General features: G+C 38.1%; 2 protein-coding genes and 1 long non-coding RNA gene across 4 annotated transcripts; 1 reads left to right on the top strand and 2 right to left on the bottom strand.

Annotated features, from left to right (window-relative positions):
- The first annotated feature begins 24,465 nt into the window (after positions 1-24,465).
- Positions 24,466-63,990, top strand: sorcs3b (sortilin related VPS10 domain containing receptor 3b). Of its 2 annotated transcripts, none has more exons than XM_034898696.1 (27): positions 24,466-25,327; positions 39,595-39,662; positions 43,243-43,342; positions 43,506-43,664; positions 43,840-43,913; positions 44,730-44,794; positions 45,384-45,502; positions 47,499-47,588; positions 47,818-47,997; positions 49,359-49,505; positions 50,400-50,502; positions 50,886-50,962; positions 51,087-51,178; positions 51,982-52,089; positions 52,257-52,374; positions 52,569-52,702; positions 53,262-53,375; positions 54,184-54,355; positions 56,351-56,537; positions 56,843-56,976; positions 57,333-57,456; positions 57,763-57,875; positions 58,127-58,261; positions 58,636-58,735; positions 59,588-59,693; positions 59,812-59,972; positions 63,534-63,990. In XM_034898696.1, exons 1-27 carry the CDS (start codon positions 24,632-24,634, stop codon positions 63,569-63,571), a joined length of 3,714 nt encoding a protein of 1,237 aa, XP_034754587.1. In that variant the 5' UTR covers positions 24,466-24,631; the 3' UTR covers positions 63,572-63,990. The 2 variants fall into 2 exon arrangements, with proteins under 2 accessions (XP_034754587.1, XP_034754586.1); XM_034898695.1 differs by lacking the exon at positions 63,534-63,990 and adding an exon at positions 62,512-63,028.
- A 1,324-nt stretch (positions 63,991-65,314) lies between these two features.
- Positions 65,315-111,468, bottom strand: LOC117960538 (VPS10 domain-containing receptor SorCS1-like). Its single transcript, XM_034898482.1, has 27 exons — positions 110,552-111,468; positions 97,396-97,463; positions 95,661-95,760; positions 95,277-95,435; positions 93,845-93,918; positions 88,407-88,471; positions 87,756-87,874; positions 87,321-87,410; positions 86,284-86,463; positions 84,101-84,247; positions 82,890-82,992; positions 82,597-82,673; positions 81,942-82,033; positions 81,678-81,785; positions 81,309-81,426; positions 81,046-81,179; positions 80,137-80,250; positions 79,388-79,559; positions 78,935-79,121; positions 77,855-77,988; positions 77,272-77,395; positions 76,089-76,201; positions 75,089-75,223; positions 71,467-71,566; positions 70,911-71,019; positions 69,692-69,846; positions 65,315-67,404 (listed from the first exon to the last, which is right to left on the bottom strand). The coding sequence occupies exons 1-27, from the start codon at positions 111,266-111,268 to the stop codon at positions 67,346-67,348; spliced, it is 3,753 nt and encodes a 1,250-aa protein (XP_034754373.1). The 5' UTR covers positions 111,269-111,468; the 3' UTR covers positions 65,315-67,345.
- On the bottom strand, positions 100,785-101,373 carry LOC117960539. Its single transcript, XR_004660175.1, has 2 exons — positions 101,258-101,373; positions 100,785-101,036 (listed from the first exon to the last, which is right to left on the bottom strand). It is a non-coding gene; the product is annotated as an uncharacterized LOC117960539 (long non-coding RNA).
- Positions 111,469-130,428: the final 18,960 nt, after the last annotated feature.

Raw genomic sequence — 130,428 nt, 5'->3', positions numbered from 1 at the left:
AGACACTTACATCATAGGAAAGTTTTCCAGGAGAACTTTGCACCACCATCTCCGTATTTGGACACTGAATCTACAGGCCATCATCCACACGCGAGTCAGTGGCACTAGCATCTGCACTGGTCGCGCTAGCCGCGCTAGTCCTGGGGTGGCAGAGACAAAGATGCGCTAGGTGTTGTGGATCTGAGCTCTCCTTCATCTCCTGGTTGCAGATGATTCAGAGACCGTCCATGCACACAACAACTGTAACATTGTCCTTCAATGGAAATAATTTCCACACTTTCAGATTACTTGGAGCTAGCATAGACAGTTAAAGAAGGGAGCAAGTCATCAAATCCGAACCTCAGCCTGCTCAATTTGTGCAGAAACATAAAAATAGACATAACCAGCTTTTTAAGTTGTTTTTGAAAACTAAACAACTATAAAAGTCACACTTACTTCCATTATTTATTGATTAAAAAGGGCTGTCCGAAGCGTGGGTGCATACCGCTAAATTCACTCTGATATTGCGATGAAATGACAGGGTCAAATGCTGGAGAGTGGTCGGGTTAAACGTTGAGGGGCGGGGTTAAACGCTTAACCCCGCCCCTCAACGTGTCTGCGGGTCTGCAGTCAGGGGCTTCTCGATCCTTTTGTTATTTTGTGTGTTGCTGTGTGTGATGTCCGTATCATTTCCAGAGGCCTGTATTTCCCTATTTTTTATTTCTGTTTTTGTCTTGCCTTTTCTAATAAAATTCGAATAGATTTCATGTTAAATGATGAACTGTTTAATATTTAATAAGCAAAGATCATTTGAAGCATTAGTTAACTCTGGTGTTTTTTTGTGAGAGACAAAAGTTTTTCAATTTAAAGGGTAGCTACATGACTTCTAAGTCTACTCTAGTTTCATACTAAAGTGAATAGGGTTGAAGGACATTTGCTTGAAACTATTTTTAGCTATAACTTTCTGTGCATTGGCACAGGTTTGTAGTTTTATTTAGAGACTGTAAAACAACAGTATAAAGATGTATGCGTAACCTTGGAGAGAAACCAGTAGTAAAATAAATGTGTTTTTTGATATACTTCGCTTTCCTGAACATTTACTTTGACTAAGGTTTGTAGACGTTTGGACACATTTGTTTTTGGAGATATACCTTTTAAAAAAGCTCATAGAGTCATGTGGTTCCACAGTGGAGGCACCATGCTATTATTTCTTGAATACTTATTTATAACTTATTCCTATAATTGCATTTACTGGTAAAAAGAGATTTAGTTAATTAACCATCAACTGCTAAACTCTCAGGATCTTGTTAAAACATAATTAACTTTGTCTAGTTTTATACTTCCAGCGCCAGGAAGGGGTTACATTTAAGGTTAGGGGACCTTCGTTGCCATTGTTCCAACCATAACCCCCTTGGTTACAGTTAGGGAATGACTGCATGGTTCTCTGTGTTTTATGCACGCGTGGAATGTGTCTCCCAAAAAGTAATTTTTAAAAAGCAGAAGAGGTTATCTATTTTAAGTCGTGACCTGCTGCATATGTGCATGTGTAGCACAGAATATTTTTCTCCCACCTGAGTCTCTGAGATCTTTTTAAAAAATCTTTGAAAAGTGTAGCAATATACTTGTCAGGACATTGTCTGCTGATTTAAAGCACAGTCGGACCAAAGAAGATTGTCAAATTATTGGAAAGGCTGTGAATTTTAAAACAGTGCATTTAAGCACAGTTGTGTTGACTGTAGCATTCATCGTTTTGATCATCTAACTTTCACGTTAAGTTCAATGTATGCCAAGGACTTCTGTGATGCATCCCACAAATACAAAAATACGTACAACACAAATTCTCTCTTTCTTCCTCTCTGCCTCCTCACATTTCTTTCTCTCTTTGTGTAGCATCAAAATAATGTTAAACCTCTGAAGCTCTTTTAATAGTAATTAATAATAATTTATGCTTTATTAATTCCGCAAGGGAAATTACAATGTTTTCACTCTGTTAGAATACACATTACACACAGGCCTGAAATACACACACATGCTCAGTACCTATACATGTACTAATGGAGACATGTCAGAGTGAGGGGGCTGCAGCTGTCGATGGACAGGCACCCCCAGAGCAGTTGGGGTTTTTGTGCCTTGCTCAATAGCACATTGGCAGTGCCTTGGAGGTGAACTGGCACCTCTCCAGCTACCAGTCCACCACCATACTTTGTAATGGGAACTTGAACCAGCATCCCCCGGCTCCCAACCCAACCCCTACAGACTGAGCAACTGCCACCCCATTTGGACCTTACATTGGGAATGCTACTTCTGTTTGAAAGACAATTACATGCATTTATCCGCACTTGTCTTCTGAACAGTACGTGTTCTAGTACCCATTACAAATATATATTGTTTTGCAATTAGCAACCTAAAAACACTTGCTCACTGTAGTGCTAAATTGAAATAATTCAAAGGCAGATGACATGTAATTGCTGTAATTAAACTATAATGAAAACTACAGTACTGTAATCATAGGATACGTTTTTCACCATCATGATTGGCACAACCTGTTATATTCAGTCTGTGTCTAATCTAAGCTGTGCCGAAGGTTTTTGTTCAATTTGTTCTTATGTTCCATAAGGAATCTTTTTTTTAATTTTGAACAGATAGTCATCTCGGTTGCTTTAGATTCCTTGTGTGAATATTTAGTTAGTTGGATTATTATATTAATTGTGTTGTAAATATTGATGCAAACACATTACGCAGAAATGTTTATTTCTTCTCAAACATGCCTTTATTAAATTTCCAATCTGCTGTCAACACATTGTTTTCAGTTACAGTACCTCAAGATGTCACTCAATTTGAAAAAGCATAATTTAGAGAAATTTTATTTTTACTTTGTTTCTTAATTTAGTCTGCTCCTCCAAGGGACTGTACGAAAATGATCTGGGGGGAGGGGGTTAGATATTACGGTAGTCGATAAACAGGATGCATCATTTTTACAAATGCTAATTCCACTTCTATTGTGCTATTTGTGGCTGTGGAAATTACCATTACCAACAACATATCAATGTTTAAAGGTACTATTATCAAAACAATATGGAAACAATGAGACTTTAATGTGATTGACAGGTGTTTCTATTTGTTTTATTTATTTTCTGTTGGGTTCAGGTCCTGAGACTGGCTAGGCCACTCCAGTACCTTGGGATGCTTCTTACGGAGCCGGGATGGTGTTTCTGGGGTTGTACTCATCCTTCATTTTCCTCCAAACACGGCGGGTGGAATTTAGACCAAAAAGCCCTATTTTTGTCTCATCAGACCACATGACCTTCTCCCATTCCTTTCTCTGGATCATCCTGATGGTCATTGGCAAACTTAAGACAGGTCTGGACATGCGCTGGCTTTAGCAGAGGGACCTTTTGTGTGCTGCAGGATTTAATCCATGACGGTGTAATGTGTTACTAATTGTTTTCTTTGAGACTGCGGTCCTAGCTCTCTTGAGGTCATTGACCAGGTCCTGCCATGTAGTTTTGGTCTGATTCCTCACCTTCCTCATGATCATTGATGCCCCATGAGGTGAGATCTTGCATGGAGCCCCAGACCGGGGGAGATTGACCTCAGTCAATGGCCTTGTCATCTTGAACTTCTTCCATTTTCAAATAATTGCACCAACAGTTGTTGCCTTCTCACCAAGCAGCTTACCTATTGTCCTCCAGCCCATCCCGGCTTTGTGCGGAACTACAATTTTATCCCTAATTTCCTTACATAACTCTCTGGTCTTGGCAATTGTGGAGAAGTTGGAGTCTGTTTGATTGAGTGTGTGGACAGGTGTCTTTTATACAGGTAACAAGTTCACACAGTTGCAGTTAATACAGGTAATGAGTGGAGAACAGGAGGGCTTCTTAAAGAAAAACTAACAGGTCTGTGAGAGCCGGAATTCTTACTGGTTGGTAGGTGATCAAATACTTATGTCATGCAATAAAATGCATAGTAATTATTAAAAAATCAGTAAGAGTATTGAAGATGGGTCTTGGCTGATCAAATCTCTTAGCTCAAATGTGCCATGCTCAGCTTTCTGAGTATTAAAGTACAAAATATCAATGCAATGGACAATTTGAGGAAGAACCAACAAACAGACGGAAAAACACACTTGTTGTCTCACAAAAACACAAACTTATTAGGGACAAGGATACAATCGTTTTTTTGACATGAATCAATGTTGACATGTTCTTATTTCCCGAGCTGAAGCTTCCTCTTTCTTTTTTCAAAACTGACATGAACTGAATGGAAATTCTACAGCATTAGCTGGGAAGGGCGACACAGCTGCCTCAGTCAATAGGCCAGATCTGCTCATGGACTTGGAGCAGCAGATGACACTGCCAACAGAGCTGGATCAAACAACTTGATCTGTAAAGGACTTGACTCAAGACAGAAATTGACTGGGGGTGCAGGAGAGAGCACCTCTCCCCCCAGTCAGATAACTTTCACAGTTTATAGACACAGAGAGGGACATATTTTTGGAAGTGTGCCACATTCATTATATCCAGGCTATTTCCGTATTCTGCACACGTATCTGCTGAAGATCTGTCACCGGGGTAATATCATGAGAGGCGGAATCACCTTTGCCCCCGACTCTCTCCAATGTTTGTGACAGAGGGTCTTATGCTATTAGACACCACAGGAAAGGATTTCACTGCTGTTACACTCCTGACTACTGATTGAACACCCCAGCGCTATCTGTTACCAGGAGAGTGGTCTGCTGCCAGACGCACTTCGTGTAGTTGTAGATTATTTGCTTCCACTCAGATGGATGTGCTTTACATGACATTAAACAGCAGCAATATGGGATCTGCCTGTTACCAACCCATCCAGTCTCCTCCCTCCCCTATTAGGAGCGTGGGAGATATCATGCCTAATTTATCTAGAAAATCTAACATCTTATAATCAGTTATTTTTCCTTCTAAGGGGAGTTGTAGAGTTATTGGGCACATGCACTTTAAAAAACTAAGATAATGTTGTTTACATATGTATCCTCAACTTGGCAATCATGTGATTTAAAAATGAAAACTGGACTCACATCCAGCATAGAATTTAAAAACAAGCGTCAGCATAGCTCTGGCAGGCAGGGCTGGGCTAAGTGTTTCTAATGTCTTAGAGAAAGTAAATAAAGAATTTAATGTGTTCAAGTGCACTAGTAAATAGTACTTGTCAAGAGAACATTATCTTTTCTTCCCACGATGCCTTCTATATCTTGATGCCTTGGCTTGTTTGTTTTTTGTTCAAGATATGCCTTGAAAGGTAAATGATAGTGATATTTTCTTGTCAAACATAATGACTTCCCATTTGAAAATCTTAGAAGTCTGCAACAGAAGGACATTTTGCATCCAGATAAGGTTCAAGGCCTGGACAGGCTCTATTCCCTAGAGATATGTACTAAAGTTTTCATGATTACAAAATAATGTGAAGGATAGATCAATTTCAACATCAAAGATAAAAAGATGATTAATTGAAGCTACACCAACATTTTAATGATATAGTCCACAATGATATGAGTCCATATTACATTTTCAATGCATGTTACAGTGTCAGTTTCATAATTAAAGAGGAATTAATCAACTGTCTTTGTTCAAGATTGCGCAACATAGCAGGAGTTTTGTAAAAATGGATTAATCCGCTGCAATAATTGCAAAGACTTAATCCATCTGTCATATACATTGTGTTGCAAATAAAGGAAGAAATTCCGTTTTTATACATGTTTCAGGTCATTTAAGAGGGCTTACCAAAACCTCACAGACAGTTACAGTTGTGTAAATGTTCAGGTTTAGCTTTTTACTAAATGGGCATTATTTTATGACTTAAAAAAACATTGATATATCTCCATTTCTAGGGGAAAAGAATACAGTAATACATTTCCAATTAGTGTAATGTGATGGTTTTCTTTTGCTGCAAGTCTGACAAATTCCATTTTAATGTTTTGGCTGTAATATGGTAATTTAATAGTTCTTAGCCAACCCACCTGCTGTGTGTCACAGTGGTTCATGTATATCACGTGGCACGCTACAGTTTTGGTCATAATGTGGGCTACAAACACCTTCTGATGTATGCTGTGTTTTGCCTCTTTCTTATTATCATTTCAAGGTACATTTGTTCATCAAAAACATGTTTGATATACAGTAATAAAGAGTCATTACTTCTACTACATCAATGGTTCAGTCTCAAACCTGCATGACTTGATTTCCTTCATTTGGGGGCAACACGCTGTAAACACAACATTCACACAGTATTAGATCACTTAATAATTGCATATGTTGCCTATTTACACACCCGTCAGACACAGAGCAACATCAACACGTATTTAGAGTTGTGTTTCAAGCGACCTGATGGCTTTAAGTCCAATATTCACCCTGCTTTAAGTTCTGTTTTGCTTTCCAGCAACTCCAGAGGGAAATCTATGGCTCTTTAGCTGCTAAATACTCCGCTTTGTTCACCAGCTAGTGACAAACTTTGTCTGTCGGCTGTTGGCAGGTAGCTTACCGTTGGTTCATCAGATCCTTTGATGAAAACAGCTGCTTTAAACAGGGTTGAGGAGAGCAATGAAATTGAACCAAAACAGTAAAGTAACAGGAAGTACAGCGAAAACACAGCTGAAAGCTGTGAGAGCTTTAGAGAGGGGTGATAACTACACTACAAACTACACCTTTCACAGTACACATAAGGATTGGATAATTTGTTAATATGAAAATAAAAACTACCGCTTTTCCAAAAGTACATATTTACTCTAGAGATATTATTGTGCACATCACATTTCAGTTTCTTCTGAAATGTAAATTGAATGTAAAATGTATTGGGTGAACAGCGGTGTACAAAGGCTCAGTGTTTCCATGTGGTTGGTCCAGAGTGCCTGCAGAGTCAGAATGCAGCGCACTGTCTGTCAGCACATGGACTCCATTATTATTTGGACCATAGAGAGGTTTGCTGTAGAGCCTTTGTTGTGGCTGTGAAGTTCTGTCTTTCATGAGTAGGTGACATTACTGACATTTCATCATTTTACCATAACAGCCTTTAAATTGGCCAAAGTCAGACAGTGTAGCATGTCATCATTTTCAGGAATGCGGGGCTAAAATCACTACACAACAGCACGGTATTATTTCATCTTCAGCAAGCTGTAGCAAAGTGACACACACCATCCTCAGTAAGAAGGGAACTAGAATAAAGAAGTTCTCGTTCTTCAAGATTGCGCAGTGTTCATATTAATGTCACCTGTTTTTGTTAGAATTTTGTATTTTAACAAAGAGAAACCTCATTGTGTTAGTTCTAAAGATGAAATAGTGCTGGTCTAAAAAGTTTGTCCATTGTTACTAAATATTCTGTTCTAAAAAGCAGAGGGTGCCGGTTCGCATTCAGACATCAAAGATAGGAAATAGAAAGTGGCACACGCATAATTATAATGCATTTCTTTCAACTTATAAAGATCAATGTTTAGGCAAACAGCATCCTTCAGTTTTAAAACAGTCACCTCACTGGCTTTTAAACTAACTAGGGCAGGTGTTACAAACCAAGGCAATCAAACTTCAGCAACACTTTGTGGATTCGCTGTTCCACAAAAGAGGAACGGTTTGCAGATTATGTGACAGGAGTTCTTTTTTTATCTTTTGAATAAACTGTGGGATCTAATTGGTTGATTAGCAACCAAGCTAAGCTAGCGAGTTTGCTAACTGACTGTTAGCCTGGGCAGAGTTTTACTTTCCCACTTCATTAACCCTAATCCTAACAGTTTTTTTGAACAAAATGGTGTACAATGGTGAAGAAAATGACAAGGGGGGGAAAACAGAACAGTAGTTTCCGGTTAGCTCGGCATTTAGCAGTTTACCAACTTACCCTGCTGGAATGGTCCCTGCATCACCAAGCATCCAATGGCATTTTTCCACTACATGGTATCTACTCTACTCACCTTTATTGGTTTTCCATTACGAAAAAAGTCCCTGGTACCTGCTAACAGGTACTTTTTGTAGTACTACCTCAGTCGAGGTTCCAAGCAAGCTGAGGAGATACCAAAGGTGACGTGAAAACCTGCAACTAATCACTGCGTCATCATTGCTAGTGACAGACGGGGAGGTCCTGAACAAACCCTGCATGTTTACTGGTAAAGAGTTTCTCCAGCTTTTTTTTTTTCTTTCTTTTTTTGCTGCCTCCAGGTTCATTAGAAACTAATTTGCCTTCTGGCTGTGGCAACATCCCGCAAATCAAAAACAAAACACCTTCAACTGTTCTGTGTGTGTGTTGCGTTAGGTCACGGCAGTTTCCTGCCATGACGACCAGCCACGGCTCACCTCACGCATGAGGCGGCACTAATCTGTTGTGGAAAAAGAAGGACGGGGCACCACGGTCAAGTCGAGTCAAGCTGAGGCGAGGCAAGTCGAGCAGGTACCAATAATGGAAAAACGCCAAAAAGATTTTGCAAAGATGAGCAAATACATTTTTCTGTAACACTCTGGTGTGACCAGAATATCAATTTTAATGAATGCATCAAAGTGTCTGAATTTTACATTCTGAGCTGCCATTTTTGAAAAGGATATTTTTAATATGTTTAAGACCTCAACACTTTTCCCATTCAACTGTGAGACCATGAGCGTAGTTAAAAGTCTTGAACCTTAAAGCTGTCACTGAGTTTGTATGGTGATAAATGCTTGTAAACATTTTAAAAGGTTTGTGTTGAAAAACCATGACTTAAAGCAAGATTCTCTTAGCCTCTATTGCAAATAATTAAAAGTCACTGACAGTAGCCAGCAGTTCATGGAAAAAGCATACGGTATTTTCAGCTAGTTGTAATAATTAAAATTTCCACTGGTCCAGTTTTTTTCTTCAGTCAGCCGAGCATATGAATGAGATGACCAGGTTTGGTTGCAGCTACTTTTGATGAAAGCAGAAATTCATTAATTTAACTTGTAAAGCAATTATGAAATATGTATGTGGAACACACTGCATCAGTGTGATGAAAGTCTGTCATTGTCCTGACGGCTGGTTTTAGCATTGACATTTTAATTGGTGATTTTCAGCTCTCATTCTCCACCAAAAATACACTGACGGCAGAGAAAGTTTCTAGGACATTTCAAAAAGAATGTTAGCTTCTTAGCTACACACACACACACACACACACACACGCAGACACACATACTCACATACACACAAACGTCATTGAAATTGACTAGTCTGTCTGACTGAGCCTTGTGTGGGCTCAGTGACATCGTTGATTAAACATTAAGGAAGAGATATAATGCCATTTTACCATTGTGAGTTATCCAACCTCTTTGTTCTATCATTTCATCTTTGCCCTTGAACTCAAACACATTGCCAACTGACAGGATAGAAAGAATAATGATAATGAATTATGCATAAATGAGAACTTAAATTCATCTTTATCCAACTTTGGAAAGTTGGTGCGTTTGAGGACCCCTGAGTATTATTTGTCATGCAGCTGACAGGAAACACTGTGGTTGGTACTTGTCAAAATGGGCTCAGTGTCTGTGCCAAACATTACAGCTTTGCTCAGCGTTGTGGACCGGGATCCTGATCCACCTCATCTTTGGAGGGCATAAGAGGATGAGCAATGGAAGAAAATAAACAATTTTGCACACTTCTACTTCTACTTCCTTTAACCCATTTCATGAGTTGATGTGAGATGGATTTAGAAGAAAGTTGTAAAAGGGAAAGTGTTAGATTCTCTCTATAATGGTGGTAAACACCGGAACATGTTCATACATATTTTTTTTTATCTTGTTTTAACACAGTGGGACACCTATCTGATACTCTAGTATGCAGCTGCTGTTGAATTTCCTTTTCTGCAAAATGTAACACAACTTGTAATACCACGAAGTGTCTACTGAGAAACAGAAGTGCAGCAGACATTCACAGACAGGGTAGGATTGCTAGCAGCAGTGGTGTCTTACTGATTCCTGTTTTGTCTTAAGCTTGTCGAATCTATCACGTTGAAACCATTTTTGGTAAATAGAAGTCTTTTTCTATCCAAGCATGAGCTTTGGACCCACTGGGACAATCAGAAAGATTGCACCCTAACACACTGATATATTCATAGCTTTATTTCCACCTAGGTTACACACTTATCACTTTCATTTTGGCCAAGATATTGCTGTTGGGATATGTGTAATTTTCTCTGCAGGCCTTAGAATTTCCTGGACATCTTATCATCAGCCAGTGCTCTTTGATATTATGAACGTTTGAGCATGATATGAAAGGTGATTTTATATATACCTCCCATAGAGATGCGCTGCGTAATTCATGGAGTTTGCAGCAGTTGCTTGGAATGTGTCACTACAAATTGTTTCTAGAAAATATCTAGTTTTTTATTCTGTCACAGGGTGAAAGCTATACAGTACGGCTACAAATGAACTGCTAAGATGTTGAATTCCAGTTGCATCTGCTGCTCGCAACAGTGTAAAAGATAACAAAAGTATAGCCTGCAATTCTGCTTGTGTATTTTGTTTAGGAACAACAAATCATCTTTTGTTTGGATCACTTGTTTAAATACTTTCAATGATATGAGTGTGTTTGTATTTAGGAAACTTGGCATCACATTTTGATTTAAATTTTGTTAAATCCTAATTGCTTCACAGAAACACGGGGCATCTCCTTTTTCCAACTGAATTGTGCCCACTTAAACAAGAGAAATGCACAGGAAAACAAACAAACAAAACAAAAACAACCATCTTGTGTGAAATAAACAAAACTGTTGTAACACTGCAGAAAACTGTGTTCTTACATTTATTCACAGTAAAACCAAATTGAGTACGTTCTTGTTGTAGGGCCTTAATGAATAAAAACATTACATTTGTACAAAGTGGTGACCTCATGCGTGGATAAAAGAAAAAATGTTCATACAGTAGTTTCTCTTCCAACATGACAAAACAAGCAGTAATTTCTGTGAAAGTATGTAGTTTTTGCTGATGTAGTATGCATGTCTGACCTTCATCACATACCAGTGTATTATGATGTATTATCTTTACACCTGACCTTTACAATAACATTCAAGGTGGGAAGTTTACCATTCATGACCGTCAGGCTAAATGTTCTGGACATTTTTTGAATATGTTGAGGACTACCTGAGCCGTAAAGATAGGGACCATTTAATGGAAAAGTGCCCCTTCCTAACCTCGGGAATAATTATTCTCATAAGTGTAACGCTGCGGTGCGTGACAACGCTGCATATGCAGCTGTTTTAATTTACGTGTGCATAGGGAGGTCCTCTGGAGCCCAGCTGTGCTTGATGAAGGTGCTATCACCCTCAATAAGAGGAATAATTATCACAACAACACATACATAAGCCCTCTATTAGATTAAGGCCCACTTTAATAGACTCCCAGCAAGATTGGGAGTGGTGGCAATGTAATTGGTTACAAGACGACATGCAGAGGAAAGCGTCACAAAAAATGAGCAGATTTATAAGACCTACTCGATCTCAGTTATTCTTTCCTTTTTTTCCTGTCTCCTCTGAAGCTTTATTTGACCACTCTAATCGCTCCTGTCCTGTGATCTCACAAGTGTGTCATATAAATGGCTGGTGAATTCTGTTTATTTTTCCTATCCATAATACATAGGGTATCTAAATCCTGCTGGCATGTGCAGGGAACTAAAGGGAAGAGAGAGAGAAAGAAAGGGGGCGAGAGGTGGCTTGCTAATGGTGTGAGGCATAAAGGCTCAGAACAAAGTGGCAAAAATACATACACATAAGCCAAGAAGAATCAGAGAAGCCACGCACTGTGGTCTGCTGGTTGAGAAGTGGTGATTTGAGAGTTTGGAGCTTAGAAAGGCTTTATGCAGAGTTTGATCTGCCCCTTGCTCAAGCAGTATTTAGAATCAGCTGCCTAAGTTTTGCCTTACTCTCACCTGACTGCAAGGTCACCCAACATTTTAATTCAGTCCTCTGGAAAGCACAAATTGCTCTCTAGTGTAACCTTTATCTTTTTTTATCCAACAGCACCAGAGTGCTTTCTGTCCTGCAGAATTCTGTGGAATGCAACATTTCCAGACTTACAGGTTAATTTACACCGCAGATCCCCTTTTATAAACATATAAAACATACATACACTGTCATGTATGTATTATATACACATGTATGTATACACATGCATGTATTCTCACATTGCCAGACCTATTTCCAAAGCGCTGTGGAGTAAGTTCTGGCGGCACCACAGATACATTTTAGGATAAGAGGGGAAAAAATTGATCTGAGTTGTTTGCATTTCTTTAAACCAATCACATCATCGTTTTGGGTGGCGTCTAGCTCCGGACGCAGCAACGCTACAAAATAGTCTTAGGAAGGCTTGTGGTGGAACATATGCAACCCGCAAAACAAAACAAAAACGGCACATAAATAAATGATAATTATTTATAATAGAGTAAATCGTTAAAAGTAATCAGGAGACTAATTGTTCTGTGGTTTGCGTTGGGGTTCTTTTCTTCACCCTACAAGAGTGGTTCAACTATGCACTTTTTTGGTTTCAGATGCAAGAAATTGTCTGTGACACTACTTATTGAGTCAACAGTAATATTTTACTTGCTTACTTGTAATGCTGCTAACATCAAATAAAAAATTTTTTTAAATCGTATTTTAATTCCAGGCTTTTTCCCCCCTTGTTGGGGTACTTAGTTGCACTATTCCCTCACTGCTATGCCCATGAATGTGACTTACTTTTCACCACTGCACATTATCGTCATCTTTTTGTGTGTTTTGGTGGTTTTCACATTAACTGTCCGGAAAACACACTTGCCGCAAGTCTGCCTGACTAACTGCCCCATGGTTGACTGTTAAGCTCTTCTGCACTCATCTAATGACTATTTCAGCCTTTAACCCACAGCCATATCAGCATAACATGACTGTCATCTGTTTCAGAGAGATTATTAAAAGAAATAAAAATTACTGTTGCGCTCTCCCAAGGGCTCACAGCAAACATCTATTGTTTTCTGTTTTGTTTTTTTCCTTGGTGGAGGATTTTCATTTTTACTTTTACGTTTTGTGTCTTGCAGCAGAGCTTTATGCATAAGCTGCTGCTCAGAAAACATGTCTCCTCCTGGTCTCCTGCTGCTATTGCACAGCAAAGCCAGGATAAACAGGTGCCCGTTTAGAGATTATTTAGTGTAAGTGAACCATGTGGAACTGAACTGCATATTTCTTGATCCCTTTCTGCAGAGCTCATGGAAAGTAAAAAATATGTGCTATTACTCGAAACATTAAATAAAATGGCATGAACTACATTAAATAAAAAGAGGAAAACAAAAGGATTTTGTTTTGCCTTTCTTGTCTCCATCTGATCCAATCTTTGTCCACAAGCATTACCTCTGATTTGATAAAGGTATCATAAGTCACATGAAAGGATGGTTAGACGATGCAAGATCAAAGAGTGTCTTTCTAATATCTGTCTCTAAGTAGTGTGAGCATTCATGAGCTCTGTTTCCTGATGCTGTATGAAGGTTTCACAGAACTGGGTAATTACACCTGCCAAGTGTTATTCAAAAAGTAACGATTTCCTACTCATTTCCAGCCCCCCACAACCTAATCTAGGCTGCTTGAATGACAGCATTGCAAAAACTGTGGAAAAAGGAAAAATGAGAGTGACTGAACTGGAATAGAAGTGTCGTGGAGAGACGATGGATTCCTGTGCTCTCAGTGGAAAGCTGTCATAACAGTCCTCAGCAGCTGTTCTATGAGCAGCTAGGATTCGCTGGAAATATGTCACACACACCTCCACTCCTCCCTGTACAGGCCCAGGCAAGAGTCCCTCCTAGCTGTGTCACATTTCCATCTCATTGTGGTGAAAGCCACCCAACAGAGTGGGGAGAGGAGTACAGAGGAGCTGGGGCACAGGGGGAATTTAGTCTCAGAGGAAAGCTTAAAGTCTCTTTCCTACCAGGGAGAAAGTGCAGCTGTATGTCACCCTCTCACATCTTTTACCTCTATCACAGTACCTCTATCAGATTTTCTGTGGTGATGAGTGATTGTGTAATAAGTATGAACATATACCCTCTTTGCCAGTATCCTTGTTCTGTAACCATTGTTCAGCACAACTTCTAACAACAGTGAGTAGTCGGGGGCCGGGGAGTAAAAGTGATGTCATCGCTGAAAAGACTCAGCCCCTGGCTCTACAGGAGGCCGTTTCAACTTTGAATATTACGAATGCCCACCAGACTCTTAAACCATGTCTGTACCCTCTGCCTTGAAAAGTCTGCACTACCAATTATTTTTTCTTCAGTAACTTGCGATAACAATGTTGGCACTTTGGTCAAAAACCAAATTAAATGTGATCTTTCATTGATTCATGACTTTTGTTTTAATGTCAGCACATAAGCATGTTAAAGATGTGAATCCAAATACATTAGGTCTCAGATTAAGTTGTTTTAGAGGCTTCAAACCAATAAATATGCAAAGAGTGTTTTAGATATGTACAGTAGCCTATACAATCAAGATATAGAAGGTTAGTTATTCAAGGCATTCAAAGGCACAAAGCATGATCTAAACAGTATGGAGACAATTGTTTTCTTCTAACAGTGATTAACATTAGAATTGTCACAGTTCATAATAATGTATACTTCATTAATCCTGCAATCCTTTCACTCTGTTGTTATTACACACATTATACATAGCCCTGGACTACACACACATGCTTAGTACCTGTACATGCACTAAATGGAGAGATGTCAGAGTGAGGGGGATGCCCATGGAAAGCCTATATACAACCTAGATCAATTCATTCCCTGTCAGTTTGTCAAAGTGGCAACATTCTTTTTTTGCCTTGTTTAAAAGTCTTTACCTTGCGGCAAAAAAACATTTAACTCTTCCCCTATGCCTCCGTGTCTGCATTAAGGTACGGTCCTGCATTTCCAGTTTTGACAATAATACAACTGAATATGTCATTATACTTTTCTGGTGCTGTTTACTTAAATAATGCCTGAAAACACTTGATTTTGCATGTTAATGATATAGAGATGTTATATGAGTTCTGGCTGTTTCACAAAAGCGGAATTTATAAACCCAGAATAACCGATAAAGTGAAACTTGACCGAGACTAAGCTGTGCAGCCTGGCTTGGGGCGTTTCATGAAGGCCTAGCCAGGCTGAGGAGGAGTGACTAGGTCAAGCCAGGCTGAAGTATTTTGGATAGATGCGCGTTCACGGCTTTCCTTGACAGACCACAAGGTCGATAACAGATTTAGTGATGCTTTCTAGTTGTTTCTACAGTTGCATATCCATCCGTAGCATGTCTAGACTTTATCTCTGTATCTAGTGTATTTCTCCAGGCTTTCTCATCCTTCTTCTATTACATTTAGCAACATTTTGGCCTGAATTGACCCTAGCTATATAATTACCTGTCTGCTCTGGTCTTCTAGGTACAGTATGCATTTGCAATGTGAGCAATGAGAAAATGTAATACATCCTTCTCAGTCTCTTTATGTGCCCAGTTTTAGAATAAGATTTACAGTGGAGCCTGTACATGTGACAGCTTGGTATTCCAATTGAAAAGTTAAAAAAGCAATTAAGTGAGTCTTATGGCATGTAAGTCATTGTCATCAGTCTACTCCACTGCATGAGTATGAAAGATAGTGGGGCTATGGGATAATGATACAGATGCAACAAGAAAAGTTTTTGGCTAGTGGATTAATTCTGACATCTTAAATTATTAGTGTTCAGTCCCATGACAGTTCAATAAGATGAAAAAAACAATCACATTCTTAGAGGATTTTTAAGGAAGGTTCTTTACATGTTAGCTTGGCATAGTGGCTGTGCGGGGAGGTGGCTAACCTCCACAAAAAGAGGAGAAATGTGACTGATAGTTGTTTCAAAGTGTGTTATTTGCTGGCTTGCTAATGGATACCTTATACGTGGATGTAGTTGTGGGTGTAGTCATTTTGTTTAAGGTACCTTTGGCAGAGCTGTGCTGAGTAAAGAAAGTAGAGTTATGAGTTGTATAACCATTTATGTTGGGGGGGACAATAAACACAACATTTCTCAAAAGTAATTTTTGATCGGGACATAAATAATACAGCCCAAATTGTACTTGTACAGGATATGTGTAACGTTACTTGTGGAACTCCAGTAAGAAAGCTGGCAAGTGTTTTTATTCACTTTAAACATTGGATGAAGTGACTCTTTTCTCTAACACAGATCATGTCGAACTGAGAACTGAACCAGCTAGCAAGCAAGCTAACAAACTAGCATTTTCTGTAACCAGTGAACGCATGTTGGATGGAATTAGCAAGCTAGCTAATGTTACCTAGCTAACAATCCAACCAGCTACCAAACAAGCTACATGATGTAATACGGCAAACATAGAGGATTCATGGAAAAACCTTTTGCTTTGACTAATTTATTAAGGACACAGTGAAAATAATCACTTCACCCAATTTTCAAAGTGGATGAAATAGCTTTGTCTAATTACTGGAATTGCACAACTAACCTCTTTACAATGCAGCTTCCACTCCCACCAAACGGACCAAACCACTGTGAGGTAAGGAAAGGGTGCTCAAGATGTTTTAAAACTTAAAATAAAATCTTTATCAATATTTCATTTATAGTTTAAAAATTTCATTCATATACACAGTTGTTTTAATTGTGTTATTACATTATTTACAATACACAGAGTGTGATATAAAAATTCTTTTAGGGGGGAAAACTCTCTAATTGGGTAGGTCCCGACCCCCTGATGATTTACACCTATGTTTTTGCCACTGAGTAGCAAGTAAAGTCACTTAAATTGGTATGAGTAGGGCAATTGATTACTGTGTCAAATTTGTCAAGTAACTCGCCCAACACTTATAATTACTGCCAATTAAAAATTATGCACACAATTGCTAAATTATTCTTTAAAAACACCATGTGTGAAATTTGACATTTTGTACTGTGGCGGAATCCCAAGTGTCCAAAAACCAACATTGACAAAAAAACAATTTGGCAGACAACAATGCATGCTGCAACCAGGATTGTCTCATTTATCCACAAACAAAAACATGCCATTAGCAGGAATTGAAAGATGTTACAATCACACAAAAATTTAAAAACCATTGAGAGTAAAAGTTCAATAACATTCCCACCAAATTTAATCCGTGGTTTGCAGAAGTGTATATCTGGGTGGTGAATGTGTTGCATTAAGACATAGATGATACACTTGCTTGAGCATGGATATTTGGTGCTGTATTATTTTTTTTTACTATTTTCAGTTTCCTTTTTCCTCTCTTGCATAGCTTCACGGGTGTGTATTTTGTATGGTGAGTTTTCATTTTTCTAATTCTGGCCAGAAAGTGTGTGCAGATTTAAAATACAATATATCTTCATATATGCCTGTGCATGTAACATACAGTGGCTTTGACAGATCGAAAGCAAAATCATTTCTCACATCACGCCATGCTGGGCAGTGTCGACTTTTGATTAACAGCTGTAATCGAACTTGAGCCCCTCTTTCTGAGCCATTTCCCCTTGGTTGTCCAAAAAAAGAACCACGTTGGATTTCGAGCTGTCTCAGACTTCAAAAGGGGTGAGATGGGAAAAAAGCAAGGAAGTGCAAATGGAGGCACATAGAGAGAAAGAGGGTGGGGTATGGTGGTGGGAATGTACTTGAAAGGAAGACAGAGACAGATCGAGTGTGTGTGTTTGTGTGTTTGTGTGTGTGTGGGGGGGGGGGGGAGGTGTGCTGGTAGACCCAAAAAAGTAAGGGAGCAGAGAACTCACCACCTTTGGTCAAGTTCTAAAGTGCTCATTATTAAAAAAAAAAAATACAAACTTGGAAAAGTTGCAAAGGCAGTATTGACTTTACTTTTAGTATTTTAGGAAAGCCTAAAGGAAACCCACTGAAAGTCTGAGTTAACCCACTCAAGTGACAAATGTGGGACAAAATCCATAATGATGGGGAAGACGTTTCTTTCCTTTGGCTTCTGTCTTGTCAGCATAAAATATACCACAACAGTAACTGATACAACCATTACTTGTTTATGATATTGGAGTGCTGTGAGTTTTTTTTTAATTAGTTGTTATTCCAAACACATACTGGTTCCTTTTAATTTGCCATGTTATGCTGCTATAAATCTGCCCCAACATTATACTCATGCTAACAAGGAGAGGAGGGATTTGGAGGAACTCAGTGCCATGCTGGGGTTTATCACTTTGCTGATCTAATCTATTCTTGTTGTTGTTTGCCATCCACTCTTACTGGAACTAACTCAAATAAGAACATCACTCAATTTTTAAGTATGCACATATTCCTCCCACAATGGTGTCTGATATCCTAAACAGTGTTTGTGAACATAGAGATGTCCTAAAGCTACAAACCAGAGAATCAAGATTGTGTCCATTAGATGATGGCTTCCTGATACTGTTTCAGTGAAAATAGAGGTCACTTTGTAGATGGAGGGAATGTTGCTTACATAGTACATATTGTCTTCTACCTTTAGGAACTGGCACCAGATGAGCACAATTATCTTCTTTCTCCTCACCAATTTCACTCTTCAACATACTGTAATTCAATTATGCATATAAGTATGGCTTTAGTTTCTATGGGAGGCCTCATTTTATAAAAGTATGACGTTATGGTTTTGAACTGCTTCTGTGTTTTTCTGAAATAAGCTCCATTTGGTAAATGGAATTTTAACAAGTGTCTTCAGTACTGATGTCGCCAATGGGGGAAAAACCCTGCTAAAGTTAGTGGCATGTGCTAACAACTGGGCTAAGGTTTAAAATGTTTATTTATGCAAGTCAACAGACCTTCTGCATACATGTGCTTGTATTTCCCTTTGAGAGACAGATCTGGTATTTTCAAAGTGGGTCAAAGAATTTCTGATAACAGATGGTGTTTGCTTTCCAGTGGCAATAAACAAACATGTTCATTAAAAGTGAACAGAGCAGCTTTATAATGGTGTTAATATATCAGATAGTCATGTTCACTGCCCAGAGTGTAGTGAAATTTAAGCAAAAAGGATTCTAAAACATTACTGGAGGACACATGTGTTCATGCACATATTCTCTCAGAAGTGGTTTAATAAAAGAATACATTAATTAATTCATTCATTCAGTCATTCATTTTCCCTTACATAATAAACCCACTCCAGGTTTGTTGCCTTTCCCAGCATACATGTGGCACAAGACAGGAAACTAGTTGGCAAAGGTTGTCAGTCCATCACACCTGACACAGTGTCACACATTCCCGCCTGTCAATTTAAAGTATGAATTTCATCCAATTTGCATGTGAAGGTTGCACTGAGAAAACGCTCAGTTATGTTGTAACCTTGGTAAGAGACTATCTCTTCACCTTTACACATTCTATATGTGCAGGGATGATCCCCCTGAGGTCAGTTACGTGGATACTTCTTTAGGACACCTCAGCCTGCCCGGCCTTGCCCTTTGCTATTTCCTATAAAACAGCTGTGCTGGCGTGGAATCACAGATAGTTTCATCGGAGCCATCTCCGAGCGGCCTACAGCTGGAGAGACACAACGTAACCAAGCTTTCTCCATCGTATCAAGACTATCTCTGCTCCGTCACCCGTTCCATATGTACAGGGAACTCTTAAAGACAACCCGTGAGGAGACAGAAGTGCTTAAGCCCAGATAGTGGTCGTGGAAAACAAGTTATAATAAACTTTTTTTGGCATAGATGCTTTATTGGAAATAGCATGAGGGGGTTGACGGGGAAGCCGGAAAGCCTTGCATGACAATTTTTTGAACATTAATAGGAGTTATCCCAGCCTGCCTATGGTCCCCCAGTGGTTTGAAATGGCAATAGGTGTAAACCGTGCCATGGGTATTCTGCTCTGCCTTTGAGAAAATGAAAGCTCAGATTGGCTGATCTGGAGTCTTGCCCCTAATGACCTCATAAGGAGCAAAATGACCTCCCTTTTCTCTGCTTTGCCCACCCAGATAATTTGGCCCACCCATGAGAGAGAGACATCATGGCTTTCAAACAAGCAAAGTGGCTGTTGGTCAAGGCCACACCCCCAGCCTCCACCTTGCTCCCCTCTTAGGTTGCTCTTAAAAGCACTTGGTTAGGGAAATAATGCGGTTTGGGTTCAAGCAACACCAAAGCACTTTTTCTCTTTGGTACCCCTACAGGTTGGAAGCAGAATTGTCCATTACCACTGTCGAACTACAGATCAGCTACCCGATCTGTTACACTTGCATTGCCAATAGTGGGCCACAAAGAGTATGCAGAAGTGCCGTTCACCCTGTGACAAGTTGATGAACCACTGAAACGATTTTGGAAACATTATCTTAAGGTACAAACAAATCTTTGGTGTTGCATGAAGTTTTAAAGCTTTAGTGCATACTTTTTTGACATTTTTGAATGTCAAGCCTTTGACAAATGAGTTAGGACTATCAACTCCACACAACTCTCTCTGTATTTCTCAGCATGGCTGTTCAGAAGATCGTGGTGTCCGGTGATGGTGATGGTGAAGCTCATGTTTCATGCCGACATTGTTGTTAGAAAATCCAAAATCTGTTAAAAAAATAGGGATCTTTAGTACACTTATTATGTTGATAGGAAATATAATTTGGGTAACATTATGTTGCTTAATTAACTTGATGTACTGTGAATATAAATTCCAGTAGACAGAATTGCAAAAACTGACATTTCTGTGTGTGATCAATTTGTTTTATACCTTTAAGAAATGGTGAGCACAAAGGTATCATAACACAGACATCGACAATGGCCAAGTTGTGACAATGTAAGCTGTAATAAACTGGAAAAATCCTTTAAATGATATGAAAAATTGTAAATACGCTATGTGTTTGATGAAGGAACAAAAACTATATTTGTTCCAGCTCATCTGAGCAAATCGTGCAAACTGTTACATTACAGTGTGTGAAAGATGTGCTGCAGCTGTGGGAGATTAAGTAAATTGTATTGATATCTTGACAGGCTCGTCCCTGTGTTCATCATGTACAGAGAAAAGGCTTAAGAACAAAGACGTCAAAGAGGTAATAGTAATCCAGTGATTTACCAATGAGCTGATGAGTTGTATTCTCAGTGACAGGGCCAGTTTATTGCAATGGCAAAGTGTCCTAAACTTCGGCTCCCACTGTGATTTTAAAATGCCTTTCTTTCATCTCGACAATGAAGGAGGTACAAAATAAGTGTTTTGCCATCTGCCATAAAAGAAAGTTTCTTTTTTTAATGGCATGTGTATAGTCGAGTGGGGAGTGCACCTTGCTGTTCATCTCCTGCATTCGAGTGTGAGCTGTCTGGGTGATGGCCATTATGGTTCCTGCTACTGCCTATGCTTCCGCTCCGCCGGGATCACTGAAGTGTTGGAACTAACAAGCTTGGGATACAGACAGCGGATGCACAAATGGGATTTTGTCCTGAAAGCTTTAGAGTTTGCTCCCTGTCTTCAGTAGAAACAGGAGAGAGGATGGTGCCGTTTGCAGGGACTGTCTGAGTTAGGTGCCATCAGAATGAGATGATTACATCTGATAATCTTGCTAATGATCTACACTGGGGAAGAGAGCACATACAATTGAATGAGCTATACCAATGGACACAGTTTTCAGTCTCACCCTCTCATCTCTCTTTTTCTTGTATTCTCTTTCACTCTGGTTCAGATTTATGCAGAATATGAGATGTTCTCCACCCAGGAAGATATGCAATATTCCTTGTCATAGTTTAAACACATTCAGGATGTGGGGGATAGACTTACACATTAAAACTCTTTCCCCTAGATATTTCTTTACATAAACATCTCATTTTCTCTCTCTCTCTCTCACACACACATGCACATACTCGAAGACACAAACATGCCAAAATCCGCACTATGCTCTCCTAGCCCAAGGTTAGTACAGATTAAAAGACGTGGCATTGATGGAAGAAGCTCCTCCTCCCTCCCCGGCCTGTCACAGTGTGTTTGGGAACAACCCACTTCATTTTAGCAGTATAATGGGTAAACAGAGTGTGATCAGTCCAATTACCCCCTCATTGCAGAGGCGTTCTGGCGGGAATGGCCTGTAGAGAGAGTGAGCTGTCTGGCGTGCGGCAGAGTTGCAACAGTAGCACCTGCTGCCCAGAGCCCTCACATGTATGAATCTCAATTTGATTGTACAGCAGTGCCAAAAAAAAAAAAATGTGACCAAGAATTGAGCCCTCTGAGAAAGATGGCAGTACTGGCTAGCCTTCTGATTGCTGTTTTCGCTGCACTGTCTGAGGATGTGTGCAAGATCAGAAGATGCTGTTCTCAGCAATGAACTCATGTCAATGTCAGCCCTTCCAGTGGATTGTTTTGCGCTTAGTTCTCACTGTGCGGAATTCAAGGACGGTGAATTTTCATATCCCCCACACTACAGCGTGTTTTAAAGCTCAGTAGATGCAGTACATCATTTTGCAGCTGAGAGTTCATCCACAGATGAGTAACAAGCTGCGGTCGTAAATATGAATCAAGAAAATGTACTTGATATGGTTTTACCTGTTTTCCGAAATTGTGTTTACTCTCAAATGAAGAGTAAGACAGAAGAGTTGGCAGCACAATAATAGTCCCCTCTTTACTTTTACAGGCTAACAGTCAGCACTCGACATGTTCATGCAACTGTGGAAGTTTGCTCTCAGTTCCTGGACAAGTTTAACCTCGACAGAAAGGTGCAGTTGCTCTCACTTTATTTCATAATGTAACATTCACCTTCACATTATACGGACATGTGGTTATATTCTTTGTCCTGTTCTTGTAATCCAAAAACGTGTTTATCGTCCTTGAAGATGGAAATCTTTCTCTTGATGTTTGTTTTCCTGGGGCAGCTGTCTTGCAGCTGAAGCAAACGTATGTTACGAGTGTTTCAGCTTACCAATCAATAAAGTAAAAGAAATAAGGATTTATTTTCTTTTAACAATACTGACATACAATTGTAAGCAGGCAGGGGTGTCAAAAGTATTAACATTCATCACTCAGGTAGTATAGATACTAGGATTCAAAAAGACTTCTGTAGAAGCTGAAGTATCAACAGCTCTCATCAGCTTTTCACTAAAGTAAAAGTGTAAAAGTACTGGTTTCAAAACTACTTAAAGTATAAGAGTAAAAGTAATGTAAGGGAAAAAAATATCAATATGCTTTTTCAAATTAGACGGCGAGTTTTGGAAACAATTAGCTTGGGTGTGCAGAGCTTGCAGCGCATTCGAAAAGAGTTGTTTTTGCATCCAACCATTTTGAAAAATTCTTCCAGGTACGGCCAGGGATGTAGAAGGGTTGGCCGGTCTTCCTGGCTACCAACCTCCTCGCTGGTGCTTGGTCGGGACATTTTGCTCAAATTCTCTTGAATCTCTGCCAGGGACATCTTTGTACTAGTCTACATACGTCTGCTATATCCTTGCTGGAGTGTGACGTGATTCGTGCCATGTGCAGTTGTGACGGATTGCATGCAAACCAATAGGGTATCGGAATGGTAAATGTTTATATTTCTCATCCAACCACAATCAAACTGACTCTATCTGGATAGTGCAATTTACCTGGTTAGTTTTTAGTTTTTTTTAACAATGACAAGCCAGAATGAAAACAAGCAGAACTGAAACAGGAGTAACGAGGCTATTTTTAAACTTTAAGGAGTAGAAAGTACAGATCATTGTGTGAAAATGTAAGGAGTAGAAGTAAAGGCTGTAAAATAATTACTCCAGTAAATTATAGATAACCAAAATGTTTACTTAAGTGGGGTAACACAGTATTTGTACTTTGTTATTTGACACCTTTGTCAGCAGGAAATAGGAATTGCCTTTCAGGATGAATTTGGCTCCACAAATTGAAACTAATACTATTCAAATAGTACATTGATTTGGAGAAAGCTCTTTTTCAGATATGCACAGTAAAAATGAATGACTAATACAAAATGTGAAGGTGACAAGATTAAAAGAGAGGTGTGGGAGGCGTGTTACCTGTGTGGCACCACAAGTCATAAAGATGACAGCAAAAATAATAGTATGACTTCAAAGCTCCTTCTGCCTCCTGAGCTGTTAGAAGGCCTAAGGAGCATGATATTAGCGGCCTAATTAAAAACAGTCTTAACAGTGTCAGTGTAAGTACAGTGGATTAGCACATGTGCAGTGTCACGTATGAATCTTTACCAGAAAGTCCAACGGAATTTCCCCAAAATGTAAAGTCTCACACATGCACACGCGCGTGCACACAGTTGACAGGCGAATCCGGGGTTGATTGATGCAAGTAATTTTTTTCTTCTGTGTTCCAGAGTAAAAAATTTTGCCACAGTGTAAACACAACGTTGTTCTGTAAAGCACGAACTAGGCCTACTTTTTCTGTCAAGCGTTGCAGGTCAATTAATTGTTACTTTGGATAACATTTTATTGGATTTAAACAAATAGCCTCAAGGACGTTGCTGAGTAAAAACTGCCGTGTCAGACGAAAATATAATCTTGATAATGATCAAAAATCATTTCAGGATTTTAAAGACATATGTTACCCCGAATATCCTAATGAACAATGAGCTTAAATCGTCCCTGTAGTCACTCTCCGTCGGCGCGTTTGCCTGATGCGCAGCGCCTCCCCAACTGGTCCCTCACTTTGACAAATTCCTGGATGTGAGCGGGTCTGCTGACTGAATGGCTTCTTGATCGTAAAGATGATACCCTGAATGTTTTAGAAGTTGACTCATCTTTTTTTCCTGCTGGTAGAATATCAGTTTGGAGGAACACAATGGGACTGTGGTCATTTTTGAGTTTTTCCCTTTTGGCTTTCGTATTTCTGTATCCCTTCCACCCCAAGTTTGTAGCTCAAGCGGAATTAAGTTATTCCAGAGCAAACGGCAGATTTCATTACGTTAATGTAACGCCGCTGGAGGCACGTGTAATCCGAGAATCAACGGTGGTCAAAGTCGACAATAGCTCAAAAGTTTTAAGCGCTTTTAAATTGGAAGTAGCCGGTGCTTCTAACCCGAACAATGGCACGCAAGAGGAGAAAAAAACGCAGAGTGGACTTGGAAAAGAGGCACTGTTTGGCAACAAAACGGCACCAAACTGTCGTAATCGTCTCAAAATACCTGGTAAAAAGTGTGGTAAAATATCAGAGGACAGCCAAAGGCGACCTACAGCGAATATATTGTTAGAAAACACATTTCCTGACTCAAGAAATAGGGTAAAGAGGAGTGCTGGTACAACAAATACCGAACATGTGGAAAGGAGTATAAGTGAAGATGTTCAGTCAAGACAGAGGTTTGTGGAGACTGTCCAAGGTGGTTCCAACTCGAGACCCGAGTACCGGCGCACTGGGGAGGAAGCCAGAGGGTCTAACCCGAGGCAGAGTGAGCCGCACCTCGACACTTCCACTTTTGCTCTATCGGGAGACTCGGCGCACAACCAGGCGATGGTGCACTGGTCCGGACACAACAGCAGCGTGAGTTTCAGTTTTATAAAAACACTGCTTGGTAATTTGATGAAGGTTTTAGAGTGCACGTCATTTCCACACACACTGATTGCATTGCAAATTATGTTTTCTCTCTAAAATTCACATTTTACATGTTTTAATAGATTTACATGAATCTGTAATTTTGTTTTTACGCACAGCTGTTTCTTCGCGCAGAAGGGGAATTCCTACCTACGAACTAATTCTTTCAGTCTAACATAGGCTTGAATTGAGCTGTGCATTTTATCTTTTTACATTCCTGATAATTTATGTTTGCCATTGCCTAGATAGAGGTTGTTACTGTAAGCGGATTGCGCGCCTGTTTGCGTGGACGCCTGATGGATATGTCCACTTGCAGGATTCCCTCTCGCTTAAAAAAAAGTACAATACAACTACAATAATTTATTCCAACAACTTTCACCTGAACTTTAAATTAACAGTTAACCCCGCATGTACATTTATGTGAGACTGATCTATGGGAAAGCGCAAGTATTTTGGCAGCAATCACAACTCATACATTATTTATGAAATAATCAAGTAATATTTCGCTCAGGAAGGTGCAGTGGCTACAATTAATAGGGATTGTGTGCAACCTGGACCTTAATGTGACGCTGAAGAGACACAATATGACCTTTTGGCAAATGAACCATGTGTTTGTCGTTGACATTTGACTTGCACTTTGTTGGTAGTTGTCTAATTGCCTGCATGAATACAGCACTGCAATATGTTTGTTGTTGAAATCTTGCCAAGCTTTGCACTTCAAAACAGGTTGATGGGATTGTGCACACCTTTAATGGATGACAACACATTGCAACAACCACCCAGATCACCCCCACCCTCACTAACACACATACACACATACACACACGCACTCACACCATTTTACCATCACAAAGAAAAAGCCATGGAGATTGTATCTCTTACTTTACATATACAGCAGGAAAACATGTTTGCAAGCTCCAGCATTTATCTGGAACAAAGATCTTACAAGTACAAACTGCCTCATACAAAAGAAAAGAGCTACTCTGCCTTTTTTACTGCAGGTAATATAGATCACCTCAATTTGCTAGGCAAAAGGGTGTGGTGCGGCAACATAAATCTGGCAGCACATCAAAGATTTGTCCCAGAAACACTATAAATGTTATTCACGCATTATCCAAAAATGCATATCTTTTACTGGATAGTTTATATATTTCCACCTTCATTTGTATTTTCTTATCTGGTAAATATTCCTTTTGGTGATATATGTCATAACTTTAGAGGCATCACAGACTTTGGCCTAATGATGCATTGCTGTGGACAGTCTCTGGATATAAATCACATATGCACCTAAATCAGTCTGATTTTGTCAGTTGTATTTTGAAATATGTTGTTGGTTTGAGATGTCTTCACCAACGATGGCCTTTTGTACTGCAGGACACTGTTTACTGCATCATCACTGATGGGCTTGTCACTGCAGCCAGTGAACGTTTGAGATTTATACAGTCTGAACCCCTGTCTGTGGTCCCAAAAGTACGAGTGGAAGAGCAGAGTTTAAATTGATGGCATTTTATGACTGGATGTTAGAGCTCAGGCTTTATTAGATGTAAATGACTGATAATAAATCAAATCTTAAAGGGACATTTGAAGGAAAATGACTTCATTCCCCTGGTCTAGGGTGGTTCTATCAAATATTCACTTTAAGACTTTTCCTGTGATCTGGCCAAGATGTAAACTCCTATAGGGAGTGAAATTGAGAAAGATGTAGATGGTGATGGTGAAAGCGCCAAGGGCGGGATCTTCAGAGTTCAGATTTGATAAAGAATTTCATCGTATAAAACCTCAAATCTGTCCTTTAAATCAGTCCTCCCACTATTATTTGATTTCTGTGATTGTCTGAGACATCAAAGCCTGGAGTCTATAGCTCTCTGGTCTCTGACTTTGAGAGAGATAACATTAATTGGACTCAACCATGGGAATAAAACATATACTGCACAGATTCCTTTTTAAATTCACGCTTCTTACATGTAGTATTGATTGACTGTGCATGCTTCTTGCTTTTTAAATCTGCCCAGAATGTGAATAGGGATGGAGATAGAAAGATTCATGGTTCATAATCATGTGTGCCATAAATATGAGCAAAGATAGAAATTGAACTAATTCAAATATACTGATAAATTCACTTGGCAGGGATGTCCTTTATGGAAAATCAATATTTCAGCATTTTTGCCTCACATGAGTGTTCAAGCTGTGATATGTCTATGTTGGTAATCTTTTTTAACAGCCATTGCAGCACACTCTACACTCAAGGGATGCAGAGCCCTCCCCCCGAAGGCAAAAGTCTTAGTGTGCAAGCCAGCTGGTGATCAGGGAGTTATTGGCAGCCAAATGATTTTAGACTCCTGATTGACCATTTTTGCAAGCTCCTCACAGACAGCTGACCAAACTAGGACACTGTGTTGAAGCTGAAGACACTTAATGAGCGTCTTTATTGACATTCCCCAACCCCCACCCCCCTGATCTTCGGCTGCAGAAATACATGTTGGTGTAAATAAGGCTGAATATGTGTCTGGTCATCTTCACTGGCCTGCTATTAGAAACTTGCTCAGGGAGGAGCTGGACATTGATGAGGCCAGCTGTTCTTCTTGGCTAAGGAGTGGATCTTGTTGTTTTGTAATGTTTTGTATGAGGTGGTGAGAGTCAAACCAATCTGTCAGCTCTGTAACATCGTCTTTTTCTGTTGCGTTTGACTGGGAATCAGACGGGCCTCCTGGGCTGCGTTGTTTGCGTGCTTGATCAGAACGAAGCAGTTATTGTTGCACATAATCTCATCGGTATAATAGACAATAAAAAAAGGAAATGGCACGGCCCTGGGGGACACTTGTGTTTAAAACTGGTTCATTAGATAGACAGCCATTCCATTTAACATGCTGGAGCTGGTTGCAAAGAAACTCCTTGATCCATAAAATCAAATGGAATGGGTTCCCAATTCACAAATGCATTTGACCAGAGTTTGTTGGTGTTACAGGATGATGAAAGTGCAATCAAATGCTTCATGTTCGGCTTTAACGAAGGGAAAACTTTCAACGTGGTTTTGTTTTGTAATAATTTCCCACATTTCTCTTTTACATTCCTCACATAATTGCATTTTCCTGGTTTTGCAGTTATAGTTTGGTGTAAAATCCATTTAGATAAAAGTTCAGTCAAAGGGGGCTGATATGTGACCTTGTAAAGCCTTTTGTTCATGCACTTTTCATCATCCTCTGCCCCCCTGGTTGCTAGCCGATCCATACTACGATTGATGAAAATCAAAAGTGGTTCATGTTTTATCCTTTCAGTACGGACTGTTTCCTACTATGATACATTTTGGATTAGCCAATACTGCAGCACCTCAGCATTTGGACTTTTTTTAAATTTAAGCTAAGCCTTTCCTAGAGGTTTTTTATATATAATTGTTAATACACCATGGTATCAAGTTTCAGATTTCTTTACTAAATGTGGATTTTAAAGTAGTAGCCAATGAATAAAACAAAAACAAAGGTAATTTTCTTTCTACAAGCCATTTTTATCCTCCACCTGCTTGTCCCTTGAGGTGTCAGCACCATAAGTCTGTTCATTAATCCAGCCCGTCTCAAGCCTTTAGGGGTGCACTGTCCACTGACGTGATTGTAAGATGCTGATAGAAACGGCAGCAATCCTGCGTGCCATGTTAGAGGTAGACTGCTGGTCACAACAGCAAAAACAATTTCTCAGAAGCCTGGATGGGCAATTTCTAAATATGTTAGGAGAAGAAAACAGTATTTCCTATAGTTTTTTGTGTCAGTTTTATTTTATGATGCACAGGATACAAGTGTTACCCTCTCTATAGTAATAATTCAGTGAAATTCCAGTTTTTAACTGACATGCATGTGTGACTTTTTTTCCCCCCATGAATCATTTGTGCTTGGGGACCATAATGCAGCACATCAACAGAGCCTCTCAGCACTTCCTCGGCACTTAGACTGTAGTTTTGGCTCACAAAGTGCATTTTAAGCAGCAGATAAAGGTCTGCCACCAGTTGTATGTTCAAGCACGCTGTCGTTGCTTGATTCCTATCTGCCTCTCTGTCGGTCCCAGTCTTTCTCTCACTGTTTAACACATGCACATACACACACTTATATATCAATTTTAATCAACAGGGACAAAGCGGGTGCTGAATAATATCTGACAGGTTTGCATGTGATTAATTATTTTAATAACTGTCACTGTGTGGTAGACACATACTATAGCTGTGATTAGGTTTTGAAAACAAATTTATGCATTTTGTGATTGGAAAAATGATACAATTCAAATTGGGAGAAAGACCTCTTTATTAATTATCACAGAGATGGAGTTAATACAAACTGTGGCACTTTACATGTATTAAATAATTTTTTTCTTCTAAAGGTCATTGCTAAATTTGTTTTGTTCTTTAGTTTCATCATTCCTAATATCAGGCCAACCAAGTGATTCCAGTTTGGTAGTCTATATCCACAGCGTTCCACTTCTCGGATTGATCCGTTGCCTTGGGCTTCCTTTGTGTTGGCATTTGAAACTCTGATCAATTTATGTGGTCTTTTGTCACCCTTTTCCCAGATCTCTGCAAGGTACATCCAGACAGCTAGCTAGACCATCTGTTCGATCTGAGTTTTCTGTGCATGAATAAAACAACTTTTGAATTTGCACGTTCTACCAAAACAAGTTCCTTCCTGAGGCTATTTGTAGCCGCACTGTGGCTTTTCCCGGTTCTTAGCACCGCCCAAGATGATTGTGATTGGTTTAAAGAAATGCCAATAAATCAGAGCATGTTTTTCTCCCATCCCAAAATGCTGTGTGGACTACCCAGACCCTCCTTCGCAGCGCGGTGGAGGAAGGTCTGGCAAAGCAAAACTACCAGTTTGGTTACATTATGCCTTGAGATTCACAGTGTGTTCATCTTGCCTGAAGCAACACAACAGTTACTATCATGTTAAAAGATGACAGGGATTGCTCAGGTGGCAGTCAGCTTATATAAATGTTTGACTTGGCAGTTTACAGTGACAGAAATGTATTAGTTGCATGAGGAAATGCATCTTCCTCTCTAGTGGGATAGAATGGATCCAAGCTAACGCATCACAAACACACACACACACACACACACACACACACACACACACACACACACACACACACACAATCAATAGAGATGATGGAAAACTTTCTAACACAAAAGGACACATTTAGAAAATAGAATACTCATTCAATGGGTATCCTGGAACACATCCTTTGAAATGTTTTTGCTTTCAACAAAACAAAAATTTGGAGTTATGGTAAAAATCAGGAGCTATATAAATTGACAAAAGAATATGGACAAAATGATGGCAGTAATTCAGAAATTATGACAAAATATTCATCAGCAGGGAAGACTTGACAGAAACTACACATCATTCACATGAGTTATTGATTGTATTGGAGCAGATGGGAATTTACATCAATAAGAATTTTGTTAGACTATAAATTATTTAAACAACTAAGAATTGAATTTGAAATAACATCTAATTGTATTCTTTGCTTTTCTACTTGACAAGCTCAGATAGTTCAATAGTGCTCTTCACCATGTTTAAATGACTTTGATTATATTCCCACTCATTTATTTATTTCTTTGCTCTGTGCTCTTATTTCTTTACAGTAAATGGCTCAGTTTTCCTCACGGCGGTTATTGAAATTGAAATTTCATCATATATGATGTTGTTTTTGGTTGTACTTCTGTTGCCTTTCTTCTCCCAAACAATGGCCCTGACTGGAAACGTATTACAAAGTGTAGATAGCCTATTGCAGCTGTCAAAATCTAAACTAGGTGTGACATACTGTATACATGGATAAACCAGTCTCTGAAATGCATATGTTAGAAAATTGGTATAGCTTTATGTCGATTTTATTGTGACCAAACGAACTAAGAAAAAAGCAAACAAATCAATAGCTCAAAATGTCTCATTATACACAATTTTGGTCAAAGGTTATCCAATATTAACCTAGTGTGAGCCACATTATCAAGTGGCCGATTCCCTGAACTGTTCCTCTAACTTTCTATCAGGGGAGAGTGAGATCAACCAAATTGTTCAAAAAGTAGTCCAAAACAAATTTTCCCTTCCCAAATGGCTGGAAACTATCCAGTGTGGCAACACTGACACCCTCCAATTCAACCACTTTTTGTGATTTCAGTTCAGTCCCAGAACAACAGTGATTGGTTGTCTGGGAAAGATGTTCCCTTTGAGTAAAATCTTGGCAGCATTTATGTTTCCTTCTAAATGTAACTGGCTAAACAAATGTTTAGTATATAAACTTAATGTCTAGGATGAATAGATACTCAAATCTGAACTTTGACTTAACCTGAAAGAGCAGGCAGTATCTACCGATACACATTGTGAAAAATGCAAATCAGTGACAAGGGGATGCAAAACAGGGATATACGGGATACATTTAGCTCATGATCTGAGTCTCACAGCACTTTTGGCAGTGAAAGGGTTCGTTTTAGGTGGAGGGCTTCTCTTTTCCAAAATCTCAATTTGGACCCAATGCCGCCTTTGGCTCCAGCTCAGCCCCCTGTGGGCAGAAGCCAAGCCATTAAGAGCCAAAAGTTATGAAGGAACATAATAGACTGGAAGAAATGTCTGAATGGGGTTACATTGCTCAGAGTTCGCCAAAATGCAAACTAGTGTTTAAAATGATCACAAATCAGATCATTTTCCATAGATGTTGTATTGTTTTATTTCACCTTGGTACATTTCTCTGTTGTAGTCCATAGCTTAATGAATAACATAGGATTACACGCAAAAATAAGTAAATGTAGTCATGCTACAACCTCTGAATAATAAATATGACCAAACAAGCGCAGAACAAAAAAAAAAACTTTAGAGAAAAATGCTAATGTATTTTTGGCTCTCCACACTGCTTACAATGCATCAAATTAATTTTAAATTGCATTGGGGTGTGCCTATAACTTTGTGAAATGAGTCAAAACATTTAAAATGACTTTCAAAATTTCCTTTTGATTTGCCCTTGTCCTGCTGCCTTCCTTTTTTTTCACCAAACCACAAACCACAGTGCGTTGTGCTGCAACATCATCATCAAAACACAAAAGGAAAAACAGAGTGCTGTGTATATTTCTATACCTAGTCCATTAAACGTAGTTCATGCTTTTTTTAAGGTAATGAAGCAGACCAATCACAATTTTTTTATTCCACAAACGGCAAACAGCACAGTTTATTGTGTATTGTTGTTAGCAGCAGAGAGCTATAACACAAACTCTGCTCATAATAGGGCTGTTCATAGTGAAACCCTTTTCTCTTCAGCCCATTTCATTAATTCCCAACCATAATGGACTGAATTGATTGCAGCAACCTGCATTAGGTCTATGTGACCGAAGCTCAGAAGTCATGAGGATAAGCAAACATACAAGACAGCAGACTAATGCACAATGGAGCTTTTGCTGGGGTTTACTTGATGAAAGCAGCATCCCCAGAGTATGTTTTCACCCTTAAATGTGCAAACAATCAATTTGGTCCACAGATAAGATGAGGACAGAGTAAGGCCTCCCTTCCACCGCACCATTCCTTTTAAAAGACTCCTGTCTTTTCTGCTAAGTGCTCTACTTTAGAGACGTCCTCACAGAGCCACAATCAAGATGTTGTGTTTTTATCCCTCCACCCACTTGCAATGCATCTTGATTTTGCCCTCGTCGCTGTCAAGAGAATTTATGCAAATTTGCAACCAATACTGTATTTCTTTTCTCTGCAGGTGTTTGCATCAGATAATTTCTAATTGATGCATGAATACATTCATCTTTAATATTATGAGAGGGAAAAGAAGTTACATTTTATGTCTTCTGTTTTGGATGAGTTCTGACACAAAAGTTTTGAGCTCATTTTGATACACAGATTACTTTCTACACTTTCATGTTTGTTTGCGGCCCAACAAAGGACATTCACAAATATTGTTTCTTGTGTTTGGCCGGTGATCTTTTCCCTTCATATCACAAATAATTAAAAGTGATAGTCCAAAACAGACCAAAGATGTTGTCAGCGTGTGTAGGAGATTAATTAGCTAGTTGACTTGAAAAAGAACAGTGTTTGTCAAATTGCTCAAATGACTCTTAATGAAGTTGAGAATGTAATGAGCTTAACAACAAATGAAGCCAGTTTTATTTTTGTGTCCTCAGGATAGCATCTGCATGAACAGGCCAGTGAATGGCAGTGTAGTGAGGTGAACAATGGAGTCCCAGCTTGCTCTTCTCAAGTTGATATGCCAGCTTTTTGTTTCTGATAATGGCCAGGATACATTAGGGTGCTCCCATGGCTCTGCATTAGTTTGTAGACTTGGTTCTTCCCACTACGTTTTTCAACCCACTTCCTTTTCTAAACCACTTTTTCTGCTTCTGATTCAAAGCAGTAAATGCAAAGAGTCAATTTGCGGGTGCTAAATGCGGTGTTACAAATTTGGTAAAAGCTTGGCATCACCCCAACCTGGCCTACTACAGTCCATTTGCTCTACAAAAATATTTTTTTTTGGTTTAGAGTTTTTTATTCTTTAGGAATCTACCTATTGTGATCATCTACGGTGGCCCTAAAGTGCAAACCACGACAGCAAATCACACAACACAACAACATATTTGATGTTTTAGTTCTTTTGTCATTTGGAAAAATGACAGACACCTCAATTTCATTTATTCCTTATGTGAGTACTATAAAGGCACAAGATCGTCCATTACGGTGTACATAAACTGTTGGTGTGTGTTGCATGCTTCAGTTGGCCCAACGACTGAATGCATGTTTTAGTAAACTTGCCAGTGAAGCCAACAGACTGATCGTTTTTTAATTACTTCTTTTAGGTGGGTAAATGTCACTGAAGCAACTTTACATGTATTTTAGTAATCTAGTAAGGCTGTCTATTGTGTTTTAATAAGTATTAGGCTTTGCTAAATTACTAAGCAAAAACTGTGCATAACTTGTTTGCTAACATCAAGTCCCTGGGGAATGATTGTCAAAGGTAAATGTTGATTTTGTTCAGAAGTGTCAAATTGTAATTATGTAAGTGATTATTGGTCTGACTGTTTAGCTTAAGCTATGCTAGCAGGAGCTGTCACTTGTTGCGGTAGCTGTAATGGACCAGAGAGGGGAGAAAGTATGTTTGGAGTGGCAAGTTTACTCGATTATTCATTCAGACTTTGGGCCAACTGAAGAATGCAGCACAAACCAACAGTACTCTGTAACAACAGATTATCTCGTGCCTTTATACTCACATAAGGAAAACAATAAATGGGGGGTCTCTATGCGCTGAAATATGTGCCAACAGAAACAGAATTTGAATCATTGAAATTTGATTTTGAATTACTAAACTTGAATAATTGCTTTGATTGCTTTTCACGTCTATATGCTCTTCCTTCATCCTTCAAGTACCCAGATGTCTGTCACGGTAACTTGAAATTCAATTATGTGAACGAATTTGAATTGTGACAACTGAATGGGAAGATATAGAGAGAGTTTAATTTTCATTGATGATCATATTTTATTGGATTTCACTTGCAAACAAATACATTTAATTTCAAACTATACTATTCAGATTCAGTTTTTCAATGTAATGATTCAAATTAAACAATACAATTTTAAATTATGTGATTCAAATTCAGTTTTTCAATACAATTATTCAAGTAGAGCAATTCAAATCTGAATTATTCAAAAACAGTTTCTGTTGGCAAATATTTTAGCCCATAGTTATTTGTCATTTTTGCAAATGTGCAAAAAAAATAATACATAAAAATAAAAAATAACGGTGTAAAATACCCCAAAAATACACCATTTGCCATACAATCAAGCAGGAAAATGATCAGTGTCTAATACGTACTACCCTTTCCTTTTCACTCACCAATGTTGTCGTGTTGTGCTGAATAGTTCTCGTGTTGTGGTGAATAGCTGTCGTGTTGTGGTGAATAGCTGTCGTGTTGTGGTGAATAGTTGTCCTGTTGTGGTAAATATCTGTCGTGTTGTGGTGAATATCTGTTGTGTTGTGGTGAATAGTTGTCGTGTTGTGCTGAATAGTTCTCGTGTTGTGGTGAATAGTTGTCGTGTTGTGGTGAATAGTTGTCCTGTTGTGGTGAATATCTGTCGTGTTGTGGTGAATAGTTGTCCTGTTGTGGTGAATAGCTGTCGTGTTGTGGTGAATATCTGTCGTGTTGTGGTGAATAGTTGTCCTGTTGTGGTGAATAGTTGTCCTGTTGTGGTGAATAGTTGTCCTGTTGTGGTGAATAGCTGTCCTGTTGTGGTGAATATCTGTCGTGTTGTGGTGAATAGTTGTCCTGCTGAGGTGAATAGCTGTTGTGTTGTGGTGAATAGTTGTCCTGCTGAGGTGAATAGCTGTTGTGTTGTGTTGAATAGCAAGGTACTAACTGTGTCTGTCTGCCGTTTGACCTTTTTATCTGAAAACAGCTGTGTGTTGCAGCCGGAAATTACGCTATAAGAGCAGTGAAAGTGAACTAAAACTGCAAAGTTGTTTACAAAACAGCTAAATAATTTTTCGTTTTGTAACTTCTATGTTGTATGTTGTAAAATATGTTTTTAGTCATAGTGAAGCATTTTTTGGTTAAGTAAAGTTATTATTGTCATAACTATTATTAATTATATAACTTGTACAGTATATTATCATCTTCATGGCCTGACTCTCTAGTTATAAAACAGAAAAACACAAAAATATTCCCTTACTGTACACAGCCCAGGTGTCTGCACTCAAGGCTTGTCAGATTATGTTTTTTTCAATCTTTTGACAGATTTGAAACCCACCTTTACTTTGTTTATCAAATTTGATGAGGTCACAAAAACTGAACCCCAGAGAGTTGCCGAGAAATATGGCATATTTGGGTAAAAGCCAGCTATTGAAAGCTATTTAAGACATGATGTTATTAGTGTTGACATATCTCAGCAGCATTTTGATGTTGTGGTGTGGTTGGACTCAGAGGAGGTAAATAGACAAGAGTAACTCCCGGGAGATGGCTCTGTGTATAGATGTGTTTATCCTACGGTACAGTATACACAACATTATGTGTATTCATGAGAATGTAAATTTGAATCATTTTAGCGATGCACTTTTCACTGGGTGCTGAAGGTAAATAAAATATAGATATGTGTTAATGCATGAGCCGTCAGCCATGTTATTACAAAGAGCCTTACATCACTCACTGTTATTAACTTTGGAGGTCCCTTGGAAATTAATTTAGATCCTTCACTTGGCCCCTCCGGTTAGGTTCAAAAACACTGCCAGATCTACATGAAAGTGGCTGTATTTCTTACACTTCTAAAGATTGCTCCTACTTCCTGTTGTGTGTACCTCCTGAAAAGGAAAGCAACAAGAATCTGGAGGTGTGATTTTTAGAGAAAGGGTCCCTTTTTTCCCTTGACTACCCAATTAAACAGAAATAGTTTTTGAGGGGTGGCGTGTTAATGATGCTTCACTGGGGCAACAGGTTCCATTTGGAGCATAATGTTAAAAAAGCACAATAAAACTGATGTGCTGCAAGTCTATTTCATTTTATTAATAGCTATATTGCAGTAAAGTACACAGAAATGATTCATACCTAAATTGTGAGCTGTGTAGAAAACCTTCTGCCCACCAACATGGTGTTGAGATGCCTCTCACGTCCCACTGAAGCACTTTTAAAAACGAATGAAGGATTTCTCTTTTAAAACGAAAAAAGAGGGATGTGGAATTTGTAACGTTTTTTTGCGTGAATGTGCAATATATGTGTACGCTGCATGCTTTTAGAAATGTAGCGTGCAGGTCTGTGAGTGGGCGGGGCATTGGAATTAAGGCAATACATTATATCAGATTGATTTAGTGGCTCTAACACTTTGTTGCCATAGTTATTCAGCCACCTGAAAGAGTTAATATACCTTTACATGGCCAAATTGCATGTGCAGGTTTCTTGTGAAGTATGCGGGTTACATGAAAAGAGACAGCAAAAAAGTAACTGGTTAGCCTGTTTTTAAAGGTAATAAAGAAAAAGAAACAAAGACCAAAAAAGATTTAAAGAATAACAGAAAGAAAGCAAGAAGGAAAGAAAATAAGGAAGCAAAGAAGGAAAAGCAAGCAACAAGAATAGAATATTAGGATAAAAGGATGACTAAACCCTACTCCTTGGAGGGGGAGGGCCAATCGGAAAAATGATTGGTTGACTATCCTGGGGCAAAACTCTCTTTGCTCACATCAATAAAACATAAACATAAATAAATGCACTGCTTTTGGCCTTCTAGGGTCCTTACTTAATTTCATGTATGCAAGTGAGCGATGATACGCATGGAAAATTGTATTCACCTAGAAGGCTCAAAATAATTCTGTGAGCCATTTTGTGTTTGTTTGTTCCCAGTATTTACATAAATGCAGGGCTGCAGCATAAACTCTTAGAATATGTGTTTAATGCTACTTAATTTACCGGGTTCTCATAGCTCTCCCTCCTCATTTATTATTTTTTATTCATGTATAGTAGCTCCCTATTGACCTGAGCCACAGATGCACAGCTATCAATAATGTTGAAGACGTGTCTCCAGTGATGTACTCTTGATTTATCCACTTTGGGACAAATCATCCAAACAGTCATCTGCCTGGCTAGTCGGTTGGTCCCTGAGGTAGATCGTCACTGACCCAATTTAAAGGGTCAGCTTTTGTTAATGAGCCGACCACACAAACACGTTTAAGATGGAGTTCCTAATGACAATTGCAGATTTGTTGCTGAGAGACTTTTTGTCATCAAATTTTGCCATTTTGGGCTATTTTTAGACACCGTTTAAACTAAATGTCATCAACTAAATTTGTAAGCATTTGATTAAATTGTATCCATGTGCAAGATGGTGCAAGTGATTGAAGCCCATTAAACTGTGAACAGTTAATCGTTGTTCACTCAGTTAATTTCCAATTTGCAGTGCTGGATATTTGAATCCCTTTGGTTGGGATGAACCGCATCTAGTTTGACACTGATAAAATCAATTCCAGATTTAATTTACCTCGTCGTATTTATAATGTCTCATGACACAGTCGTTGTTAGCAAAAAAGAACTAAAGAGTCAAACGATCAACAGTTTGGCAGAGTTTTTCTCTCGTATCTATTTTTCAAAGCAGGCAATTAGGCCTAACATCAGAGTCACTTAACTAAGTCTGTACTCCAAATTGATTCAGACTCCAGCGTTGGACCTTGCAGACATGGTGCATTTAGTTATGCAAATGCTTATCTCTCTGTGTGATTGGTTAATTAACCTGTAATGCAGATAGTCCCAGCCATGCACATTGGTCGTTTGATGGCTAAATTGTGGGTCAATTGGGTTTTTAACATTTTCAAAGCAGGCTTAGAGGCACGTCTTTTGTTTCTCCAAGTCTTGTGTGGCTTCTCTCGGTTTAATGACTCGTTCCGTGGGTCCCATGAGGTTAATGTGTTTAAACTCACTGTAATTGAGCCTTTGACCTATCTTTCAAGCTTTTTTAAAAAACTCACCGTGTTCCTGCTCCTTGATTTTTATTATATATCATTCCTTCTCCCTCCCTCCATGCCCTGCCCTAAACTCTCTACCCCACTGCCCCTTTCTCTCCTGAGCGATAAACATCCCCATGGCAAGTCATTTATAATGCCATTGGAGTGACAATAATTTGTTTGCACACCATTTCACTCTGCCCTCTGCGCCTTGGCAGGCTTTTATGGGCCACATTTTTGTTTCCTCAGAGAACATGCAAAAGCATTTAGCCAAAAGTGGAACTGGACATCTTCTAATGAGTAAAATGACTGACATAACATCTTCCAGCAACATTTGACATCATCTGTTTGTGCTTTTGCAGCTTACTTCACTATTTTAAAGGTAAAAGAAAGACAGAATAAAAAAAGCTGAGAGGATTTTGTGGTGAAGCCACTGACTGCATTTCTTCTCATTGTTCAGTGAACAATTGTGTTCAGATTTTGCTGCTATGCAGGTATTATTCCACATGAGTTACAGACACAATTCTTGAAAGCCCACGTGGATTTTCATTAGATCCTGCCACCATGAGACTGACAACATGAGGATCACTTGTCATTAGGATAACATACTGTAAGACGCTGATATTTATTCTTAAAGGGATGTAGCAGATATGTAGTAATCATTCCACGTCATTAGGTGTAGACAGATAAGTACGCTGGTGAGGCACTTATGCAAAAGCTTTTTAGTGCAGACGTTGGCATGTAATTAAGCATGTCTGTTGCTGTTGATGTTGCAGGTGATCCTGATCTTGACTAAGCTCTATGACTTCAACCTAGGGGCTGTTACTGAGAGCTCACTCTGGAGGTAAGTTTGTTTTTAATCATTGCTATTTTTTCTTTTATATTTAAATAGAAAGGTTATGGCATCATTGAAAGGATTTTTAAATGTTGCAAGAGCACAGCCCAAAAAACAATAAGTATAATATATTCATAGAGAGTTTGGTATAGTGCGTGTGTGATTTATAGTTTTCTTACTTGCTAGGAAATGAACAATCAAGTTACAGTGGAAGGCAATATGAAGTATGTTTTAATAAAGCAATCTGAAGTAGTTCAGAAGGAAATATTCTCGTCTTTGCTTCCTTCAGCATCATAAATAACACAACTGGAAGACAACCTTTTAGAAAAATGCCTAACCTATTTTATGTCCATCATCAGCAAAGAAACTTTTTGAAACGCTATTTTTGAGAAGTAAACCGGAAGACATATTGGAAGGATTCTTTGTTGGTGTCTCTTTTCCTTTGACCCAGAATCTTCCTGATGGAGGTTTTTGATAGATTGTCGTCAGTAACCTTTTGTTTCTGAAGCAATTGACATGCAATTGCTACTGTATATCTGTAGTAATTTCATTCAGTATGTATTGAGAGGTGAGTTACAGTGCCCTGTCAGATCATAAATAGAATGGAATTCATTAAGGATTATACCACAGAGGCCAATTCAGCCTTCTGATATGGCTTCTTTCTCACCTCTCCCATAGCCCGCAGAGAACTCATTTCATTCTGAAATACACATGAAAGAGACCATCAGTCCGCCAAGCATAGAGTTTCAAATTAATATCTGTTTCACCAGAGGCGCCACTAAGATTTACACCCGACTTGACACGTTTTGAAATCCAATATTGTGTACAGGAGGTCTTCCATCATCAAGGTGTCTGCTTAACAATAGCCCCACGACTAAATTAGAGTGTACCTCAGGGGGTGCACAAAGGCTCTTAGTATAGGTATTAGAAAAGCAGAGATCTGAATGTTATGAAAAGAAATGGGAGTAAATGATTTCTGTGATAACACAATAAATGATTTATGACTACAGCTCCGGGCCACTGTTGGTGGCAGAATGCAATGTGCAGATCAATGGGTGACTTGCAAAAGCTAAACACACATCAAGTCCCTTTGTGGTTTTAGATGGCTACTCTTTCTGCTAAAGAAACTTGTAATAACATAATTTAAGAGACTTTCTTTCACCGTCTCGATCTAAGATGCCAACTGAAAGGAGTAGGCTATTTAAGCACAAGTACAAATCTGTTGAGGGGTAAGTCTTTGTAAACAATTTCAACACCAAATGGGACAATTCAGATTAATACACAGACAATGATAGCAGACACTGTGTATCTATCCAATTATGCAGTGAAATTACATTTGGAGGCACTCAGGTAGAACTGAGAGCATGATTGGCTGTTTTTGTGGTGAGGAGAAATATGGAGATTGTGATGGCAAACACAGGATTATACCACTGCTCTGGAAAGGATGTCTTTAAATTACTTCCTCACCATCTTCAATGTACAAACATCTACCAGCATGAAAAAAGAACAGTGGCTTTTCTACTACAAGACAACAATATGTTCATGATGTTGTTGAATTCAAGGGCTATGCTCGTGTTGGAGGTTTCAGTCCATTTACTGCAAATGGAATTTATTGTGTACACTTATGTTACTGTTGACCATATTCCCAAGCATACCTGAGGTTCATAAATGTATTTCCTATCTTGCAGGCTAGTTTCATTACATGTCAGTGTAGCATGAAATCCAGCTCTCAATGACTTGGTTGACACGTGTAAAGTTAGTGTTTAGTCTGCATAATGTGTTTGTCAAAGCTACATTTTGCTGGATGGTATTATAGTTGCAAGGGGAAAAGCCTAATGAATATGTCACCCATTTTAATGCAGAAAGCTACCAAACTTGCAATGTGCTTCTCTTGATATTGATATTTTCTCGTTGGTTTTTAGAAGAAATGGGATTTCAACTCTGAATGCATTTCTTTTCAATTGAGAGCTTTCTTTTTATACAGTGTTAAGGAGGAGTTTCAGATTAGTGCCTGTGCGCCAATATGTTGATAATTTTTTTTCCTCTCCATTAAACAAAATATGCTAAATGTCCCTGCTGAGTTTTGGGAGGTTATGTTGACACTAATGATGTTCATTGTGAGGTTAAACCAACCGGTTGTATGCATGTTCTTTCTAATAAAATATATGCAAAGTTGATTTTTTATTTTTTCAAACCTGCATTGTTAAATCCGTAAATGTTCTATTTTCTGTCTTTTGCTGATATATTTCTGCATTTATTGCAGTGTTATTTCCACAGATGGTTAGTCATTTCATTTGACAGACTAACCCAATATTTCAGTAAATGTATTAATTTTCTTTGACTGCTGATTCACTTTCATCAGTTGGCATCATCGTTTTCGGCATCTTAAAGTATTACACTTGTTCATCTTCTTCTATTCTGTATATTCAATGTATTTTAAAACATGCGTGCACAACACATTTGCATTACTGTCTTTGCGACGTTCTCACAAAATTTGGACTTTTTCAACAAACATAAAACTCAAATTTGTTCAGATAATATTTATCAGTCAACAAACTAATCCTTAACCCGAAATAACATTAGTCTAGTTAGATAATCCCTGCTTTCCATTGTTTGACCTTTTTCTTGGTGTTGGTGTAAATGATGTACATGAATATTTTTTTGTTTGAGTTTCCAAGAGTTTAATCCAGTTTTTTGGATTCTCACTATTCATGATATTACTACAACATCCTACATGTAAGGCTTTTGAAATTGTAGCTGGATATTAATGATATGATATCAGGTTGAAAAATAATAATGGCTATTGTTAAAGTCAATACCGTCAGTTAAGTTCTGCTTGACTACTTTAATTTTTAAAAGTCTTATATATCTATCTGTATACATACATACAGATAGATATATCTATATATATATGTAAATTAGTTTGTGACGTTATCTTAAGAAATCCAGCTACTTTGTGAGCAGGCTTTAGTGACTTTCCATCTCACTTGTGGTCAAAACCTCTGCCGGGTTTCTTCCACAGTTATTAATTTAATTGGTCTGTTTGTGCATCACATTTCTGTAAAACACTAACTGACTACTTGAAAGCTCTGCTTTTTATTCAACCGCCACCCTGTGCTGTTGAAAATGATGGTTGAAGAAAGGGCTGACTCTTTCATTAGTGAGTGTGTTTTTCCGTGTTATTTTTTCCCATTTGATCTTTTGTATAATTTGAACAACTAAAGTACTACTACTACGGACTAGTGGAATAATGACTCACCTCTTTAGCATGGCATATTTCTTGCAGGATGGCATCAAAGTGCTTTATTAGAGCAATACAAAGAAAAATAACACATTAGCAAGAAGCTAGTCTCTATCTCAGCAAGTTCATTTTCATTCCATAAGGCAAAAGGCTGCCCGAGAGGTAGAAAATCAATCTAAAAACGCAAGGTATGCTTTGGAGTTGCAGTCATGCGAAGGATAACTTATTTGCAGTTAATCGGCTAAAGAATGCCAAAACACTGGTATGGGGCTGTAAAATCTGTCTCAGGCAAGTCTTTAATGGGTTTTTTCATCCTACATACAACATGTTTTTTTTGTTTGTGTACAGATCCTCTGATTATGGAAGCACCTACACCAAACTCAACGACAAAGTGGGCTCAAGGACAGTTTTAAGTTACCTGTACGTCTGCCCTACCAACAAACAGAAGGTCAGCATTTCCCTGTTGCTTTTATCTCTCTGTCTGGTCTCTCACAAGCATGGTCCTGACATCAAATTACATTTTCTTTTAAAAATTGCTGCCAAATGACAGTATCTCTGTCTCTCTCTCTCTCTTCTAATGCCTGTCCCTCGTCTGGCCCTCTGTACTTTAGATAATGATGCTTAGCGACCCAGAGGTAGAGAGCGCTGTTCTGATCAGTTCAGATGAAGGGGCAAGCTTTGAGAAGTATCCCATTAACTTCAATATCCTGAGCCTGCTCTTCCACCCTGCACAGGAGAACTGGATACTGGCTTACAGTCATGACAGCAAGGTAGCATATTATGAAGATAATATATGGTGCTGAAACCTGTTTTATTTTATTTATTATATATTAATTATTTATGTAATTCTGCTGTGGATAAGATGATAGCTGTGCTGCTCTTAAACATTATCCTTCTCCTCAAACTTTTAAGTGTGATAAAGATGGGCCCAATTGTATCTTGCAGCTGTACAGTTCAATGGACTTTGGGAGGAAATGGCAACTTGTTCATGACAATGTGATGCCAGGACGATTCTACTGGTATGATTATGTGCATCCTATTTTTCTATAGTGATTGATTGTAATTTGATCATTTGATAGTGTTCATGCTGTCCCTATGCTGCCAGAAGGATCCAGTGACCTATTGTCTAAAACAGATCTCCTCCATGGCTGTCAAGCACAAATTGAAATTATAGTTGTGTCACGTAGACTTGAAGAAATATTGTTCTTCTTTTTCCATAGCACAAACATGACATGCTGTTTTTGTTGTCACTGTCATTTAGTAATCTCGACTGCTCGGGCACAAGACAGTGAATAATGATGTGAGCCCATTTATCCCTGTTTGTCATGGTACTTGTCAAACCACAGAGTGTTTTTTAGCTGTGAATGAAAGGACATTGGTTGGAGGACATCCTCTCAACATGCATGAACAGCGAGACGTTAGATAAATAAGAACAGCCCAGCAGGTATACCGAAACAATGCATTATTTGTGCTCTTGGAAACAATTCCTTCATGCACATTATGTCAGATTGTAATTTTTCACATTGTTGTTGCAGCCACCAACAATTTCATAACAACTCACATTTGCCATGGTAGATATGTCTCGTAATAGCTATTGAAGTTGGGTCCTGTGCTGATGCCTGCTACATTGAGATTAATTGCTGCTGCAGATTCTTCACTGATTTGTAGGGGATAAAGACATCTTTCTACGGTTTTGTCAGAATAGGGTTGTCCATCTGCAGATGTGATGCTCTACCTGACCTCTCTATCTTTTATCTTATTCTCATTTTACTTTTTCTTCCCCATCTCCCCTTCTGTCTGCTCCATCTATCTTCTCCTTCTCACACTTTTCCAAGGGCGGTAATGGGGCTGGACAGAGAATCAGATGTGGTCCACATGGAGACGCGCATCGCAAAAGGCCGTGAGTCCTGCACTCCAGTCCTCCGCTGTAGCAAGACCCACAGGACCCCTTGCTTTTCATTTAGAGCGAGGTCACGGGAAAGTTCTGTTGTTAAGATTGGTCCCTGAAGTCTAGTAAGGCTGACAAAAACTGAGAGTTTTAGTGGGTTGATGAATGTTTCTTCTCTTTAATCTGTCCCTATGTGTCTCATAGATAAACCTCAACTTCCCCCTTGTAAAATGCATGGTATAGTCTGTCAAACCAATTACAGGGGTTTCCTGCATTGGAAAATATACTCATATTTATCCTGTGGTGAGAAAATACGTCTCTGAATTAGCATAGAAACTCTTTTTGTCTCATATGAATACTTAAATTATTCTTAAATCTCAGCTAATTTGAAATGTGAAAGGGCCAACTGTCCACTGTAGTAGTAGTTGTTGTTTTCTCTACATTATTTCTCTAGTTACCCTATATTAAAGTTGTTACACAACTGTGAACTATGTGTACCATTATGCATAATGTCTAGCTGCTCCAGTGCATACAGAGTACACTTTGAAGGTGTAAATGGTTGTAATTTACTTCTGATTGATTTCCTTTTTCCTCTCTCCAGGCGCCCAGTATGTGAAGTGCAGAGCCCAACGATGCACAGAAGGCAACAGACTGTACCTCTTTCCTGGGCATGTAGACACCAACTCACTGGTTGTGCAGGATGAATATGTTTTCACACAGGTTTGCATAGTAACAGATTATTTTTCTTTTTTTGTGCATCTTTTCACTCAAAGGCTTCTGTCTTCGTGAACTTTGATTTTCTACTTATTTATTTTATTTATTTATTTTTTGGCCTCTTGGACACCCAGTATATGCTTTTCCATCAAAACCCACATTATGGCTTTCCCCAACACACCTGTTCCCCACTTGCCCAATGTGTGTTTTGATTATGTTTTGTCTCGTTCATGTAACGACACGCTCAGTGTTTGAGTTTCCGCAGATACATACTCCATTCCTGAAAAATGTGTTTGCTAGCTGAGATCACAGGGCAAAGAAACTGTGAATAGACTGGTTGGTGTCCTTATTACTATTCACTCTGACTTTGACTCCAATTAGACACTGGCAGTCAGGGTCATCATTAGAAATTTAATTTTCAAATGCCCTCAGCTGTCATTGATTTCTATCCTCAGCTAAGTCATTTTCTTTCTGTTGGTCAGTCTTGATGCATCTGCTCATCCTGTTAGACCCCAGCTAAGTTTCAGAAAAATTAAAAATCAAATGATACAGTTTTCTAGGGCTCAGTGTTTGTAGTAAATCACTCTGCAGTCTTACATTTCAAATAAACGCCCCTAAATGTTTGCTGTTCGATTTTTATTTATTTATACACAGATTTAATCTTCTGATATGATGTTGCAGCAGCGACACTTTAGCGTTGACCCAGTTTCACTTTCAACACACTTTATCCACATACTTGATTGGAATGGCTGTGATGTAAGAATGAAAATGTATGAGAAAAAAATATCACAGTGTGATTCAGAAATGGTGATTCAATAAAATGCCCAAATTGCATTTAGCTGAGATGAGATTGACCGTCAAGGCAGAGGCGCAGAGGCAGACATGAGGAAGATGTCTGGTGAAAATAACTGGACACACAGAATGTCTGTGTGGCGCTGTGGTGGCACAGATGACTTTCTTGTGACTTTCATTGCTCTGGGCAGTTGGATTTAACTTGACAAAGAGTAATGAGGTTATCGATTGGGCTACAACGAAATAAGCAGTCTTCAACACCTCCAAAGTCTCTTGGGAGAGAAGGAACAGCCAAGTGCAACATCCTCAAAAATGTGGCCTGGGAAAATGCAGCTCATTGATTTTCGATAGATTATTTCATTAGAGTCCTAATGTAGTGTGTTGGGGGACAAACACCATCCTTCTAGTTGATTAGAAAATAAGCAATCAACTAGTGTTGCTCTGCCCTGTAAGTAGACGGGAAAGTGTTAGTGCATTAAGATCTATAAGACACACTTCAGATAAAGCCAACACACTTTTCAGTGCCTCCTTAGCATTAGACTAACTGAGATAATGATAATACATGTAATTTCTGTTCTGGTTGTAATTTTAGTCTGCTGTCACTGGATTCAAATTGCAAGATTTTCATTAAGTCAGTTATGCATTGCAAATTACTACACCTCCTTCAGGAGACAGTTAAACTTCATGTCCTTATTTCACATTTGGGATGTGACTGTCTTGTAAAAAAAACAAAAAAACAAAAAAACAACTCCCAACCCATTTTGCACTTTCCTTTTCCAGACAGGCCACACAGTGTTTCTGAAATGCCCCTTAATTTTTTCAAAACTGCTAATTTAAAAATACGTCATTCATAATTCCTTAAATAATTATACTATAATAATGAATGAATTAAGTGAAACGAAGCATTTATATGTTATTGTTTAACAACAGCCGGTGGTAGAGATTTATCTTTCTACCAAAAACGTTTCGCACAGGTCAGGGAGTACTTGGCTTAAAAAAGCAATTAAAATGGGGTACAATATTGAAAATTAAAAAAAAAACAAATTGTGAAGTCCTCTATATGTAGGAAAAACTCACGGCATCAATCAAAATGCAAATAAAAGAGTCACTAACCTAAAAATAGAGGTGTTAGATGAAGAGACACTAAAACATGTACAGTATATGCAATCTATTTAAAGAATGACAAAACTTCTTTGTCTTCATTATAAAGGTAACCAAGTCAGGACGAGCCAGCTACTTTGTCTCCTACATGAGAGAATCCTTTAAGCGGATGAAATTACCTAAATATTGTCTCCCAAAGGTAAGAAACCCCACATAACTGTAAAAATATAAACGTATTATTATAGAGAAAGTGATTAGTGTTTTTTTTGTGGAATACAAGTCAAATGGCATACTTTACTACAGTTAAAAGCTCCCCAACCATACATGGCTCCTCTTCCAAGTCTTGTTTGTGTTTGCTCACTTGCATCTATCATTCTCACCCGTTCTCTCTTTTCATCTGTCTCACTTTCATCAACAACTGCCTGCAGGACATGCATATAATCAGTACAGATGAGAAGCAGGTATTTGCTGCAGTCCAGGAGTGGAATCAGAACAACACCTACAGCCTGTATATTTCAGACTCCCCCGGGGTCTACTTCACCCTTTCGTTAGAGAACCTGAGAACCAGCAGAGGACCCGCCGGTAATTTACTGGTTGACTTTTATAAGGTGCGTAGTTTGTCTTGTTCATGGGCTACTGCTGTCACAGCACCACTAATGCCTCTTTCACTTATTCCATAATGTAGTAGAAAACATTGTTCAGTTTAACCTGTGATTTTAATTACAGTAGGGCAGCAACTACCTAATATTCTCATTTTCAAATAATCTGGCTATTGTTTTGTCCAATTATTTATTGGTTGTTTTGTCTATAAAATGTTGTATCACATTTTTCAGATCCTGAGGGGACATTCAAACTGCTTTTTTTATCTGATCAACAAAATAATGCCAAATATAGTCATTTTAATGTGATGTAAAACAGAGAAAAGTAGCAAATCCTCACATTTTAGGAGGTAGAATACAGTCATGGATTGCAACGAAGTGCATTTACACAAATACTCATGTAGAATTTTGAGGTACTTTAGTTGGGTAAAACTTGCTGCTATGCTGCTGCAATACTGTTTTTGAGAAATTATAGTTGTACCTTACTCCACAGCGCTGTGGACATACGTTCCAGGATAGGAGAAACAAATGGTCTTAGTTGTTTGCATTTCTTTAAACCAATCACAATTGTCTTGGGGGCGGTGCTAAGTTCTGGACGCAGTAACGGTGGTTCTGCAAAATGGTCTCGGAAAGGAACTTGTTTTAGTGGAACATTTGCTCCATGCAAAACACAACGTCACACACAGAATTAAATAAAGTTGTTCACACAATACAGTTTACACAAAACAGTAAGGTAAGCTTTAAATTTGCTGGATACATGGTTAAATGTAATTTGCTCCTAGCAGTGTATCACAGTGTGCAGTTTGTACATAACAAATCCCAGCACGTCCCATTTAGATAGTAAATGCCGTTATTGCACAATCCAAATTTTCTTCAAAACTTACCCTTTTTAGCGTGTAGCTTGCTATCTCAAAGCCTGTTGTTCCTGTAGCAAAGGGATTTTAAGAATGGCAACAGGCACAAAGAAATAGGATGTCAGGCTTTATATAATAATACTAATAATAATACTAATAATAATAATACAAATGAACTAACAAAAAGATAACAGTGACAAGTTTCATTCAGAATACTTTTGATACATTAAGTATTATTTTGCTAATACGTCTGTACTTACGTTAACATTTTGAAAGCAGAACTTAAACTTCTTACAGAGTATTTTTATACAGTGGTATTGCTTATTCCTCCACTTTACTTCAGTAAAGGGTCTGAATGTCTCTTCCACCACTGCTCAAATGATAAAGTGATTCATTTTCTGTTAATCTACTAATCGAGTAATCCTCTTAGCTCTAAAGCACCATGAATATGATTGTTATTGTACATTGGGAAAATACCATAGACAATAAATGCATCTTTGCTGTTTTCCTTCGCAGGTTGAGGGGATAAATGGCATGTATCTTGCCAACAAACTACTGGACAATCATGTCAAGACTTTCATCACATACAACAAGGGACAAACATGGGCGCTGCTGCCAGCTCCTGCCACTGATGTGGCTGGAAATAACCTTCACTGCATTCTGGTGAGTTTGAGCCTTTGGGCAGGAGTGAATGAATGCTCGTATTCATGCGAAAGGAAGCTTATGAAATATATAATTTATCAAATGTTTCAACCTCATCAACTGGATGTTCTTTGATTCTGAGTCATATTTGCAAAGGGCGAGGCGCCAGTTTCAGCATCAGCCGCCTGAATGGGCGAAGAGATGTTTGGCTGGAAGATTCTCATTATCAGTGTAACGCACAGCATTACCGTGTATAGTTTCAGGGGTCGAGACATTCCATTAACCTCTGTGATTTCAATTTACTACCCATAGTCACACTGGACTAATGAATGTTGGATTATTTTGAATTAACATTAAGATACCGTTTTGTTATTTAGCTGGTATGATATTAATCTAATCCAGTCAGTATGTTCTTTATAGACTGTTTAAAATAATGTAAATTGTTCAGTTAATAGCAGATTATTACGTTCCTCCTTGTCATAAAGATGACCATTTTGCTCTTGTCTACATTCTGACCCCCCCCCCCCCGGTCCAATCTCTGGTGTTTGAAAAGCTGTATTGATGTTTTTCAATGTGGTTTAGTCTGAGAGATGAGTGAAAATGATTTGAATCAATTTTGCCAGTTTTATCAGTGCATCTTTGAGAATTTTAATTACATGCCTTGTTTGCTTTAGAATGAAACAATTCAAATGCCCTCTGTGTCCTCTCAGCCATTTTCTGTCTTTTTATTCCAGGCAGAGGAAATGAGAGGAACAAAGTATCTTTGTTTTATAAATGCTATCTGAAAATGTTAGCACTTTCCTCTCAACGGGAAGCATAGTTTGAAGGCAAAGCTAATTATAAGTGCTTCTATGAAGATCTGTCTGATAAATACTGTCTCAACCTGTGCTCCATTGGAATCTGTTTTGTTGACAGCCATTTTGTTCGCTGCATCTTCATCTGGAGATGTCGGAGAATCCCTACACGTCTGGACCCATCACCAGCAAAACGTCTGTGCCAGGAATCATTGTGGCTACAGGTACGTAGTTACCTGAAGGAAGTGCATTCTATTTATAGAATAAACCGATTAGACAAGATGTATCCCTACTTTCTCAGAAAAATGCATTTTAGCAGAGCAACTACAAAAAGCACAAAACTAATCACACAGTGCCCTCTTTCTGTCATTGAAATCCGATACTGAAACTTCGACTCCTAAATCTTATCTTAAATATAATGGGTGAGATGATTAGGTTGCAGACATAAACATATTCTATAGTGGGAAATGAGGACATGTATGGATTCACCAAATAACGCTTAACGATTTTATCAGGTGATTGTGCATAGGGATTGTGCATTGTGTATCAGGGAGTCTTTGCTATGTAAATACACACTGAGTGAAATTATTCATGTTTTTGTACTCAGGGAATATCGGAAAAGAGCTGTCCTCCAGTAACCTTGGGATGTTTATAACATCTGATGCAGGAAATAGCTGGAGACAGGTGGGTCTACACACACACACACACACACACTGCATGCGTTTACCTTAAATGGATTAAGTATTTCTATTTAAAGTGAGCTGTTATGAGCAGAGCAAATGTGTTTTTTCAATGTGTACCAATGCAGATTTTTGATGAAGAGCACAACGTTTGGTTTCTTGACAATGGAGGGGCTTTGCTGGCAGTCTTACATGCAGCGAAACCTATTCGACACTTATGGTAGGTGTAGCTACGCCTACTGCTCAACAATAGCTGACATCATAATTACTGTAGGTATGAACTATAGGTATTGGACGTGTAGTGGGAAATTACCTTGGGATAATTTCAGTTTTTTTTCTGTTTGATGCATATGTTTTGAAATGCTAATGGACCAAGTTTGCATGATTATTGTATCAACTAAGCAGCTTCAGAACTGTCAGAATCATTTATAACAGCAGATAATCTGTTATAGCTTTGTACTCTTGGTTGGATGTGATGGTTTGAGTGCTTTTATGTAAATGGAAAGTGGAACAGGGTGGAAATATGAGACTGAAAATGCCCTCATAAGTCCCACATATTGCGGGCGCTTTGTAACACTATCTGCTTTGATGCCCCTGCACATTACAGCCCTGTCAAAAGTGATTAAGCTCTAGGAAAGTTGATTTGAAACCCCCCAAATCTATTTCTAATGTTACAACCTGAGTCATGTCTCTCTTTTCTGTTGTTTTGCCACCTTCAAAAATGTCCCTGGGCCGAGGAACATTTGTTCTATTGTTCAACTCTGTGTCAAGATAATTTTTCACATCGAAGAGAATCTGACGTGCTTAATTTTTCAACTGTGACAAATGCTAAATCACCTGAAATCTTTTATCATATTTCTTTGTGCCTTGTTTTTCACTGCTTAACCTCTGTGCTTGGGATGTTTAATGGTATACGCATAGCAAAGACAATATATTTAGCCACTGCAGAGAGATAAACATGGATGCATAGACAGAAGGACAGATGTTCATGTGTTGACATCTGTTGTTGTTTTTTTCCTGAAGGATCAGTCTAGACGAAGGAAAAAAATGGGACCGCCATAGTTTCTCCTTGGCACATCTGTATGTGGACGGAGTGTTAATGGAGCCAGAATCTGACAATCATATTATCACGTAAGGAAGCGCCAATCCAGCAGAAGCAAAACAAATATTATCAGGCTTAAAGCATTCAGCATGAATGACAGACTTCAGAATTGCATTTGGTGCAAGAAACGTGTATATCTTTATCTCAAAATAGTCTAATGTGAAATTTTGAAACGTTTTGTTGAAATACTTGTTAGTTTCTTTGGACACTTCAGTCATCGGTCGGAGTGGCAACTGATCAAGATAGACTACAAGGGCCTCTTTAGCAGGAGATGCATGGATGGAGATTATCAAACATGGTACCTGCAAAACAAGGTAACAAGAATATTAAACATTATTGATTTAGTGTCAGTTTCAAGAAATACATGTTTGTCTGTCGTCACTGTAAACACACAGCCGCAACATTTGGCTAATGCATGAACAAAAATCTTTCTTTCTGTAGATCTTTTCTTCCCAGAGTTTCTTTCAACCTTGTAAAAAACTACATGATCTTTTTGTTTGTTTGATAGGGAGAGGTGTGTGTGATGGGCGAGAAGCAGACCTACATGAAGCGCAGGCCAGGCAACCGTTGCATGCTTGCCCAGGACTATTCAAGGATCTCTTTCTCAGAGCCATGTCCCTGCACAGCCTATGATTTTGAATGGTAATGACTTCTTCTCTCAGCTTTCCCTACTGGGACTATACTGTAACTGAGACTTTTATCCTCAGTGAGCCTTAATTTTTTCTTACCATGTTTACCACATACCCCCTTTCCTTTAAAAATCTGATTCACTTATATTTAATTACAACTGCTTGTAGACATTTGTAATAAAAAACAGCAGTATAATTTTGCAGAACTTTGTATGCCTTAATATCCATCGTACATGGGGATGTACAATTCATCAAATCTTATTATAGTTTTGAAATTGTAGATGGGAGTTTATGGGAACTTTTAATCGTGCTATTTTAATTTGCATAATGTCAAGTGACTCAGTAGAATTCAATTAATAATTAATCATCAATTAATTTTAAACATCTTTTATCCATCTGTCTGAAATTCTGTTTCATCCTGCTTGTCTGACAATCATGTCTCTAGTTATGGTCTTAAAATATGCCATGAAGCACTAACTGCAAAGAATTTGCCCCACTACAAAAGCTTGTAGAAGCTAGATTATTTGAGTAGCAGTGTTTGTCATTGAAGACGTATCGTGTTTTTTTGGCAGTGATTATGGGTGGGAACGCCAGGCAGGCGGGAAGTGCTCCCCTGCCTTTTGGTTTAATCCTAATGGTTTGGCGAAAAGCTGCAGCACCAGCCAAAGCTTTCTTAACAGCACAGGGTAAGTGGCCCCTAATGTTCAATCCATCACAAAACAGTATTATTCCATTTCAGCTTGTTTGTCACGTTGTCTTGAACACAAGCATAAAATAATAGTTCACCTCCTCAATGGTTTTGAAAAGAGCCTCAGAGATGAGCTGAAAAAAGTTACCTAGACTGTCCCAGTTCCATAATACATGATAATGCTGAGCCAGTTTTGATTATGCAACGTGTTCACACTCGAAATGTGACACAATTAAGTATACTCAAAGAGGCCAGTATGCATACTACTGTAAATCTGTGTGCTGTTGACTGACACTTTTGTCCCACAACAAACTTCAGAATTGAAACAGCGAAGCTGCTCAGAACTGGAATTTTTTAAAATTATGGATGCTAGTGAAACAGATCCGGAAACATAAAAACAAAACACAAAACAAAAAAACATTAAATATTTGTTAAAACATTTTGCTTTCTCTTTGTGAAATTGAATTACCAGCAGCATTATAAGTTCCTGTATGATTGATATCCACTGCAACAAGCAGCACTGATTCCATTCACTGAAGTACATAGATTTATGCAAAGATATATGCTATGAAAATTAGCAAATAGTAGGGGTGCACGATTCAGAAAATGTCATAATTCGATTCAATATCCATTCATAGACTCAAGATTTGATTCCAAATCGGTTTTTTTTTATTCAAAAACAATTCTCAATATGAATCGATTTTGAATTGGTAGAGCTTGAATCGATTCATGAATGTGAATCAAGTTTTTTTGCAATTATTTATGGGATTATGACAAAACATTTTTTTTAACTTTATGCTTCAAAGGTATCGAAAGGTTTTGTCCAATAACTGTAAAGAGGAAGGGAGGAACGTGTACTCACCCAAGAGACAATTGTGTCGTCCCAGACCACCCCGAGGCCTCCGGCTGTCCACCAATCAAGGGGAGCTCAGCGCCACTGTTGGAAGCAACGTTACTTTCATGGTCTACCTTGATGACGTGAGTCCAATCTCTCTCTCTATCATCACTTCTGACCCACTAGATTGTAAGGCGGCCAGTGTCTGTATCTGCAGAAACCCTGCCCTCTGCCTGTATTTTGTCTTTTCTTGTCATTTTGCTGTGTTCAGGACCTTTCTGAGCGTTTTGCTGCCCCTCGCTCTGCATCCAGCTGTCACTCCTCTGCCACTTCTCCCTCGGGGCTCTGTTCTGCCCCGGCTGATACTGTAATCAGTGTTGTCTAAGTCAGAAGCTTGGAAAGCTCCGCTAAATTCTCCTGTCTGGAAACAAATACTACGCCAATGAAGCTAGACGAAATACAGCTCGCTGGCTTTCTTTGATGGAAAGGAGGGGCCAACTTTGAATGTTGTGTTCACAAATCGAACTCATTCTGCTATTAGACAAATTAAGATTTTGACCTGATGATGATACTAAATGTAAAGTCAGATGATCACCATTAGTAGAGGGGCATGAAGGTGTGTACAAATTACATGGCAATCAGTCTATAATATTTTCAAGATATTTTACACAAACCAAAAATGTCATCCTAATGTTGGTGCAAGAGGAACAGTCAGGGGATCACCAATGTCAGGATACACCCACTGGGTACCATGAAGGTGTCCACCAAATTTCATTTAAATCTCTCTAATAGTTGTTAAGATATTTCAGTCTAGAGCAGGGTTGTCAAACTCAACTTCCCTAAGGGCCACACTAGGAAATGAGAATCATATCAAGGGCCGGACAGAATTAACTGCTTTTATGTCATGGGAAAAGTCAAAAATCTTTGACTGTATTATTGCAGTTGTCATATAGTCTTCTCACTCACAGTTTAGTCAAAAACAACTTAGTAAAACGTTAGGCAAAAATGTCGGGGAAAAAGCGTTGTGAAAAGTGACAAGTAGGTGGGCCAAAATGTAATGTGAACCTAAATGTATATATGGGCCAGATGAAAATTAGCAAGGGGACGGATTTGACCCGGGGGCCTTGAGTTTGACACGTGTGGTCTACAGGCACTAACATGGCTTATACCATCTTTCCCACTTCACTGTAGTGTAGCCATCAAAACACTTTTTTTTTTATTTACCCAGGTTTTGAGATATCGTTTAGATTTTGGCCTCCAGCCTAACACTATGGGGGTAAATCCAATTTTATTTGCGACAAAATAAAAAGTACAAACAGTATAATTACTGGATAATCCTCAGATCTCACTGTGAACCGTTTTCAATGGAAATACTTTCTGCTGAAGAGCGTGTGTCCCATGTAGGCTGAGGCCTTTAGGGGGGGCCGGGGATGGAATCCTACCTGCGGCCCTTTGCTGAGTGTCATCACCCCATTCCTCTCCCACCTTCCCTGTCTGGCTACACTGTCACTCTGAAATAAAGGGAACCCCCCCCAAAAAATAATCTTCAAAAAATATTGTGAGCACCACAAATTAAACTAGATGGCTAGATGCCACAAGTAGAAAACCTGTTCTGTTGTTGTCGTTTTTTGTAATGTAGGTGAAATACTCTTTAATTATGGGAAAATGTGTTTTTTTATGATTTTATCAGTTGGAGTTAAGGATTTGCACCATATAATAAACTAATCCTTGGGAAACTTTCATGACCTCTGTACCTCTCCTTTAATTTAATTATTTTAAGATTATTTTTGGCCTTTAATTTTTATAGGAAGATAGGTGGGAATTACATTGCATTAAAGGTCAAAGTCCAACCTTGCTGCGTCAAGGAGTATACCTCTATACATGGGTACCCGCTCTACCAACTGAACTATCCATGCACCTTCTGTAGCTCTCCTTTTACTTTAGTTTTCTTTTCTCAGTTGAGTTTCTGTCTCCTTCCATTCATATTCACCTGCCGAGAGTTTGTGACACGGCTTATAGGTCATCTCAGCCAAAGCACTTGGTAGTGGACTGTGCTTACTTCACTTGCATGTGGTCTAATTGAAGTATCCTGACCTAAGCTGCAGTGACAGATGCCATGTCTTACCGTCTGTCCACAGGGAGACTCGCTGAGGACTAGCATCCAGCTAGACTTTGGGGACGGCATCAAGATCACATACTCGAACTTGAGCAGGACGGATGATGGCATCAGCCACATCTACAGAACAACTGGGATTTACCGAGTGACAGCTACTGCTGAAAACAACCAGGGATCTGACAGCAACACACTGTTCTTACACATCACCAGTATGTGAATAACAAACATCATTACTCATTCCTGCGGCAGTGCATATAGCATGAATCTCTCCTCTTTCATGGATAGTCACGTTCCCACTTGGCTGAATTTCATTTCAGTCATGGCTGTATTACTTTTGAGCATCTTAGCCTTGGAAAATGGAAAAAACACTCCTGGAGCTACATGTACATCAGCTGTGATTGCAGTAATAGTCAGTGTTTTATGAATTTGTGTGTTTTTTTGCATATGCTTGCATTTATTTGTCTGCACACATGTAATGCATGAATGTGTGGTGGTGTATGTGTTGCTGCCTCAGGTCCAGTGGAGCGTGTATATCTCTCCGCTCCTATTGTAGCCATAAGGGGGAAGAAGGTTAATCTGACTGTGGTGGTTTGGCCGAGTCACACCAGAACATTGGCCTTTTTCTGGTGGTTTGACAACAGCTCCGAGGTAAGAAGCTTCTCCTCCCACTCCCGTTATTGTTCCACACACACTTTTTTTGTCCTTTCACTGCAGTCTTTTCCATTCTCTGTTGATGCTCTCATGTTGCTGTTTACAAAGTGTAAATCTACAGAGCTTTCACACAAATCATTTAACATTATCCTGCACGTGACTGCGCTGTCTTTCTGGAGGATCCAGCTAGGATGGCTGGTCATATTTATTTATCATGTTGATTGTGTTCACTGCAGCAACCCCTCATTATACAGATTGTCAAGGGCTGCATGTACATTGTATTCTATATTTGTCTGAGAGTATGCAGGATTTTCTGTGAAATTCTTTGTTTTTCTTTCCTTTTTGAAATTCAGCCCATTATAACCTTGGAGGGAAGCGTCTCATACACATTTCAGAGAGAAGGAAAAAACAAGGTCACGGTCCAAGTTGCTTCTGGGAGCACTATAATGCAGGATTCAAAAGTTATAACTATTAAAGGTGAGTGGGGGAGAGTTCAAAGCACTTTAATTGGTACGATTTACTTTACATGAATATGCAATATGCGATCTCGGGGAAAGTATGATGCTTCTTGGTCCACGCTGCGAACAGCGCCACATTTATGTCAACGTGGTTATCTAATGAATAAAATGTCACAGTAGGCGAACACGAGATTTTGAGAAGCAATTAACTTCAAGGCGTATGTTGCCAAATGAGAAAAGACAAAACTGCACATCAGATTAATCAAAAACAAAACCAGAAGTAACATTCATATTCTAAAATACATCACTTTGCCTTTTTTGCCAGAGTTCTTCAGATCGCTGCTGTTGTCGTTCTCGCCAGCTCTTGATGAGCACAATCCTGACATCCCAGAGTGGAGGGAGGACATAGGGCGGGTGGTGCGGACAGTTCTGTCACAGGTACATTGAGTCCATATTACTCTGAGGTCCTTCCTGGTGCCAACATCACCCACCAGTGGCTTTCAGGGTTATTACAATTTTATACCTATGTGCAGAGTTGATCTTTGACGACAGCACCTTTACACGGTTATCTAGAGTCGATTTGAATTGAAGCTGATGTGAAAATGTTGTTGGTTTGTCAATTTTGACGTTAATGCTCTAACTTTAGAAGTATCAGTTCAAACTTTATACCTGCATGTTGTGTTGTTCAGGTGTCTGGGGTTGCTGAAGATCAGCTGCTGGTGTCTTTGTATCCTGGACTTCCATCTACAGCAGAGCTCTTTATCTTGCCTGATGAGAAAACATCAAGTGAGCACAAAAGAGGGAGTGAGGAGGCTCTAGAGACGGTAAGATGTCCAGAAATATATACCACTATCATGTGAAATTAGTCAAATTTCAGGGTGTCTGTAGGTAATTTTTTTTTAACCATGGAGAGCCAGGCTAGCTGTTTCCCCCTGCTTATAGTCATTATGCTAAATTAATCTAATCGCCTCCCGGCCTAAACTCCATACTCCACCGTATAGACGTAAGTGGTGTTAATATTATCGTCTTAAGAAACATATTTCTCAAACTATTCTTTTAAGAATGTGTTAGTTATGAATTGCCAGTTCATAAGAGGATTTGAACATTATGACATTTAACCTTACAGAGTTTTTTTTTTATTGTTGCATATTATTATTTTCTTTTTGTGTTTTGTGTTTTTGTTAAATACCTCAAACAGATATCGGATATTTTTGTTACTGCCCTGAACCAAGGCCTGATTCAGTTTGAGCTGAAAGCGGATATTCGTATTATTGTGTACATGACTCAGCAAACTTTGGGTAAGTTTGTTTGGAACCTTAGCATGTAATTTCTGCACACTTGGACCAATATAATTGTTGCATTTAAAAACATTCAGAAGGTACATAAAAAAGTGTTCAAATAGATTCATGCCTGTTTAGTATGGTGTGTCTACGGTGTATTTTTTTTTGCCATGTCTTTCTTTAGATGACATTGAGTTCTACCCAAACACTGAAAAAAATAAGACAAAGACAGAATTATTCCCTGTGAGATGTACATGATACTGTATATTACAGGATTTAAATATATTTCACAGTGAATCGGTTTTGTACCTAAGACTGTGAGACAGTGGTTTTCTTTTCTTAGCCAATCAATGACATGATTGACAAAGAAGGCATTTGGTATGCACTGTGGAAATCGGCAGTGTCACCTGGTCGTTAGCATAACGCAAAAACTTGTCGATCAACCCTGTGTGCCTTTACCCTTTTCATCCACCTACGTATCTGTCTTAATTTGTGTCTGCATACAAAGGTCAGAGTTGCCTTTAAAATGATCCAGAAAGGTCATAGACTTCATAGACTTCTCTCTGAAGGAGAGAAAGATGGGAGGTGGTGGAAATACTTTGAATATTGCATCTCAGCATTTAAAAAGCCATGACTATGCATAAGCTACCTGCATGACAGACCCCAGGGAGAGCTAGTAGACCTCCTAAAGGTTCCTTTTAATACCCTGAGGGGATAATATGCAGAGAGCAGCTCTTCAAACTGTACCTGCAGTTGTTGCATGACATGGGGTGACGAAAGTAATCGCTTTGAAATTAGACATGGTTTTGGGAGAAAAAAGAAAGCATTTATCTTGGTCAAAATTTGACGCTCATTTATTGTGTTTTTCAGCACCACTTGTGGATTCAAACTCCATCCACAGTGGGTCAGCCATGCTGATGCTGCTCACTGTGGTGTTTGTTGGTATAGCGGCATTCTTCATCTATAAGTTCAAAAGGTGTGTTCACTTAGATAAGAAAGTAAATTGCATTTAATTCACCTGTAAATCACAAACAATGAATCTTTGTTATTGATGAAAACCTTACACAGCTGCTTCGCTATCTCCCTGTCATAAGGAAAATCCCTTGGATCCATGTTGAGACTGAGGACAGTCATGAGAAGGAACCGGAGGTGATCAGTACAGTTGGTCAGAACGACAACATGTCCAAGGTCAAGCTCAGTGAGTTTCCCTCTCCAAAAGAACTCATGGAAAAGGAGCTGGAGGCTAGGAGCAGAGGTACTTAAACAACACATTTACAACTTACCACCATTAACACAGATTCTGTGAATATACAGCATTTTAAGCAGAGGTGGAAGATGTATTAAGATCTTTAAATTTAGTAAAAGTAGCAATACCTACATTTTAAATTCTCTTTAAAACTCCTGCATTAAAAAAAAACTTACATTAAGGGATACTTTGCTGATTTTAAACCAGCTCTGTCAAATTTGTGTTGGCAGTGAGTTAAGATGAACAGTGTGGGGCTTCCCTCCATGGCGCCAGTGGAGGTCTGTGTCATTTCGTGTCTCGGCAGATCTCCACTGCTCGAGCTCTTGCGCCGTGGAGGGAAGCCAAACACCATTAGTCTACACACACCTGCAACAAAGTTCTGACACAGAGCTGGATTTAAATCAGCAAAATATCTCTTAAACTAAAAGTGTGTAGGTATTTTCAAGAAAATGTAGTTACAGTATAAAGGTAAAAAAAGTCATAATGCAGCCACAAAGCATTCAGCAAGTATCAAATAAATGTAGTGGAGTAACAAGTACAAACAAACAACAAAGACCACATTAAATACAGAATAGTAAAATCTGTGTCCTGCTCAGACACTCACAGGAATATGTCATACTTTTGAAAATTGCATGCCTCAAGCAGTAACCAGATATCACCATGGCAAGTTAACTTCTTCATTGCTATGGCTGACATCCACCATGATGGCTTTTAGATCAGAACTCTTCAGTCCCTGCAGACACTGAATTATTTGACGTAGGTTTCGTTGCAGTGCTCCTGACAAAGACATGTGGGCTGCAGGCTGTTTTCTGGTCACTCAGCACTTTGGCCATTGTTCATTCCTCAGCTGTTTCTACCTTTCAAAGTCCTTGCTGATCTGAAACAAATTACATTATTTTGGTTGCTTTCTAAAGTGTTTACAAAGGGCAGAGCAGCATGGTACCTTTTGATTTGGTGCTCAGAGTAAATGAATTTACAAACGTTTAAAGATTTCATTAATGCTCTGAAGCTTGCTTTGATTTTTATCCAGTTTAATTTTGGCTCGGATACAAGCATGTTGTATCCATGTAGCAAGGAACATGATAAGATATATCTGCTACTGCAGGCTGCTGTCCATTACTCATTCATCTATGTTGAATATTGCCTGTATTATTCACTATTATATTAAATGCTACTACATTCTTCTGAAATAATACCAAATTATTTATTGCCTGTAGATCTTGCTCCAACTAGTGGAAACATGTCCCCTACCGGAGGAAAACATTAACCAGTTATAATTTAATTAATGTCTGGGTTCAGTGATTTTATGCGTTTTAATTTTAGTCCGAATGGCGAGAGAAGAAGGAGAAGAAGAATAGTCACTGATACTCAGTGCAACTAGAACCATGATCACATTTTATAAAGGTTAAACATGATTTGAACATTTAAAACAGAATTTGACATAATTAGAAAAAAAAGTAACGTAATGATTGATGTTAATACAAATTGGTTTTGAATGGTTAACATGAAGCTCACACGGGCTTGTGTTTCATAATAAGTAGAACTTTGCAGTTCAGTTGACACAAGGTCTTTTTAACCCTTGTGTTGTCTTCCTTTCAACCAGAGTTTTAAAATATAAAAAGTTTTTATCCAACATTTTTGTCAACACCTTTGTCGCTTTTCTGGATGTTTTTTAAGTTTTTTTGACATTTGTAGCCCTTTTTTTTTCATTTTTTTGTCCCCATTTCCACTGTTTGTGTGGATTTTTTTCTACGCTTTTTGACAGTTCAAAAAAAAAATCTTTTTCCAACATTTTTGTCATTTTTTACAACAAGCAGTGAACTGATCATTTATTTTACTTGTGAAGAGTGTTGTAGGGAACCATCCAAGTTATTTTTTCTTTTGACAATTTGGTTGAAAGAAAACCCCCAGTGTCTGATATAGAAGCTTTTTGAAAGTGGGTCAAATTTTACCCGAGGACAACAGGAGGGTTAAGCTTAAAAATACATTTAGGGCAAGGTAGGAGGTTGTCAGAACAGGTCTATGGAGCAATTGAGTTTATAATTCCCAATTGAAGAGACACAAAATAAATGATATAAGAAAAAGTGTTATTTACAAAGCCACAGTTCCCTGTACAGTACAGATATGAAAGGGCCAACTTTGAATAAACCAGTGTCTGCGCATTGTAAATGACCCCACTTTGCACAATGATCCTATCTTATCAGCCCTTGAGGCCATGGTCCTTTAAAACAACAGGTTTGTTTAAACCAATATGCATGTCTTATAATTAAATTCAAAAGATTGTATAACTCATTTGATCGTCAGGAAAAAAGGGTGACAGAGAAAGCAAGATTGAACTTTGAGTTATGTGGTTGGTTAGTTATTACTACAGCTCAAAATCAACGTCATTTAGATAAAGCAGAAATACCCTAGAAGTTGTGTTTGCAAAGAGTCTCTTTCATTATCATATCATCAAAACAAGCAACTTGTGATGTTCATGTGATAGCAAAGCAGTTGACTGTCCCTGTATTTAGTCAATTTTTTTTATTATTTGTTTGCATGTTTTCAGGAGAAATTGGAAGAAATATGGAGAGAATTGTTACAAGGGAATTCCCGAACTGTACTAATGTGTAAGACTCTGTTACCGAGTAAGTTCCTGTGTTACAATTGTGCTGAAATTGTTCACTTTGTTGGTTCAATTGTGTTCTTTTTTCAAATTAGTTTCACGCTGATATCTGCGATCATTCAAAGTAATGTTTTTTACCCACATGGATAGAGTATCTACTGTATAATACCTAATAAAGATCCATACACCGAGCCAGACTCTGAGGCCTCTAGGTTGAGGGCAGTGAATTGATAAAAATGGTTGATACTGTTACCCAGCACAAAATATCCAATTAGCATCAATATTCCCTTTCTCTACATCAGTACAATGGATGAATTGCTACTAGTCTTTTATGAATATTCAGCTGACATTGTGTACTGTTAATGAATGCTTTGCTGCCCTTGACAAATAATTTTTCTAGGATCATGTCAGGATGGGAAAAACAGACTGAGTTGTTGACATAATATACCTCATATGCTATTTGAAAAAGTTAAATGAGAAAAGCACCATTAATTAAATGGGTCAATACAAGATAAATAATGAATAAGCTTTACTTTATATGCGTAAAGGCTTGATCTACTACATTACAACATTTAGGCCAGTAGGCTATACAATTTGTCAAGTGTAACCTTTTAATTTTGTTTCTATACTTCTTTCTTCCTTCAAATCGAGAATAGATGGTACAACCCAAACAACAAAAGACTTGTCTGTTTAAGGCGGAACATGGCTTGCTTTGCCTCCATACCACAAAAATATAATTAATAGATCATTTAGTCATCATTTTATTACTTTAAAAAAACCACTTTGAGCCCTCAATAAACATTAACATTTACCGCCCAATAACTAGAGGTCTTTGAGTTGTGAGTATACACTAATGAATATTAATATAAAAAAGGAAATCTGACTGTTGAATGATTACTAGAAAGGCATCTGTAGTTGGTTTTTCTCTGTAAGATAACATGGTGCTTTCAATGACTGTTTCTCAGATGATGGTACCCTACAAAAATGTGATATATGGACATGAAAGCCTGGCCTTAGCATTGGAAATACTGTAAACTTGTACATAGGAGATGGAATGTAAATCCATACAGTAGTGCCATTCTACTTTAGCCAACTCACTGAACAGTAAGTAGTATGTTTCTTTGATCTTCAGTCTCAAAAGCTGTATGTCCTCTTTTTTATTTGATTTTTTACAGTAGCATGCCCTAATTATCTGTGAGAAAAGATATACATTTAGGGTGAGCAAGTACTGTAAATATATAATGGTTGGTTTTAAAGTTTTCACATTAAACAAATTAATATACACCTTGTCTAATAGTCTAGTTGTGCAATTGCCAAAACTTGTGCATGATCTATAATATTGTTCATTTTTGTCTATAATATATTAATTGTCTTGTTTTGAATCATGTTTCTTACTGTGAACAAATTGCCATTTTAAAATTGTTCAAAATAAATGTATTTTTATATGAAATTATGTATTTTCTATTATATAGTTTGTGTTGTAAGGGAAGCTTTACAGTACTATAGTTTACAATCTTTAAAAAAATGCCAAGCCAGACTCTCATTGTATGAGAAATGTCTGTTTTGACATGACATAAACCCGAAAACAAAGAGCTCCATGAAGCATTTTTACAACATTGTCACAATGTTATCTAAAACTCAGGTGCATTGTAGCAGCCACCGTATCAGTCTCAGCAGTACAGTTTTAATGATCCCTCAGAGGCTCTGAAGTCAGCTTTAATGGGCAGAAGTGTGATAACACCCATGTGAAGATTCCCATCTGACACTTTGACTGAGCTTCATTCTACCTCTATCAATCTATCACTCAAGTTGGCAGTTACAGTTGTTTTTTATTTAATGGGAACAATTACTGAGGCTGTATTCAAATGATAAACATTTTATAAAGAACTACTGGCGCTAAAATTGCTTATCCACCATCCTCAGATTTTGAAAAAAAAAACAAGCCTTTTACATTAAAATGCCCGAGCAAGGTTGGAGGACAAAACTGTGTGGCTGAAATGATTCTTCACAAAGCTGCTGCAACAAGGTCCTTGTTTCTGTTTTGCATTTTGTTTGCTACCACAACAGCTTTCATATCACACACCAATCTTCATCACTCCAACAGCCATCAACGCCCTGGGAGTCTTATTCTTGCTCCGGTTCTCAGTCTGAATTAACACCAAGGCCTTTCTCTAACTGCCCTGGGATGTTCGGTGGTGCACAATCAAATTGAACGGTGACAATCACTAATGGATGATTCGCTGCAGCCAGACACTGTAATGTAGCACTCAATGAAAGGAAACATACTCATCAATTTCACACTGTGGCTAACACAATATTGCTGTGGGTTATTGTTGTGGGACATTTTTAATTCAAGGTGTTACCCAGTCTGGGAAAATCTTTCTTGATTTTTTGTGTGTATGTGTGTGTGTGTCGATTTCCTGGAGAGGGGATAATTAATTTGTTCACAGTGGGAAAGCCAAGAAACTAGCCCATTATAATCTCTCCAGGCTACTTGGTGCACTTCAGTGTCCTCCCCTTAAGCCCCATTGCAAATGCTAAAGCCACAAATTTTGCAAAGTGATAGTGCCTGTCGAGTAAAAGTACCAATTTGATTCACCTTTATTGAAATTTGTTCTTTTGATCGACTAAATTAAAGGTCAAATTCAACTTTATGCAGCAGTCAACTGCATGGATTTTACCGGATCGAAGACAGCAGAAATAAGCTGTCTTTTGGGAAGTGAGTTCAACAACCAGCCACGCTGCATCAATGTTGTGTTTCTGCTGTATTCTGCAACCATGGTTTCCCTTACAAGATCAAATGAAAAACACAATATCTGCATCTGCATACCACTGCATAATCAATAACTTTCAATGAATGGGTCTTCTACAGCATCTGAGAAACGGAATATCCTGCAGTTCACATTTCTAACATTTCATTTTTTACTAATTAAGACATTTTTAATATCTTGGAAGAAGTAAAAAAACATGCAATTTTGTCCACAATTGTATTCACAGGTTGATTATTTGGACTTGACAAGAGTTTTGTTAAATAAATAACAATCACGAAATAAAACTCTTCTGACTATCAGTGTGGAGAGACAGTGTTTGCCTGGTGATAAGTAGGCCCACGAGTTCATTTATGCTTCAGGCTCAACGGCAGGATTGGAAGGAAGAAGTATGGAGAAGCCTCCAGTCAATTTGTCTTACTGACATATGATGCTGACAACACTTAAAAAGAAAAGTTTGATGAAGAAGAACTTCAGTACTTATCCCAAAGAGACAGCAGCTGACCAAAGCTCTGCGCGTAGGCTGAGCCTTGTTGACAGGTGATACGTCTTCTCTATCTCTGTGTCCCTCGCAGCAAAGGAGATGAACAAATCTGCAGCCTTTTGTCTGCTCCATCCTTGGGGGCAAACTGAGAACAGACTGCAGGCTCCTCTGTGATACTGTAAACTGAGAAAATGCCATGTGGAGGTGCTGGTATCACCGAGGTAAACAGTCCAGAATTAAGAAAAAAGGTGTAAAATGAGTTTCCATTCAAACCTGGGTGTTTCAGTGTTGTCATACTTGTAAAAAGGCACCACAACCTTCACAGTGAGATCAGTTTGAAAAAAAAACAACAAAAACATGTGAAATGTTTTCTAACTGAGTCAAGGAGCCCAAGTCTTTTAACTTTATGGTGGTGAATCTCAAACACAAACAAATAGCTAATCAATCTCAAACTAATGTATCATTCGTTCATTTATTAAATTAAATACATTTGTAGCATTTTTTAGTGTTTGCGGTTGTACTGCTTCTTTGTTAACGGGAATTATTCAAAACATTTAAATTTAGTTTCTTTATAGAAACCACAATGTACAAGAACTGCCCTGGGCAACAAAGCAGAAAATTAAGCATATGTTTAAAAGCCATTCCCTTGTTTAACAAGAAAATGTACTTTAAATGAAAATATAAGATTGACATTACAGTAATAATCTACATGAATGATTTACATGAGAGAGTGTATAACCTAGTTGTACAGTAAGTTGGTACACTGTGTATCATTCATTCCAGTGGCACTAACATGATTTATTTGAATCTCCTGAACAAGAAGGATTGCTCAGTTTCTCATCTACTGTATACACCTATCTAGTATATCCACTTCTCCATCTTCTGTCCTTTTTTTGTTATGACATACAGTATATAACATTTTGAGCGGCGAAGAGACAGGCTTGATGGAATACACAGATCTGGGCCTAGGAGTCCTCGTTCATCTCCTGGATATTGCAAGCTTTCATTTGATGAGAATATGGTGATAAGATTTTGGGATTGTACAGAGCTTAATGAATCTGCTTCCCTCACTGTCTTACTCAGATAAGCTATTTCCACAGTTAAACAAAGTAAACTTCACAAACACAGGCCCAAAGAACCAAAATAGGAGCATATTTTGAGATATTATTATACAGCACTTCTGTCCCGCTGTTTGATATTTTAATATTTGAGCAGATGCAGCTGTTACCAGATAAGACAAATAACTTTTACTTCTTCCATTATGGATGTACATTATTTACATAAAAAGATCAATGTCCTTGCAAAAATACAAGTATTTTCAGTCAAAAAGTGTCCCTTTTCAAGAAGCAAATATAAATCTGTACAGTCTCCTCAGAGGGATTAGGCAGCACAGTGTAAACTGGTCCATCCATGCATGGGTAGCAAAACACTTGAGACCATTCATTGTGACTGTGGTTTCATAGCTTGCTGGAAGTAACTGCCAAAGAAGATGTATTGCTTTCGAGTTGGTCATAGACTCTCAACATTAAAACACATGGGGCGCTTCATCAGAGAGCTTGATGTCTGTGTGAGATGGCAGGTAGCCTGACAAGGGAGAAGAAAGGAAAGCGACAGAGGAGGAATTTTATGTATCCATTTGCATACGGGGGTATTTTTGCAGGCAAACACATTTATCTTGGACGGGTCGATTGTTTAGCTACGGGTAGAAGTAAATCAACTGGAACCTCATAGATATTTCTTGATGAAATTGCTTTCACCACGCCGCTACTTTCCTGATGCATTAATTATTTTATTGGGTCAAATAATTCACCTAGACATTCTCATCACTTTAGCTCACACTTGTTTGTGCTTCACTTACCTGTGAATACTATTACCTTGCTGTGACAAACTCAAGTTGGCAAATCCATAAATATACTGCACATAATCATAACTATTTTGGCAACTCCTGTATGATAATACAGAGGGAGGGAGAATAGCATCAGCACTAAACAATAAGTGAATATCAAGTATCTCTTTCCCGTCAGTGAGCCTATACTTGTGACCAGTGTTCCTGTTCTCTAATGCGGTTTTTGATATACTTTCACAATATTTGTGGAAACTTTATTCACTGAAGGGTTAGGTCACACTATTTAGAAAAAACATGTTCTTACTCAACCCTGATATATAACAATTAGTATAAAATAACTTAGTTAGTTTGATAATTTGGGCCTTATGTACTTAAGTTGTGGGATATCTGTCTCTGTGATTCCTGCCACAACTCAAACACAAAGGGCATGAATTAAATGTTTGTGTTTTAAAAAATTCAACAGCAAGAAGTCTTTCCAGAAACAATCTTCTGGTTAAGGCACGGTCACATTAGCCTTCTGTTGGATCAGAACCAGGATATGGTGTCGAAAGTATGGTGTGGTAAAGAAATATTTTCAGAGCAATCATCAAACTGTAATTGAACAAAAAAAGTTGATTGCACATTGCTAGGTAGTTTGTTTTTATTGATATGTTATGCCAAACATTTGGGCTATGTCTAATGGGGTTACAAGACACTGCTATGTATCACACATAACACTTCAGATTAAATCACAGCCAAAACTCAAAGAAACATTACATGTAATTTTATGCTACCTCAAATTAAATGTGTTCATGTGTAAACTTCAAATTTGTTGTAATCTGAATATTAGAGAATAGAAATGTAATGCTACAAGCTTTAAGTTTGTCCTGAGCAAAGGCTTTTTTTTCCTTGTCTCACAGGCTTTCTCTAAGCAACTGGCTAACTTAAATGTTTTGTACGTGAATAATAGCCAACTCAAATCTTCTGTACTAATTAACAAGAATAATGACTGTATTTCTAAGCAGTGCATCGCTGTTTATGCAAATTTGCAAGGAAAAGTTTAAGAAGAGGGGCCAGGAGATTGCAAAGGAACATGAAAAACTTTTTACTTATCACATGCACAATATGGGCATCAATTGAAGGGATGGAAGTCTAATGTGACCATGCCTATATGGCTTTAATATTCATACTTTTCTGAAATTTTTTGATAGGAATGACTTTATAGTTATGAAATAGTTGGATACCTCACATAAAGCCACTACCACCAGATGCAATTTAAGGTAATATAGAGAATGATTTTTTGTCATTAGGATGAATTGGCCCTTTAAAGCTCCATTGTGTAACTTCTTGAGTTGATTCTTAGCAAAAAAAACGTTGAACTTTTACAAATATGTGCTCATTTAGGTGTAATAACTTCCACAAACTAATCAAAGTATTCAAGTAATATTAAAGTTTTATAGTTGCTTGGCAACTATAGCAAGGTTGTATATAATGCTAGAACGACGTGTAGGATACTTTCCTTCTTGTCAATGATAAAAGAAAGGATTGTCTACCTTGTAACATAAACGTAGTCATATGTTGTGATCTCACTAGCAGACAACTCACATAATGCAGTTGTAACAGACTAGCTACAGCTAGAACAGCTGCGTGTAAACAATGGAGATACTAAGAGCTATTGATACTGTTCATACTGCTCAGAGAAATATATTAAACACAGAACCCCCCATTGCTTCTCTTCTACGCTGTAAACATTGGATATAGTACCAAAATAATAGAAAACTTTTATTACACTGGTAAAGACACTCACAGACGCTAATTTTGCGTTGCCCCTTTTGTTGCATTGAAAAAAATGCAGGTGGCAATTAACTGACCTCTTTCAAAGGTGTAATACCACATACTGAATAATGACTTTGACAAGTGATGTAATTAAAAACAATGTAAAGAATAAACCTTCATTGTCCAACATAAGAATCTGAAAATAACAATGTGAATAATCTGAATATTCTCGAGGAATGCCTATAGTTTTAAAGGAAGACATAAGAATACCTCTGCCTTTTGAATCCAACTGTACATCCACATTATCCAGTGAGGTTAGCTTGTCCCCCTCAGGGTTTGGGATGGCTATGGAGGTCACTGTTGGGATGACCTCTTCTTCCTTGTCAGGCTGCTCTGCTGTATATTTGTTGATGCCCAGGATCTTCCTGTAGGTCATGCAGAGGGGGAAAAATGTATTTTTAAAAAGGCAAACTAATGGAAACCTGCCATCAGGTCTGTTTCACTAATGCTTTCACTAAGCATAATGTGTCACACTATTTTTAACTGTTAAAGATGGGAGAGGATTGCTTGAAAGCTAGAAACTAGGGCATTTTGCATTCCACAGGGCATTGCTCTCTCACTTTCATATTGTTCACCTCCGTTTTCAATCAATTTTTCATCCCCTCAGATGCACCCCCAATTCTGCTTAAAACTAACATCTTGTATTTCTAATTTCAGTCTCCCCTTGTGATTTTGTGCTGCAGCTGGTGCAATAACATTTGAAGCAGCTTTATAAATGAAAAGTTGATTTCTTAGTGTAGTAATTAAGATCTTGAGAGTTAAAGTTAAGTAATGTTTTACTTTATAATGAGTAAAATTTGACAAACCACAGAGGAACTTAACCATTCCCCTATGATTGGCATAGGATTACCTGCTGCCAAGGATGCTATTTACTGTATGTCCCTCACTGTATAATATATGTTGTCTCAGGACTTATCTCCTCAACCTTTCCTGCCATTCTGCAGAGTATGCCTCACCTTGGATGGTTTGTGTTTAGCATTTCCTAAAGGTCAACCCTCACATTGTCAGTTAGATGAATATTGATAACTGCAGGACTCTGACACCCATTCAGCCCTCTGGGAGAATTGATTAGACTGTCATTCTCTGTAATATTCTGCTGATTGAGACAGAGGGGAATTGTCTTATTCCTCAAGCTATTATTGTGTCGCGAGTGTCCATAACTCAGAAATATATGGAGTCTGAATACTTCTGGAAAGTTTAAGGAGTTCAGCAGTGAGGTGCTTGCTTGTAGATAATGGGGCCAACTCTGTAAAAACGCACACACACATACACACACACACACACACACACAAAACAATAACAACTATCTTATCATAGATTTCTGCAATGATGAGTCTGAAAATCTGAGTATTGGTCTCCACTCATTCTTTCACAAAGTTCTCCTGTGCCTTGTATTCAAAGACAATAAATAACATCCGGTGTACCGTACCTTTTAAACTTATATATTACAAAGACGGCCAAGCCCATGAGTACAACTGACACGAGCATGATGACTGCTGTGCTGCTGTGGCCACTGTCACCGCTGTCTACAAGAGGAGCTTTGAAGGAGAAAGAATGAAATGGAAATTGAGTACACATGCAGGCCGAATAAGGATAAATGCATATTCTTATGCGTTTTATCCGACATCAATATATGGACAAACAATGGAGCATCACCGCTGTCTTGTTATGCCAATAAAATTAAAACAATCATGACAAAAAGCTATCATAACTGCTCTCCAGGAAGTTTAAATATACAAACATAACACCAATAGAACAATAAAACACATAAAAAGTCAAGATTTTAGTTTACATTTGAAAGTCTGTTGAATAAGATGTGTTTTTCATGTAGACTCACTATTCATCTTCACTTCAAACCTGGAGGGATTGCCCAAAACTTGCCCTCAAATAACAGAGAGACAGCCACCTGAAATGAACCTCTCTCCCAAAAATGGATCAAACTACTATTTGTTCATGTAGGTGAGTGGCAGAGGCAGCAGACTCACCTGGAGACAGCTGCGTGGCAAACACATTCACCTGCAGCCCAGGTTTGAGTGTGAACTGGATGAGGTCTTGGTTCAAAGCACTTATCAGAATCTGAGAAAGCTATGAGGAGGAGTGACGGAGCAGAGAAGACTCGGTTAGCAGCGGCTGCACAGCAATATTCCACACTCATCAATATTTCAACTGCAGTCATTCCATCCAACAGTCTGAATTATGAATCAGAATTTTTTCTTCCTTCTAAAGAGGAGCAAATGTTGCTATGACATACAGAAAGCCAAACCTGCTGCACCAAAACCCGGCAGTCTTTTAATGGCGATGGAAACACTATCTTATAAAAGGGCAGTCTGCTTATAAAGTGGTAATGACATTTATAAAAAATAAGAATCATCTTTTACAATTTCAATCAAAACAGGGATTTCTTTACATGGTGATCTTTTTCAGCATACCTGATTTACCAATATAAAAGTTCTATGAGGCAGACCTATTCAAAATCAAAGTATGTTCTAATATCATAAAATTGATGCTTTAATTATTATTTTTTTTAATGTGCCTCAAGTTCCCATGCTTTTTACACCTAAATGAAGCAATCATTTAACAGGAGACCAAAATGCCTTCCCAGTGCCCATTTGAGTCCTTAGCCATGCCTCACTAATTCCGTCTCGCTCTTTCTAAAATCTTTCCACTGGTTAAAATTAGACTGCTCTACACAGTATGAATAATTACTTTTTGTTCTAGTGGCATATCAGGGTCAGTAAATCTATTACACATTTTAATAAGCTACTCCACACATGCACTTATTACCAAATGTATGTGTGCATGTGCGGGCGCACGCTCACTCAATGCATCCACATTGCAAATCATTCACTGGAGATGAGAGCGGTGAACTGAAGATTTATTACCCTATTGTCTGTGAGGTTCTGCCAGGTAATCAGACAGGCTTTAGATAAATACATCTCTTTAATTCCCAATCCAGGCAGCCTGCCCCAGTTTGTCTTCTTTCTCAATGCCAATTATATGATGCATAAATGTAATTAAATACCTATTAACTTAGTTCGAGACTGACTGAGAGCCAGCAAAATGATGTTTAGTTGTGATACATCTACGTCCTATCCGTTATGTTGAATAAATTAGCTTTAGTTTAGCTGGTGCTTAAAAAAAAAAAAAGTGCTGTTTTATTGTTTTGTTTACATATTTAATAGCTTTCTATAACATGATGAAAAATTAATTTGAAGAATGTATTTTCCCCTTAAGAAAGCAATAACAACCATGAAGCAAGCTGGCTTAAAATAATTAGGATTTTGTTGTGATTATCTAAAGGTTTATGCAAGTCTCTAAACTTCTAATGTCTACAACATGTACTGAGATGCTGTGTGAGAGTATTGTTTCATTGCTCTCATGGATGCTGTTTCTGAGTTTTTACATGGGAAGACATTGCCCTCTAGTGTTGACATTGTGCATTTCTTTTTAGGAGGGTTTGAAAATACAAGTGCTTGAGCAATAAAGACAAACAATGTCATTTTTGAATGCTTGGGGTCTGTGTAGTACAAAGAGTCAATCACGTTTTTTAGTCTAGTGGCATAGAACTATTTAATAAATTAACTATTTATTTTCTGTTTGGGGCAACCTCTAGCTCACCCAGTAGAGTCCTTGGCAGCAGCCGCATGCAGGTTTGAATCCGGGCTGCCGGGCCCTTTGCTGCATGTCGTCCCCCCTCTCTCTATCTCGCCTTTCCTATCGTCAAGCTATCCTATCAAATAAAAGGCCAACAAAATAAGCTAAAAAAAAAAGTTTGTGTTGCATTGTTAAACTAAATTATTAAAGTCGTAAAACCACAAATACAGTAAAATAGTAAGCAGTTCTCTGATTGGATGACACTGCAGGGAATCAAAGCAGTTCACTCAAAAGCTAAATAAGGAGGATGTCTTATGGAGCTATATGAGATGAGATGGGTCCTATGTGTCTGCATTCTGATATACTGTGTGTGGAGCTATAGGTAACATATTCCTCTTGTTCTCTGTTTCTTTTATCTCAACACACCACACCAGACTTCTTTGCATCTTTTACCCCAATTACTGCAAAGAAATGTACATTCTTCATCATTGCTGACCTTTTCCGAGAAATGATGTAGCATTTTCCCTACCCACCATCATTTTCCCTACCCACCAGCCAGTGGTGTCCAATCATTTTACCATGGTATGAAAATACATTTGCAGAGACTTTAAACTTGGCTGACTTCGGCAATCCATCACAATGAGCATCATGTCTGCATTTATTTTTGTCAAACTAAATGTATTGTTATGTGGCGACAGAGTGCAGCCTTTCCACATCAAGCTGCACTTAAAACTGTGTTACCCTGCAACAATAATGTAACTTTGACAAAAATAAATGTGGACATGATGCTCATTGTGATGTATTGCCTCACAGAACAACAAGTTTACTGCACCGAAATTTATGAAACCAGTGGCTGCATGGATGGTTGAAAAATGATTCGATGTAAGTGATAAAATGTAAAGCACTTCATAAAAGATATGGAGAATGAGTGATAATGCAAAGTAGTTTTGACTTTTAGCCTATTGTATAAGAGATTTTGTATCTCAAACAAAAAAGTAAAGGAAAAGAGTACAGCTCCAGGGAGACATCTGTGGAAGTGTAAGTATCTGTTTACTTTATATTGATTACAGCACACATACCTCTGTTCTCCAGATATCCTCAGGTCAGAGAATTCTTTAGTAAAGAAATTAACAAGCTGAGGGTAGTGGCTCTGATTTTAGTTAACATATTCATTGATTTACAGTGAATACTAATGTTTGTCTTCACAAGACATGGCACAATGTCTTTACGCTTTTACTTTCCTTTTTTTCAGTTAGTTTATTCTCCTTTTTTTTTTTTAACAGGAAAATTGGATAGCTGACAGCCCCGTAAGCTCTCTATCAAACAATTAAATCCTAATCATTTTCCCTGTGCTTTTTTATTTTATTTTATTTTTGTAAGTAGTTTTCTGCACATGCTCAAATAATAATGGCAAAGTGTTTCTTGGTCATTTTGAAAGTTTGATGTGAATTATTATTTTTATTCCTTCTTAGGCATCTGATGAAAAAAGATTCCTGTTATCAGACTATGTAAAATTATAGTGGAACACTAAGCTACACAAACTCCTTTACTGTTCATGTGAAAAGGGAAATAGACAAAGAATTAGAGATAATTTAGGATGATTGCAGTAATAAATGGGCAAACCAGACAATGACTACCAAAATTGAAACCAGCTTTTTTATATTGGCAAGAAATTGCAAACAAGATGATGAATACAGCTTAATAGTTCTTTTGTTACATTGTACCAGGGCACAACCCTGGATAAACCCATGGCACAGGATACTATTGTTGAAATAACTTGTAAGGAGGAATTGACTTTTATCTTAAGCCTACAATGTGAAAAATATTTAAAATGCTGGAAAAATATACATATATAAGTGTGTGTGCCTATAAAATGTAACCTATATACGTCACTAAAGGTAGAACTTCTGTACAAGGATTGTGATGCCCATGTCACGCTTTTATTTATCAAAGAAAATCACATTGTAGTGAGCATCTGCCAGGGGCTGTTAAAATGATTTGATGAGACAGTACCTGATCCAGGTGTGCCCATTTTTCATCAATGGCTCTGTGTCTTGTTCTCTTCTCGGGCACAATGAAAATCTCTGCTGTTGTTGGTAAACCTGGAAGCACTGTGACCAGGAGCTGATCCTGATTGATTCCTGTGACCTTTAATAACAACAACAAAACCTCATTATAAACTTTTTTTTAATTGAGAGTGTTTGAAGGGCTACTCCATGCTTTGGCCCTGTATTAATGAGTAAATACTGCTGGCTCTCTGCTTCATACATCATTTGCCTAAGTACCAGTCACTGTCAAGATATACTCCACAGATCAACTGAAACATGCAAGTTCACTTTGACTGTCTTTGGTAAAGGCCAGGGCTTTTAGTGGATTTATGCAGTAACCAGAGGTCTCCTGTCAGCTTCCTGGTGTAAACCATGGTAATATCTGACAAGACAGAAGGTCAAAGTGAATGTTTCATACTGAGGGCTACTGTAGGATATATATAGAGCTCAGAATCCAGGTCTTTTACATAACCTGCTGCTTTTTCGACATCCCCACAGTGTCTGAGAGGTGAAACAAGATGCAATTGACCACAGTTGGGCTCTCTTTAATTGAGGTTTTGGTGTTCTCTCCAGACAATGGCATTCAGTTCTTTAGAGAGCACATGGAAACTGTCACAGTAATGCTTTTACTGCCCTTTAGTGTTTTGACAAGTTCAGTTAAAAGCTGGTGATAATGATTTCAGGTGATATGCCATGTCAGCGTGCAGAGGTTTACAACTAATTACAGTGAGTGAGGCTAAAGACACTGCAAATAGAGGAGAGCGACGCTTGACACAAGACCACACGCATACATTACAAACACAGCATAACCAAGAATGGAAATGTCAATGGTTCACTAGCGGGATACTTGCAGCTTTCATTCCGGGCTAGTGCACATCTTCTAACTGCCAGAATCTGAATGAGTTCAGTGTATTCTTAATTGTGTTACAACCTTTATAATAAAAACTAGCAGCTCAGGAACTGACCTGAACCATGGAGCTCTTCACCACTCTGCCAATGTCCTCTCTCCACTCAGACACCCCGGGGTTCAGCTCGTCCAAAGTAGAAGAAAAGGCCAAAACGTGTGACCGGAAATGATCTGAAATGCAGGCAGAGATCAAATTTAGGCCTAATAAGATACTTTGACTAACAAAGTACTGTACAGAGTCAATTCGGTTCTAGTCAGAAAATTTGAATTAAATGGCTTAAATGTGATTGCCAAATTGTAAATTGAGTAAGATAAAGAAGCATAGGAGCAGAACAGAACATTTGTCTGTCTCACAGTTCATACATGTTGATGTGATTTATTCTTTAACAGTTTGTATTGTATATCCCAGAAAAGGTGCATAAGGTTAATGGGGAAATGTAGGAGTTCCCATGATGAAATATATTAACCTCCTACTTTTGGCAACTAGGAAATGCATTATTACTATAACTCATCCATCAAGATCAAAGACAAGCCTCAGGAATTTTATATAATATGGCATTTTAAAATTAATTTTGAAAACATTTTGAAAATATAATGGTCCATGTTGTATGTGCTTCTGTTTGGATGGTTCAATTTAGATGTAATTCCTTAATAACCTCAGTGATTGGGGATGTACTAGGTTTATCTGTTGTGAGATTTGTCTCATATATTTATATTTAATAATGACACAAATAAAGACAAATAATGTTTACGGTTAAAAAGGGTTAAGTTTCAACTCTAAAGATAATTTAATGCATACATGTAGTTGTGAGACTGTGTGATTTCACAAGCTACAGTCAAAATATGAAGAAATGAATAAAACATTCTTTTTTTTTTAAAGGCCTCGATATTGACCATGAAGGCTTATCCATAACCATGTAAACAGCATCTTAACAAAACAATTCCTGTCCACTTAGTTGAGCTTTCAGCCAAATCTCATGGCTTACATCAGTGACTTGGAGTTTGCTCCATATACAACAATGTGATAAAAAAAACTAAACCATCACCATGACAACTAAGCAAACTCCATCCAATAATGAAGGGCACATAAGCTCTGGACAAACCAAGTACGGAGACACTGTGATAAAACCTTTTTTTATTGAATGACTTTGAAAATTTATAAAAACCTTTCAATTTGAAGACACTCCATAGTTTTCCATTCATATTTATGTTAAGAGGCTGTCTATGTGGATTTAGTTTACCATAAACAGCCAGAGTCATTTGATCCTGATGGACAGTATTGCCAACTGAAGCCTGAACGGTGACAGTGTGCCGTCCCTCCTTGGAGAAAGTGAAGGATATTGCTCCGTCCAGAGTCACAACCGGCTGAAAGGCAAAGAGAAGCAAAAAACAGAAACAACAGAACTACACAATAAACAAGGAAACTTCAGACAATACAGCTATACAATCTCCAAGGGGAATGTAAGGCAGTTTGTAGTGCAACCACATTTATACACACAGACCACAGTGTGCATAAATATGGATGTATCTTATGTTTTTCATCTAATCATGATGTGGTGTATAATGTATGTATGTACATAATGATATATATATATATATATATTTTTATACTGTGGCTACAAATTGCCTTGGAAAAGGACAATTAAGAATCTAAATGGTGCATACCTGAAACCAGTTCTAGATTTAAATGAGAGAAAGATGTGAGGTATTTTGGAAGCAGGGATTTCTGAATGAATAACATGAGATGGCTATGTGTGACTTGTGAATCAATCACACCATTCAGTAAACAGGCTGCATGGTAGAGAAATAGAAAGTAAGGCTTACCTCCGTTTTGTTGTTAAACCACCAGTAGTAGGTGACTGTTCCCACATTCCTGGGACTTAACACTGTGGTGAGGTTGACTGCTTTGTTCTTGACAACCACCGAAGGAGCCAAGAGCTGGACGTGTTCAAGCTGACCTTTAAAGAGAAAACATAAACACTACAAATTAACACCTTTTGTCACATTATGGCTAAATAATGCTTCCATGAAGCAATATTTTGGCACAATGACTGCCCGGAACACACTGAGCATATACCGGTAGATAAGACAGTGGATTGCACTGTGGGAGTATTTTGACTGTGTGTCTGTGGATGTTTTGATGTTTCATTTGCTGCCATGAAAATATCACCATTGGAATCCATTATAATGAGCTGACTTCAAACTGACCGCAGCTGCCCTTCTCTTTCAATGAGAATACATCAAACAGCCATCTTTTACGCCTAAATGGGGTTAGTGACACTCAAAACTCAAAAAAGATTTTGAATGTAGTCTCTCTTTAATGAGCCAATTTGAACTTACAGAAGAATCGTTTGCTAAGGCCATATACTTTATATTATTAACAGTCTATGGTTAAGGCCCACAAATTGAAGTATTTTGACTTGGGTGTTAAATGGGATAAAGGATCAAGTGTAGTCACTTTATGATATCAAAGGTCCCATGACATGGTGGTTTTTGGATGCTTTTACATAAACCTTAGTGGTCCCCTACTACTGTATCTGAAGTCTCTTTCCTGACATTAAGCCTTGGTCCAGAATTTAACGCCACTAGAGCCAGTCCCACAATGAGCTTTCCTTAGGACGTGCCATTTCTGAGTTTGTAACTCTATGTATTGGGGGCTCGGTTAACACCTATTGGCATTTCTAGCCACTGTGGGACCATAGGCAAGCTAGGAGGATACATATTAATGTAAAAAAAACTCATAAAGTGAAATTGTAAAAAAATTGGTAAAAATAATAATAATAATCAAAGGGCCTGTTTTCAGGTTTTTTTTTTAAAAAGAAGACTAATCATATAATTGTTTATGTTTTAGCAACAACTTTTAATTGACTCATTTGACTTATTATGACTCATTATTTGACTCACAGGAGACGTGGAGGTAGAGAATAACCCTGTCAAAGCCCAGAGTGTTGGTAGCTGTAGCAGAAACTTGGTAGATGCCAACTTTACTGTAGATATGCTTGACCCCGTCATCAATGGAGCTTATGTTTACATACGATATTGCTGTCCCGTCACCAAAATCCACTGTTATACTTGTCATGGAGCTTAGACCCTTCGAAAAGAAAACAAAATACTCACATCACTCACACTGTAGCCTCAGTTAATAACAGAGGGCATTTCCATAATATCTACAAGAAGGCGGTCAAGTGGTAAATCATGTCACTGCATCTGTATTTGATACACTGGTGCTCCAGCCTCTGTGCTACGTTGCTGACAGCATCTCGATATACAGATAAAACACTAAAGAAAAAGCATGCAGCTTAAGTATCACCCTGTAATACACACACTACTGTTGTTTCGATAAAGTGAAGCCAGCACCTCTTCCAGAAAGACCAAGAAAGTGACATTCCTCTCCAGTGTTGCTACGAGTGTTCCCTCACTGGTGAAGAGCTGGAGGCCCCTGGGGGCCTGACTGGGACACTTTTGTAGTCTGGGGCTGTACTTCAACAGCATTACCTCCGTGCAGTTGTTAGACAAAGTCCGTCGATATCTGGAATTCATTTAAGACCCCCAAAAGACACAAATGAGCACCACATGCAAAAAATGTGCAGTATAAGTATATATAGTAAAAAGCAGATATTTAACACATGCACACACAGGGAGATATTCATAAGAGATGTAATCTTTTTGATCTATGTCCCAACAGCTTTACCAGATGAGCTCAATAATCTTTTTTATCAACACCAGCCTTCAGTTACAAATGTGTCCATGTTAGTAACACTATTAATTATATAAAAATTAATATTTTTACAATAGCTATTGTGAAAACTGTTGACGTTTCAACTATTTCTCCATTACTTGCTAACTAGTTTTCAAACACTCAATTGCAGCATTTAATGTTAATTCTGCTTCTTTGGGCAATTTGGGTTCTGACTTTCTTCCAATCTTCCTCCTTCCAGCTGTTTTGAAGGTTAGGAGCGTTTCATGGATAGGGTATAGTATGCAAGTAACCATTCTCACACAGCACAGCAGGTGTTTTTCAGGAAAGTTGAGTTTGAATGTAACCAACAACATCTTTACAGCCACTACTCCCTTTGTTTGTGTCAATACAATGCATTCAGGTGTACCCTGTGGTGTTGAGGAAGCTGTCCCCTGTGATGCAGTCTCGAGATGTTGCTGAAGGAATGAACCAGAAAGCCCGAGCGCAGCTACCATCAATCTGCCTCTCAAACCCGTAGTCGCTGTTTTAGTTGGAGCAACATGTACAGAAAGAGATACACTGAGTTATTGAGAATAATTTTCATTGACATCTCAAATATAATTACTCAGCTCAAACTGAATTATACACAGTAAGTACACATCTACTGTGACTGGAGGTGTTCTTGCCTCAAGAAAACCTTTCATAGCACAGCAGCTCAGAGTATTTGAGATTTTATGTTTTGTGTAACAAACCTCAGAAGAAAAAGGATTATGCATGTTTACACAAACAATAATTATACTTTGAGAAAGTCAGAGGGATCTGTCAGATTTGTTTCGTTGTGATCAGTGAAACAGTCTCAGAAATGTTGGAAAGTGTAATATGCCTTTTAGTAATGAAGAGGTGTTAAGCGTGAAAAGGTGTGAGACGGAGTCAAGTAATACAGAAGTGTAAGAAGTTCTGAACTGAAGTGGCACTTGTTAGACATGCTTAGTATATAATATTATAATGGTTCAAGAGTGATGCATTAGTTTTATCCATTTCATTCAAATCTATTCAAGTGCAATTTATATGATTAAAAACATATTTAGAAATGCATTTAGGGAATATTTTATGCATATTGGGATATTAAATACAACCACAATCGTATATGAAGATTATTCATCCCTAAGAGTTAAAACAACTGAATGTTTTTAACTCATAGTACTAACTTACATCCTAAATAAATAGAAACACAACACAATAACAAATTACAATATACAACTCTACAAACACTCTTTTGACACTCTTCTGACAAAGTGTTGTGCATAGGATTTAATAAAGTAAAAAGAGAACTTACCACTCAAAATCTGCCTCTGTGCACGGGCAGGAGTCTGACATCTGGGAAATGTACTGATTTCTAGCCTTGACACATAGAACGTTTGCTTTCAGTTTTTGGAAGATTCTCTTCATTCCCATGATGCACACTTCGCCCTGTGATGATTAATGCATCATAAGCGTTTGTAAGATTCTCTTTACTTTTTTCATCTTGCTTTTATTGTGTGACTGAAACAAAGAGATTCACTTGGGTTTAATCAGCAAGAAGCAGCAAGATCCTCTTACCTCATTGTGTAACTGCCATGTCATGTAATCTTCAGATGTGCATTGTTGTTGGAAAATGGACCGGAAGTCAATTTTAACAAGTTGCCACTCAGATCGATGACTAAAATGACCAAATATTCTGCACAAACAAGACAGAAATATAAGGTCAAAATATTGGGCATTAGAAGGCAGATTTAAAAAATAAAAATCACTCCACTTTGGGTAAATTAAATGCAATTTTTAATCCATATTCCTCTGTGGTTTAAAGAAACTCCTCTTCATCTTGAGCTTATGAAACCCTTTTAAAACCAGATTAAATAAATAATGACCCAGTGCAATAATTAACAATCTAGAAACACATGAGCGCTTTATGGCTCTTTCATATCTTACGTCATTATGAGGGTGTCCTCTCCTGGCTCCCCCAGCACCCCGTCAACATAGAGCGGAGAGGAGGTGAAGCTATATTTGTCCCAGTTTCTGCCCTCATCAAAACTCAGCCTGAGGGAGAGAACAATGGTTTGATCAAAGACAGACCAGCCACAAATAGAGTTGAATTCAGTAAGAAAATCCTCAGCAGAAAAGCACTCTGAGTCCTTGTTTTGAAGATTGAGTACAGTCTCTAAAAAGATGCAGTACACCCTTGGAGAGCCTTACCAAATGTGTCTAATTGGCAGAGGTGTGTGTCGGATGGCCACCAGAGACCCTCCTTGATTCAGGAAAAACACGCTGTACTCTTCCTGAAAAACCTGCAGACACGACCAGCTTCCACTTATCACACCAGAGAATCATTCAAGTCGACATAAAGTGTGCACCGATGACAACATTTGGAACATGCATACTACACCTACACAGTAAACAAGTAAAAATCACAAGTGTTCTTTACACAAGAGTTTTAGTTGTGTGAATAAACAACAGCATCAAGCAAGCGCTGCACTTTGTTAATTTTTGTTGTCTTAAGAAAAGAAAAATCGGTATGCTCCTTTTGGTTTATTTGGTTTACAGATCAGAGAAGCTCATGTCTTCACAATGCTGGCTGTCAAACCTCAATTCTTTATTACTTTGCCATCATGGTATCACCAAGAACTGAAAAGCAAGATCTTAAAATTGGTACTAAAAGCTTAGTCAGAGTCCTATTCTTTTTCAGATAATGCCGGACTAAAGTCATGTTTTTTACTTTGTTTTCTAATACATTGAGGAAAAGACAAAAATGATCACAGAAGCTTTTAAGAAGTTCAACAACGTTATTTATACAAGTATTGGTGCAGAAACACAGGTATTCTTACACAATCTTACAGTTATCATACTATACCTCTCTCCAACTGTTTCCAGCATCAGATGTGATGAAAATACTGACATTATTACTGGTCAGCTCAGATCCAACTACACCTGAACACAAAGGGTAGAACAGCACTATTTTCAGTATTTATTCTGGATGGACATGGAACACATGTGTAGAAAAGGTTGATTTCATTTTATTCTGAAAACTGTTGTTGGCTTAGAAAGACTGGGAAAAGAACAAACGAACAGTTTTGAATGAGAGTGCTGAGGGACACATTTGAGGACCATCATTAAGGCTGAGAGCAAAACAAATAATCTCCTCACCTGACGCTATTATAATTCCTGGAGCTGAATCTTTGCTGACAATGTTTCCCGAGGTGTAAGGATTCTCTGACACATGAAGGTGTAGATGCAACGAACAGTAAGGCTGCCAAACACAAACAAAAGGAGATCAGTTGGCTGAAGTCAAAACGTGTAATAGAAGGTTTGATAATGACCTGGATCACATACAATATTAGGCTTCATAATGACTGACTTATGAATTGATTGAGAATCTATCATTATTTGAAATAAATTAATAATTGTCTTGTTGTCTAAGAAAAAAGTAAGAGAGATCTGGTAAAAGAATTTTGAACAATTAAAGAAGAAAGGTTTTCACAACAAGAAACATTACATGGATAAAATCATCCACCATCAAGTCTCTGAGTTAAAAACTGAGTTAGGGTATCTTATGTTGGAAGCTCAATATGGAAGTATCCCTTTGACTCTGATACATGTGTTTTTTCACATTTTATTTAGTTATTATTATTATAGCTAAAACATCTTATGAGTGTATGCACAGTACATTAAAATGCAGTCTAGATGATGGGACATGTTCATAGGACTTGTATTGGACTCATAAAAGTTGACAAAGTGGCTTTTTTACATGTTATTTATGGATAAGAATGCCCTCTGTGTAGGATTGTAGAATTGTATTAATTTTCATTTTAACTTTTCTTTCAAATGAATAAAAACAAAAACTTAACTGTCATCCCTCTTGATTGTTAATGAATGGTGACATAACTTTCTTACTGACTTAGTTTAATAAATAATCTAATAAATACTGTTTAAAGAAGTGCTACTGTACTGCACACCAGTGCACTAAAACATCGTAATAATTATGATATCATGTTATGTTACACATAGAGAATTTTACAATTTATGATAAAATCCTCACTAAACTATTAGACTATGACTACCATGACTAACATATTTTATGAAGACAATAGAAAATTGTTAATAATATAATTTTTGGATTCATAATTACTAAAGGACAGTTATGTTGAGATTGGTGTTACCTTTAAATTGATATAGATATTAATTGAGTATGCCAAATTATTATTTGAAGGTCTTTTCAGTTATAGACATATTTCTGAACTATGTTGTTGTGATTTAGTTTGCACTCTTTGACAATAGCTTTGCATGATCTAGTTCTTTTTTTAAAGTTAACGGAAATCCAAATAAATAAATCTATCTCTTGTCAGTGGCCCACTTACTGGTTCACAATAGACCTTGTTTCCCTGGAGATCGGTTGTTGGAGCCTGAAGAAGACGCCAGTCTCTCCCCTTGTTGTATGTAATATAAGTTTTCACTTGGTTCTCAACAACTTTATTTGACAGGAAAACCCCTTTAATCCCAGCAACCTGTGAACATGAGAGACGGAGGGGGGTTGGGGGACAAATTTGAAAAAGAAAGGAAGAAAAACATATATTATTTAGTTAAGTAAAGCTGAAGGCTCCAAAAAAGTTTGGAGAGAATACGTTGTCAGTTTTACTGACAGGAAGCACTAGTTTGGACCATCTGTAGGACTCTCCTGAATCAAAACAACATATGGCACAGCCTTGAGATATTTCTTCTTCTTTGTATTTATGTGCACAGAGATGCTGAATTTCATGTTCAGCTCTCACTTGAATTCATAAATCTCTTCCATTTGAAGAGCACAGATCTTTGTCAAAGGAATAAATTACTTCAAATCTTCTACTGGACAAAGAAGCCAAATATTTCAGGGCATACAATGTGTGTGGAGGTCAGTGAGCAGTGAGAGTAACCAATGCTGATGGCTATGTTAGGTGTATGTTTGTAACAATGTGATGCTTTTACTGTTGGCTACAGATGAGGATAAGTAGAAGTGATGCATGTAGTGCAGTCACTGTGAATTTCATAGCACATTTGTCAACAAAGATATAAAATGTTCCGGGCACAAGTTAAAGCAGATATTTTCCCTGCATTGTGACTATGCGCTTTAAGTGACACAAGAGATTCCTAAACTTGCGTATAGATGGTACATTACCCAAAGACCAGCTAAATGTTTTTTTGCGACAGCAATGTGACATGAAAAAGATAATAAAAGCAGACAGAAAGTGCATATAAGCGAGACACTCAGATGCAGCAGAATAAAATGTACCAACATCTGTTCCATTATGGTGAGAACACCCAAGAAATTTGAGCACGAGGTATAATTAAGGAAAGCATGGCAGAAAATCAAAATGAACTCTAAGCAAAGTTTTAGGCTGTCTTTTGGTACTTTACTTGTCAGAATCTCTTGTTATTGTTCAAGCTTCCAAACCATGAATTTAAATGTGTATGGTGCTCTTAGATGCAGTCTTCAGTTTCTTCTCAATATAAGTTGGACTTTAAATTTCATGTCACTGTGAGTGGACTAATGAATGAAGCCAAAAGGTATTTTACTAAAGTGTACAACTAAGCATTTTTTTCATTATTGATAAATCTGTCCAATGTTTTACTGATGAATCGTCTATACAATGTAAGTATATGTCAGTATAAGTTCTTAGGAACTTTATGCTCCTAAGAATATAAAGTGAGCTCTTCAAGTTTCTTCTCTTGTTCAGACCTGCAACAGTTGATCAACAGCATATACAGTATGTTAATAGTAAATGCATTGTTTAAGTCATTTATCAAACAAAGATACCAGCTTTTCTGCCTTTTTTCTGCTTTTCTTTCTTAACAAGATTGTAAACTGAAGAATTTAGGGTTTTGGACTGATGAAACAAGTTGTTTACATAAAGCAAGGCATTTGATGACATGAACCTGGCTCTAAAAAATTAGGATATGCAACTTCTATCAGTTCTGCCATTTATAGACCTAACGATTAATTAATTAATAACAAAAACTGAATAAAATAATCGTTACTTGCAGCCCCACTCTTGTCTGGCCAATAGTTTAAGATGATGATGAGATAATATAGTCAGAAAATTAATTTGAAATGAAACAAAACAGATAAAACAGCAAATCCTCAACTTTGAGCAGCAAATGTGAGAACCTGGAGCGACCAGATGTTTAGCTTTTTGTTTAATAACTGATTTAAATGATTACTCAAATATCAAAATGGTTGCTTATTCATTTTCTGTCAGTCTATAAACTTCATTACAGTGCTAATTAAATGTAATTCATATAGAGTATTCCAAGTATGGGCAGCATTGGAACATACATAATCAAAGTGTAGAATTGCACAAAGAGTCGAATTGCATTACAGATGATTTTGCATGTATAATTGCACTTTTATTATGAAGCATGTCAACTCATTGGTTTGATAGTTAACATTCATAAACACGACATATTGAACTATAAACTGCAGAAGTTTTATGAGTTGGACCAGCATGCCTGAATAACATAAAAACATGTGAAACAATGACTGATGACTGACATTGCCGCCGCCTACCTCATATAGGTCTATCATGATATTGCCCTCCGGTCCTCCACTGCTCACAACGTTTTCCAGCATCAGGGTGAAGAACAGCCCTCTGGACTCAGACATATATAGGTTGTAGGAGTCATTCTGATGCCAGTCTTGAATCGCTGCCACCACCTGGTTGTCATCTGTGCTGATTATCTGCAAGTCCTAAATATGTGAAATTAATGAGAACTGTAGATGCCAATAAGGCTTTAAGAATGTATTCAAATGAGTTTTCTCAACAAAAACAGTGTGAATCTGCATATTAGTGCACACATATTGGCCACAGAGCTGGAGCAGCAAGCTAGCAGTTTGTCACTTCTTGACATCATTCAGTCAGGATCAGCAGAGATTAGACCTCAAACGTTTCATGCCATGCACTAAAAATTAAGACAGGCTCCATTTAGTTTGACTGAATCCCTTATCCAAAGTGAGGTGGGGTAGGGGATGTGTGTCCTTAAGAACGTTTTCACAGTCTACATGGACGGATGGACATGATCAAAACAACACTGTGGGCACTAAATCTGTTGTTGTGACACAGTCTCTAAAACCACTAAGCTATCTTGCTGTGCTTTTAGTAAATGATATTGAGTGTGGAACACTGTTTTTGTGCAAATGCAAAATTAACTTTTCCTTAAAAAGCATTATTTTGGTGTTGTGGGGAAACTGCAACTCTAAATTAATATTTTAGGTAAAGATCTGTTGATACAGGCGGGAGGGCAACTGATTAAAAACTGTGCGTGGGTCTTAAATAAACACAAGATCTGAAGAAGTAGGCTAGTCATGTATAACTGAATCAATTTTCAGGAGGATAATAATGTGGGAGAAACAATTTAATGCATTTGTCAGCAGACATTTTCATTAACTGGGAACAACCGTACTTTTAGTCAACCTTCACTAAGTCATCAAGATACCACAAATAAGCCTGAAGAAATCTTTAACAGTAAAATAAATGCTGCACTTGTTTTACTGTTTGTTCTTCTACATGTGCTCAACTCACAAAACTGCATCCCTTCCAGCCTTACCTTTGGCAGAGTGTACTTGGGAAGCTTCATTGGGTAGAAAGAATGTCTTTTATAGGACACATAATGGACAGACCGGCCACCTACTGGCACCTGGAAAAGCAATATAATACAATTTGTACTTCAATCCAATTTCAGGTAAATATTCTTAAACTTCACTGTTTACAATGACTGTTTGCAGCATGTATCAAATAATTTAAGCCACCATCAAAACTCAGGGTTTGATGTTGATGTATTAGGATGTTGTGCATTATGCAGAGTGCAGTTGTAGTATAATACACAATGTTGTGATTTCAATTATATGCCATCCTTTCCCAGGATAATGGCCCCTTTTAGTTAATGAAAAACATGGCTGTACATTAAGATGCGATTGAATGCAGTGGTTTTACAGCTTTTAATTGTCTTTTAATGAAGCCAGACCTTGCAATAAAAACCCACCTGGATGAAAACGTATTCATCCTGAACCACCAGGGAATTAGGGATGATAAATCCAGGGAAAGGCTTGCCCTTGTTTCCATCAGAGCAATTCTGAAGTTTACAAGTTATGTACTGTGACCCTGTGGGTAAGCAAGAAATAAGTGCTAAAAAGATAACAAAGAGAAAAACAAACTTCATTCTGTAGTCCCCAATCAAGGTTTAGCTTATGCTAATGGTATTAAGTGAGCCATAGAAGCAACATTTAAGGGGCCAATCCTCATTCTCACTAACAGATAAAGTAGAGACAGAGTTGTCCCAGTGTGTTAGCATCAGCCAAATGAGGCGGTCTCCCCAGGGACAGGACATTAACACACAAGGCCTTATGGAACTTCCCCCCTCTCAGCACTGTGGCCAATAAAAAGAGCTAAGTCACAGCCTGGACCTTGAAAAATGAATTAGCTTAATCATATAAAGAGTCTTCATGCAGCCAATTCAGATGGGGAGGCAAGTTTTAGTACAGCAAAAAAAAGCTCTCACTCGTGTTTTTTTGTTTGTTTGTTTTTTAATTACGGTATAAGAATCATAACAAATGTTGCTAATTTGACATGAAATCTGTTTAAAATTCTGACTAATCTTTCTGTGTGTCCAAGGGAACAACATTTTATTACTCACGTCCATCAGAGACACTGATCTCCAGGTGAATCATTCCTTGCTCTTTGTCTAAACCAAGTCTGGACCTGTAAAAGTATGACAAATATGTAAGAAAAATAAGATTTCTGCTGAAGAGTAAGTGTCCGCTAATGACAACATTGTGTGCATTAATCATGACCTGCTCACATGAGTAACATTTTATGGTAAGGGTACATAAATTATCATGAATGTATGCATGAGTTAAAGAATGAAATAGCATGAATTAAATCATGTATTAATTTATGAACTTTCAGGAATGCATATATAAGTGGTGTAGTCTAGATTTCTGACAGTGGTACCTGTTGCTTATTTAACTGAATTAAATGACAAAACTAACATGAGCTTGCTACTACATTATACTTGTAGATTTAAGAGTAAAATGAAATATGTTTGACATAGCAATTGCAAAAGGCTGTTTAAATATGTTAAACTAGCTAGTTACTATAGGGCTTCTATAAGGGTTTTACACACAATCTAAGGGATTCATGAATAGCTGGTGCAACCAAGTCCTAAAGTGGTGAAGGTATCCTGTTCAGAATAAAAAAATCAAAAATTTGAGAAAATGTAGAGTAACTATTTCTATATACCAGAATCATATGTTTTTGTCTTATCCTTTTCATCATCTCGTGATCCCTTTAGATTTATCTTGGAATGCCGGGTTTTGACAACCAGGATGGGAACTTCTGCAATGCCTTTTCAAATAGTTGACTTGGTTACAAAACTATTGTCTTGTAATTTTAACTTTCTTGTTATTTATTTTGATCATAAGGCATTGAGGCAAAAAAAAAGCTTTATCAACTATTTTGCTTCTCTCCCAAGGCATATTTAATAAAGTGACAATGTGGAAATAATTATAACAAAAACAAAGATTTTTTTTGAAAACTGTTAAAACTCATAATAAATGCATTTAACTCACAGTACTAGTTAGTTTTTTAAGTCATCAAGAGTGCAATATTTGTGGTTTACATTAGATTGAATGTGTAAGGGGACAAGGGAAATACAGCTGTGATCTTAATTGCTCTCTCAGCAGCGGTAACACAACAACTGTATCTATAAACACTGGCCTGACAGACATTTGACCTGCACTGTACTTTATGGGTAAGGTGCACTTAGCCATTTCATTCACTTTCAATAGAGATCATTTATGACGTGCAGAACCAAAAGAGTGAACAGTGTGCCACTTGTTGTATTAATAGCAGCTGTTGTGACAGAAGATGGGTTTCTTCTCATTTTCCAAACTGTGTCTGAACTATATTATAAAAAGCCCACGTCCTGCTTTCCTCAGCACTCTGTAATTGCCTCACAGCTCCATCTCTTTTAATGGACTTTCTGTCAAATACTTCATCCAATTCTATCAGGGAAAAGCAGCGCTTGCTCTTAAATAAACCCTTGCAATTTTACACAGTGTTCCCCCATAACTAACACATACCAGTATGACTGCCTAGCACGGATGGCTTTTAACATGTTTTTGTAAATCATGTTTGTCAGAATTTTTCAGAAAAGATGAGTAGTGGATGTGATGTAATACATTCTTTCATACTTGATATCTGATGTGTGGGAAGCGGGTTTTTTCCCTGCCATGTTTTGTTTGATTTATTTCTAAGACAAGAGGAAAGGCATATGTGGACATCAACCATTTTGTCCTTTGATTGATCATGTTGTAACGCTCAAACTTCAGGGAGATGCTAAATGATATTCAGATACCATTGTCCTTAATTAGCACATATGTCCAAGCTATAAATAATTATTGGAATTGCATGGTATACAGTATATCAATGACTTGTGAATATGCAGCTCACTAGAAACTATTTATCTGGGTTAGTGATGTGAAGTCTTGATTTGCTATGAGTCATTATATATTTGTAATATTTATGAAAACTCAGTGCAAATTTTTTCTGATGTATAAGGCAAGATAGTCTATTGGTGTTTGGTACAAACTTAAATTATGAACATATTCTCTCATGGAAAACAACCGCAGCTTCGAGAAGCCCTATGTGAAGCAGGAACTAACTAAAAGTCAAAGAGCTCTGCGGGAGCTCAAGTACATTACCATTAGCTACAAAAAAGGGTTTCCCTGCAGAGAAAAGGCTTTGTTATGTGATTTAGGTGAGCCGGAAAATAGTTGATCATGTATTATTGCTTAGTTTTTGATGATTTACTATTTTTCTTCTCCCAAGTTTTTCTGGATGGATGATTATATAAAAATACTTTAAAGTACTTTTTGTTTTTTCATTAGTCCATGTCGGCTGTGAATTTGTGTTTTTATTGCATGGCACAATAAACAACAACAAACCACACACAATGAGAGAGTCACTAACTCTTGTGGAGTTTATATATTACTCTTTAACCACCTTAAGAAAAGAGTTTTCATGCATCCACCTTCCCTTTGAGGATACAAACATCAGCCTCATTAAAAAGGAGATGGTCCATGTTTTGTCTGGTTCATCACCCCTTTTCTAAACTGATTTTTCTTGATTATAACATTGTTAATGTGTTGGTCGTTGTATTTCCCAGACCAATGCAAAAACATGTACTGTAGGTCATACCATCCTGCTTGATTAATCAGTGGTTCTGCTTTTTTAGTTATGTGTGAAAGGGATTCTGTCGCCAACAACTATAAAAAAACATTATAAATGAAATATTTATCCTGGGCCATAATCTCTGTAACAGCTAATAACGCTAAAACACTCTAAGAGACACCCAGACGCTCTCTGCCACATCACCACAGCGGCTTCTGTGCTATATACATCAAGTATCCTGCTCAATAAATTGGATATGATTTGATTGGTAATACTGTGATGTACCAACATTATCCTAACAATATTCCATTCCGCAGAACTCATCCAGTGGATGACATCTTAAGAAAAAAGAAAGAAAGAATGAAAGAAAGAAAAAGAATGAATGAAAGTTTAGTATGGTGGTTTAGCATTTTAAAATAAAAGCAATGGGATTAAAATGTGTCACAGGATTTCATTGACTCAATTTGTACATTACTGTAATCAGTGGTGTTAAGTAACTGCTCATTTACTCAAACGATGTACTTAAAGTGCTCATATTATGCTCATTTTAAGGGTCATAATTGTATTTAAAGGTTGTATTAAAATAGGTTTACATGGTTTAATTTTCGAAAAACACCATATTTTTGTTGTACTGCACATTGCTGCAGCTCCTCTTTTCACCCTGTGTGTTGAACTCTCTGTTTTAGCTACAGAGTGAGGCATCTCTCTTCTGTTCAATCATGTTGGGATTCTCACATGTGCAGTAGCGAAGGACTACAAGGCAATCAGAATCGGAATATGAGGGCATGCCATGCTTGTAGCTAAGTGAGCATTATAACGAGTTACAAAATTACGCACGTTTGTCACAGAGGTAAAGGCTGGACTACAAGAAAGTTGTTTGGAGCGGATTGGGAACAGGGTTTTCTTCTGGATGAAGTCCCTTTGGGGAGGACTTTGGGCTTTTTTCCTTTGTTAACCTTTAACATGCACAAAAAAGACATATAACCCAATAAATGAAAGGGAAAATCCAAAAAGCATATTATGAGCCCTTTAACTCCAATCTTAAGGTATTTGCACTTTTTTTACAGACATAATCTAAAAAGAAAATCCAGAAATCAAAATGTATGATTTTTTTACTATTTATTTGTATGATACAGCTGAAAATTAGTTTTTGAACACCTGTCTATCAGCTACAATTCTGACCCTCAAAGACCTGTTAGTCTCCCTTCAAAATGTCCACCTCCACTCCATTTATTATCCTAAAGTAGATGCACCTGTTTGAGGTCGTTAGCTGCATAAAGACACCTGTCCACCCCATACAATCAGTAAGAATCCAACTACTAACATGGCCGAGACCAAAGAGCTGTCCAAAGACACTAGAGACAAAATTGTACACCTCCACAAGGCTGGAAAGGGCTACCGGGACATTGCCAAGCAGCTTTGTGAAAAAAGGTCCACTGTTGGAGCAATCATTAGAAAATGGAAGAGGCTAAACATGACTGTCAATCTCCCTCTGACTGGGGCTCCATGCAAGATCTCACCTCGTGGGGTCTCAATGATCTAAGAAAGGTGAGAAATCATCCCAGAACTACACGGGAGGAGCTGGTCAATGACCTGAAAAGAGCTGGGACCACCATTTCCAAGGTTACTGTTGGTAATACACTAAGACGTCATGGTTTGAAATCATGCATGGCACGGAAGGTTCCCCTGCTTAAACCAGCACATGTCGAGGCCCGTTTTAAGTTTGCCAACGACCATCTACCGTAGATGATCCAGAGGAGTTATGGGAGAAAGTCATGTGGTCAGATGAGACCAAAATATAACTTTTTGGTCATAATTCCACTAACCGTGTTTGGAGGAAGAAGAATGATGAATACCATCCCAAGAACACCATCCCTACTGTGAAGCATGGGGGTGGTAGCATCATGCTTTGGGGGTATTTTTCTGCACATGGTACAGGGCGACTGCACTGTATTAAGGAGAGGATGACCGGGGCTATGTATTGCGGAAACAACCTTCTTCCCTCAGTTAGAGCATTGAAGATGGGTCGAGGCTGGCTCCAACATGACAATGACCCGAAGCACACAGACAGGATGACCAAGGGGTGGCTCTGTAAGAAGCATACCAAGGTTCTGGCATGGCCTAGCCAGTCTCCAGACCTAAACCCAATAGAGAATCTTTGGAGGGAGCTCAAACTCTGTGTTTCTCAGCAACAGCCCAGAAACCTGACTGATCTAGAGAAGATCTGTGAGGAGGAGTGGGCCAAAATCCCTTCTGCAGTGTGTGCAAACCTGGTGAAAAACTACATGAAACGTTTGACCTCTGGAATTACAAACAAAGGCTACTGTACCAAATACGAAAATTGATATATATATATATATATGCCTCACAGTATTTATACAGTATATTATATTTTTCAGTCAAACAGGGCAAAATACTTCTCATATTGACATTTTAAGCCATTTTGATGATAATACTTTTGTAATTTGACCTCAAAGTAAATGTAAATCTAATTACTTCTTCCACCACTTTTTAAAATTCCGTGATATTTCTTAAAAGTACACTTGGCACTCTAAACTTGTTATTAGGTTCAAATCTGGTGCAATAACATTGTTTCGTTGATATTCCTGTAAATGACCTGCTGACTGATCAAAAACATGCAATGTAAATGCAGTTTGTTTACTCATATTGTACCAAACCACTGTTAGCAGCAAAAAATAAACATGTTTTATGGAGCATGTAAATAGGTACAGTGAGGGAATTTCCCCTCTGTACAACTGCTGGGAACAGAAGGCTAAGAATACACTTGTACTAATGAATGTATAATTCTGTGTTTTTCTGTGTTTCAAAGTGCTTTTGGAACATATCAAATATTGCAGCATTTCTCTCCCAGGAAGACAAATGACTGATTGTTCATCTCACCAGTAGAATCTGTTGGGGACAACGCTGTCATGCACAAGCTGCCATCTCCTTCCAAATTCAACAGAGACATAGAGCTGAAAATGAGAGGACTGCATTAACAAAACGAGTTACAGTATAAAGAATAATGTTCCACGCCAGACTATCCAAGATAATTCCCTGATAAATTTCTAATTGTATTATCAAGAATCTGTCAAGATTTGTAGATTTTGTGGCATCAATGTATTGATTTTCTTTTAAATATTGTACTACTGAATGTATACTTTGTGAAAATGCATCTTTGATGAGAAAATGCATCAGTATAAATATGCATCACTGTATAAATACAGTGATGCAAAAAAATGGAAAAAGATTATTTATTATGATGCCTTGGAAAAGAGGGAAGTGGGGACTGACAAATTGGTCTTTGTATTCAAATCAAAGTGTCTCCTTCTTATAGTAAATCAGAAGGATTTAGGCCTAATTGGTGTTTAACTGCCATTGTAGTCTTTTTATTCCATTATGCTTGACTTCAAGCTTTAAGAAGGCCTGTCATCTTGCCATAATGATCAGGCTGCAATCATCTTAAGCTCAGAGCTTTACAAGGATAATCAACATCAGTTTGCCTTATCAAAGACGGGCAATCAGCAAAGGTAAAAATGAAACCAAACTAAAATTAATTTCAGCAGTTAAATTTAAAAAACAAAGAAACATTGAATTTAGCTTTTACAAAGTTGTGAAGGCAAAATTCTGCATGGCGTCTTTATTTGGAAACGCCGATGGTTCTCAACTAAGCTTTCATCTTCCTCCCAGCACCATTTATCTCACTTCTCAGACCTTGACTGTTTTACTCTCGGAAAATCAAGTCTTCCAATAGCATGCTGGGAAGGCCGAGTTTGACGTCTGTGGTGTTGAGTAAAGTAGGCAGCAGGGTTCTCACACAGAGTAATGAAGAGTGTGTGTTTATGCTTGCAAATTGTGTTTTTGTGTGAGCTTGTGGAGTTTTTGAGTGTGTCTTCCTTGTTAACTTTGCCCTGGGTTTTCTGGGACACATCCATTCAGAGTTAAGAGTCTGCAGCCAGACCTTATGACCTTTTTAGGGGAGTAGGTGATCAGCTGCTTCTATTTTGGCGACGGCAGCCTTGGCTTAAGTGGTAGATTTCTCTGACTATGTCCTGAAAGCTAGCAGTCGTTATCAAAATGGACTCCTTTGAACATGCTTACAAAGATATTTTGTATCATTTAATAGAGATATTCATTTTGTTGGGACCCAACAAGCTTGCAATATATAACATAGAATCGGACGGAAGTACAATCTAGCAGAACACTCACACCGAGCTAACATGTGCGTGATAAGCAGAAAGTGAACCACACATAACAACCCTTATTCACCAACCAGAGATATTTTTGAAGTTTTATTCTAGCTATTTCATGCATACTGACAACCACACATTACCTTTTGGTCGTGGCTGTAAGCCATAATCCAGTCCTCCTGCTCGGGGTGAAAAAGCAGGCTGAGAATATCAAAGGCTAAGCTGTGTTTCTGATAGGTCGCCCCCTCGTCAAGGCTAATGAGCAGGCTGCTTTCCACCTCCGGGTCGGTAAGTAACATGATCTGAGAAGAGACGTGAAAGGAGATGGGGGAATCAGCGGCCCACTTTGACAGCATCCATTCCACAGCGCTTATGTGTACTTGTGCGATACACTGCCTTAAACAAATGTATGGAGCAGTTACCTGCGGGGCTGCTATGTGGTATAAATGATAAAACTCTGCTGCACAGCGATAATAATTGACAGATGTTTTCAATGCAGGCAGGATTTTTTTTTACAAGATACTTACCTTTCTTTTGTTGTTCGGACTCACGTACAAGTAGCTCAGGATGGTTTTTGGCCCAACTTTCTCATTAAATTTCTCATAAGTGGTCCCATAATCAGTTGACCTAAAATTCAAATATAAGGATAAAGTATATAGGTTGCTGTGGAGATTAAAGGAGAACGGAGGAACATCTACTAAGATTAAGATGCTGATGGTATCATTAAGCATATCAAGCAAGCAGAAAATTGCAACAGCAGAAGTCATGAAGCAATTTTCTAGATGAATGGAGATTTTTTTAATTATCAAAGTAAACAAGAATATCCTGTGTGACATGCATTGAGGGGGGATGAGATATTTTTATTATTGATGTTTTGGGGTAAAAACATAATGTTTGTGATTTTTATGTGTCAGATCTCAAATGGAGAATTAGGTAACATATTTGCCTGTTGGCTGAATAAAAAATGAATGAATGTATGAAAATATTTTTGTAACTAGATATACCAAAAAATATAAATTGTCCTCCAAAAATGGCACTGCTTTCCTGACCTTATTTTAAAAATGTTTCATACAGCTTAAATTAAAAATAAAACATTTGTGGATTCCTGGTCTTTTTATAATTTTTACAGCCTCTTTCTTTCTTTATAGGAACTTCACATTAAATATTAAGTAATTATTGATTATTTAACCAGTGTAAACTGAGGATATATTTACTTCCTGATTGTTTGGAGTCTCACAGACCCCTGTATGTGTAAAAATAATGACAACTGTAATAACCATGTTTTTCTTTTGTTCTGACCTCATTAAAACCTAATATGTAGAAAGTATTAAAGTGGCAACCCTTTCCATTTCCCACTAACTGAGTTTGCAGATTAAACGTGCAATGGGGCACTTGTGTGCAGCAGAAACTATTTGTGAACAAAAGTTTGACATAGCATCACCTTTTGAGCTTATACAGTGAATCTGTTAGCAAAAAGTACAAATCCAGGGAGCAAAATTACCATTTGATTGTAGTTGTATGATGAAGGCAAGTCCATTACACATTCTGTTATGGCTCTGTTTTTAGTCTCCAACTCCAAAATACCAAGCTCTTTAGCTGCTAAATGCTATGTTCACCAGATGGTCGCTTAGTGTTCGTGTCTGCTGTTTGGTGCTAAGCAGGTCGTGTACACTTGGTTTTTAGAGCTTTTCACTGAACATCTGTATGTTAACTTGCAGCCCAAAACAATGCTAAGATGGCAGTATAAGTGAACCAAAACAGCAAAGTTACCAGCCGGACAGCACGACAAACTCACTGTTAGGCTGTGTTACATTCACATTGTCATTTGATACTTTATCATTATACAAATGTTGTTTATAGCTGCTTTAATGAAGGCGACAAAATCATAGAATGACCAAATATGTAATGTTTTACATGTAATATGGGCCATTTAGAAAAAAATATTAATTTTGTCTGCCAAAATTAATGTATAGCTACTATGTTTTTCTATACACCATAATAATGTAACTTGTGTTTAATTAGACAACACAGTTTTATCTACTGATCCTTATTAAAAAAAACTGTTTTAAAACTACAATAACATAAATTTCAAATAAACTTATTTTGAATTTAGTAATGTGTAAAAGTGCTAAACACTTCAGTCACATATATAAAGCAGATTAAAAGGCACTGCATTTAACCATGTGCATGTGTCATATTCTGTAGCAGATTTCTGACAATCTACAATCAGTTTGATATGTAATACCAGACACAAGATCTTACCTCCATAAAGAACTCTCTGTTACTCTGCCAGAGTTAAAGTCGTAGTACTTTGTCAACATGAGGATCACCTAAAAAACAGAATAAACAGATTATTTCCAAGGAGTAATATCATCAGTTCTGTGAACAGCAGCAATAAAGTGTCACATAAATGAAACAATAGAACTGAGTCCTCCCTGCACTTGTCTTTTAATCTCCCTGACAGACACAGTTTTATAAAATACAAACAAAACTGGGATGGCATGTCAACCCATTGCTTTGTTTGTCGTGAAGCTTTAAACATTGTGCATACTCTCTGAGGAAAAGATGACCACGAATGCATGCTATAATGGTCTCTAAGACACAGTGGATTACCAGCAAATGCTACCACTGGTAAATTATGACTGAATGAATAAATGAGTCAACACTATATTTTACTTAGAGGATTATAAAAAAGTGTTGCATGTTGTGTACAACAAACAGACCTTTACTTGATATACATAAAAGATGTAGATTTACAGGTGTCTTTTCAATTGATCCAGATATTAATGAATGACTCACTGTGAACATTTCTATTTGCCTCAGTTTCATTTATTAAAGAGAGACTTACTAGCTAAATCAAAACTTGTGTGTCTTTACGCATGTTGTTACTGAGGCATAAAGCCATGTTAAGCTACATTGTACTTGTTATCTCCTTTTCTTCTAAGTGAGGCAGTAATATAAGGGAAAACCTCAATTATTATAATAACCTCTGTCCAAAAGAATGCATTTATCCACAATGGCGTTTGGAAACATCTCAACAGACCTTCCCACAAAAAGAGTTGTTCACATTGTGCCCTTCACCCTTTACACAAATGAATCGCTCAAGCAGTGTCCAGACTGCACCGTGCAATCATAAAATCTGCAGATCATAAAGCTCCCTGGAGAAGCCTCTCTGGGCAACCTTTCATAGCTATCCTCTAATTATCGAGTGTTATGAGAGCGTGGGGTAACATTCTCCATAAGAAGTGAGAACTTCATCATATAAACAAGAAATTTGAACTTTTACAAAACCTTGCACAGTTTGTAGAAATTCCAAATAAGGATCTGCTATGGAGATCACTGCAACGACTACAAGAAGCATAAACAAGTCAATTGTCCTCGTATCTAAATAAAAGCCTCTTGAAACCAAATGTGACAGTCAACTCCAGCAGCTGTAAAATACATTTTAAAAAACGATAGTGCCTTAGGTTTTTTTAAGCTAAATTCTTTAACACCAACTGTCTGTCGATATGCTTTACTGGTGCTACATCACAAAACACAATAAAAGTAACTGATTTAGCAATACAAAACACTATTCAGACTCTCCTGTTATGTAAGATTTTCAATTTCCTAGAGCCTAACAAGATAAAAGGTCCTTTTTTTGTCTGATCTAAAGTCAAACACAGAAAATCAGCAAATCCTCACAAATGAGAAGCTAGGGGTGCCTGGGTAGCTCACCTGGTAGCACAGGTCAGGCGCCCAGGTTTTACTCCTTGATGCAGCGGCCGCAGGTTCAACTCCGCCCCGCAGCCCTTTGCTGTATGTCATTCACCCTCTCTCTCCCCTTTCATGTCTTTGGCTGTCCTATATAAATAAAGGCCTAAAATGCCCAAAAATAATCTCAGACAAATGAGAAGTTAGAAATAGATAGTTTTCTATTTTTCCTTTAGAAATTACATTACAGAAACAATTATTTGTTGCTGAATAATTCTTCTACTTATTGATGAATCTACTAGCCTAATTTTTTCAGCTATAAAAGGTAAAAACATAAAAAAAGATGTATGTTTTCTAACAGACATATGTATCTTCACTTGCACAATATCTCAATGTATATACTGTGAATATTAAATAATGTATCACAAGTTCCTATGGAATTTCTTGCTGTCAATGCAATGCATTTCCAATTAACCAGTTTTGCTTTATTTCCTAATTATTTGCCCTCTTTGTGAATAAGCGGACTAAAAAATCTCTGACTCTGCTATTACTTTGTTAAGAATGTATTAAATAGATGAGCTTTAGGTCAGAGATAATCAATGGCTCTTGTTATAACTATGGTACAACAACAGGTGTCCCGAATGGGTTGAAGAGATTTATGGTCTTCCAACAAAATGGCCTTCAAACCTTCTAAAAGTCATACCCTCATGGACACTGTCATAGGCAATAAAACAACCTGCAGGAGTCTGAAAATTAGGACAAACTATATCCCCCATCATGTATGGCTATTAACTTTATGCATTTGCTTGGGAAGGTTCCAGGATTACAGGCGGATGTAATTTGCATCCAACTTTGCCGGGTGGAAAAGTTTCCTGTGTTCTGAGGGATGTTGACAAGGGAAGTTGCCGTATAAATACACTGATACAATATTCACTTTGTAGATCTTTCTGTGTGAAACAGGTATTTGGAGTTTGGCATTTCAAAAAGCCATTGAATTGCTACTTGAAATCCCTGGACAAAGCTTCTTTTAATGCTTTAATGCCCTTTGGATTTAAATAATGCCATGTGTTTTAGCATATAGTATTACCCTTTGAATTTCAACAAAGGTGTCACATTTTATGCCAGCTACCATGTAGCGCACAGCCCATTAGACTGCAGTAGCACCAACATATCTCCAAACTGGATTACTTGACATCCAAGAGCGAGCAAATTGATTTTTCAACCTCTAATCCTTTGTAAATCTTAAACCGTGAAGGTAAATGGACTGGGATGAATTTGATCATTATGTAAGAAAGAATGGAGGCTTACTGGGGACTTATAGGGCTTAGGGTGAAGAGATTACTGCTGAGGAATGGAGGTGTTTTACGAAGAAGAGAAGGGGTGGGGTATCAAGAAAGCAGAAGGGGGGATGAACACCTGAGACAAATGAGAGGAGCAACAGAATACACATTTTGATTCATTCTCACTGCAACCAAACAGTTGATCCAGCCTCATCAGCTGTTGCCTCATCAATTAAACTGTCATCACATTTAGCTACCGCAATTAAACAGATGGATGATTCCATAAAAGCAATTGTTACAAGAGGTATGACTGGAATAATAATAATAGGAAAGACAAAAATGACCTATCAAACACTGGCCATGTGTCTAAAGTGTTCCCTGACTTTTACCCAGTGCATGATTTGATAAGCTCCAGGTCGCCTTTGAGCCTACAGTAATAAGCAATGGGAAAAAAATCTATTAATTAAGGATGCACAAAATCCAGGATATGGGTTTGGATTCAGAATAATGGGTTCGGTTTTTAGCGAACCAAACTCTATGCTTGCACTAGGCGCACTCCGATGGTCAACGTAATGGCACTGTCGTTAATTACAAGAAGGTTTTTATTTAGGTGGACCGTTTAATGCAGTTGTCTGTAAGAAAGTGAAAATGGAACTTTTGTGCAGAGAAAGTGTTGTGTGGCAGTACTTTCAATTCAAAAGAAGGCAATTCAAGTCCAGCTGCATGTTCAATTTGCAATGCCGATTTGTCTCTTGGTGACAAGGACCCTAAACAATACACAACATTGCCACTGTTAAAACATTTGCGTATAAATCTTCCAAAAGATTATGAGTTGTACATGAAGGAATCTACAGACAGTAGCCAAAATGCAGCAACGTCAGGTACGGCAAAGGAAGGACAGTCACAGCTAAAAACCAGATGTCTCCCAGGCTGTCAGCTGTTCTCTCTGTAAATGAGTCTCCCTACAGTGGGAGCTTGTTAGCTAACATTAGCTTTCTAATTTCACAATCCCAACATGCCTTCATCATACACTGGTTAGCAAATATTTGTCACTCATCTGGCGGTAGCGATGTGCTTTCCTACGATGTGAAAAAAGCATATGATTTCAACATTGAGTTGTTACATTTAACTATTTTAGAGGCTGTGGAGACTGTTTACTTCATTAATGTGTTCACTGTATTAAAAGATTAAGGATGGGAGTAGGAATCGGTATTCGTTTTCGGGTTTGGCAGAAACTTTACCAGTGGATTCAGTATTCGGCTGATCCCCAAAAAACTATTAATTAGGGCTGTAACAAATAACATATCATAGCGTTGTGTTGACATTCAAAATCTAAATCAACATTAATGTTAACTAGGGTTGGGCAATTGGAAGCATACATCAGCGATTGGCTAAGTAAATTGCACATTGTATTTTTGGGGGCACTTTTATTTTTTACTAATTTAATGTGGGTTCGGGCTGACAATGGCCAGTTGGAAATTTTAACATGTCACCAAATCTGATCCATTATTGATAAAAAATAAAATTGATTATAGCAGATTTAATTATAAAAGTATGAATTTTACAAGGACAGACAAGATTTTGTGTAATGATATTCGTAGAAGTGATAACCGGTGACATTAAATGTCACAACTAAGACAAACTAATTGGGAGGAGAAGTGTGAGAACACCTTCCTACAAGATTTGAACACCACAGAAGTGTTAACAGCGTGGCAGTGAACCCCAGGGGCCATTATAGCATGAAGTATGATACTTCACTTAATAAAAATCACCACATTAATACAGCATCATTTAACATCTTATAGAAAGAAATCCTTATGTATTACATTGTTTATGGCACTGAGATTCACTCAACAAAAGCCTGCAGAAAAACACATCCACCTATACTTCAAAGTGAGACATGTAACGTACAGAGGCTTTTGTCTGCCATATCAATTTATATCACTTCATTAACAATGGCAACATTTCCTCATAGACCAGATGTTGTGCTGTAGCTAGGTTGTTTGAAGTCAGAGCTGTTGGCTCTCACATGGATAACAGGTCACTGCAATCATGAATTATGAAGTGACATAACTTTGCACAAAAAGCTGTGGGTGTTGTATAAAACCTGATATAATTTTACAAGGAGGAGTGAATGACACATTATTGGTCATTGCTTTCAGCACTGGGTATTAATATGACTGGAAGTTTTTTTAACATGTGATTCTTAAAGTAAAAAGTTCAGCTACAATGTGACTGTTGGCAACATACTGGCAGAGGGTATATTATTGATCTATGAGCATTAAATAACAGGTTCTCTGTGTTACAGCTGTGGCTTTCAAGCAGAACAGTCTGACTTTATTGGACTCGTTGTGTCAAGACCACGAATCTGTGTGGAAGTAGCAGCTTGGTTGATAAGTCATCTGAAACGGCTTTCCTTCAGGCTACAGCTCTCGCATCATTTGCTTCTTACCCATAAATGAAAGTCAAGGCTAGTGCGGCAGCTAGGCTACAGCGGCCTGCTGAGCTTGGAAGCTTCAGTGTGCATTAGGAGGGGGTCTGATCAATGCAGGCAAGATTAGAAAGCAAGAGGGTAGGTTTGTCAACCCAACCAAAAAGTTGAGCTCACTGTGAAAGGAGATTTTCTTTCTTTCTTTGAACTCTTCAGCACTCTTGTTTGAAAATGCTGAGTGCGATGGCAGAATCTTAGTTGCATGTTGACAAACCAAAAGCTCCCTGGACTCTCATAATAATGAATAAATGACATGTTCTATAACATAAATAAAGTAAAACAGCAGATTACATAAATACGCTGGGGAAAGATATATCGTGCCCATATGACTTCGTAGGTAGTGTTTGAAACCTCAGGTTTCTGCATCACTCTAAATCCAAAAAGAAAACTTGAGTGAGTAAATCAAAGTTAAGGTTCTGAATGTGAGGCTTTTCTTACAGCAGCCAGATGGTGTAACTCTTACTGTATGAATGAGTAATGCAGGTGGCCACTATAAAAGGAAAGAGTTCTGAAACACAAAATGAGCGGCGACTCAGCAATGGCCAAAAACCAGCAGACTGACAACAACAGCAAGTATGAATGTTTCTAATTCATAGATGAAGCACTGAGGCGCTGACCACCTTGGTTCAAATGTAAACACACCAACTAGCAGAGGACTGGAAAATGCATTTCAAAAGATACAGTGATCACTGTAATTTAAAAACAATAAAATAGTGAACACTTGCAGAGCACATATGATAAAAAATATGGACTTGCACAACATACAGTAAGTTTGATATAAGAACTATAAAAACTAGAATGGCACTCGGAGAGTGCAGATCTCCACCAAAGCAGATAGTCCGGTCTTCTATGATACGCAAATCTGCAAGCACATCAGCCATATATGTCTGGATATTTCTCCAATCCAATTAGATTTAAATCATAATATGGCTGTGCCTAGCAGAAGCCTCGTCATATCAAATGTGAATTTATTATGTACTTATGAATTGGAACTATTTCACATTCTTAACATACATTCAGGACCTTCTTAGCATGTACATATGGACAAATATCAAATGCTTAGGGTTAAGGTTAGGGTTAGAAAAAAAACATTATGAACATGTTATGAAAAGCAGTTTTTACAATGTACTGACCAGTTTGCAGACAATTCACATTTGGATGTGAGTAATAGTATATACTAGTTAAATGATACATATATGTGTGTTTATTTACAGCACATGTCCAAAGCCACAACTAGAATTTTGGTGGTTAAAATTGAACCTGTTACTAGCATCCGTGAATGTGGAATGTGATATGCAGGCCTGAAATGATCATTCATGGTTTTATATCATCTCGGCTTAATTTCTTCAACCACGTTTTTACCTGTCTCAGCAAGTTGTACCAGGACCGTCTACAACTGGTCCAGAACTTTGCTGCAAGACTGTTGACCAGGTTCAGCTCATTTTATCTATGTTACATTGACTCCCGATCAAGTTCAGGATCCAATTTAAAGTTCTCGTTCTTACATATAAAGCATTGCATGGTCAGACTCCTGTTTATATCTCTGACCTGCTCCATCCGAACACTACTATTTTCTGTTTTGGATCCTACTGTATTTTAACAAATGTTTGTGACTTTGTGACTGTAAAAGGTGCTATATCAAATACATCATTATTATTATTGTTATTATTATTGTTATTATTGTTATTATTATTATTATTATTATTATTATCTAATTTCTACTTTTGGCTATGTTCTGACACTATTTAACAATTTTAAATTGGAAGTATCTGCCCCTTTGATTCGGATCAGCTCCAAAATTTAGCAGGTTCTTCCTTTTTCCTATGGTACAACCTTCCACCAAGTTTCATGAAAATCGGGCCAGTAGTTATTTCCATAATCCTACAGACAGACAAACAAACAAATAAACAAACAAACAAACAGACAGACAAACAAAAAGTAACCTAGAAAGAATAACCTTGGCTGAGGTAATGAAATGTAGGCTATCATTATGCTTTTTCCAGCCAAATTAACTGTATCATGGTCTAGGATCAAATCTTTTTCTATTTTTTTATGGCATATCTGCTCTATGGAGAAGGAAAAAAAAAACAGGCGGGGGAACACAGCATGCCGATAGAAAAACATGCTGCAGGATTTCAAGGCGTTAAAGCTCCTCCCCGAAGGAAGGCTTGGTGGCTTGGCAGAGCTAAACTCAGCCTGCAGGTAGTTTCATCACAGTACTAAGCTATAAAAACCAGCCCTTCTGTTTATCCATGCAATGTAGGCAATGCCACATCCTGAATTTGTAAGAGAAAAAAAATATTTGTCTTTGGTTGACTCAAGTTGGGTCGTTTTGTTACAGTTGTTATCAATATGTATTTCATGAATTTATTTATGTTTCTTTACCAGGATGTGTTATGTTCACTCTCTGAAACAATACAGAACCCACCACCAACACCACCGCACCCCTAGCGGCCTGTCCATCACAGCCACCCAGGAGAGAGCGGAGCTGGCAGGGGTCCGTACTGAAAGCAGCAGCGACAGGGTTGTCTGAGCATGTCAACGTGCTATGTGTGGGAAGCTGCATGCATTACAGTGTTCAGAACAGGGCTGTTTGTGACGGTATGCTTAGATAGCAGAATGTAGGGAAGATAGGGAGGGATAAAATGGACTAGAACTAAACTGAATTTTACTATTGGTCCTATTACTTCTTCTGTTCCTCCCCTTAAGGCACTGTCTGTCCATTTAAAATGCAGAGCGAGGGCTTATTGACGAAACGGTCCCAGCGTCAACCAAATTGGATCTAGCTGTAGTATAGCAAACTGCAACTTCTGTAGTAATTGTTCTATAAATACTAATACATTATATAAATTATTTTTTTTAAATAGTATACTGTGTGTATTTAAAAGCTTAAGAGCAGCAAGTCACAATTCACTTTAATGTTACCTTGAATAAATCTTGGGTGTCATGTCAGAAAGTTAATGTAAAGTTCATCCATTAAGCCATGCTGCACATCGACAACAGAACATACTGTGGATACAGTAATTTGTGATAATGTGTGTAATAATATGCAGGCATTGAAAGAGTCAAGGTAAATCCTTGTAATTAACACCTCATAATAAGCTAGAATCAAGTTAAAATTCAACCTGAAATAACCTTAGCTCTGCTTGACTGATTACGTTCACCTTTTTGCCTCACAATCTTAAATCTCAATCTTAAAGAAGTGGCCTTTAGGTATGGAGAAAAATTACTAGGACCCCTTTTTGCCAAGAAGGCCAGTGAGATGTAGACACAGGCTCTACATCTGCTACTTGACTATTTTGGTGCTGAAGAGATCTCCATCGTACTGGCAGCAACATAGTGCACACGTCCACTTAAAACTGACAACTACATGCTTTAAAAAATATATATATATTAGGACCAATGTGCCTTTTTTTACTAGTCAACTGTGATATTTAATAAACACAAAAGTGTGCTTTTTGTATATCTTCTGTGGAGAATCTGTGTTATTAATTATTATTATACTGATAATTATAAGTTATTAAGTGGTTGTTGTTTTTAAAACAATTGGATTGAGTGGAAACAAAATAGGACAGATGTGTTCAAGGTCATCAGTGGCTGCAGCCTCTCCCAGCATGCACTGGACAACACCCAGGACAGACAGTCTCATAGGGCTAACACAGAATGCCAAACACATTCACACCTACAGGCAATTTAGACTTTGCTGATTAACGTTACTTGCATGTGTTTGGCCTGTGAGAGGAAACTAGACTACCTGAGTAAAAGCCAAACATGTTAAAACTAATAATTCATTCAAATTAATTAAAGAACAATGCAACTAACCATAATCTTAAATAATGCTGTAGTGTTAATATTGTTCTGCTTATTTGTAAGTGACATGCTAACATTACTGTAAAGCAGAGGATACAATGCATTACATATTAGTTGCTTTGTGATGTTCAGTTTGAACCATCAATGGTCTGGCTGTTGGGCAATCAGATTCATTTCTAGAATGTTCAACATTTTCTTCCTTGGATACCTTAATTGAAATTGTCACTGGGCAAAATCAACTGTGGGTTCCGTGCGTAACAACCACCCAACGTCACAACTCGTCAATTGTTCAGTACAGTGTGAGCAAAGAAATTATATGTTTAGGCCATCCAACTTCAGAATGAAGCAAACACTCAAATGCATCTTTTCAATAATACTGTAGGCTTACTTGCTCGAAATTATGCAATTTTTTTCAAATCCTTAAAGCATGCTTGTGAATTCTGCAATTCAATTCTCAGTGAGAGGACACTTGGTCTTGAAATGTTGCATGTTATGGACACAGCCCAGGTTGAGTTGCTTGTGCATTAGCATACATAGGCCGGCACAACTTGGGAAACAAGTTAAAAAATATGTTTTCATTATTCAACAGAAGGAATATATTTTCATATAGATTGAAGATTCTTTGACGATTCTGTAAATACCACCAGTGCAGAGGTTGGTGTTTTTTACAAACTCAGGTTAGTGACAGACAATAACCACATGAATGAGTGCAGAAGCAGCAAAGGATTGAGCACTACATTTTCCTTAGTTTTCATGTTGATTGAAAGGCTGAAATGATACCGCAGCTTAGTTCTCAAACTCTGATCATTAGGCAAATGATAAACATTGTAACAGTATCACCCACCAACTAGTCTTCAGCAGCAAATTACTGGCAAAATAAAAACTGGAATTGGACAGAAAAAAATAGAGTAATAAAAATAAATAATATAAAAGTAATTTTAAAAAAGTCAGCAAGAAGCTCAAACAATGGGTCTCACAAACAGTATGCAAATTAATTGATGTTCTGTAGACCCGCAACTACACCAATTATCAGATCTCAACGTTTGAAACTAACACATCACAATAGGCTGCAAACAAATGTCTGAATTTCTGAGAGTGTTTTATGTGTGAAAAATTGACTTAATGTCATCAACATGTGGGAACTGCCTGAAGTGTCTGAACACAGAAGCATTTTCCCACACAAAAGGAGCCCCGTTTTCAACGTATGTGAGCACTGCAAGCATTCACCAGCCCCTAAACCCTTTCTTCATTCTTTGTATTTGTTGGACAATATATTTACTTAAACATTTTACAAATGGTCTTTCTCTCCTTATTCGTTCTGTAAGATAAGTTGCCTATTGATGTGTGACTGGCTGCTAAACCTCTCATATCTTCTCATAAACCCAGGGAAGCGGATTGCAGCCATAATGACTGAACTGTGAGACAAAGACGTTTAACTTGGAAAAAGGAAATTGGCCACTTTTGAAAACCATGTAGATTACTACTTTAAATAGATTTCTAAAGAGTACACTAGCTGGAAAATCTGCACATTTTCTTGGGGACCACCCAGCCTGCACCTACACAGAGAGAGAAAGGGTGTGGCACGTTGCAGAAGAAGGAACACACACACACACAAACACATTATTACATTGTTAGTAGGCGGGAAGAGGCTCTGTGGCATCAGGGGAAACATTTCTCAAAACAGCGCTAGAAAGAGTAACTGGGAAAAAAATGATGCCAAATTCTGGTCATAATGTTGCTGTGATGTCATAGCTTATAGTTTTGCATAATAAATGGAAACAGGGGGAAACGGGTAAAGGCCTCTTTACAGTTGCCGTTCCCGACCTGTTGCCCAACAATGTGACGGCAAAATGGCGTAGATCTCGCAGGCGCACCAGGATTTAAAGTGTGCAACTAGAGGTCGTGCACCACTATTTTTTTCAGCGGCGCACAACAAAGCGGAAACAGGAAGCATGGACGAGTTCGAGGGCAACCGAATGCCAGGACTCTCAAAGTGACTGCAAGTTTTCTCTTGTAAACTGAGTTAAGATCACTTCTTTTATGGTGAATGAAAGGCTTGATCAGACAAAGTAGGTCATTGAATCGTTAAGCAGACATTCTGAAGTATTCAAAGTGCTTTTCTTCTTCTCTTTGAGCTTGTTTACCATTTTCTTCTTCTTCTAGTCCGTAGAAATAGCAAAGTCGGTAGCCTTTCCTCAGTTGTGCCACCTTTGTTTAGGAGAAGACTGCAACTAGAGTCGCAACCACCATGCGCAAGTATAAACAGTTTTGGCTCCTGTTTTGTCACGCAACAGGTCAGAAACGGTTAAGAGAGCCAAGAAATAGTTGTTTGTATCTGTACAGATTAAACAAACCAGCTATAGTTTGTTAATAGGTACATTAGAGGTTGTAGTAGGTGGATTTTGATACCTTTGGCTAGAGCCAGGCTAGCGGTTTCCCCCATGCTTTCAGTCTTAATGCTAAGCTAAGCTAATCACCTGCTGGTTTCATAGTCACAAGGAAAAACATGTATTTCCCCAAAGGTTAAACTGTTCCTTTGATGACGTCAATAGTAAAAAACAAAATAACTAATTTAAAAAAAAATTGACTCAAACTATTTGTCGGGTTTTATTTACACGACCAACAGTCAGATGATATATGTTTATTATGCATTACATGGCTCAAATGTTTTTAAACATTTCCGATAGCCTACTGTTCTGGTTGGCTGCATTATTTGATTGCAGCATTGTTATAACTCCCCTTGTGAAATGGGTATGTCTTGCTGAATGCGTTTTAAATCAGTAATACATGACTTGGATGTGGTCTCATGCTCTCAGTCTAGATGCTGCACTTCTTGGATCTCTGGTTCCTCACATCAAGCCTCTGCCCTCTTTGACAGTGGGTTAGACGCTGCTTTAAGTAATAAATCACACCTCCAAATCAGCTTCTTTCATTACAGAAATATCGCCCGGGTGCAATTTAAGCCAGCAAGATGTTAAATAGCTAATTCATGCTTACCTCTCAAGCAGACTAGGCTACAACACATTCCACTAGTCTCACCCAAACGTCTATTTAGCGACTAGAAATAATTCAAAATCTGCTGCTTGACTCCTGATCAAAACAAGAAAAAAATAGTATGTGAGCATGTTTTTTTTGCTAAACTGCACATTGCTCCAAGTATTTTTCCAAATTGATGTTAAAGTCCCGTTGCTTGTATGTATAGGCCTGCAGTAAAGCTCTGAATGGCTTACGTCAAATACTCCTTTTTTTTTGTTGAGTGCCTTCAGATTCACTCACATCCTCCAGTGGGTTGTTAGATTTTCAGAACCACAGATACACTGTAAGAAATTTGGATGTTCCTAAACTGGGTCAGCTGGAGGTTAAAACATCTATTTCTGTTAGCGTTCAACTTGTCTTTTAGCTCTCACTGTGTATGTATATATATATATATATATATATATATAGTATATTACAATAATACTATGATAGTATTTTATTCATTTTACTCCCCATTTCTCTTCATTCTATACATCACTTCAAGTTACATGCTTAGTGTAAAAAGTGTTATATAAGTGAAATTATATTATTAATCTTATTATCTGCTGTATGATGACTTTCACATTTGGACCAATTGTCTGTATTGAGTGAACTGTCTACTTAACCTTTAGTAGGATCAACCATCTCTCAATTTGGAGCAAGGCAGATAAGGCTCTAGCAAGAACACAGGTGCAAATATATGCCTACAGCCAATAATCTGTGAATTGAGAACAAAACAGAAAAACTGTTTGGAGAAAATTAAACTTCTTTGACTTATTAATTTGTTTTCATTAAACTTCAGCCTACCTGGCAAATAGGCTAATCCGTTAACAATAGCACGTGTGTGTGCGTATGTGTGTGTGTCTGTGTGTGTTCATCAGAGAGAGAGAGAGAGAGAGAGAGAGAGAGCGAGAGAGAGAGAGTGATGCAAGCAAGCAAAGAAATTACTTCAAACGCTGCAACCTCTCAGCAGTCACATTTAATCTCAGTTTCGTGTCATGTGCTCTGCCAACACAAAACTACATCTTTAAATTACTCTCATTACCGTGCAAGATTAGGAAGTAAACGCTGACCACACACTGCGTCAAAAGAGGCCCGTGCGTAAATCTGGAGCACATTAGCTACTCACGCTGCTGTTTTGTCCGGACCAGTGCACCATGGCCTGGTTATGAGCCGTGTCCCCGGTGAGTGCGAATGTCGAACTTGTGAGCTCAAACTCCTGGTCCGACAACGAAGCGCCCTCCTCGCCCTCAGGGCTGAGTTCAGACCAAGTCTCTGCGCTCCTCGCATTCCGTGTTCGTCTCCAACTGGCCACATCCGTATCCCCGTTTACTGTCACATCAACCTGTGCCCCATTTTCAACGTAAAAGCTGTTCTTTTTTCCATCACCGGTGCTATTTTCGGTAACGTTAGTCTCACTAGGAGACGTGACAGATGCGGGCGAAGCACTTCCAGTAAACACTTTCGGTTGGGAAAGTTTTTGCTGTCCGTTCAACGCCTCCTTATTAAGACAACTTTTGTTATGAACCCCTAACCGTGGTTGCACTTTGGACGAACTTTCTTCGCTCGCGGTGAATTCCGCAACGTTGTGCCTTTCGTCCCCGCAGGCGATGGGTTTGGTATCCGGTGACCCCTCCGTTAAATCAATAAATTCTTCTGGTGCCTCGCCAAAATTAGTCAAATCCAGCTCCGACAGTTCCCTGGGAAATGCTGTAATTAGCGGCAGCTGGCACGAGGGAATGCACCTTAGCTCCGCTTTTGTTCCGACCAGGATGGAAGTTAGGGTGAAGAGCCAAATCCACTCAGAGGGAATGATAAAAAGGCAGTGACCGAGGCGCTTCTCCATTCTACGTTAATTTCGACTTCACCCTTGTTAAAAACGTATCATATTCACTCTTGAGCGTATGTCTGTCATCACCTGATAAAGTGGAGTCCGTGGATGCAATGTGGGGAGGTACAGCAGCGCGCAGACAAGTGTTTCCCTACTGATGCAAACGATGCATCAGAGGAGGAGCTGGAGGCTGAATCCTGGACGAGAGGGGAGAGGGGCCCAAACCCCCGCTTCCTCATCTCAACCTGGCGGAAAAAATAGTGAAGTTACATATCTGTAGAGGCACGTGGTCCCCTGTGGATTTTTATTCAGTTTTTGATCAGCAGTGTGCCAAATGCTATTGCACTGTAAAGTATCAGACTGAATATAGGTAATTATACATAGGATCAACATAATCTGAAATATTAAGATATTAGGGGCCCATGGGGAAAGGTCTAGATACATAATTGGTTCTAGCTCTGGTAGTCTTTGTGTGGAAATGTTCCTAACAGGTCCTTTATTGAAGATACAATGAGGCTTTGCATTTTTCATTAGTAAAGGCCTAGGTAATCAATTAACAGGATTGCCTGGGTTCACTGTCAATTATGCCGTGCAGGAAAGGAGTCTGTTGTGGCCCGCCTGCAAAGTGGCTTAGAAAATTGTTTCGCGTCTGGGCTGCACTCCTGTTATCCATTCAACAACTGAATGGAAAAAATGCATATTCCCCATAATGTAGCTTCTGTTTTTTGTGCCCTTTTCTCAGGGTTAATATAGTGGTGTCTGGCATAAAATAATGAAAAGGGCTCAAACAAGAGATGAGCAAGTAATCACTTTCTCTATCAACCACCCCTGGTCTCTGCTATTGTATTTAAGGATGGAGGAGTACTGCCGTGCAATGCTGGCACCCTAGAATATAAAGGTATATTTCTCTATACTCTTTGGGCTTTGTTCCAGTCAGCTAATGGTCAACCATTAGGAGAACTAGAGTCTGTCCAAACCCTGTGATTAGATTCTATTTCTAGGCAACATTTAGTCAATAGGATGAGGATGCTGTTGACTGGTGACTGATGCTGAAGAGACTCCCTGTATTGAGCTGTGTTCTCCCCATCGCTCTGAGCTGCGACGTGATCCTGTTCCACACACGGGTCAACTGCACAGAGATGTCTTTCATTGGCAGCCATTAGTGATGCAGTGAGCAAGAGCTGTCTCAATCTGTTTCAGTTAGCCCCCACCAGACAAGGGGAAACTAGTCTATAATGCAGATTGATGGCTGACTGAGAATTTCAATCATGGAAAACATTGGCTAAAAAGCTCAAGTCTTGACTATAATGCAAACCTAATGCACAGTCCAACTATTACAATACAGACAATGTCTTTAAGAAAGTTATGCCTGTGTGTGTGGCACCTGTACAACTTTGCACATGCACTTTTTACTTGCTGTGACTTGTTTGGGCTTCATCTGCAATGACATTGTGGAGTGACCATAGTGGGTTTTTGCCTGACCCACCTTCTGAGATTAGACACAAATGGTTGTGCACATGCTGGGTTTGGGTAGGTCTTTTTTGTTTGGCACTTTGTCTTGTTTTGCTTCTGATATTCCTGTGCTAAAAAGAATTTCTCAATGATGGATTAAACTAACCTTTAGATGGATGTCGATTAATCTGATTATTTTCTCAATTAACCAATTGATGGTTTAAATGTCAAAACAGAATCAAAATAGCCAATCATCCTTTCACAAGGATAACAGTGACATTTTTAAATCACTTGCTTTATCTGAGGAACAGCCCAAAACCCAAAGGTTTTCTGCTGTATAACGATCTTAATCAGTGAACAGCAGACAATGTCACATTTTAGAAACTGGAACTAAGAATATTTGGCATTTGTGCTTCAAAAATGACGTAAACAATAGTTTGACTAGCAAAATAGTTGGAGAGTAAGTGGTAAGTAGTTGACTTACAATTTGAGCTCTGGATGAAAGTATTTCTTCCATTTTTATTCATAATGTAGATTTCTCTTTGTAGCCACAGTGGGAGGGCAAGCTGTGTAAATGTCATATGTTAAATCAATAATTAATTTTCTAAAACCAAACTGAGGATTTAGAAACCACATGTCAAAATAAAACCTGTGTAGGCAAATGCATGAACAAGCACACTTTGGGAGGTTTGCATTAAAAATCAAACATCGATGGAGAATCTTTTTGACTTCACTGTGCAAGGCGACAGATTTCAGGACTGATGTCTTATAGCACATTTGTGTGCACAACATGGCAGCTGAGTGGAATTATTGTCTTTCGACAGACAAGATTGCTGCTTTGCCGCCTGTCACACAGGCTGAATACAAACTGCATTATGGTCCCTGAGCTCATACTTTATGATAGAAACTTGTGAACAGACGTGTGAAAAGCACACACAGGAATGAGATGACAGCATTCCATGTTGTTGGATTATTCTTTGTTTTCTAATTAAATACAATTCAGTGAACAAAGAAAAGAGCACCAACTCTGAAATTGGACCTTTTACACTCTGATGTCTGTTTCACTGTTTAAATTATTCCGGTGCTCATAACAGTAAAAAAAGAGGAGCAAAGACACTCAGGACATTAGTCATGCACAGTACATTGTCTCGCCCTTCTGCTCCAACTAAAAAGCTAACATCTGCCTTCAGTGCTGCATTGAATATAAGCAGTGTGCAGCAGGGTGCAGCAGTGTGTGTATGTGTGTTTGTGTGAGTGACAAAAGCCACACACGTCATAGAAAACCGATCTCTCTTTTCCGAATTCAGTAATTAAATCTCTCTCTAAAAAAAGGAATGGAAAAAAGTGTGAAACTTCTGTGCAGGTTTTGTAGTTTGCCTTCTTTCAGATGTGTTACAGAACCACTCAGGCTGAGATAGAAGGTGTTGAGGTAACTATAGCAACCCAAGACATTCACTTCAATTAGTGCTGAACCCACCTCTGAGGCACCAGGAGATAAAATTGCCTTTTCAAATAATGATTTCAATTACATTATTGAGAGATACAGTGAAAGGCAATACAGGCAGCAGGTTAAGTGTTCTGAACCGAGTCAGGGTTCTATCTATTTGATACAAAAGATCCTTGAGTTACTCTTTCTAAGACATCTAATATGTTGTCAGTGAAGTAAAATGGTGTAATAAAACTCAGATTTGAACAGATACATAGAAATATGCCATATGTATACTGCTGTCCTCTACTTTATTATGTACTTATTTTATCGTACAGCACATGAGGACTGTAATTCATTAACCTTCAACTCTTGCAAATGAGGTCTGATTCAAAATGTATTCATCACAAATTTAATCATCACTGAGGTGGATTTTCACCATTACGTTAATCTTCATCATTCTTCCATATGTTTTGCTTAACCTTCATAATTTGCCTCAGTGCTGTTCAGGACAACAACAACAGGAGTCTTATATATATGTATATATAAATATATAAAATAATTATTTTTTCTGTGGACGCCTAGACAACCAGCTCTTCCTGGGGTCCTGAACAACATTATATCAAATGGATGCAAAGTTACAGTAATTCACATTTAATAAAAGCTAATTCTTCAGGCAATTTGAAGAAACGATAAGATAATTTTCAGCTACAGGGCATAGATACCTCATTTCATAATGTTGCATTACCTAAACTTCAAATTAGTGTGATAGGTCTGAGAGAATTATTGGCCTGATCTGTGTGTCGGATTAGAAGAAATGAAATTACAAGCTACGGCACAAGAAATACATTTATTTTGCCATAAGCAAAATGGTCAAATTAAGCCAATTATGTATTTTGGACCAAATTTTCATAAGTGGTTTTGGTTTGATTTGAAATTAGTCTCAAACGTATCTCTATGGATCGTCACAGAAAAAAGTCAACTAGTAACACTACACAGTGTACAATAAGCAATCTCAACTTATTAAATAACATTCTTCTGTGATGAAAACTGTTTTTATAGATGATGCATTTTCCTATCTTGAAAATGTGTTTATATTCACATCTGCTAGCATTGCTAACAAGCCAATATCAATATCCTGTGCAATAGATACACACTTTTTTAAGTATTGTATCTGTTGTTTTTGGTGGTCTAAGATTAATAAGGTTCAGTGGGGAATAAAGCCACAATCTTGCCTTTATGGTCTACCACAAAAAAATATGTAATGGATCATTCTATTATGCATATTTCAATGAAAACTTGTCTGTGCAAGACCAAGTATGCTAGAGGCCGCCCCATAACATGACTTCTTTAATTTAATTTTCAATGTCATAATATGAATTTAGTTCACAACAAAATGTCATTACTTTTGCTTTCTGGGGAAAAAATGTTGTTAAAAAACAGTTACAGTCAAGCCACCAAACTTATGTAAATAAATAAATAAAACAAAGAAAACCATCATAGATGTTGGAGCCCATCTGTACCTTCCATTAAAAATAAAACAGCCTATCTCTTTAATTAATATCCCACTGGTCTACACACTTGGACTGATCTCTCAATGCATTGTGTCCCAGCCTAATATCTTTTTTTCAATGAGGTTTTTGTGGCCCTGTACATTAGAGTTAAATGAGATGTTAGTCCTGATAGCTTTCTCCATCTGAGTATCCATTGTTGTTATACAAATGTAATTGTTATTTGTGCCTCAAATAAAAGCTAGAGAAAAGTTATTTGTGAGAAGATGCTTTAAAACTTGACATAAAGTTCAAGTTGGAGAACACATTCACACAAGTAAGCATACTGTATAATGGCCATATTCTTATTGTTGAAAAAACTCTTGGGAAATGATGGCAAAGTGATTTATCCTTTTATTAGATTAGCAAATGTGATACCTGACGGATGGCTTTAGGTGGTCAGAGGAAGCCCAGAAAGTGCAAAAATAAAAATAAGCCTTAGTTTGGAGACACCCTGGCTGCAAACATTAATATCTGAGAGCAGAATATTGAAATACTAGCACAGCACGGGCCAAAGTTCTCCTTAAGTAGCCTGTAATTAAAACTTTAAGAAGTCCTTCGTGTCCTTTTACAGGCTGTGTGTTAGTAACAGAAGTCTGAGCACCCTGCTGAAGATTTCCTCATTAATGTGTCTTTTTTCTTTTTGACTGACTCACTTCAGAGATTATTACAGCAGTTTGCAACTGGAGAGAGAAATCTTAAGTAATAACCACACATATGAATATTATAAATTAACTTGGTAAACATTGTGTTTTAGAGATCTGCAGGAAAAACCTGTTCATCATCCCTCAGCTGGACTAGTCAAACAATTATCAACACAGTGGGAGTCTATATCAACTCGTCATTAGCCCACAGCAGCACAACCATGACACACAGACTTGGAATTATCACTTATAGATGTTCACATTCAAACTGTGCCCTTAATTTGCAATTGACAAGAGCCATAAAACCTAGTGTTCTGTGGTACTATTGATAACTGAATAATAATTACTACAATCACTATTGTAACATACATATTCATTAGATGCAAATTCATCAATTCCATTTTCTTTTGCACCACATTTTTCTTATCTATCTATCTATCTATCTATCCATCCGTCAATCCATTCATCCATCCATCCATCCATCCACAGTCACCTATGACAACTGATGCTGTTTACTGTAGTGTGGTGCTGAATACAATCCAATATTACAACAAGTCCTCTAAATTAAATGACAATAATACATTCATGCCTAATACTGTCCACGCCCTCTACAATGACATATAGAAGTGTTTGCCGATCGGACGGCAACTATCGGCAGGACAACATTATTTGTCTGTGTTGATGAGAGGAGCTTTACCACTTTCATATCAAAACAGTGAGTATGATACTGCAGCCAGCAGCTAGCTTAGCTTACTGTACAACAAAAAACAGTAAACAGCCATTTCCCCCTACTTCCATTCTTTATGCTAAGCTAAGCTAAGCTAACCAGCTGCTGGCTGTTGCTTCATATTTTCTAACCAGACACAGTGGTGTTCTTTTTATGTCACTCTCAGCAAGAAAGCGTATAAACGTAAATTATTTCTCTAAACTTGTCTTATACACCCTTTAGTAGCAGCTTAGCTTTGGCAGCAACATGTCGTTCTCATGTTTCTCCTTTCAAAGCAGTCATCTTCTAGTCCCCTTCTCCCTAACTTAATTAGTCATGTAGAGACACATGAGAGAAAGAGAAGGTCAGTTTTGTTGTTTAGCATATGGAGAGAAACTTCAGGACACACATCACTAGCTTCACATGCTAGCCAGTAACCACTAATGAGGTCAGCACAGCCTATCCTTACTAGTCTAAAGGCCATTGCAAACTAAAAAACACTGAACTTTCCACAATAATAAGGGAGCAAGGAGGGGGTTGGAACTCCCACACGTACATCAGGGATTCACAAAGTAAAATATTTCATCCTGCAGAAGACCCCTCTTATTTTCAGGAATGTCATTTTTGAGTCGTGTGAAGGAACTGGAGAGAGAGATCCTTCCAGACATCAATTATTAACTAAAGCTTATATCACAACCCCATGGATCAAAACAGAAAGCTTGTAAAATACTAGAGGGCATCTCATATATTTAGTACTGCTAGAGAAACAGAAGCCTAAGACTGAAAGGTTAGGCGTTTGAAATCCGACGCAAACTTACGAGTCTTTGTAATTTCCCTGACAGGTACACGATATGGCACAGGAACACTGTAGGGTATGTAAGTATATCTTTGTACTTCTCCATCATAGGCAGACAATTTTGCACCACCACAGAATAGGGTTCCTGTGAAAATGAATATTTTATGATATTGCTACCAGGCTATGGTTGGTAGCATAAGAGTAGATTTGCATTCCAAACTGCATGTTGTGCAAAAAAGTGATCATTACCAACCTCTTAATGTAGCCAGCAGTCCAAAAACATGTGGTATGATGTTTTCTATTGTCTCCCCTGAGGTTAAAAACCACAAGGCAGGTAAAAATATTTACCCAAGGTTAAAAGCTCCAATTCAAACTCATACAGAGCCACATGTAGCCCATATGTATGCTGCTACCAGTGCAATAGCACTTTTTATTGTATATTTTCAACTGACAATTTGTTATGGACTAAGTGAAATTTTATCTAATCTCTGTCACAGTTTCCCATTGGCAGTTAGGCATCTCAGAATTAAGATAGTGGTCCTGCTGTGTTTTAAGCACTGTTGCAAAATAAAGATATTAGTCATAAAATGAATAATGTAAAGTCATTTCTCAGTAAGAAGTCTGGACACGTGCCTCAAGGGGGGCTGCGTCACTCTCTAGCCCATGTAACCTTTATTAGTTTGAGTCAGTTTTAACAGCCCATAGGGAAGCAGAGCTTTCCAATACGACGAGCTTGCAACAATATAACAGATGATTCATCTTGGTCTTTGTGCTGTGATGCGTAAGTGTGATATAGTAGGCTATGTTTACCCACACAACATACCTTTGACAATATTTAAAATTTATTTTTATATGATTTTGGGGTGCTGTCACAGATATACAATGTGCTTTGTAACAGAATCTGGGAGAAGCAAACCCTATGTATTTGTACTGTCTCTATTAAAAAGTCTAAATCCAAAATAGCCTTGCTGCCTCTGCATTCCTAACCCTACTCCATCCTGATCCAAAGAAACTGTAACTCTCCAACTTGTGACACAAACAAACTGGAACCACCTCAGGTACTTGATGTTGATTTGCATTTTGAATTAAGTTCTTTGGTCCGACGCCAGCACAAGTATAAAACGCTCTGCTCCCCAGATATGGTGGTCCTGTCTTGATTGAAACTGTACCCAAAATGAAAGCTCGTACTGTGTGCTCTCGATATAGATCGCTCATTAGTTAGAGAGACCTGTATGCATTGTTCCAAGTCTGCAGAGTCAGCGAGGAAGCCACTCATCACTCTGCACAATCCAGACTCCTGCGCATCTGGTCTGGAAGCTTCAGGGTGACCTGCACGCACACAGACAAACATGCACAGGCAAATATTGGCATAGAAGCAAAGATAAACAGTCACCAGTGCAGAAAGAGTACCCTGATACCTGAATGTATAATCTCCTGGTTGATCATGCTTGTATTGTGTAGACAAAGCTCTGGGAATAAACTGCATTGAAATACAAAAAATGTAAAGCATATTCTATATGACCCCCCCCCCCCCCCCCCCCACACACACACACACACACACACACACACACACACAGACACACACACGCACACACACAGAGACACACACACACATCCACGCAAGCACCAGCCTGTATCACTTGTGATTTAGTGGCCATTTTACACCCAGCTGAGGTGGCCACCTCCATCGCTGACCCTGCACTGCAGCTCAGGGACACAGGTAAAGTACTTGGCAGCACTTCCCCAAGATTCCCTAAGCACACAAGGCAACTGTGCTGTCAATCTACACTTATTAAGGATTTAATTTAGTGGCTTGAAGGTATGAAATGCACAGCTCCTTTCATATAGGTCAGCCCCTTCACTGCTATTCCCAATTCTCAATTATACAGCGAGCTGGTCTGCACTGCAGCATGTTTTACCAAACTGTAACTGCAACTGTGTGTGCTCATATTTATAATGCTTTTGCAATGAGAATCTCTGAAAGAAAGTCATCAGCATGCAGGTGACTGTCATAAATAGCATATGAATAACAAGAAAATGAAATAAATCTATTCAACTGCAAGCGAGAGGGCATGCCTCTATTGAGGGCATGCCAGTGTTCATTACATTGACAGACCCGTTCTTTCCTGGCTACTTCATTTCCAAGACATGCTGAGCTTAAGGGGGTGAAGTTAACTGAGAACACTGAGAACGGTAAAGCCACATATTGACTCTCTGTATCAGTGTAAAAGAACTGATGGCTGCCATTTCAAAAGACAAAATTAATCAATGGCGTTATTGGAGTAGAATTCACACAATGGCACTCACAGAGGGCTGTCATTTAAGACTAAAACCGCCATTAGAAATCAGTTCCTTTTTGCTTCTGATGACAGTGTCGAGATGCGATATTGGCTGTCTCACAGAGGAGGTACGGTGATATATATTTTCATTATTCGGACGTGTTGTGAGTGGAAGATAAGGAAGAGGTGTGACATGCATTTTAAAAGAAAAAGTTCAACATTTTTGGGAAACGCACTTACACCCTTACACACACTTAGAGTTAGACGATGAAGATTGACACCACTCTTATGGCTGTACATAGCCACCGCCAGCAGCTGGCTAATTTAGCTTAGCACAAAGACTAGAAACAGGAGAAGCAGCAAGCCTAGCTTTGTCCAAAGATAGCAAAATCCATGTGGTATTTTGTTTGATCAATATGAATAGAGGAGGTTTGTTTTGTTAGTAAAAAAGAATGGTGAACATATTTCTATTGAAGATCTGTGAAATTACTCTATTGCATTTTTCATCCGCACATTGCTCATTGTCTTTGTCAGATACTAATAAATGGACACTTCTAGGAAACACCAACACCAATGTAACATTTCTTCTCTTAGTCTCCCAATTATACATTTTCTTCTTGTTTTTTTTTAGCTAAGCTGTGCAGGTCTCCCACCATCTTACAGTATGCAGGTGTGATTTGTGACTGGTCTACATAATCTGGCAGCAGACTGCAACTTCAGAATTGTGTGTTAAAGCAGCTTGGACAGATGTGCTGTGTGGATTAGACCACCTTTGATCCAAACATAAGTACACTCAATCATCACAGTACTTTATACATTTCTGGATTTTTATCAAGCCTATTCTTTTTGTTAGACACTGACAACGACTTCAGATAGGCTTTAACAACTGTAAATGCATTCCCTTGCTGTCACAACACCTCTACAGAAAACTGCTAATTGGGAAGACTCAGCCTATTCTCAGTAGCCAAGGAAAGGAAAAAAGGAAAGATAAAGAAAAGAAGAAAAGTGCAAGACTTCGACGTCCCAGCCTCGACTGTCATAGCACAACGTACCGCTGCTCCTCTGAGATTTGCCTCTGTGAAAAGCAAACACAAAGGCTTGCAGACTCCTCAGTTGAGTTTTATCGGAGGTGTGAGAGAAGAGAGAGAGTTGTCAAGGCTATCAGAAATGTATTCACAAACCTTATTTAGGTTCAATTTAATCTGAGCGTGGAGTCGTGCAGTGACGTCAATAGAGTATTTACGGAAGCATCAGTATTCAGTGTCAGGGTGATGACACTGATACTTTATTTACCTGCATGACCTCATCATCATCAAGCTTCACACTTACTTTGTTGTGAAAGACTGAAATAAGAAACATGTCACAAATGAGGAACAAGCATTTCCAATGGGAGAATGTCAGAGTTCAGTAACTTCTCAGAACATTTTCATGATAGAGCATTAGAAATATTGCTGGTTTCAAAGCTAAAAAGTTTCTAATGATGAATTTCAGTGAAATCGTGGTTCTACGATTAATTTGGTCCATACATTAGACATGGACACTACATACATAACATAACGATCATCGATTTCCATTTGGTTCTTAATTCAAAGAATTCTAATCTTTTCCAAAAATCCACTTGGAAGATGGAAGAAGGTCTATAAGGGGTTACCCTAAGAATGCACCCAGAAATATTCCCATTTTGAATATGGAGTGACTGTTTTTTTTAAGCTTTTCATGTAAAATAAAATAATTAAAGACATGTCTAAACTCTCCCTGAAAGGGGCTGAAACTTTTATGAGCACCATCCAGTTTTTCGATGCTTGACGTAGGATGCCAAGCCTTCTCTGTGGCACATTTTTCAGACATTATAAATAAATTATGACGTTCACATGGATGTGCTAAAGCAACAAAAAGAAACCCTGTCTGGGTTGATCCACAATGATTTCAAATAGATCTTTTGTGAAGAAAAAAAGACACAAATAGTCACAAAGTCATTGTCACTTTTAAAGTATATCTTTTCACGATCATAGCATCTGTGATTGTTTGGCACAGTAGAAATGAGTCAAAGGTTTTCTGAACTAATTAGAGCCCTAATAATGGTTTAATTACATTGGGATGTCGTCAAAATTGATTTATTTTTGCCCATGGTGGATTTGATAGTAATTTAAAGATGCACAAACCATTAATTCTGCTCATAAAGGTATCAGTCACAGCAGCTGCAACACATTGTAAGTTGTGACGGACAATGCTGCTAACACAATGTTGATTCAGTGCCAGTTAAAGACAAAATTACAAAGTCAAGGTGAGTTTGCTTTTGTGTGTGACTGCATGGGTAACATTGATAAGACTGCTTCCTCTTTATAATTTCCTAGATTACATTCATATGTGATATTGATTGGTCTGTTATATTAAAATATAAAATTAAGGCAGGTCTTCTCATTGGGCATTGTTAGGGGGATATGTGGTTCCTTTCATACTAATGGAGTTCGAAATGGAAAATGTATGCATAAATATGCTTTTTTAAACTATATAGCACTTTTATCATTCACATACACACACACACACACACACACACACACATTGGATTGCCATTCACATGTTCATGTCCCCCTTAAGGATGAACTCTAATAGCTTTGTTGACCTCTGACCTTTCCTCTAGTGCCATCATCACGTCAAAATTTGAATTTGAAGCACGAGACAGCACTATTTAACTTTAATAACATTTGACCAAACCATTCATCTTTGCCTAACGTTATTCAAAGTCCTTTTGTTGCCTAAACCTAACCACATACAGGAGTTGAACCCCAGTCTCTGTTGTCAAGGTCCTGCTCCTTCTACACCCACTCATCCACCCAACCCCTTCCCTGGGACTTGATGGGGTAAAAATGTTTACTTCCCACACTGGAAATATGTTGATTGTGATCATAATCCATACAGCATTATGTTTCTTGCCCAATTGTATTCTATTCTAGGGAAAACAATGTACATTTGGAGACAGTGTGGATTTTTAAATAGAGGCCAACTTTTTGACTGTGCTGAGTTCATGTAGCCTGTTTCCGACTTCATTTAGGATGACTATCTCCATTAGGAATAGAACATTGTGTACTAGACCATTTTTCCATTGCCGTATTTCAAGGGATTTTCTCCACTTAACATATAGAGCTGTGCAATGTGTGAGCACCACTGGGGATCATACTGTATTTGTGTCACTTTTTTAATGCCTCTAAGAACCATCGAGGGGACCTGGCTCATTATAAATAAATGCTTCAGAGGGGGAAAAAATCAATGGCTACAACAATGGAATACATTTAGTGTGGACCCTGCAGTGACATCAGGGACATCTCAGTCAGCAGCGATATGAACTCATTAAAATGATTGAAGTTGGTCTTCAAAAAGCTGCAGTTCAAATCCCGGGACAGCTGGCTTACATGAATCACAGCCAAGATACTGAAGTCATGACCTTAATTCTTTCATTTAACCATGTTGCTCTTTGATAATGACAATGACAACCAAGAGCACCAGGTACAGCACCAAACCCTCAGCTATATTTCATGAACCAAAAGGGCTTTCATTTCCATCTACCTCATTCATTATTTTGAATTATGGGTAAAGATCCCCTCAGGTTTCTATGGAACCGTTTAATACCTTTCCTTTTCCCAGTTTTCACAAAGAATAGTGCAATATGTTCTGTATGCGACTATGTGTGTAAGCTGAGGTAAAGTTAAGGTTTAACTAATTTCTATAAAACCTTCTAGAGTGCATTATGAGTCACTGTAAAGAAAGGCCAGACACAGTACATGAAGAGCAGCACGCCAATAACAGCCCAGTGTGGTAAAATAGATCTACAGATGTTGATTAAAAACTATTCACATTGCTGTACAAATAAAAATCAATTTAAAAGATCGTGGATTTTTGGTTTTTCAGCTTCAATTTTCAATCACTACTGTTCTGAAGAAAGTTTGGTCTGCAGCCAGGTATTAAAACATTTCAATCAGGAGAGAAATGTTTGCAGAAATGCAAATAAGGTTTATTGTACAGCTAAAATGGGCGTCTGTGGCTCAGTGGTAGAGTGGTTGCCTGCCAATAGGAAGGTTGGTGGTTTGATCCCCGCCCCTGCAGTCATTGTTAAAGTGTCCCTGGGCAAGACACTGAACCCTGAGTTGCCCCCGGTGCTGCGCATCGGAGTGTGAATGTGTGTGATTGTTTACCTGATGAGCAGGTGGCACCTTGTACGGCAGCCCCAGCCACAGTGTATGAATGTGTGTGAATGGTGAATGTTTCCTGTAGATGTAAAAGCGCTTTGAGCAGTTGTTAAGACTGGAAAAGTGCTATATAAATACAGCACATTTACATTTAAAATGTACAAAGTCTTTGGCAATTACACTCCATTGCTATGCGAATATTTCATATACTGTTTACTGTATGTATAGGGGTAGAGAATTATCATACCCCCTGAAGGAATCTAGACACCGTTGGTGGCGACGAAGGAGCCCAAAGATCAGAACGAATGCGTTTCCGGACCGGTCAGCTAAGTAAAGGACTGGAGATGGAAGGAGAGGTGGGGGGTCGCACTTATTGCCTGCAACGACAGCTGAATAGCAAAGGGTGAAACAGAATTTTTAAAGCAAGGTTGTGACTCTGTGATTGGCCTTTGAAATTTGTGTCCGATTCTGATTGGTTTAGCAGGAAGGTGAACACCTCCAACAGCTGATTTAAGTTAGGTAGAGCATTGATTAAGAGTTAGGTCTTCCTGATAGGACTTACACTGAGATACATTTCAATCAAGAGAGACAGTTATACACAGCATGATAAAATATACTATTTAAAAAAATACATTATTTGGATAACAGCTGAATTGATTTAGGAGTGCATTTACGCTAAACTACATTAAATGATAGAAATGTAACAACCATAACAAATCAACAATCAATAAGATCCAATCTATGAAAACAAAGAAATGTGTAAATATGAAAAATATGCAAATATTAAATGTGACTGAGGAATAGCAAGTAAACCCTGATCATAACGTAAGAGACTAATAAGGTGAGATGTTAAACATTAGCAAATATATTACCAATATACCTCCACTAACGCAGAAGAATAAAAGAATGGGCTGTAGTATGTTTTAGAGCACTACAAAAAATGATGAGCAATTGTTAAGTAAATTACAGATGCACAAATTAGATTCCTGCTCTGTGACACAGAGGCAGTCAGCTATTTAAAGAAATAAATGAATGTTAATTCATAAAGTATCTTTCAAAAACAAGACCTAAGACCTTGAATATCTGTAGCAGATTTTATGGCAAGCTGTGAAATAGTTCTCAAAAAATGTCACTTCACAAACAAGGTTGAGTCACTGAAATCAGTAGGATTCCAGCTATCGGGACTATGAATGCCTGTACAAAATGTCATGGCAATCTATCTTATAGTTGTTGAGATATTTCAGTATGGACCAAAGTGGTGGACTGACTGAAGGATATTGCCATCCCTGGATGGCTTTCCCTAGAAAGGCAACAGCAAACAAAAACGTATTGTGCTTTGATTTAAAGGAACTGCGATTTGGAACAGACCTCAAGATATGTGAGGGTGAATGCTATTAAATACTGAATGCTGCCTCTCTATGTCTGGGGACAGAAAGTGAACCTGCCCCAGACAACCTGAGAGATCCAGACGGTTTATAATAGCATCGGATGAGACATGCATTTTGGCCCTAAAGCATCCAGTGCTTGAAAAAATCAATAGCAGTATTTTCAAATCAATTTTTTGACAAACAAAAAGCCAGTGCAAAGTCGCCTTTGAGGACTCCAGCAGCAGAGTTTTTTTAGAGAGAACTGTCGCCCTTGTGCAAGGCTACAGTGTATACTTTTGCATTTGAAACACTATCAAATGTAGTTTTTATCAACTGTATGAATACTGTACATTGATCAATTAAAGGTAGAGTGGACAGTATTACGGATTGTCACAATCCAGATAAATATCCCTGAAAATCATGCACACAAGGCCTGACTTTGCCTGCAGTGCATACTGCTGTGACAGGATTTTAGTACATCATGAAAAGCTGATAAATGATAGCATATGAAAAAATCTTATTTTGTTGTTGCTGTCTTAAAAAACAATACCTGGAAATACGGTGCTAATGTCCCAGGGGGCAGGAAGAGTTTTCTGAAAGATGATTGAGCATTGTCTAATAACGCAGCTGACAAATCTATTTACAATGTGGTTTAACTCTCGCTTTGTATTTGCTGAAAATTACCCAGAATACATTTTTGTCACTGTAATAATAACCTCATGTCCTGTTCATTATCATCTATCAAAAAACAGTTGTGGACAATTCAGCTGCATCAACAATTGCTTTGTGAATAATAAAAACCTCCAGAATATTGATATTGAATGGTTTCACACTTGATTTAACAATCCTTTTAACAGAAAAAAAGATCAAGATTGTCATTATGCCCCCGCAGCAGGTCGTAATTTGAAGAACTTTAGTAAAATATCATATTTTACAGGCACACAATTTGTACAGACATTCACTGTCCTCAGAGGATAAATCCTTAAAACTGTGGTTGATATTTTTGCTTTTTACTCAAATGTATCAACAACTATTGCATGGTTTAACATGAAATAGGTCCAGAGATGTCCCAGTCAGGAATTGTAATTGTGTTGGTGATCCCTTAACTTTTCAGCTACTGCCATCATCATGTCCAAATTTGCCCAATTCTTTGGTTCATGGTTTTTACCCGCAAAACTAAACATAGTGCCATGAGCCTAAGCTTTATTTTGAGTTTAGTGCTAATAAGCAGATGTTATCATGCTAACACACTAATCTAGGTGTGTAGTATGAACCTGCTAAACATTATACCTGCTAAACATCAACATGTTAGCATTGTCGTTGTAAGCGTGCTGACATTAGCATTTAGGCCAAAATAGGCCTAAGTAGCCTTCTGGAGCTGCTAGCATGATTGTAGACGCTTTGTCATGTTAAATAAGAAACAGAAAGTAAAAAACGTAGTATGTAAAAAACGTAAAGTCAGCTCTAAGAGACTTACTATTCTTCCTTGACACCGAAGAATGAAAAGTGTTGCCATGATCAGGGCTCCGTGAACAAGCACCACACGGATGAGGGTCAACAAAACACAGCATTGGATAAAGGTTAGAGAAACCAAATACTTCTGCTGCAGCAATATAATGTCTTCTTGCACAGTGAAACCCCTCAAGAATTCAATGATAATTACATCAAGAGCCACCCAAGCATCAAGTTAAGGTGCAAGTTAGACATCTGGCATTGTGGCTGAATTGTCTGAACACTCTCATCAACGATCTAGGAGAGAAAAAAAAAACTGAAGACAGATGCACTTACAGTACGTTGTTTTTTAAATTGCCTCCACGGGAACACCTAATCTAAGAAGGGGATGTGTTTAATCAAAATGTGGGTGTTGGGAGGACACTGTGCTGCAAGTCTAAAATATTCATTTTATTTCAGCTGAAACAACATTGAAAACAATTTTTGATCTTCCAGATACAAATCCAAATGTCCAGGTGTGTTATGTGAAAAACTCAGCATGGTATTTCAGATCACAAATACTTTTGTGCCTTTGAAAAAGCCCAAGAAGATCAAACAAATAATTGAGCCCTCTGGGGAAAATAAAAAGGTAACTAATTGTGCTGTCTGTGAGAAACCCTGCTTCACACACCTGAACATAAAATTCCTTTGTGATATAGTTTTACATTAGAAAGTTCTTGCATCACTCTAACAGCTAACTTATACAGCATATCAAAGTATTACAGCCCTCAGCATGATCATCCACATCATCATCTTAGTCATTAAAAGTCAGTGAAAGTAACTTTTAATGACATGTTTCCTTGTTATTCTACTAGAAAGTAATTATGTTTTAAAACTCAATGTTAGAAACCATTCACTAGCCTAGAATATATGGAAAGATTCACAGCGTGTGTTAAATATTTATCTCAAACCAGCTCTCTCATTACCTAGGCTAACAAGGTTATGTATTTGCCTCTTAGTTATTTTGTTCCACCAAATATCTCAAAATGTATTATTGGATTTACATGTTATTATCTGGACAGGTAGGCCTTGAGCCAAAGAACAATTGATTTCATTTTGGTAGTGCTCCAGATAGGATTTCCACCATTAGACAGTTTTTGTTTTTAATCCATAAGTATGAATTTAAGGCCAATAGAGGCTTGATTCCAAATGCTTAGGGTGAGTTTGTAGGGCTGAGGAATCAATTTACCCAACAAATGACACAACAGGAATGATGTCTTTAAATGTAGTTGTGCTGGCGGGTTTTTTCGAAGCTTTGCAGTCTTAAAGTCCCTCTCAGTTTGATACTAAGTCTGATACCTCCATGAGTCTGGGCTTCGGCCAGGTGTAGAGAATTGCAGGACGAGAAAATTATGATCACAGGAGGGGATATGCTTTTAAAGATTTTCATTTGAGTGAAGTTTGCTTTCTTTTCTTTATATGTGCCTCTTGATTCTCTGCAGAGGTAGTAATTGCCTTACATGGATTCTGAGGCAGCAGAGTACTCAGTGAGACGCTGTCTTAGATATCCATTCTATGCCTCTGTTCCTAGGGTAATTAAGGTTTGGAGTCATCTAAGGAGATATTGTGGCTCGTCAAACTAGCTGGCTTTAGCAATCTGTGTTGCAGTGTAGAGGGGAATTCAAAGACAGACAAAGCCTGAGTGGGTAGGAAAAGTGCCTCATGTACTCCTGAGTGGACCTGTCTAAGTCCATTGGTATTATTTGGGATGACTTAGGCATCATTGCTTAAAGAAAATAGGCTATTTTTGTCTTCATTATGGTGGTGCAGAAGGATATTTCACTATATCTGCAACAGCCATTAGGCTACCCGGGGTCATGTTAGGAGTGGATCCTCTACTATTCAAACATAAATGCTATAGTGCTGTCTGTTGTCAAATTATCCGAGGCACACAGATAATGAATCCTATTATGGAATTGAAAAGTTGTTTTTTTTCAATTTCCCAGATATTGTGAGGCTAAACATAATACACACAGCAAAAATTATAAAACATGAAAGCTGAGAATTATACTATCAGTTATAAAAAATATCAATAAATGACCAAATCTATCAATAATTAAGGCAGCAGTGTATCCCAGTTGGCTTCATCACAACCACAACAACAGTTGTTGCTTTGTGCCTGAGACAGCTTCTTCAAGTACTTGGGAATATGGTCTGACAGCACCCTGTCTTTCTTCCAGCATAAAAGTGTGACCCCAGTTGAGGCTTTGCCTTTTAGATCACAGCCATTACTCTTTCGCTCTGTGACGAGTAGGGCAGGCACTGGGCTCTGGTTAGAGGTTGAAAGGAGCCAAGAGCTGTCCAGCCAGTCAATGAGGGGAGTCTGATTAACATTTTCATCCCATCTGTCTGTTTCCTTCAAAGGAGCTTGCGGTGTAAATGACCATAGCAAACATCACGGCGAGTGCTTAAATGACAAGAACACAACACAAGAATGGCATGCTGCAAAGACTCTTGAATGCAAAGACCATAGCCTTGTAGCCCCAAGGGAGAAGCTTTGATTTATTAACAAATCTGGTGGGCTCTGTGATAAGTAACAGCAGCAGAGTCAAACAACGGTGGTGCACGCTCATGTTGTTGCCTACATAAAAGCAGCTCAACAAAGAACTAGAAGTCTCACCTCCAGCGTGTCTTCTTGACAAGAGGCAGCTCATTTGTCTCATACTATGTCTGCCACTGCCATCAGATGATCATCCTTCCACAGATAGATTAAGGTGATGCTCTACACACATCAGCCTTTCAAAGGCGTGTGTGATAGGCTACATGTTTTGAGGTGATGCTCAAGTGTGATGCCAGTGCTCTTGACAAGTCAGTCACTAGTACAAACGCCTTCCTCTGTAAAATATCTGCTGAAAAATCTCTTAACTTGTGCCGCTCCTTGATTTCAGTCATGAATACCTCATTGAAACATACGCAAAATTCTCGTGTCTTCTGAAGAGGGCAAAATCTGATTTTTACTTACTGCTTTGTAGGATTCAGATCTGTGAAATAGACACACATCTTAACCAGAAATGTAACAATCTTGATAACTCCTTAAAAAAGTTGAGCTTGTCGCTGCTAATTAGTTTCATTCGTGCATTTTAAAGTTATTCGCAGAGCTTACATAACAAGCTTTCATATGAAACCAAGTTATTTTTCATCAACATACCTCACATGTTCCCTCATATGCGTGATGTCCTGCTGTAGCCAATTTTTGTGATCATGTCACCAGTTTTTTCTGTGAAGTGAAAAGATCCTTCAGAAACTATGTCTATGCTTAAATGCTATTCAGTTGCTGGGG

This window comes from Etheostoma cragini, chromosome 17, assembly GCF_013103735.1.
Source record: "Etheostoma cragini isolate CJK2018 chromosome 17, CSU_Ecrag_1.0, whole genome shotgun sequence".
Taxonomy (NCBI): Eukaryota; Metazoa; Chordata; class Actinopteri; order Perciformes; family Percidae; genus Etheostoma; species Etheostoma cragini.
The sequence above is the reverse complement of the archived record's forward strand: the minus strand, read 5'-3'. Positions and strand labels throughout refer to the sequence as shown.

Excerpts from the sequence above, each read along its gene's own strand:
- sorcs3b (XM_034898695.1), top strand. The coding sequence starts at position 24,632 with ATGGGACTGTGGTCATTTTTGAGTTTTTCCCTTTTGGCTTTCGTATTT. Across the intron at positions 50,503-50,885 it reads AGGAATCATTGTGGCTACAG|GGAATATCGGAAAAGAGCTG; the intron begins GTACGTAGTTAC and ends TTTTGTACTCAG. Across the intron at positions 52,090-52,256 it reads TCTGACAATCATATTATCAC|TTTCTTTGGACACTTCAGTC; the intron begins GTAAGGAAGCGC and ends AATACTTGTTAG.
- LOC117960538 (XM_034898482.1), bottom strand. The coding sequence starts at position 111,268 with ATGGAGAAGCGCCTCGGTCACTGCCTTTTTATCATTCCCTCTGAGTGG. Across the intron at positions 84,248-86,283 it reads TCATGATAGACCTATATGAG|GTTGCTGGGATTAAAGGGGT; the intron begins GTAGGCGGCGGC and ends TCATGTTCACAG. Across the intron at positions 71,567-75,088 it reads AATGGGCACACCTGGATCAG|CTTTCTCAGATTCTGATAAG; the intron begins GTACTGTCTCAT and ends TCCTCCTCATAG.